Raw genomic sequence first — 139,951 nt, 5'->3', positions numbered from 1 at the left:
CTCAGTACCTGAAACAATGGAACCAAAAAGTACCTGAGATCTAAATTTTCTAAAAACACAGTGACTTTGACGATGAACTGAAAGCGGCCAACTGAGAAAAACACGGTCTTCCACTACAGACCCAGTCACCCCAAGCCAGATGTTGCATCTCCATTGACTGAAAGTTCCAATGCTACGACTGGAATGGTCACATGCATTCGAGCTGTTGACTTCCATGAATATTGAATGGTATCATATTCCATTGAACACATAAACTGAACCACAGCAGAAAAAAAACTGACTGCCATCTCTTTTCCACGAAACGTCTGGTACTCTTGGCAGGTTGTGGCATTTCCACAAAAACGTCGAGCTCGTTTAGATATTATCTCGGCACCGTATTGACTTCTTCCTACAGAATTTCCGTGAACACCCGCGCTACAGAGTATTCCACCAAAACGGGACACCAGCTGACTGCCAATCCAATTTGTTTCCATTCGCAGCGCACTCATGGCAGACAACCAAGGGAAAGTTATCACCGTGTTGATGGGATGGCGACCCGCACCGGATGCGTTCCGGGACCGGGAGTCTCTCACCGGCAGCGGTATTTTCTCAAACACCTCCGCCCGCCCACCTTTCCGCCGGCGCAGCACAGAGGTCACGACGGGCCAGAAGAGCGCACCCCGCCGGAGTCCGTTCCAGGCATTCTTGCCTCTCACTCGACTAGTTTGCAGCCATGGCGCCTCCATGACGATCCCTCGCGCTCTTCTCCGTTCCACCTGCAGCTGCGCTTCCTTGTTCCCGTTGGCTCTGTCCCGGCTCCAGACGGTGAGTGGGTGGTATCCGACCGCGCCTGCGAAGTGGCCTTGCCGCGTACGGCACTCCAATGGCGAGAATTTCTGGATGAAGGAACTCTGGCGAGCAAGCGAGTCAAGACGGCGGCGGCGGAACTCTGGCGAGCAAGCGAGCAGCATGGTTGGCTGGAAACTGCGCTGGGCCGATCTGGGCCACACAATCCTGCCAGCCTGCTATCAGGCCCAAGTAGCTACAAGACCACCATGGTGCTCCAGGGCCCAGCCAGCCTGGTCCTCAGGCGGGTTACGGCCTATTATTATTAGTTTAAAAACCATATTTGAATTGAGATTTAACTTTCTGTTCAGATCTTACGTTAAGAAAACAAGAAACTCAAACAAATTTATGAACTTTTGGAATTAAGAAAGATTGGATCTTGTTTCCTAATTGTAAGGTCCTAGCAACACTCACAATCAAGTTTTTAAACTGAAGAAAAATTTATAAAAGTTTTTTAAAATATAATATTTTCGTAACATAAATTATTATACACCTCATGAGAAGCTCGTCTTGACGTAGCTTCATCTTTAGTATGGTTGCTCTATTGAACCTTGCGGAGTTAACATTTTCTTTGGCATTTTTTTCATAGAGTCGACATTTGAAGCTTGACACATCTTTAAACTTGTTTGGAAATTGTTGTTGCAGGAGAACTCTGTGAAAAATAAGTTTTTCTCCCAATCTTTACTACATATCAAGACGCATGCATGCTGTAATCTTATTTGGTCAAGTTTCTATCATGTATTAGTGTGCTATTTGAAATATTTGTATCTTCATTTAAGACTTGTTATGCTATTTAGTAGTTGTGTACTGAATTGTGAGGCAATTTTTATGATACTGTACTGAATTGTGAGGCATATATAAATTTTCGTTCGGCATACCCTTCGCAAAAATCCTAGCTCTGCCACTGCCTGGCTCAAGCACGACCCTAGCACTATACACACCACGTCACTTTTAGGCACCACATTATTGGACATAATGGTCTAATTGTACCGTGCCATTCAGATCGTTTGAACGACGCGTGTTGCTTGAACATATACTAATTTTCGGACATATGATAAAAAACACCTCCCTTATTTATTTATTTATAAGCAAGCTAGGATGCATGTCAGCACCCTATATAATCTTTGCAACGATACATACTGTATATAGACACGCAGGGCGTGTGTACACACCATTATTCTGGATCGAGAGGCACACAGATCATGCATGGCTCGGAGGTGCATGGCGATCGACCGGCCGGGGGTCCGGCCGGTGATCGATCAGATGATAGGGAAGCTGGGGCGCACCGCGAGGCCGCACAAGCCCAAGGGCGGCGAGTCCCTGAGCACGTAGACAAAGCCGTTGTCGCCCCACCTGGCGCTCCACGAGTTCTTGCCGATCCAGTACTTGGTCCCGCCAGGCATGGTGCCGTACCCGACGAGGGCGAGCCCATGCGTCTGGTTCGTCCCGCATGCCCCGCCAACATAGACGCCGGACGCGAAGCACTTGCCGTCGTACACGCCGTCGATGTAGTGCTGGAAGCAGGGGTCGTTGTGGTCGAAGGCCACGGCCACGGGCTGCCGCGCCACCGCCTCCATGATCGCCGCCTCGTCACCGCGCGGCAGCCGCTTGTAGCCGCTTAGCGTCACCTCCGCCGGCTTCCCCTCCTGGCAGGTGCCGTTCCTGTCCGTGTAGGGGTACGCCGCCGCCGACGTGATGCCGCCGTTCTGGATCACCCACTTGAAGGCCGTGTCCATCCATCCGCCGCCGCAGCCCTTGTCGAGCGTGTCGCAGTCCACCAGCTGCTGCTCCGACAGCACCGGCGGCGGGTCACCGGTGCTGATCGCCTGCGCGCTCTCTATCGTCGCCGCCGCCACGAACGCCCAGCAAGACGCTGATGGTATATATGGACACTTAATTAATTAGCTTGCATTGATTTGGATGTTAGTTTCATTAAAATGGCCTACTTACAGCACCATCCATTGAACCCGACTGGCGTGACGACGCCTTCGGCCCTCCAATCAACGCTCGGAGGCAGCAGCGTTGTCGGGTTGGGACGACGCGGCGGCTCTTCTTCATCAACGGCGGCGAGCTGGAGGTCACTGCGATGGACGCCACCCTCGTGGACGGGGCCAGCGTGAGTGGTGATCATCATCTCCTCCTTCTCCGACGGGTCGCCGCCGTTGCCACCGTACATGGCCATGAACTCGTCGTGGGTGAGGTCGGTGAACGGGGTCTCGCCGAGGCGGTACCTCATCCGGCTGTCCCGGTTCGCCGCGGCGATGAACTCCATGTTGCTCCGGTATATCTCGAACCGGAGCAGCTTCTCCTCCTCGGTGGCGTAGGACCGGCCGTGCGCCGCCATCCACCCATGGAACCTCCCGAGCATCAGCAGCTCCTCGCCATTGTCGAGGGCAGGTGAAGCTGAAGCCAGAGAGGGAGCCAGTGCGGCTGCAAGCAGTAGCGGCAGCAGAGCGAGAGACATGGAGGAGGACGAGTAGTGCATGGCAGCCATATGAACGCTTGGCTAGAACCTGGTTCCTTTATATAGCCGATAGATCTCACTTGTTGATGTCCTCTCGGTCTGCTGCTTTTCTTTGCCTCCTACCACTTGACCGGAAGAAAATTCTGTGGATCCGTGACGTGGAGCTGCGTCCCTTGGATCCCTCAGACGCCCACGTGGTGCACATCGATCGGCGTCGGATATGCAGGGAGCGTGGTTTGCATCCGATCTCCACAGAATTTTCTTCCACTTGACCATAGGAAACAAAGACTATAGGTGGTGTTTTAAGCAAGTATGGCAGATGGTAATACAAATTAGTAACTACCTCTAATACCGATGCGACTACATGTAGAGCACACACCTAGTTTTTTTAAGATAAGGAACAATATTTTCTCGTCATTTCTAAAAAATAAAAAATCCATTTATGCTAAAATAGATATTTTGGAGCGAGAAATTTACTTGTAGCTCAAAAAAGTTACATCCGCATCATGAAAATGTTACATTATGAGGACCAATGGTGGTCACCCTTGGATGATGAGTGATTGGCAACGTTGTGTTGGATTGATATTGTTATTGGCTTGTGATATGCAGGTGTAGGATGCGGTGTGGCGGCCGATAGCGTGCGGTGAAGGTCAAGTGAAAGGTTCATGCTGATGGACCAAATGTGAGTAGGCTTGGACTGATGACCCGATGAGTCCGGACGGAGTTATGGGTGATCCACATGGTGCACGGAAGGGCGAGAGAGCATGACGGGATGGAGACAGCATCGGTCGAGTCGAGCGGGAGGCTCGGCGGAGGCCAGACACGCGTCGACATCAAGGAGGTCATGTGGCGACCAAGCGGAGATGGACAGTTTGGGTGGTTTGGGCCTCAATACCACCGCGCGGGCAGGTTTCCCGGTTTGGGCCTCAAAATCGGGGTTGAGCCCGGTGCTGTCGGAGCTTCGAGAAAGGGGGCACATGACATCATCGCGAAGCTTGCGTCGAAGCGAAGTAAAGTCGTGAAGGTGGCGTGTTCGTCCGAGGCACCAAAAAGAACCTGGACCAAAATGCCCCTGCATTGGCAGTTATCTTAGTTGTAGCTGTAGGGGTAGTTTCGTCATCTGCCATGGACTATATATATGGGTGGATGGCTGGTTGGTTCAGCAGCTCTTGAGAAAACCCTAATTCATTTGCTTAGAGGCTAGCCAAGTGCTTAGAGAAAGAGGAGAGAGGGAGACGAGAGAGTGATTGCTCTTTTCTCCTGATTTCTTCATCTTAGTGGGTGGATGAAGGGAGGAGGCTAGTCCTCATCTTGTAAAGATGCTGCCTTCGTGATTTAGTTGTGTTTTGATGCCTCAATTCGTGCTAAAATCTTTGATCTTGAGCATTTTTCTTTTTTGGTATTTTCGGAGATTTTTCCTTCTTCATGTTTGAATTCCCCCTCAACCCCCCCCCCAATGGATTCAGCTTGAATTCGAAGTTTTCCCAAAACTCTCCCTCTTTTGTGTTCTTGACCGTATTCCACAGAATCCATAGTGAAGTCTTGATCTTTTTGAGGAGATCATTTGGGAAAAGACTCGGTAGGCTATTGCGGAGCTATGGTTAAAATTTCATGAATTTTGGAAGTCATTCGATTTAATTTTGAAGTTTTGACCTAAACTTTTCGGGTTGTTTTTCTGAGTTGTAGGAAGTTCACTACAGGATACAGTAGATTTGCAGAGTGCCAAGGGCACTCGGCAATACCCCAAAAACACTCGGCAAACGTTTTGCCGAGTGTTGGCATAGATTTTAGCGGCAAAGAGCTCTTTGTCGAGTGGCAATCATCGGGCACTCAGCAAAGTATATTGCCGAGTGTCAATAAACACTCTGTAAAAATAAACGCTCAGCAAAAGAGAGCTAATGGGATGGCACGGTGACGGCAATTTTGCCAAGTGCATGACTGAAAAACACTCGGTATACTTTCCAAACCAAAGTTTCTAAACTTCACCAAGTGCCAAGACCTAAAACACTCGGCAAAGTTTGCCGAGTGTCATACCCAATACACTCGGCAAACAAACGCACAATGGCCAGATTTTTATGTCCACTTCGCCGAGTGTTTTGACCCTAACACTTCGCGAAAAAAGGTTCCCAGAATAATAGAAATAGGCCTGTTTGCTGAGTGTCCTAAGGGCACTCGGTAAATCGCCTGTTTGCCGAGTGCCCGATGGAATACACTCGGTAAACGAAAAAAATACTCGGCATATCTACTGTTTTCGGTAGTGATGCAAATGTGAACGATGCAATAATGCATGTGATCGAAGGATGATTGCAGTCTGTACTAGCTAGATATACATGCATGACACTGACTGTACGTAGTGTGTGGAGGTGAGGCTGGTGATGGGAATGTGCATCATCATCATACCATCCATCCATCCATGGCAGCGAGCTACATGACTGACTGACTGCCGCATCGATCCATCGGACCATCCAGACCAGACCTATAATAAGCAAGGCTAGTTAGCTGCTGCTGCTTTAGGTTATGCACAGCACCAGGATGAACACTTGGGGGCTAAATAATAGAGATTAAGGGCTAGAGCTAGAGATTAACGGTGATTTGAGACTTTGTCTACAGTATTTTACAGGTAAAATTAGGCTCTCGGGGGGGGGGGGGGGGCACAGCCCCCCCGATCCGCCCCTGTATATATCATGCATATATATATATATAGTAATACTATATGATACCCTGGTACGGAATAAACTTCACCGAGCCAAACCTACCCCGAGCCCCTCCGCTCCGGCGCTCCGCATGCAGCTTATGATTCATCTTTCATCTATCCCCTCCATGCATGGATCACAAGAATAGCTATAGGAAGCCACCATACGCCTTCCAGAGATCATTTGAGAGGAGAAAAAGAAAGGGGCAAGAAATTAATAAAATACTGTACGTCATCACATGCAAGCAAATTCACAACTGAACATCTGGAATAAAAGAAGAAAATATAATTATTGCATCATTCCATTCATTTTAATTATAACTTCAAAACAAGATCTCAGTCAAGTATATATATTTTAATGATAGATGGTGAAGTTACTTTTATAAAAATAGAAAATTAGACTGTACTTTCTTCACACGATGAATATATATAATGTTACCTCCTACTATACCAAATTGACAACTATTTTAAATGGTAAATTTATGCTTAGAAACTAAAATGTTACTTTTACCCCTCCCCCTTTTTTCCTTCTATCTATAAGCTAGCTAGTTACCTTCACGAAGTAAAAAGTTACTTTAAATTTCATAATATTGATGGACTAGAAAATTACTTTTCCTAAGTTGCCATGCAACGGTAGGAAACCAGCAATGATTACATTATATTAATTCGCCTACTCTACCTTTCAAAAATGAAGCTAGCTAGTACCTTTGTTGCTTAATTCAACTATGTGAGAGCTAGTTTGCAGGCAAAGGCAATCTCTGGATGGGAGATGGGAATGTGGATCATGCATCTATCATATCGTCGATACATCGGGAAGCTAGCTATAGATAGATAGCAACAATCTAACCTAGTGGGTCGGGCCGGGTGGGCATGTAAATATATGACTGCAATGCAATGCATGTACAGGACAGGGACGGGACGGATAAAAAGCAAGCAAGGCAAGGAGTTGAGGAATTAGATCGAGAGGCAAGCTAGTCGATCGATCGATGCAAGGCAAAAAGCATGCATGCCACCTGGAAAACAAAATAAAAAGGTGTAGTGGCGTGTGTGAATGATTATATTGATGACGATTCATCTTAATTTTATCTCCGGCCGGCCGGCCTCCATCGATCCATGGATCGAGATGCCAGGCCCTGGCAATGATTTTTCTAAATTTACGTTTGATTTTCTTTGATTCCTCATTTGATTTTCTTTGATTCCTCATTGATCCCGAAGTGATCCATGTCATATCTTCACAAACTGAATCCTTAAGTCATCTTATGAGCGTCAGGAGGGGGGAGGGGGGGCATAGGACCCCTATGTTGATCGGCCTCGGCGCCCCCGCCGAGCATGACGGCCACCGCCAGCAGCGGGGCCTCGGCGCTTGCAACGCCAAGGACCAGCACAGCAAGCGGCAGTAGAGCCGCCATGGTCCTCCCGTGCGCTAACCTAGCTTTACGGTGGTGGGTGGGTGGACGGTGCGCAGTGGAGCTGGTGGAGGAAGTTGCCGAGTGTCTCCTTTAGGACACTGGACAATTTTATTGTTTGTACACTCAGCAAAATAAATTGATATTCATGTTGCTCATCCTCTTTCCATAACGTGCTTTACTAAATTCATTATGACGTACTTTGAAAGTACCTTATCAAATTCACTCAAAAATACATATTTGATTTTTCTACAAATATTATTCCATTATTTCATGCAATTATAGCTCAAATTCAATTTATATCAATTAAAATTCTATAATTGCAATTAATAAACAAAAATTATCAAACAGATTCAAAAAATTCCCAAAATTTGACATGAATCAATCTATGTTGTCTATTGCCTATACAAAAAGTTTTGAAGTGAAACCCCAATTCAACTATCACTTTGACTCCAAATCTTACCGGATCCTTCTCAAATCTACGATTTTTCTTCGGAGATGCTTCGGTTTGTAAGCATCGTACGTGACAAATTGTGCGAAACCTTCTCAATTTTTTTACCACACCCTCCACATATGATATTATGAGATCTTGACAAATCTTGTGATTTCCAGACTTCGCTGCTTTTTTTAGAATTTAAAAATCATTCGGCGACACGTTCATGGTCGTGTTTCCTGAACAAAATATTTGAAATTCCCAGGTAAGGCCCCAAAATGGACTCAGTAACATGAATATGATTTTTCCACTCAATTTATTCCATTATTTGAATCACTTGCAGTTCAAATTTTACTTAAACTAACAAATTCCTCTAAATAAAATTAATTAATTAAATATAGCAAACTGACCGAGAAATATACCAAATTTTAACAGGTAGTACCACATGTTGTATGTGGAGAGTAGAAAAAGTTTGGAGGACAGGAGAGGAAAAAAATATTAGTTTGCTGAGTGTTTATAGAAAACACTCAGCACAATTACAATGTTGCCGAGTGCCATGGAGAAACACTCGGTAAAGAACCCTATTTATCTAGTGTCACTAACAGATACTCGGCAAAGGTCTAACGGTCGGCACGCCGTCAGACGGCCATTGCACGTGCCGCTCACGTGATAGCTTTTTGCTGAGTGGTGATTTATTGTCGAATGACATCTTGTTGTTTGCCGAGTGTCCGATATAGAACACTCGGCAAATAGGTTTTTTATCGAGTGTATTATGTTTGCCAAGTGTCTTCCTAAGGGCACTTGGTAAATCGACTGTTTGCCGAGTGCTCGATGGAATACACTCGGCAAACAAAAAAAAATACTCGGCATATCTACTATTTCCGGTAGTGGTTCTGACACTGTGTAGGAAGTTCCGACATAGAACCGGAAGTTCCGATGATTTATTTTTGAAAACCCGAGAGCCCTTTGTCGGCAGTGTCTCAATACATCTGATAGGTGCCGGAAGTTTCGATACAGGGTTAGAAGTTCCGACGAAACCACTGAGGACCTCTTGTTGGAGTTTTCAAGACAATTCTGATCCCACCTTCGGAAGTTCCGATAAGAGGTCAGAAGTTTTGATACCTAGAAGGTTTTTGAGCTTGTTTTTGAATAAATCTTTTGTGTTTGCTTCCATGTTGCTTCTGAGCCTTCCTAGCTTTGCTGCTAACGTCAATAAGTCCGTTGTGACTACGTGATCTTGATAGTAGCTAGAAGAGAGGGTTGAAGGTTACTTTGGGACTTAGATCGAGTTTCTTGGAGAGTTTTATTCACCTTCCTCTGGTCGCCCATTAATCACAAAATTATATGCTACTATAAGACACATCTTACATCCTGATATCGACAACTTACATCCAAATTATAAAAAATAGCAACTTACATCCATGGATTACAAAATTACATCTTCTCATGCCATTATGATCCGTACTTACAGGCATCCTATTATCCACAAGTTAAATGGATGGACTACAAAGTAAATTTTTTATATGTGCATGTTACATATACAGACTATAAAATTAATTTGTTATTTGATGCGCAAGTTACATCAATTTACTAAAGTTTTTTTATATTACATCCATGAACTTCAAAATTATTTTTTCTATTAGATGCCCAAATTACAACTGCGGACTATAAAGTTACCTTATTTGTAAGATCTGCATGTTATAGAGATGAGTCATGAAATTGAAATTTTTAGATGTTATTGGAACAAATTTTAAGAAGCAAATTTCCGCATACCAGATATAACTTAGTGTGTGATAACCTAGGAGAGAGAAAAATTGTTAGTTTTTCATTTTCCATTATATGAAACAACCTCTACTATAGGCATAGCCATGAATGAGTAAGACAAAGTTGGTTGGTTTCTTATGATTCTCGATAGACATGCATCAGATAATTATTGTAAGCACATGTAAGTAACCATTAATTAATGATACGCGCTAGACTGGGAGTACAGTTAGGAGTAGTCATGCGTCCATCTCTGATTGATTGTGCAGAATATTTGATCATGTTATTATCAACAGTGAGGTCCATCCATGATCCATCTATCCCTTGATATATGCCAACTCGGCAAAATCAATTCATGAGAGTGCAGATCGACAATTGATCTCTGAACCTCTCATCCAGCGTACTGCATCCTGGTCTCCTGGTGAAGACAATGATGTGGGGGACGCAGCAATCATGGGAGTGAATTTGAAGGGCGGAATTTTTTTTTTAAAAAAAATATTTCGCGCTCATGTTTTTCCCGCAAAATGCATATTAAATAACTAAATTAGTCCAATGTGTAGTGTTTGTCTAGCTCACAACAACAATCAGCTTGATTGTTGTTGTTGCCGCCGGCGGAGTAGTTCTTGTACATATTCGTAACGCTAGTATATATAAAGCATAATAACTAGTGTATCTACAAAAATTCTGGTGTTCGATAATCTTAAAAGGTTTGAAATTTTCTTAGTTATAAGGACCATTATCTGAACGCAAATCTTGCTATGAAGCATAGGCACAAAAAAACATGCACTGGAATACTACCTTGCTATGAAGAAGAAGAACCACTCTTGAGATTTTCTTTAGCTTTCCCCAATTGTTATATATTTTGAACTCAATCCTACCTTGCAGCGATTGTTTCAGCACGTGTCAAGGGATCACACGTATTTCAGCAAATATGGTAGATGATATATTAGAAAAATGAGTATCTCATATGTATATCCTTCACTATCCTTGAGCAATTAAGATAAAGTTTGTTGAATTGTTATGCTCATGGATAAATACATGACAGAGCAATTATTGTACCATGTTGGCTGAATATCCAGTCAGATCCAGAGTACAGTAATAAGTAGTAGTGTCACGGTCAGGTTTGTCGGTAAGATGCTTGCTTGATGTCAAATTCAGTTGATCTCGTGGATAGTTACTAGGACAATTCCCTACATGCTACTCCCTCTGTTCCAAATTATAAGTCATTCCAACTTTCTTGGAGAGTCAAAGTATCTCAAGTTTGACCAAATTTATACAATAAAGTGCTAACATTCATGATATCAAATAGGTACCATTAGTTTTTCTTCATTAAATATATTTTTATAGTATATCTATTCGGTGCCATAAACTTTTGTGATCTTCTCTATAATTTTGATCAAACATAAAATGGTTTGACTCTCCAAGAAAGTTGGAATGACTTATAATTTGGAACGGAGGGAGTATTAAAAATCTCACATATATTCCTTATATTATGTACCACTAAAAGACTTAGCTTCAAGTTTTCATCCCATCATTGCCCAATCCCTCCGCCGGCGGCCAGCAGCGTTGACAATGCTAGCTCCCGCCCTCTGCTGGTGTTATAGAGGAGGGATAATATCCAAAAGTGAATAGCAGCTTCTCGGAATGGAATATTAACCCCAAATGTATCAAAATACATGTCTACATGGGTATTTGTTTTTTATAAAAAACAGTCAAATGATGTGGTCAGATGGCAAAAAAATTAATTAGTACTTCATGCATCCTATTTTTCGTGTGCTAACCAAACTTATTCAACTTTAACTAAATTTATAGAAAAATATATTAACATCTACAATACCAAAAAGAATGCACTAATTACACATATTCCATTGTGGACTTAATGGAAATCGATTGATGAGAGATTTTGATGAGGACATCACCTGCTCGGATACAACCACTGATGAACATCACCTGCTCGGATACAACCACATTAGTAACTTTTAATTCACATATGAAACAATTCTTTACCATAATTGTATTTGATACATTTGATGAATTGATGTTGCACCATGATATGTGTTCGTTGTCAATTTCAGAAATACATACATGGATCAAAAAATAGTGTTAAACACACATGGAAGGTATGGATGACCAAAGAAGTAGATTGGGGGCTAAGTCCAAGTATTGCCAACGTCCTCCACCAGGCCACCACGTCACTTTTAGCCCAAGGAAAGAAAGAGATCCAATCCAACACGTTTTGGGGTTGAGTTCTTATCGGTGGTTGTATCCGAGCAGGTGATGTCCTCATCAGATTTAACTTAGAATAAAACCAAAATGTATATCTGTGATGGAGAAAGTATCTCTTATATTAAACCATAGATATCGGACAAATTGTATAACGCACATGTCGGCTAATCTGTTGCATGCTCATGTTGGGCTGAATCTTCATGTGAGCATTTATTATTGAAACATCACACTGGAAGTACAGTAAAGAGTAGGGTATCTGTTGTGAGGTCCATCCATCTCTTTTATTTCTATAATAATGGAATAAACATTCACTCGGCAATAATGTTCTTATTCAATGCAGGAACAAAATAACAATTATTGAGTTCTAACACTAATCCAGAAGGCAACGACAATGGATAAATGCCGACGGCCAACGTAGCAACCTTTGCTCCATTCCCGACGTGCAAATCCACTTCGTCTCTCACAAAGCGTTTAATTATTTTCAGCCCCTGCAACGATTTGTAAGTGTGAATCATTGCACTAGAATCAAATACCCATGCATTATTAGAACGCGTAGCAAGATTAATTTCAATAACATTAATACCTTGAGCGGAGGTCGCACCTCCTTTCTTCCTTTTATCTTCCAAGTACTTCTTGCAATTCCTCGACCAATGCCCCTTTGCACCACAGTGAAAGCAAGCATCGTTAGGAGATACACCAGCTTTCTTTTCTTTTTCTTTGGCCTTGGACCCCTGCCCGGAAGTCCCACTTTCGGTAGGCTTCTAGCCTTCGCTGGGCGCTTACGCTTCTTACCCATCTGGACTGTCATCACATGACAAGGAGTCTTCCTAAGACTCGCCTCTGCCGCCTTTAGCATCCCATGCAACTCAGTCAGTGATTTCTTCAAACCATTCATGTGATAGTTCAGGATGAACGGTTCAAAGCTAGCAGGCAGGGACTGCAGTATCACATCGGTGGCGAGATCGTCATTGAGGGGAAAACCCAGTCTCTACAAGCTCTCAATGTACCCAATCATCTTAATCACATGAGGACTAACTGGAGCACCTTCAGCAAGCTTGCAACCAAACAGGGCCTTTGAGGTATTAAACCTGTCAACCATCGCCTGGTTTTTGAACATGCAACGTAACCCCACGATCATATCGTACGGGTTAGTGCTCTCAAATTGCTTCTGCAGCTCAGAGTTCATGCAAGCAAGCATCAGACACTGCACATCCACTGGATCATCAGTATACTTCACATAAGCATGATATGCACTAGTGGTGTGCGTGACATTCTGAGGCTCTTCTGGGTAAGGTGTATCGAGAACGTACTCTTTTTTTTCTTGTCTGACAACAATTCTCACATTCCGATTCCAATCAACAAAGTTTGTTCCGTTTAGCTTTTCTTTATCTAGGATCGATTGCAAATTGAAGTTTGATGCACTCGCATTTTCTACAATAGTAAGATACGCAACGGTTAGCACTTATTTTATTAACACTTTTAATAAAAGAATTCCTGCTATGTTTTGCGAACGTCCCCGGTGTTGCATAGCAGGATGAGATCCAACGCTCCCTGTGATACTAGTGAGCTTTGGCATCACCGCTAGCATCATAGTGAACAAGGTAGGCAACACTTGCCAATCGCATCAAATTCGACTCTCGTTTGTTAGGCGACATCATATGTCTCGGCTCCCAACACTTATGCCCCAAAGCCCAAGTCTGACTTGATAGCTCTGTCAAGTAAACCAACACTGTGCCGTGGTGTCTGACACCACCCAATTGATCAAGGTAGAAGATGACACCCTGCTTTGGCAGACCCATCACCTACTAACAAGAACTCAATGGTGCAACTGTTGGAAGGGCATAAAATCTTAATTTTTTGTGAGGGATTTATCATGCTCATCATAGGCCACTGGTAGAGAGTTGGCCTTTAGTCCCGGTTGGTAGGGTGCATATCTCTCGGATATCCATCCGGGATAAACCAACCGGGACAAAAGGGGGGGGTCTTTAGTCCCGGGTCTTTTAACCGGGAGTAAAGGACCCCCTTTAGTCCCGACTCAATTCCAACCGGGACTAAATGGCGCTTGCATGGCACTGGTGACGCCTGAATTTTTCATGCATGCATCACGTATACGTATAGTAGTACCGCGGCCCTTTTAATTTGTTAACCTTGTAGTTGAGATTTTTTTAGAATGAAATCAACTAGTATTTAAACGAATGGGATTTGTAATTATACAATTACTATATATATACACAATCCTTATACACAATTCATATACACAATTCAACTAGCTTAATTAGTACAAATCGATCATATATACAAATAAATCAAAGTATCTTCCTACGATCTTCCCGTCGTGGTGTTGCTGAGAGGAGTGTCTAATTGTCGTCCATCGTAATAAAATTCTCCTCTTGGATCTACCACCTCGTCCATTATGAATCCAATGAGACCTTCACATATTGCCGCTACTCTTTCTTCCTTCAAGAGTCCTTGTTGAATATTTAACATCTATAATTTGGAAATTTGTGAATGTTACATGAACAAATACATATAAGGAGCTAGAAAATAATTAACTAGTAATATATTTATTTTACGTACTTTAAAGTTGTGCGGTGTCATCTTCGGTCCCTTGGGTCCCAAAAAACTGTGCATGTGCTCACAGATGTAGTAGCCACATAGATTATTCCCGGGTTCCTGTCTTAAGCACTTCAGTGCGGAAAAAAATAAGTTATGAACTATTCGTGTTATACAATGTAATAAATGTGCAGACTTCATACGTACCGGGAAGTCTGTGTTCCATGTAAGATTTTCTTTGAATGGACCTTTGTGTGTCCTTATGAATTGTTTCCATGCGCTGCGGATTAGAATAATGAATGACATAGTGTAACAGGGATAAAATTTAGGAAATAAATTTTTGCATAGAGATAAAGGTCCAGAATTATTACAAGCCTAGCATGTCTTGCAATTCTTGGTAGTCCACCGGATCTTTCCTTAACGAATCAAAGACAGTGACGTGGCTTCTTTCAGGCTCAATTATAATAAGGATCCAGTGGAAGCTGCGTGCGTAAAATGTTCATGCATATTAGAGCTAACTAACATGTAGAGATAAGGAAAAAGACATCGAAAGTAGACGGTATACACACACTTACTTGAAGTTGTATGGAAGTAGTATGAAATCCTTGAATGTTTGTTTGTGTAGGAAATTGTATATTTCCGCAAAGGTTTTTTCCGACGCTAATTGTATCTGTTGTTGGTTAACTACAGATGGATCCATGAAACCTACATGTAGGTACGCCTCTCGGCGGCATGTCTGAATTAGCATCCTACATGAAATGGAAGATGAAGTTAGTACGGTGACGCACGCCAAAATTTACATGTAGAGATAATAAACGGACACTTACAGAATCCAAGCGCTGATCAGAGAGACGTCCAGGGCATCATGATGGTACACTTCGTATATATCCTTGAAGTCTAGCCACAGCACTTTCTCCCCTTCACCGTGAAAATCTATCGGTTTTACCTTCATGCCGATCATCTCCCTCGAGTTGGTGGTTGCCGTCATGTACCATTGATGGAATTCGTACATCTTTGTTGACAGCTTCCGTAGCATTGAAGGCTTCACTAGAGGTTTGCCTAGCTCATAAGGCCATCTCGGCTCAGGGGGCGGTGCAGTTGGCGTCTCGACTTGCCCTATGCATTCATCAAGTCCCAGACCTGTTTCTTCCATGAATTTCAATATATTTGCTTGTTGATCCAAGGGCATTGCTTTTACCCGTTGAGCATCTTTTTTTGATAAATGGCTGAGGTCGGGGACTGGACCTTTGGAGGATGATTTTCCTTTTCTTTTATCCTTTTCATCAGGCTTTACTAGAGCCCGTTCATAGTTTGACAAGAGTGGTATCCTTTTCTTGGCTCCTTCCTCCATCCTGATAAAAAAGTTTAAATCCCACCGACTTACTGGCGGTGGCTCCATCTCCCTTGCCTTTTTTAATTCGGCTTGTTTCTTGAACCACTCACTGGCCTCTCGTTGGATTTCTGCCCACTGTTCCGCATGAGACATTGCCTCAAAGCGTTCCTTGCGAGCCACTTCAGGGTCGACCTTTGTTTTCTTCTTTCGAGGTTGTCTTTGCTTGGGAGGCGGTGCTCGTGACTTCTTGAGTGGTGCTGCAGGTTCCTTCGAGGGGGCCGCTCTTGGTGCCGGCGACGGTGATCGGGGAGGGGTGTTGTTATTGTCGTCGTCGCTCCCAGCACCAGGATGTGGTGGAGATGGAGACCTTGAGATAGATGGAAGCGACGGTCCTGGAGCAGGAGATGCCGGTCTCGAGGTATGAGGAGAAGGTCGCTGCTCGGGATCTACGGGGAGTGGTCTTGAGGTCTGAGGAGATGGCTCCGTGCGGGGAATAATGATGTAGCGTTTCTTCCATAGAATGATCCCATGAAGCGCATCTGCCAATGTCTTTTCCCCGTCGCCTCCCGGGAAGTCGAGCTCTAGGGCTTCATACTGGGCATCTACTATTTGCTCGACGCAGACGCTGGCGTAGCCTGTTGGAATGTCCATGCCATGACTGCTCTGCCCTGCCAGCGTTGGTAACGCACTCCCGTACGCTACCTGTACATATAGCAGAAGTAAACAAGTTGAACTCCGATCTCGAGGCCTGGATCAATTGACAAGATTGCATAAATATTATGTATAAGTATACCTTAATAGTGAGGTTGCCGACCGGTGCATGCAGCTCACATGAGGTCCGTTGCGTGATGGCATCCACGGGGAACCGTTGCTCCTCCACGGGTAACCTGGGCGTCTGCGCATCGGGGACCCCTGTAGAAGCACAACTGCTCCGAGGCGTTGAGAAGGGCTGGCGGTGTGAGGATTCGGCATTGCTCCAGATTGCGCCAACTCCGCAACTGCGTCGGCCACCCGCCGATTGATTTCAGCCATCATTCTTTGTTCTAGCATCTGCCGCCAGCTCTCCTCCATCTGTTCCTTTCTTCGCTTCCGGCTTCTGTAGGAGGCGCTGTCGCCTCGGAAAGCGAACTTCCACGGAACCACCCCGAACCCCCGGCAACGTCCTGGGTGCTCTGGATTACCGAGGGCCAATGTGAGCTCATCATTTTCTCGGTCCACCCTCAACCTCCCAGCCTTGGAATCTTCAATGTTCTTCATGAGATGTTCGGCCTTCTCACGTATTCTGTCATTGAAAATCAGCATCCCATCCTCTTGGCTTAGGGAGCCTCCATGAGCGTAGTACCAGTTCTTTGATCGTTCGGGCCATTCAATAGTTGCAGGTATGATTCCCCGTTCGATCAGATCTTGTTCCATCTTTCTCCACTTGGGAATTGCTGAGCCATACCCACCTCGCCCCAAATGATGGTGGTAGCCCTTCTGACTAGCATTTGCAACGTTGGTCGTGATCTTTTTCACACCTTCTTCACTCCTCTTGTATTCAACAAATGCATCCCAGTGGTCCCTCAACTTGGGCCACGCGTTGAAGTCTGGAGTTTTGCCCTTCTTGATGTAGTGGGTGTGCAGCATCTTCTTGAATGTCTGGAATTGAGTAGCCATCTTCTTAAGTGTCCATGCTTTGACATCCTTCTCGCTATATCCTTCGGGGAATGTGAAATGTCTCTTCACGTCTTCCCACAGCATATTCTTTTCTGTCTCTGGAAGGGCGTACGGATTATCGCTTCTGCCCTTCCATTCTCTGATGCTGATAGGCACGTTGTCCCGGACGATTGCCCCGATTTGACTAACGTACTTCTTTGCTACTTTCTCGGGAGCAACCGGCCTGCCCACTTCTGTAACTTCGGTGATGACAAGCCTCCCTTCCATCACCTTTGTACGACCTCGGGTCTTCTGCCCTTGTGTCGATCCGGAGGGCTAACAGTTCAAGATTCGTTAATTAGTACGTAGTAGTAGCGGTGGCGTGAAACAATACAAGAATGGTTGTATATACCTCGCCGGAACCTTCCGCCACGGCAAGTTGTTGCTGCGGCTGTTGCTCTTCATTCCCATCGGCAGACATGTTGAGGAACATGTCCGCCTGGGTGCCCTCTTCATCCGTGTATGATAGTGGAACGTTGTCGCCACTACCATCACCAGCGATTATCTGCTCCATGATATACCTTGCGGTCTCATCGTCTGCCATTTCAACTATTGCTGGAAACATACATGGAATCATACATGACAGTCATAGAAATCGTCTTAATACAAATTTGTATATAATGAAATCATAAAATAATGAAATCGTCTTAATACAAACTTGTATATAATCACAGTCCGGAATCATACATGTATATAATGAAATCATAAAATAACATGAATCGTACAAAGTCTATGAATTTATACAAATTTCTATGAATTTCTATGAATTTATACAAATTTCTATGAATTTCTACAAATTTCTATGAATTTCTATGAATTTATACAAATTTCTATGAATTTCTATGAGTTTCTACAAATTTCTATGAATTTCTATGAATTTATACAAATTTCTATGAATTTCTATGAATTTATACAAATTTCTATGAATTTCTATGAATTTCTACAAATTTCTATGAATTTCTATGAATTTCTATGAATTTATACAAATTTCTACGAATTTCTATGAATTTCTACAAATTTCTACGATTTTCTATGAATTTCTACAAATTTCTACGAATTTCTACGAATTTTGACGAATTTCTACGAATTTTGACGAATTTCTACGGCGGCGATAAGGGCGGCGGAGGCGGGACGGCGGCGGTCAGGGCGGCGGTACGGCAGAGGCGGTTCACCGGAACCACGGGCGGTGCCTACTACGTTGTGATGGGCGGCAGGACGGCGGCGATCACGGCGGCTACTCGGCGGCGATCACGACGGCTACAAGGCGGCTCTCACGGTAGCTACTCTGCGGGACGGCGGCGATCACGACGGCGGGACGGTAGTTAACAAGCTAACTAGAAATCTAACTTAACAAACTAACTAGAAATCTAAAAATCTAACTTAACAAAATTAGAAATCTAAAAATCTAACTTAACAAAATTACAATTCCATCTAAAAAAAACAAAATTAAAAATTAAAAGAAAACCCTCTCCCGGCGCACCGGCCGGCGCGGCAGACCTCTCGCGCGCGGGGCGGCGGGACGGCGGCGGCCAGGCGGCGTGCGGGACAGCGGCGGCCGGGGCGGCGACGAGGACGAAGACGACGACGGCGGCCGAGGCGAAGACGACGACGGCGGCTACAAGGGATGGCGACGAGGGGCGAAGAGGATGGAGCCGGCGACGAGGGGCGATGCAGCCGGCGACGAGGTGGCCGGGGGCTGGGCCCGTCGACGGACGAGGAGGGGATCGAGGAGGGCCGGCCGGGGGACGACGACGGCGCAATGCGGGACTTCGACGGCGCAATGGGGGACGACGACGGCGGCGGCCGGCGAGGGAGGCGGACGGACGGCGACGGCGGAGAGCGCGGGACTTGCGAAATTTTCACTAAGTGTGGAACTGGCGGGGGGTAGAAGGGAGTACAGTGCCTTTTAACCCCCCCCCTTTTATCCCGGTTCGTAATGGGACCCGGGACAAAAGAGCCTTTTGTCCCGGGTCCCGTCACCAACCGGGATAAAAGGCCCCCCCCTTTTATCCCGGTTGGTGACGGGACCCGGGATAAAAGGGTGCGCTCCAAGCCCCACCTGGCGGGGCACCCTTTTATCTCGAGTCCCGTCACCAACCGGGATAAAAGGCCCCCCCCTTTTATCCCGGTTGGTGATGGGACCCGGGACAAAAGGGTGCCCCCGCCAGGTGGGGCTGGGAGCGCACCCTTTTCTCCCGGGTCCCGTCACCAACCGGGATAAAAGGGGGGGGCTTTTATCCCGGTTGGTGATGGGACCCGGGATAAAAGGGTACGTTCGGGCGGGAGACGAAACGTACCCTTTTATCCCGGTTGCCGTTTGCAACCGGGATAAAAGGGGGGCCTTTTGTCCCGGTTGCTGTTAGCACCCGGGACAAAAGGTCTTTTTTCCTATTTTTCTTCTCCCGCCTATTTTTTGGAAATGGATTTTGTTTAACCTTTTCACTGCATTCTAGGATGAAAAACAAAACCTTCTCAGATTTTGTACATGCAAAAATATATTTAATTAACGAGTAAATTGACAATAAGTATGAAGTAATCATTATTTCTATACCAACTCATGTAGCGTGTAAAATATTTATTTTACTGCATTGCTGTGATCAATAAATTATTCAATTAAATTATTTGAATGCGCAGAAAAATCCATGTTAGTATGTGGTTAACAATGTTCATGTATATCTAAAAAATCTTCACCTAACAAATTTAATAACACATGAAATCATACATAGGGTAAATTACAAATTGTATCAATTAATACACAAAGGTCATGTACATTTAACGCATTACAATACAACGTTGTAAAATTTCTTCTTCACGAAAGTTCCTTGATCATGATCGCGGTGTAAGTACGGAGCCTCTTCTTTGGATAGCAGGATGCTTGGATCAACTTCAACGGCGAATGGAGGCATGCCATCAAACTGATCATAATCATCTGATTAGTCTGTTTTATCCTCGACTCCCACGATTTTTCTTTTACCTGGAAGAACTATGTGGCACTTTGGCTCCCATGTCTCTTCTGGATTCCTCTTGGGTTTGCTGCACATGTCCTTCACATAGAACACCTGATGCACATCATTGGCAAGTACGAATGGGTCATCACTGTATCCAATCTTGCTCAGATCTACTATTGTCATTCCGTACTGATCTTTGGTGACGGCAGTTAGCTTCACCCAATTGCAAAGAAATAGAGGGATGTACAGCGGTCCGTATTCGAGTTCCCATATCTCCTGTATGAAACCATAATACGACTCCTTGCTATTATTTCTGTCCATGGCATCTATGCGGACACCACTATTCTGGTTCGTGCTTTTCTGGTCCTGGGCTCTCGTGTAAAATGTGTAACCATTTATCTCATAGCCTTGGAATTTGACGATTGTGGTAGCAGGTCCCCTGGCTAACCAGGCAAGCTGTGGGTGAATCTCAGAGTTACCCATAAGTTGTTGGCGCAACCAGGAGGGAAAAGTTTCCATGTGATGACGGGTAAGCCAAGCATCGGATTTGGTCGGGTTTTTGGAAGCTACCATCTGCCTGTGCTGCTCGATATACGGAGACACAAAGGATGACTGTTGTAGAACAGTGTAGTGTGCCTTGTCGAACAAATCAGTATCATTGCTCAAACTTGATTTCCTTCCAAGGGTGCCCATTCCTCGGAGCCTCCCCTCGTGGCGTGAAGTTGGAACCCCAATCGAGTCCATTGAATCAATAAAATCAACACAAAACTCGATCACCTCCTCTGTTCCATATCCCCTGGCGATGCTTCCTTCTGGACGGGCACGATTACGAACATAGTTTTTTAGGACTGCCATGAACCTCTCGAAAGGCCACATATTGTGCAGGTATACAGGTCCGAGAATACCAATCTCTTTTACTAGGTGAACCAGTAAGTGCGTCATAATATTGAAGAAGGATGGTGGAAATAACAACTCAAAACTGACAAGACATTGCACCACATCGTTCTGTAGCTTTGATAGCTTGGATGGATCGATTGCCTTCTGCGAAATCGCATTGAGAAACGCGCATAGCTTTACGAGCGGCAACCGGACATTTTCTGGTAGAACACCCCTCAGTGCAACCGGAAGCAACTGGGTCATCAACATGTGGCAGTCATGAGCCTTGAGATTTGTAAACTTCTTTTGTTTCATATTTATTATTCCCTTTATATTCGAGGAGTACCCAGACGGGACCTTCATACTATTCAAGCATTCAAACATGCTATCCTTCTCCTCCTTGCTGAGAGTGTAACTGGCAGGACGTAAGTAGTGCTGTCCATTATCTCTCTTTTCCGGATGTAGGTCATCTCGTTGCCCCATGGCTTTCAGGTCCTGTCGTGCTTCCAATGTATCTTTTGAGGTTCCATAAACACCCATGAAGCCTAGCACGTTCACGCAAAGATTCTTCGTCAGGTGCATCACGTCTATTGCGTTGCGAACCTCTAGGATTTCCCAATAAGGTAGCTCCCAAAATATTGACTTTTTCTTCCACATGGGTGCATGTCCGTTATCATCGTTCGGAACAGGTTGGCTACCAAGTCCCTTTCCGAAGACTACATATACATCCTTCATCATCTCGAACACACGCTTTCCATTACGGTGTGCAGGTTTTTTACAATGGTCTGGCGTCCCTTTGAAATGCATCCCGCTCTTTCTCAGCTGGTGGTGAGCAGGGAGAAATCGACGATGACCCATATAGACGACCTTCTTACAGTGCTTCAAGTACATGCTATCTGTGTCGTCTAAACAGTGGGTGCATGCCCGATATCCCTTATTTGTCTGTCCTGAAAAGTTACTCAATGCAGGCCAATCGTTGATGGTTATGAACAACAGTGCTCGTAGATTAAAGATCTCTTGTCTATCCTCATCCCACACACGTACACCTTCTTCCTTCCAGAGCTGTAAAAGGTCATCAACCAACGGCCTTAGGTACACGTCAATGTCGTTGCCGGGTTGTTTTGGGCCTTGGATAAGCGCCGGCATCATAATGAACTTCCGCTTCATGCACAGCCAAGGAGGAAGGTTGAACATACAAAGGGTCACAGGCCAAGTACTATGACCACTACTCAACTCACCGAATGGATTGAATCCATCAGTGCTTAAACCAAACCTTATGTTCCTTGCTTCACTTTCAAAGTCTGGGAATGTTCTATCAATTGATCTCCACTGTGCCCCATCTGCGGGGTGTCTCAGCATCTCATCTTCCTTACGGTCTTCTTTGTGCCATCGCATCAACTTAGCATTCGCCTTGTTCCTGAACAAGCGCTTCAAGCATGGTATTATAGGGAAATACCACATCACCTTCGCGGGAACTCTCTTCTTGGGAGACTGCCCCTCGACATCACCAGGATCATCTCGCCTGATCTTATACCGCAGAGCTTCGCAGACGGGACAAGCATACAATTTCTCGTATTCATCACCACGATAGAGGATACAGTCATTAGGGCATGCGTGTATCTTCTGAACATCCAATCCGAGAGGGCAAATAATCTGTTTAGCTTCATATGTTGTGGACGGTAATTCATTATTCTCGGGGAGAATCTTCTTGACAATGTTCAACATCCCCTGAAATGCCTTATCGGACACACCATTTTTTGCCTTCCATTGCACAAATTCTAGTGTCGTACCTAGTTTTTTATGGCCCTGCTGGCAACCTGGGTACAACAATTTTTGGTGATCATCTATCATGCGCTGCAACTTTGCTGCTTCCTTCTCAGTTTCGCAATCTCTGTATGCATCTCGTATCACCTGACCAAGGTCATCAGTAGGGTCATTTTCTGCAAACTCATCTTCATCAGCCTCGCCCATTGTAGTACCTGCAAAAGCTTGGCCTGCAACCTAGTCCGGAATGGTGTCATCTTCCTCCTCCTCCTCGCCATCTTCCATTACAACCCCTAGTTCACCGTGTTTGGTCCAAACCAAATAGTTAGGCATGAAACCGTATTTAAACAAGTGGCTGTGAATAGTCCCCCAGGAATCCTTTGAATACTCCTTCCTGTTATTGCATTGGAAGCATGGACAACATACGAACCTATTCTCTGGCTTGTTCGCTTTTGCCACTTCGAGAAAATAATGCAAGCCATCAATAAACACCTTGCTCCGCCTGTCTGCATTATACATCCATTGCCGGTCCATCTGCATCGTATTACGCATGAAAATGGATTACACTTGATAATGGATTACGCGTGAAAATCGATTAAAGATCCAAACAACATGGTACAATACAACAACATGAAGATCCAAATACACATATTTAAATTAAAGTCCCAAACAACATTATACAATACAACAAGCCATCCACTGGTTATTATCAAGGAGAGGACTTTAAGCATCCTTGGACGGTGAAGATGAAGGTTCCGCTGACCCAACCTCATCCTTAGGTTTATTTGTGCCGCTTGAAACGGTAGTACTAAGTGGACGTGAAACACCCGTGATCATCTCGCGAGGATGTCCTCAACTGGGCGGCACCGCACTTCGTCATTAAAGAGGTTAGATGCTACGGAAAAGGGGACACGGTCACGATGTCCGTATCCACTCTTTCTCGTAGAATTGAACCTCCTTCTTGACATACGTTGCTGCTCGGCGGAGAACATCCTCGGCGAGATGAACACGGTATGCAAGTTCAACAAGTAGCAGAAGTCATCTATGTACAAAAATTCTTTCCTTACCACTACAGAAGTTGTTGAACTTGAAGACCGTGTTCATTTCGCGAGGATGTCCTCAGCTGGGCGGCACCGCACTTCGTCATGAAAGAGGTTAGATGCTACAGAAAAGGGGACACGGTCACGATGTCCGTATCCACTCTTTCTCGTAGAATCGAACCTCCTTCTTGACATACGTTGCTACTCGGCGGAGAACATCTTAGCAGAAATGAACACGGTATGCAAGTTCAACAAGTATATGGATTTAAAAAACCATATAGAATTTGATAAGATAAACCATCTAGACAAGGTAGCATCATTTTTAAACCACTGAAATAATGCATACTATATATGACACATCAATCTCCCTCACATTCTAGCTCAAAATACCTCTCCATTTTTCTACTTCATCATCACATTGTAGCAAATAATCTTTCCATCTCCAAAGCATAAATCAAAGCATAACACGAGGATGAAGTAGCAAACCTTCGCAACACTTGTGTTGGCTGAGTCAAATTCCCACGAAAATGAGGGGAAAAACTTCGGGCAGCACCTCCCTTGCTTTGGCACCACCGGAGGGTAGGTGAAGCTCAGCTCTCTATCAATGTGCTGGACTGGCTCGGGCTGGAGGAAGAAGAAAGTCTCTGTCTCGGGATATAGTGGGGGATGAGTTTTTATCCCGGTTAAAAACTCCAACCGAGACAAAAGGAAACACCTTTTGTCCCGGTTGGAAAGTTAGTCCCGGTTGGAGGATCCAACCGGGATAAAAGGGACACCCTTTTATCCCGGTTGGAGGCACCAACCGGGACTAACCCTTTTATCCCGGTTGGTGCCTCCAACCGGGATAAAAGGGTGTCCCTTTTATCCCGGTTGGATCCTCCAACCGGGATAAAAGGGTCCGGCCACCGACGCCCCCCAGCTAGCCGTTGCAACCGGGACTAAAGGGGGGGCTTTAGTCCCGGTTGCAATTACCAACCGGGACTAATGCTCCCCTCCAAATTTCCGCACCCCCCCGCACCCCCTTTTGTCCCGGGCCAACTTTAAACCGGGATAAAAGGGGGTGGATCGAAAGTCAGTTCTCTACTAGTGGGCAGTGCATAATAATAATCATCACATAATCAAATTATTTTGATAGTATGACATTTCTTTGTCCAATGAAAATCAGCACATGTCGACGACCGCCAGTCCGCACGCCTACACCGACATATCGCATCTTCGGCAGGTCTAATTTCTACTTAGGGTTAAGCAACTTCATTTATACCCCTGCATAATGGGCCAGGCCCTCTTGGGCATATGCAACAATGATAAAAAACACCTCCCTTATTTATTTATTTATAAGCAAGCTAGGATGCATGTCAGCACCCTATATAATCTTTGCAACGATACATACTGTATAGACACGCAGCGCGTGTGTACACACCATTATTCTGGATCGAGAGGCACACAGATCATGCATGGCTCGGAGGTGCATGGCGATCGACCGGGGGTCCGGCCGGTGATCGATCAGATGATAGGGAAGCTGGGGCGCACCGCGAGGCCGCACAAGCCCAAGGGCGGCGAGTCCCTGAGCACGTTCCAAAAGTGAATAGCACCTCCTCGGAATGGAATATTAACCCCAAATATATCAAAACACCTGTCTACATGGGTATTTGTTTTTTATAAAAAATAGTCAAATGATGTGGTCAGATGGCAAAAAAATTAATCAAATGATGTGGTCAGATGGCAAAAAAATTAATTAGTACTTCATGCATCCTATTTTTCGTGTGCTAACCAAACTTATTCAACTTTAACTAAATTTATAGAAAAATATATTAACATCTACAATACCAAAAAATACACTAATTACACATATTCCATTGTGGACTTAATGGAAATCGATTGATGTTTAGAGAGATTTAACTTAGAATAAAACCAAAATGTATATCTGTGATGGAGAAAGTATCTCTTATATTAAACCTCTACTATGGATGAATAGGACAGTTTGTTGGTTTGTTATGATTATTGATAGATATCGGACAAATTGTTTAACGCACATGTCGGCTAATCTGTTGCATGCTCATGTTGGGCTGAATCTTCATGTGAGCATTAATTATTGAAACATCACACTGGAAGTACAGTAAAGAGTAGGGTATCTGTTTTGAGGTCCATCCATCTCTTTAATTTCTATATAATGGAATAAACATTCACTCGGCTTCTGTACTTCTTGGATGTGTCATCAGCGATACATGTAACTGATATTTCTTTCAAACACACAACTCAAGACAAATCACAGTATAATAAAATAACACAAAATCCTTAATATATACTCCCTTCATCCACCAATATAAGCATTTCCAAGTGTTTTCATATTCTTCAAGGATAGTGCACAAATTTCATATTGAACAATCACAGTCTTTGCCTTTGTTTTAATTTGAAGAGAGGTGTTCCTTTGGAGTGATAAGATGTTTAGTGCATCATTCGGTTTACACTGCCAATATATATAGCAGCAAAATGAAGCACATTTACAATATTTGAATGAATAAACTAAGTAAGTCCATAAATTTCATATGAAAATAGGGATACCATAGATGGACCATACCTATCTTCATGTTCTGCATGATGTAATGCATGTGTTTGAATGAACAAACTAAGCAAGTCCATAAATTTCATATGAAAAAAGGGATACATAGATGGACCATACCTATCTTCATGTTCTGCTTGATGTAATGCATGTAATTCATCAGTAGTTTCCTTAATGATTGAAAACAGAAGGCAAATAAGTTCCTTTGAACATAAGTTATTTCTTAGCATATATTCCAGTAACAAACTGCCATCAGCACTTTGAATCTTAATTTTAATAAGAGGCATGGTAAATGAAATAAATATTTACATGTTTCCTTGACATAATATGTAAGTATAGGACAATGCTGCTTATACAATAAGTTCCTTTGAAATAGATTTTAGTACAACCTACATGCGTTACGCCAGTTGCATGATCTTGAGACTCCGAGTTGCAAAAGATCATGATTTCAGGAGGCTAGTTTCTTACTAACAAAATCAGCCAAAAAAAGAAGTTTGAATTTAGAAACAGATTTGAGCATGTTATCAGCCAGAAAAACTGGTCCTTGATTAGGGAAAAATGGTCTTTCTGAAATACAACATGGTCTAAGAAACTTTCACACGATGAAATCCATAACCTTGAGAACAAAGGAAAAGCTCTCATGAGAAGACACACCCAAGTATGGTGTTGTTGTCGACAATGCTGACAATTAAGGGGGAAAAGATCGAGGTAGAAGATAATTTCGTGCACCTCAGGGAGCTGATCTCATTAGCCTTCTTCCTTCCCATGCATTAGTTGCATATGGTAGCTACCCTCATGACAAGACGCGATGAAAACTTATGCGTACCGAAGCATCTCCTCCAGCTGCTCCACTGGGCTCCTAGTTGCGTTCTACTCCATCCGTTCCAAATTAAATTGTAGGTCGTTTTAATTTTTTTAGGTTTATAGATATTATTATAGATTTAGATATAGTGTATGTCTAGCTAGGTGCATAATAAAACGCCCTACAATTTGGAACGGATGGAGTGTCCCCGATCATCCTTGCATGGCGTGCCAGCAGCTGACAGGTCCCCCGGTTCCTCTTAACCGTTCATGCAGCCTCCACGATCATTGAGATGAGCCCGTACACATCCACGCCATGTACAAGAAGACGACTGCGTTTTTTGAAATTAAGCCAAAGTATCTGAGAGCTCAGTGACTTTGACGGTGAACTGAATGTGACCAAGTGAGAAAACACGGTCTTCACCCCAAGGCAAGTGTTGCATCTCCATGCACTGAAAGTTTCAGTGATATGACTTGAATGTACACATTCCAGAAGTTGATTTGCATGAATGGTATCATATTCTGTACTAAGCACAAGCACAAGCACAAGCACAAGCACAGCAAAAAAAAAATGAAAAACTGCGTGGCATATCTTCTCCACGAAACATCTCTGGTGTTTCCGTTCTGGGAGGCTGTGGCATTTCCACAAACACGCCGAGCTCATTATATATTTCCCCAGCACTACGAACGACAAGTACCAATTGACTTGTTGCAGAATTTTCCACAAACACCTGCGACTCCAGATCCATTCCACCGATACTGGAGCCCAGCTGACTGTCAACCCAATTTTTTTAGGAAAACTACGGCGGGTGAAATGTCAGCGCAAGGAGCTTGGAAGCGTACAATGATTTTGGGAGGGGGTGAGTTAAGAGTTCAACACTGATCACCCTATTACATTAGATAAAATCACACTCCATTGCCGCAGGGCTTGTTGACAAGAAACGTCTCGCGCTCGGTGAGACCAGAGGTAGAGGTCGCCGGCAGCTTGGCGAAGAATGAAGGCAGGCGAGTAGTTCTGGTTGTCGAAGACTCTAGCATTCCTTGCCTTCCAAATGTTCCACAGAATACAGGTGACAATGGTGAAACGTAGAGGATCGGCCACCGCGGAGAGAAGAGGGTGCTCCCAAAGTTGCAACCAAGAGCAAACTCATGGCAAACAACCAAGAGCAAGGGGCAAGGGCTCACCGTGCTGATCGGATGGCAAGAACTCATGTGGCAACCCAAGGCACCTGTCACCTCAAGAAAGGTGCGCGCGCAGCAGCCCAACTAGTAGATCACACGCGCAGCAGTCTACCAGAGCACGTATGGGAGGAGCGGGGATTTAGGAGGTGTTCGGATCCTGGAGCTAAAGTTTAGTCCATGTCACATCGAATATTCGTAGGCTAATTAGGACTAAATATGAGTTAATTATAAAATTAATTACACAGATGGAGGTTAAATGGCGAGACGAATCTATTAAGCCTAATTATTCCATCATTCGAAAATGGTTACTATAGAAGCACATTGTCAAATCATGAAATAATTAGGCTTAACAGATTCGTCTCACCGTTTAGCCTCCATCCATGCAATGGGTTCTGTAAATAGTCTATGTTTAATACTTTTAATTAGTATCTAAATATTCGATGTGATAGGGACTAAAGTTTAGCCTGAGGATCCGAACACCCTCTTATTAGACTGGTTGTGGGGGCTGATCCATGAAAAGATGTTGTACACATGTATCAACAGTGGCTAGTTCCTAGGGGGAGATTCTTGCATGTAGTTGTTGATGTCATCGCACATGAAAAAAAAACTATAAATCCCAAACAAATCATCTGAATTAAATTTTAATTGCGCAGTTTTATTTTTTAAACAAGATCTTCAACAAGACCCCACTTGACTATATTTGAACGAATTTTATTTATTACCATTTTTTAATCAGGTTGAAAACTGTTTCTGAGATATTTATATATGGACAAATTATACGAACTCAAGGAATGAAATATTTGTACCATCGAACAATTGCACGAACTCAGGGAACAAAAATATATACACTTGGAATAAATTATACAAACTCATGAAACAAACTAGTTGTACACGTCAAACAATTTATATGAGCTCATGATCAAAAAATTGTATTCTGAGAACAAATTATACAGACTTATTGAGCAAAGTATATAAATTCAAAGAACAATTATTTATACACATGGAACAAAATCTATGAACGTGTAGAACAAAATAGTTGTAGCCATAGAGCAAATTATACTAACTCATTATGTATACCCCTACAACAAATTATATAATAGAATAAAAATTAAAATAATACCTAGAACAAGTTATACAAAGTTATGGAAAAAGACTTTTACATATGAAATAAATACATTGTTGATACAGGAGTATAGAATAAATATTATAATATATTGAAAGGTAAATAGATCCATATAAAATTATAATATGTTAAAATAGAAAATAGTGGAAGAAAGATGAATACAATAAGATAAAAGAAAAGAAATCATAATATAGCAAATGAAATAAAAGATAGAAATAATATACAAATAGACGGGAAAAGAAAAGGCACCATAAGAAAACAAAATGAAAGAAAAGAAAATAAATTTATAGTTCACATTGAATTATTCTTGAATTTGAATAAATAGTTTCAACGTGGGAACAATCGGTTACGCATTTGTTAACATCTAGCTATATGAGATATAAAGTTGAATGATATAAATCATGAAAAAAAACATCCAAAGAAAGAATACTAAGTTAGGTTTGGAATAAAAAAAGAGAAAGATCAATAAATATTATATAAAAATAAATAAAAGGAAATTAAATGGAAAGAAATAGAAAAAAAATGAACGCAAAGAGAGTAATGGCCAACTCAGCTCCGCAAGTAAATAAAGGAAAAAAAATCATAGCCTCATTCATAGCCTAATGACAACTAATGAACGGAGCTGCTCTCCTAAAGTCAAAATAACAAGGCAATGTACAGGGACAATAGTTGGGAGGCAGTATCTATGCAGACATGCATGAAGATGTGCACTAACAGAAGTGCTACTTTGAAAATTCAATGCATGCAGCCATGCGTCTGCTTTGCCAGTGATCATGCATGTCTGGTGCCTCGCACGCCTCCCCGCGCACCTCCGTCCTCACCAGAATCGTGGGCCATGCATGTCTGGTGCCTGCATGCAGAATCGTGGGCCATGGGCTGCGCTGACACACACCAGGAAATATTATTGGGCCGACTCGCTGCTGTGCGTGTCGTCGCCGTTATGGCCTTGTTAGGATTTAGGCTAGGCCTTTTCTCTAGTCGTTTATAAAGCAGAATTGAATTGAGATTTAGTTTCCAATTCAAAACTCACAGAATAAATCTATGAAGTTTGAATTTAAGAAAATTGTATTTGACTCCAAACAATCAATTTTTTACATTGAAGCAAAATTTACATAAAAGGAAAATCAAAATTTTGTATTCACAGCCAAGAAGTGAGGAAATTCTTTCTTCAAATCTTCTTGATGCTCCTATGCAGCTTCCTCTTTGCTATGGTTTCTCTGCAGAACCTTGCATAACCTTTGTCGATATGCTACTGGCACATCAATGATCTTGATTGGAATGTCTTCGATATTAATCTGTGTCTTGAAAGTCAACTGCTTTTTGCTGAAATTTCTTCTTCCGGAACCCTCGAGCATTTTGCTAGTTGCAACGACATGCATATGTGTACTCCTACCATGCTCTCGAGTATTTCTAACTTGTAAGCTAGAGCTCTAATCTTTTTAATTTGATATTGTATACATGGTCCTACAAACCATGGACGTAGTTTCCCTTTCTTTTGAAATCTTTGAGTCCCTCTCAAGGGTAGGACGATCTTGAGGTAGATATAATCTCGCTCCAACTTTGAAAGATAGGTCTCATCTTCTTTTATTATAATAGATTTCTTCTTGCTTTGAGGTATTTTTCATGTTTTATCTGACCTTCATTTTTTTTATGTGGTATCTTTGATTACTACAAGAACAAACAACACACACTCTCCTACTTCTAACCAGATGAAAGGAGGGGTACGCTTTCTGGCAGGGGCGGATCCAGAACGGGACTGCGCCCCGAGCTGAGCTGTTGAATCACACCTAAAATAGTCTAATTTTGTCTCCTAAGCCTCATTTTGTTAGGCTAAACAGCACATAGGTTAAAGGGACTCCATGGTCTCGCCCCGGGCTGCAGCCCGGGCAGCCCGGGCCCTGGATCCGCCCCTGCTTTCTGGCATACAAAACTTCAAATGGTTATTACAAGGTCAAGCTTGCTTGGTAACTATTATTGTAGGAGAACTGCTATTACTTTGTCCCGCAAAGGTGTACTGTAGTGTAGATCTAAAAGGCCACCATCAACCCTTGTTAGTTTAAATTAATTCATTCAATTTGTTTTTCTCCAAAAAAATTCAATTAGTTTATCATAATCAGCGGCATTTTGAACATTACTTCAATTAATTTAATTAAAGAGGGTGCAATCCCTCGTCTATCGGATCCACAACTAATATTTGCAGTATGGCACCAAGTGCTTATAGACTACAATGAGACGACTCCAAGCACTTGTGGACACCCAAGTTTTGTGAAGTCAGTGGCTTTGTGTACCTCCTTAATAAGCGTGTGTAAGAACAGTACGTGTGGTGTGTTTTGTGCGCGCTCAGCTCTGTACTACTGTATCCCAGAGAAGGCTATTGATGCATACTCTCTTTTGGATTTTCCGAACAACCTGTCCCATGCATTTTGATGGCAGCCAAATATGCAATATTATTACATACAGGATATCAAATACTACCACCATTCCATAGCATTTGGCGTGGTTTAGATTAATTTAGGACCAGCCAAAGCTTATATAAAGAGTAAAATGCACGCACATGAACTTGCATCGGTAGCGAGTGTCATCTAGATCTCCAAACTACCAAAATGCACATTTAAGTCCCTAAACTTGCTTATCGGTTCACATAATACATCCAAATCTTCATAACCCATGTTAAATGGCATGCATGGGCTAACTACTGTGTGTTGACATCCACATGTCAAATCCACCTATCTTCTCTCTTCCTCTCTCTCTCTCTCTCCATTTTTCTCAAATGATCTCTGCCGTCACGCTCACGCAAATCTCGCGCTGCCGAAGCTCATGCTATCCGGCGCATCAAGCTCACCCCGCCTCTGCGGCGCACCGACCTCCCCCTGTCAGCACAACCAGAGCTCGTCCTGACTCAACTCTCATCCTCTCCCCCATGGTCACCGGCGATCACCTCCCCCCTACCCCGCCCCCTCCTACCTCTCTTGCTCTCCATCCTCCGCTCCATGCGTTAGCATCCCAGTCAGCATGCCACGTACGCAGTTTAAGGTGGGTTATGGAGAGTTGAGTGTCACATGAACCGATTAGCAAGTTTAGGGACTCCGATGTGCATTTTGGGAGATTGGAGACCTACCGCTAGTGCATTTTACTCCTTAAATAAAACAGAACGGAGGTACTTCCTCTACCCCAAATTGTAAGTCGTTTTGACTTTTCTAGATACATAGTAAAACATAATGTATTATCTAGGTGCATAGCTAAAAAAGTTAAAACGATTTATAATTTAGAATGGAAGGAGTAGCATATATTAATTGTTTATTTATTATAGGCAAGGATGCATGTGTAGCATCCGAACCTTTACATGATGGAGTACACAAGTGAATAGCTAGGTAGTACCGTGCAATTATTCATTATATATAATAAGTATGCACGGAGGGACGCACACATGATGGAGGTGCACGGCGGCTGGGGTCGTCATCAGATGATAGGGTAAACCGGGAGCGCCGCAAGGCCGCACAAGCCCAAGGGCGGCGAGTCCCTAAGGACATAGATGAAGCCTTTTTCACCCCACTTCTCACCCCACGAGTTCTTACCGATCCAGTACTTGGTCCCGTCAGGCATGGTCCCGTATCCGACGAGGGCCAGCGCGTGGTTCTGCGCTGTCTTGCACGCCCCTTTGGTGTAGACGCCGGACTTGGAGCAACCAGCGTTGTATACGCCGCCGATGTAGTGCTGGAAGCAGGGGTCGCTGTAGTCGAAGGATGCGGCGACGGGCTGCTGCGCCACGGCCTCCATGAGCGCCGCCTCGTTGCCGGGCGGCGAAACCTTCTTGTAGCCGCTGAGCCTCACCGCGACCGGCTTGCCCGTTTGGCACATGCCGTCCTTGCCGGTGTAGGGGTAGGCCGCCTCCGTGGTGATGCCGCCGTTCTGGATCACCCACTTGAAGGCGTTGTCCATCCAACCTCTGTTGCAGCCGTGGTTGAGAGTGACACAGTCCACCAGCTGCTGCTCCGACAGCAACGGCGGCGATCCGCCGGTGCTGATCGCCTGCGCGCTCTCCATCGTCGCCACCGACGTGAACGCCCAGCAAGACGCTGCACGGACACTTACTTAGTTACTTAGCTTGCATAAATGGAGTAGACGATGACAACGAGATCGCATGCATGATTTGTTTTGGATGTTACTTACAACAGGACACCCCTTGAAACTTGGCTGCTGTGACGACGCCTTTGGCCCTCCAATCGACGCTCGGAGGCACCGCCGCCGTCAGGTTGGTACGACGAGGTGGCGGCTCTTCGACGGCGGCGGTGCCCTCGTGGACGGGGCCAGCGCGAGTTGTGATCACCGTCGTCTCCTCCGACAACAATGACGACGACGGGCCGTCGTCGTCGTTGCTGCTGTACATGGCCATGAACTCGTCGTGGGTGAGGTCTGTGAACGGGGTCTCGCCGAGGCGGTAGCTCATCCGGCTGTCCCGGTTCGCCGCCTCGATGAACTCCATGTTGCTCCGGTACACCTCGAACCGGCGCAGCTTCTCCTCCTCGGTGGCGTACGACCGGCCGTGCGCCGCCATCCACCCATGGAACCTCCCCAGCATCAGCAGCTCCTCGCCATTGTCGAGGGCAGGTGAAGCTGAAGCCAGAGAGGGAGCCAGTGCGGCTGCCACCAGTAGCGGCAGCAGAGCGAGAGCCATGGATGAGGACGACGAGCGCATGGAAGCCATGCCCGATATGGATGCTTAGCTACCTTTGGGTACAGCCCATTTATAGAGGCCCGGCGATAGATCTCACTACTGATTGACGTCCTCCTCTTGCTGTGCTGTCCTTTTCCATAGACTCCTAGAGTGAGCCTCATATCACATGCTGGCAAATAAACCGCCGAAAACACTAGATCTTTTTTTAGGCATAATTCATGGAAAGAAAATATATAAGTGCTTAATTCCCTCCAAGTTCTTATAGTTTAAACCAAATGGAAGAAAAGAGCCGGCGTCAAGTGCACTTAATTTTTTTGAGATTAACAATATTAAACATATGAGATTAGCAATTATATGATATACTACAACAAGTACACAAAAATAAGATCTTTTTTTTTCTTTGGGATGCTCCTTCGTCTCACAACAACAAGATCAGACTTGCTGGTTTAGCTTCTTCTACTATTTTTCAATGGGAAAGCAATATACCTCATTCAAGCATTTTCTTCTCCCCTTACCAGAAATGGGCACAGGAGTGATGAGGCGACACGATAATGGCAGCACTGTCGGCTGTTTGGATAGGGTAGGGCGGGGGGCTCCATGGTCCATGCATTGATGGGGTTAGTGAGGGAGTGGACGGCAGCGGTGGATACTGAGTTCCATTAGACAGAAAGAAGAAGTGCATATATAGTAGAAGGAACAAGATGGGCTATCCACTATTGGATGGAGATCTAATGGTCCGAAAAAAATTGGGTATGGGGAGGGAAAAAAATTTCAGGTGTGGTATTTAGACATGTCTTTTAAAATACTTATTGTTTTACCACTCAAAGGCAACTGATCATCTTTTTCCATCCTGCCCATACTTAATAAATGCACTTTTAAGAGTACTCGAATTTTGTCTTACAAAGAGTATCCTTTTAGCTCATAGTGAGTCTCATCTAATTAAAGAAACATTCACACCAATAACAAAAAAAATATATAGCGAAAGGTCGCCTAACCTAGTGGTTAGAGTGACTGGTATCAAGCAAACCTCACTGACTGTGTCCTCTTTGTTAGCTTTCTTTTTTCCCCCTACAATGAGCTTTGTATCACAGGCTGGCAAATAAACAGCCGAAAACAGTAGATCTGAATTGCATAATTCATGGATGGTTTTGAACAACCTTGGTGAGTAGAGTGGTATCTTCACACCTTTAATTTCGCTACCACGCCAGTGACATATGCTTAATTTCCTCCAAGTTCTAATAGTTTACACTAAATGAAAGAAAAGTCTATATCAAACACATGGAAGAAAAGAGTCGGCATCAAGTGCGCACTTAATTTTCTGAGATTAAAAGTATTAAATAATATGAAATTAGCAATTATATATGATCTACAACAAGTACATAAAAATAAGATCTTTTTGCTTTGTGTACTACTTCGTGTCACAATATATTTGCTGCTTTATTTAGCTTCTTCTACTTTTTTTTGAGGAAAAGCTTCTTCGACTATTCTTTGATCGAGCGAAAAATGAGATAGATAAGAGGGATGTGAGCCAAGTTGACAACGATTGGATGGTGAACACCCGGCCTGGTTCGCGCGATCCATCATGTCCCAAAGGTGATCCTGGGAGCTTGCAGGAGATCGAGGAGTTGAGTTGCCGGAGGAGTGATCGAGAACGCCCTCCATTGGAGTGGAAGCGGTAGGATCGGATCGAGAAGCGAAGGGGTTAGTAATGAAAGAGCCCCTTCGATCCCGTGTGATACCATGAAATGAGGGAGAGACACGAGATAAACGAGAGAGTTGTGAGAGTCAAGTCGACAACGATTGCATTAACTCGTTAAGTACATCTACAAGGCAGGGACGTACAAGAGCTGTCCTATCTAGCTGCCCTATTCTAGCGGATCTAAGCTGCACGTACAAGCTGTTACACCGTTACATGTTAACATGGCCAACACACGCATATTCCAATAACATTTTTAAACCGGAAAGCAATACCTAGCTTATTCAAACATTTTCTTGTCCCCTCACAGCCAATTTTTGCTTCTTTCTCTTTTCGCCAATCCAAGGCAGCAAACTCCTCCTCCGCCTTTGATGAGATTAGGGTTTGGGTTCCCACGAGCTAATCTCTATTGCTGGACCTTGGTCAAACACGAACGGACAGTATGCTTGCATGGCGGAGGTGGTGGGCGCAGGGTGATGAGGCAACACGGCAATGGCAGCACCACTGGTCGGGTGGTGTGTAGGAAGCTGGTAGGGGCGGGCTCCATGCATCGATGGGTTAGTGAAGGAGTGGATGGCAGCTGCGGCGGATCTGGCATCTCCAGCTGCCAAAGATTTTTTTATAAGGGAAATTTTATTAAATTCAAGGTTTTTACATATACAAATTTCTTGAACTATTTTCCTGACTTCTGCATCTCCAGGATGCACACAGCCAAAAGAAAGAAAGAAAAAGTGCATAATCAGCGAGCTAATGGCTATCAATCCGTAAACTAGACGACCACCCATGTGCCTAGGTAAAAAACTCCTTGGCCACATGAGCCAAGTGTTGCGACGCCACTGCAAGTCCTGTGAAGCTGGTTTTTGTAGTATAATCCAGGAACGAAGCCAATGAATAACTGAGAAGATAACCTGCGAAGGAGATGAATTAAGTTTTCTTTCAAAGACACAATCATTCCTGCATAGCCACAGCGACCAACAAGTAGCAGCCACTTCTAGTAGGACTAGTGGTTTCATTTCTTTGCTTATACCCCATAACCAATTCCCAAACATATGTGATATGCTATGAGGTTGCGGAAGACCAGAAACCACATGTGTGATGGACTATATTGTGCGTGCAAAATGACACTAAAAATAAATGTTGAATCGTTTCATCATTGGCACAGAAGCAACATCTCCGGCTGCCAAAGATGAGGGAGGAGGGCATGGTGGGGGTGAGTGCCAGCCAGATCAGATGAGTTCAGACAGAAAGAAGAAGGTGCTTGGCAGAAGGAAGGAGATGAGATTCACCATTGTATGGAGATCTAGTGGTCCAAAATAAAACTCGAGTATGGGGAGAAAAAAATGTTCAGTGTGCTATAGACAAGAGCTTTTAAAATATTTGTTGTTCTACCACCGGCAACTTTCTAGTCCTGCCCCTACTTAATAAATGCACACTTTAGAGAGTACTAGCTAAGGATAGGATAATGGTCCATTCATTGCCTTTAATTCGTGTGACTATGACTAATTGTTTAGAGTTTACAAACAAATTCACTGAGGCTAATCCCAGTGGGAGTTTCATAGAGGTTTTATGCACATTAAATACAGTGACACATCAGCATATGTGATGACATGGCATGGTAGTTATGAAGTGAGAGAGGGAAGGAGTTTCATCAGGATGAAACTGTGTATACACCGTTTCCGAGACTATGAAACCTATTGAAACTTGCATTGGGGGCTATAGAGTTTCATTTCATCTAACCCTATCCAATCACATGCCTCACAATTAAATGTCATGGGCATCCTATGTAATCGTGAAATGAAACTGTGCACTGGGACTCCCCGTTTCATTCATGAGAATACACCTCATGGAATGATGTGGCATCCTTGGAAACAGTGCAATTAAACCTTGCACTGGGACTAGCCTAATAACCAGCTAGCCTCTTTGTGTTTCTTAGGCTAGCCTCAGTGCATAGTTACCTAGACTGAGAACTAGCTATTCCCAGTGCAAGTTTCATGATGGTTTCAAGCACATTAAATACGGTGACACAGTTACCTAGACTGAGAACTAGCTATTCCCAGTGCAAGTTTCATGAAGGTTTCATGCACATTAAATACAGTGTCACATCAGTGTAACGCCCCAGTCCAAAAATATGGCTCAATTCTACTCGCACACTGAGTAAAACATGCACTCGCACCAACCCCTTTTACGCTTTCGTCCTCGCTTCGCGTAAAAGGGTTAACCCGGGGGTTAGAATGCATTTGGCACTTGAGTTTATATGTTGATGAAACCCACCCTCAACTAGCAAGGTGGGACTATTCTCCACACACATGCCATGCCACTCACATGAGCCTCTAGTGGGCTCAATTCATCCTTAGTTGGGCCAGGATGTCACATACACCCCCCTAAAGGACCCAACATCCTGGTCGGTAACATACCCGCATACACTAGGACAATTGACTAGGAACTTTCCCTCTTAGCACACGTCCATGCGTGTAGTGTCGGCACATATGCCATGCTGTGTGACCACATAGGGTCCACACAAGCCATGCGCCATATGTCCACACCCCTAGCACGCACACTCCCGTCCCAACATATGGCTCAATTGTAATGCTCCAGTCCCAACATATGGCTCAATCCTACTCGCACACTGAGTAAAACACGCACTCGCGCCAACCCCACTTACGCTTTCATCCTCGCTTCGCGTAAAAGGGTTAACCCGGAGGTTGGAATGCATTTGGCACTTGGGTTTATATGTTGGTGAAACCTACCCTCAACTAGCAAGGTAGGACTATTCTCCACACACATGTCATGCCACTCACATGGGCCTCTAGTGGGCTCAATTCATCCTTAGTTGGACCAGGATGTCACAATCAGCATTTGTGATGACATGACAAGGTAATTATGGAGAGAGAGGAAAGGAGTTTCATCAGATCAAATAATGTATTATGCATTGATTCCAAGAATATGAAACCTGTTGAAACTTGCATTGGGGCTAGAGTTTCATTTCATCCAATTGTGTCTAACCCCATGCTTGATAATTAAATGCTATGGCGCATCTATGAAACCATGTGAGGAAATTTAATTTGCATTGGGGGACACTATTTCGTTCATGCTGCACTGAAACCATGCAATGAAACCACGCGATTGTGGCGCTCTTGGAAACCATGGCACTCAAGGAAACCATGCAATGAAACACCACTGGGAATAGCCTTAGAGGGTGTTTGGTTTGAGTTGCTTATGCATAAGCAACTTATTTGCTTATGCAACCAAACACCCTTGCTTATTGGGTTGCTTATGGGGCTGCTTATTTTTAGCCCATAAGCAAGGTTGCTAAAAGTCACTCTTTACCCCCTACCCTCATTTATGGCTGGGTGACTCCCCCTTTCTCTCTCTCTCAATTATTAGAGGCAAACATATCAAAAGTAACCTCATTCAATGCAGTTTAGCAACTCAAACCAAACATCTTTAGTAATGTAAACCAAACAGACTTATTTATTTGCTTATGCATAAGCAATGTAAACCAAACAGATCCTTAGTAGTCAAGTCAGCAAATAGGATTGCATATAGGCAATCTGATGGTGAGAGGCCACCAGCACACTGGCATTAATTTTAGTTGTCGACGATGCGGCGATGCCCCTCCTTTTTTTACTCCCTCCATTCCAAATTGTAGGTCGTTTTGACTTTTCTAGGTTCATAGATATTATTATGCATCTAGACATAGTCAAAACGACTTACAATTTAGAACTGAGGGAGTATCACAGTACGTGAGCCTAAAGGGAATGAGAACCCCTATATAAAGGACTGTGTATGTGGTTATTTGTTTTTATAAAGAGCAGTCAAATTATGTGGCCAAATTACATATACGGACTATAAAATTATCTTTTCCATTAGATCCACATCTTATAGACATAACTTTACGTGGAACAAATTTTAAGAAGCAAATAAATTTGCACATACCAAATATAACCGAGTATATATGTGATATATATATATATATACACATATATGTAAAAGCTAGCTAATACAGAGAATAGTTCATTTTCTAGAAATTGGTGAAATATTTCTTTTTCTATTTGAGGGAAGTCTGCTGGGACCTCTCCATTTAGCTTTTTGGTTATATGAAACCTGCACTATCCATGAAAGAGTAAGACAAAGTTTTGTTGGTTTGTGTAGGTGAGCATCCATTATTGATATGCATGCCAGATTGGGAGTACAGAAAAGAGTGGTTGTGTGTCTAGGGTCTCATTGATTGGTCGAGCAAGATATTTGATGTGGATCAGCAGGGACGGATCGAGGTAGAAAAAAAAATCAAAGACCTGGCTAAATTCCTCCTAGCTTGTGGATAAGAATTCCTCCCTGCGCGAGCCCCTTCTATTGTTGCTGGAAGCGTGGACGGGCTAGAGGTGGAAGATGAAGGAAAGAAGCCCAACCCTCAAATTTACCTCCGTTGAAGCTTGAAAGGAGGGGCCAGAGGTAGAAGTGAAGGAAAGAAGCCCCTCGTAGCAGTCTTTTTTTAGATCCGCTACTGCATTAGGTTATCAATAATGATGTCCATCAAGCTCTCGATATATGCCAACTCAGTAAAATGAATTCGTGAGAGAGCGCAAATAATTGACACTTCAGTTGTGAAGCCTCATCCAGCTAGCGTACATCCCGGAGAAGAGGCCAGCTGTCCAGAGAAGACAACGATGTGAGGGACCCACGAACCATGAAGTGAATATGGAGGCCAGACGATTTTAGGGAGCCTTTGGTTCCGGCTACTTATTTTTAACACCTATCACATCGAATATTTAGATACTAATTAATTAGAAGTATTAAACGTAGACTATTTACAAAACTCATGACATAGATGGAGGTTAAATGGCGAGACGAATCTATTAAGTCTAATTAGTCCATAATTTGTCACTGTGCTGCTGCAGTAAACATTTGCTAATGATAGATTAATTAGGCTTAATAGATTCATCTTGCCGTTTAGCCTCCATATGTGCAATTAGTTTTATAATCAACTTGTATTTAGTCATCCTAATTAGCCTCCAAATATTTGATGTGACACGGACTAAACTTTAGCTCGAGTAACTAAACGCCCCCTTAATTGTTTCTATAAAAGATTTCAGACCCATGTTTGAAAAATAAGTATTAAAATGATTAAACCAATCCAATCTGTATTGTATCATTGCTTCCCCTGTCTTTTTTTTTTGTTGTAGGCTTTCATCCGTCTGTCTCTAGGCATATGCCAATTCAGCAAAATCTCTGAACAATCTGTCGCTGATACGGCATTACGTGCACTGATAAAAAAAACATGCAGAATACCTGAATTCAAGATATTAAGAAAACATGCATCAGCTGCTATACCATTCAGCGTCAGGAAAAGTAAAGTTTCATGGAGAGGAGGCGTCTTCTGCTACCCATGTTGAGTGGTCAAAGAGGACACGCCCCATCCATCCTTGCAGAAGCCATTGCCCATCCTCACAGTACAGATCAGAAAGTCCTTGTGGTGGTGCTTCTGGACCATATCTTTTACTACTTCTACAATGCTTGATTTCAGGGGCAACTGCCTTAGGCCTGCCCGTTGGTTTCTCACCTGCCACCGCCTATACTTCACAGGGCGGTCCACACGGTCCACGGGTCCAGGCTCTCGCAAGCGATGGCATTCAGTGCCCAACGACCAAGCACAACCTGCTCCAGCAACAATCGAGATTTGCTCTCCCTTGGGATGGTTGCATCCAGGCCGGCACTCTATTTCCTCGATCTGCTCAGCTGGACAGGACATAGGCTTGGGACGGCCTATTACGGTGATTTTCAACTCTGGCAGGCCACCTTCTCTACTGGCTAGCAATTGGAGCAAGCCTGCCCATTGGAACACAAAATGCATACCATAATCCACAATATGCAGCCTGCTCTTACCCACCATGGCCTGCATGATGGTCATTGTGGAGAAACTGAGAGCCACCTTGTTGAAGCAGCAGGCTGCAAAGTAAAGGTTGTAGGCCATGAGCAACTGCCAAAGCTGGCAGCCTGAACCCATGAGCTGGCGCCACCATGAACCTCGCCAGCTACCTCATGGTCTACCTGTGGTGGAACCGTCCGAATTAACTCGACTAAAGCACACACTTAAGTTGCCTAATACGCGATCATGTACTTTAAGCGAGTCAACTTGGTCGTCCGTCAGATTCCTTCCGATAAAATCACTTGATACAGGATCGAGAAAAGCAAGCTCACATGAAGGTGAGTGGTTCTAGAGATTGCAACAGTCCATCCAGAATTAAACAAGTGCATCGATTTATTACAACATAGAGTTCAAAATTCAAACATAATTTGCAGAGTGTTCAAGCAGCGGAAATAAAATGAACGAAAACTAAACGTCGATGCATGATATCATGAAGAAGCCAATCATGACATCACTGACCCCTGACCTCGCCGTCCGAGGAGGGATCCCACTCAACCGTCCAACCCGAAGGGAGCTAAAAAGACCAAGGAACACTTGCAACAACCTCATCCAATTCAACACCTGAAAAGATGTGCCACAAGCAAGACTGAGCGACTACGCTCAACAAGACTTAACTGACCGATGGTACTATTCCACCAACATCTAGACATGCAAGCTTTTTGGCTAGAGGGGTTTATTTTTGCCAAAAGCGACTAGTGTAGATCCCTACTTTCAATATTTTAGCCACAAGTTCTACATTCAATTACCAATCTAAGTTAGCAACTATACTACACAAGCATGGTTTTCCAAGCAATTAATAGCAAGCATCAATATTAATCTCATCCTCATGTTTCATTCTTACTTAGTGTAGCATAGCGATCAAGTAGTCCCAAACTGTGAGAGGCAGACGAATCGATTCGAATTTATTAACCATGCATGGCGAACCTAATCCCACAACATATGCTACTGCTGCGCCGGGTTCACATATATCATGCCGTCCCCATCAATTCGCGGTGTTTTCCAGAGCCCACTTCCTTTGGCATACAATGCCCCAACGGTCCCGGACTCCGCCGTACCGAGGTTGCACTTGTACCCACATGATGCACCATGGGAACCCAGTTCCAGAGACAGCGGGGTAAAGGTCCACGCTGGTTCAATCAGGTACTAGGCTTCCCTATCCCATACTAGGTATGAGATTAGTATTTTCAAACACTTGATCACGAACACTATCACATCTCGATCTTAGTCCATTTTCATTTAAACAGACGAGGCAATCCACCGACCACCAAAACAATGCAAGTAGCCCTACCCCACCCATCATCCTAATAGTTGTTACAAAAAGAAAGCAATCAACTCCTATAACTCGCGAGCAACAGGAAATCACTCGACTTTTACCAGGTCCTATTAAGCATTGCAACTACTCGACATCAAATACTAGTGTTCATATCAAAAGGGTACCTATCTCATGTATCTATGGTTTCAAACAATTCCTGTAACATAAATGCACAAACAAGGCAAACGATTGTATTGCAAGTAATTAAAACATAGGAATTTATGCTTCGGGGCTTGCCTTCAAACTCAGAAGGGGTTAGTGGGGCTTCTGCTTGCTCTTGCTCGAGCTCAACTCCCACTTGATGCAGATCAGCTACAGCTTCTCCTTCTGGCGTCAGGTGCAACTCGTAAGTGTCGTCGGCAACGTTCAACTCTACATGAGATGCAATGCAATGATATGATAACCTTGATTCGATGATCTGAATAGCATTTTCAGAACTTATTGTAAAAGAAACTTGTTTGCAAGGCACATTTATCGATTTTGCAAAAGAACAACACTTTCACAATTTAATCGCGCGATGTTCCTTGATGGTGATTGTGTACACATATATGTGGAGCAAGTTGGCTAAACTTCATATTAGAAAGTTTATTAAGTTTCTGAATGTCTTTTTGTACCTCTTCCAATATATTCTTTTCATTGTTATTCTTACTTAACAATTTCTTTATTGCGTATAAAGTATAATCCAGTTCATCTTCCCAAATTTATTTCATGAACCACACAGCAACAAAAGATGATGAAACTTTACTAGTAACCTAACCTTGTTATTAATAAGCTGCTGTAAAAGTTTTGGGTCCATTAAAGGTGCACAAAGATAGTTAAAATTACTTTATTAGCGTAAGGTAGAAAGTATGTAACCATTTTTAATTGTTCCAGAGGTGATATTCATGTTTTGGTGAATTTTTCAAAATTTTTAGAGAAGGACATCTATTTTCCATATATTAATCCTATTTATCTTTCTCTAAAAGGAAAGTGGCTTTTCTTCCTGTTTCTGACCAAGTTCCATATTTTTCCTACAAAACACAGTTCATCACTGAGCTACTCCCGGTGGTTTTACATTTTTCATCTTCTTTGGATTGAAACTTATGAAAACAAGGAAAATTTACCTACCGATTTCAATTAATATACTAAAACAGTGACTTAACTATCTGAGCTAGGCTCTAATTCATTTTTACAAGCTTCTATACTCAGAAACACACACTTCAGAGTTGGATTTATCTTTTTAGAATTTTTCCTTGATTTATAATGAATTAAATAGCCTACACATGAAATAAATCATAACTGCAACATTTCTACAGTGACAGGTGCGAAATTTATTTTTATCCGAAAGTAGACAGCACAATGAGTCCAACAAAATTAATTTGACAATTTTCTAAAGTTTCTACGAGTTTTGGTGAATTTTCCAAGTTAAACGAATTTTCTGCCGATTTAAAACAAATAACCGAAACAAACTTACAATATAACCCTTACGTCTACGGTTTAATTGCGCAGGGGTTCCTAGATTTTGCGCCTACACCCCTGGACAGATTCCACCTTCAAACATAAAACTAGCCATTTAACCCATAACCCCCTGACTCTCTTTTCTTTTCACAACCGTGCCCTCGCCCTTCTTCCTCGGAACAGATCGCACAGGACGGCAGGTTGCGAACAGCACAGGCGCACGACCGGCCAGGGACAGGGGGAAACGGCGCAGCAGCACTAGGGGCGGGCGGTGGCGCCATTCCCCAAGGTCAGGGGATTCCCTGAGCAGCGTAGATGGGGAAGAAGGGGGCAGCACATAGGAGCTCCGCGGGCGGCGAGGAACGCCGTCGACATGAGCGGGAACGAGCACGGAAAGTTGAGCCAAGAGGAAAATGAGCACAAGCATGAAGATCCGTGTCTTATTGTGGTTCCGTTTGGGTGGTTGGTTGATGACGAGGATGGCTGGAAGAGGGGCGTCCACCGTGGGGTAAAGATCCGCGACGACGGGTCTATGCGCCGGCGAGCTGGCTGCTAGAACTTGCTTGGCGGCGGCTTGGAGGGCTTTGGTGAGGCACGGGTGGCACTTAGGATCGCTCAGGGGGTAGTTGCGAGGCGTAGACATTGGGTTTCCATGGCGGGGTGTGTGGCAGTGTGCTGAGCGGGAGCAGAGCAAGGCGGTGGCAAACGCAAGGAGGTTGGGCGAGGAGCTCAGGCGGGGCGTTGGTGCCTTTTATAGGCCAGGCAGGTTGCGGAGGAGCCGGGCGGAGCCAACGGACGGGCGAGACGTGTCTGGGCAGCGCTGGGCGAAGCTGCGGTGTAGAGCCATTGGCGCGGACGGGCGCGGCAGGCGAAGCTGGCTGCCACTGGCGAGGAGCAGGTGTGCACGGGTGAGGAGGGGTTGTCGGAGTGCTGGTTGGCGGAGCAGCGCATGTATGCTGTTGCTGTCGCGACGCCGATTGGCGGGGAGGAGTGGGCCGGCGACTGCGGGGGCGCCATTGGCGGCAGGCGCGGAGTTCGCGCGCGGATTGGTGGAGGGTGCGGCTCTGGCAGGGGAGGGATAAGCTCATCGTGGGATTGGGCAGCTGGGTGCGCGAGTTGTCAAGTCGCAGCTACCAGTTGGGTGACGGCGAGGTGCTGGTGATGTCGCGCCATGGGGCGACGTCGCATGGGCGGCTCGGCGTGGGCGCACTCTGGCGTGAGTAAATCGCGGGACAGGTTGAAGAGCCGGTCTTCGGGCACAATTTGTTCACAAAGCGTGAACTGCACACCCTTTTCCCCCTTTACAAAACTTGTAGGCCTCAAGTCCAAGTTCAATACTTGTAAAAGGTTCGAGTTCAAAATCGAAGTGGATTTGAAGATACAGGGGTTCAAACTTCGGCAGAACGCCGGCTCAGATTTGGTGATTTTCAGCGTTTTGGTCAACTCTGACTCAGATTTTGAATGGTTTCCATTTTGAATTGGGCCAATGTGTAATGGAAGCAATTGTTCTTTGGTCTCAGGAATCCAACTTCTACTAAGGGTCTGACTTGAGTTTAGGTAAAGATTTGTGAGATAAAAGGTTGCAAAGTTAAGGAAAACCATAAATTTCCGGACGAGTTTTTGGAGGACTTCAATGTACTCCTGTTGTGATTTTAGTTTTTGACCTTCTTCGACTCAAATTCAAACAAAATTCTAATTACAAAAGTTGTTGGCAAAGATGAGTTCTACAACTATTAGTTGGATAAATCTTCAAGTTCTTATATAAAAATTTTAATTATGGCCTAATTACTTGTTAAGCTCTTTAGGGGCAAAGGGGTCTTTTCACTTGGGTAATTGCTGCTCATTGCTTCACTTAGGCTCTAATGGCTTCACTTAGGATTAATTAAGATTTAATTAACCTAGGTTGTTACACTACCTCTCCCTCGCCAGCCGCGGCTCATGTGCACCTAGATCTGCGCTGGCACCGGAGCCGTGATCACCTCCATCAAGAACTTCCCGGACGACGGCCGTGGTGCTTTGCTCGGCTTGCTCAAGGGATGCGTCGGCCTCAGCAGCGCCATCCTCGCGCAGCTCTACCTCGCCATCTACGGCCACGGCAACGCTAAGTCGCTCGTCCTGCTCATCACCTGGCTCCCCGCCGCCGTGTCCGTCAATTTCCTTGCCACCGTCCGCGTGATGCTGCCGCCCTATCTGCAGATATTTGGAATTCCAATGCACTGCAGCATTCATGGCAAGCTGAGGCGCGCCGGCAGCGTCTTGTTAGGATTGATCTCATCCGACTCAATCCAACGATTGAATCGGACCCTTTGACCACGTCCTGATCGGGGACGCTCAACTGACCACTGGTCGGCGGGCCTCTTAAAAGGAGAAAGGTGGGGCCGGGGCACGAGACACGAGTTTCACCGCAACCACTAACCCACCGAAGAACCCTAGAAGGCTCCTTCAATTGTGGGCACACTGCGGGAAGCACCGCCACCCGCGCCACTGCCCTGTGGACTCTACCGGCCCATACTACGTCACCACTCCCACGGTAACTTCTTCCTACTCTACCTCCCCTGCCAAGCCCAAAGGTATGGTCCTTCACTTCTCTCTCTCTCTGAATTCTCCAAGTTTATACAATGTCAAACCGAAATCACCCGAAGATCTACACCTAGATGATCCTAATGAGTCTATCACGTCTGTCCTGTACGCCGTCGGAGAGCGGCACTAGCTCTCGTGCCCGCGGCATTTCGACAAACACTTTCCGCGCTCTCTGTCCTGTACGCCAGAGCTAGCGCGGCTCACCTGAAGGATGCACCCTACAAAATTCTGCTCCGGGATCACGCCGCGGCACCGGCAACAGCGTCGCCGCGACCGCTCCTGCTCCGCCATTCCGGCCAGCGCCCAGCACCTGCGCGTGGCCAGCCGTGTGATACCTTGCACGCGTCGCCTCTGTCTCGTGCGTCTCTCGACCGCGCGCGTGCAGTAGGAGCCCCAGATAAAGGAGCGGGGCCGGCGAGCGGCGGAGCTCCGGCGAGCAAAGCGAGCGGCGTGACTGGCGTCCATGGACCTGGACTGGTCAGGGTCAACAAGTCTGACGAGGAAGAGGCAGAGACTCGCTTGCGATTCAGTCGATATGGGCCGTTCTCAACGGACGGCTGGAAGGCCACCAGGGGTTGGACGGTATTTGAAACACCGTCCAGCCCCGGACGGTATCTCAAACACCGTCCGGCCCCTGCAGCCGCCAGACCGCCGCACGCCGTGGCTCGCCCCAGCGCCGGCGAGTCCCGGCGGCGCCCGCCTCCTATGTCCTTCCTCCTGGAGACCCTGCCGCCCCGCCCGCACCCATGCACTGGCGTCGCGCGCTCATGTGGGACGGCGAGCGATCAACATGGTCGATTCGAACTTGCACTGAATTGAAGCTGGCTGTGCGCGACGATCGCGGCAGCCTGTCCTCGCTCCCGGACGATGCGCCGCGCGAGATCCCCATCCGTGTGCGAGGAATGGCGCGACCTCACCTCGGAGGCCAGCTTCCTCCGCGCCCACGCCGGCCGGCCTCCTGCACATCAACCGCGATGAACGAAATCCTGCTGTGCACGGGCGGGACAGTTCGATCATGCAGGAGCATGCAGACGATGGTCGGGCATGCGAGCTGTGCCTCCTCGCTGGCGTGGGCGCGTGCCGCCGAGCACGACGACGACGGGCGCTCCGGCCGCCGGGTGCTCGAGGACTACCGAGCTCGGCGCTGGCTGCTGAGTTGGTTGCCTCGACAATGTGATGGGTCGTTATGGTGCAGCGGATCTTCTTCGGAACGGCGCCTCGGACATTTCCTTCCCAGATGAGATGACTGTCCCAACTCCCAACAATGCCGGTGCAGGTGTGCAGCTACGTGATGTTGGACGGCGCAGGTGTGCATTGTGCAGTACATAAGATACGCGCGCACAAGAAGGTGAACGTCCACTATCCATATATAGAGAAAAAAAAATTTCTCACTTGGTTCGACTTCTCCGATCGAGCATGCAATGAATTACAAACAACATGATACAAAGCTGGTGTGCATAGCAAAAAAAACATCTATAAAACTAAAATGACCTATAATTTGAAATAGAGGAGTTGTATTTTGCAAACAAGGTAGGGACAAGATCGATGTTTACTGACATGTCTTAGCTACAGAAACCAAATGTTTTGACAACTGGCTAGGAGGCGTTCAATCAGACAACAAGTGGGAACATACCAAAAATAAGGGGGTGTTTATTTGGTTCCTCTCTAGGACTACAATCTGGACTAAAAGGTGACTAAAGTTTCAAATACCATGATTAAAAGGTGATTAAAATCCTCTAGCCCTCCCACCGCCTCCTAAAATCGACTAAAATATTCGGTTGACACCGCTTACCCCTTCCTACCCACCCTTGCGCCCTCCCACCACCGCCGCGCGCCGCTCGCTTCCCCTGATGCCGCCCGCCGCTCGCTCCCCCCGACGCCAGCGGCCGCTCACTCCCCCTCAACACCGCCAACCGCTCCCCACCCTGCTCCCGGCGCTTCGTCCCGTCCCCATGGCAATGGAGGTGGTGGCGGAGGCGGCACCGTTGCGTCCATCGGCCGGGAATGGGCCGCCTGGAGGCGCTACCCCATGTGGTGGGGCCGAGGACCAAGGGGCGGCGACGGCGGCGGGTGACAGTGCCGTGGAGCCTCCCGCCGATGCTGCCTCGCCGGGCCCAGCACGCTACTGCACTCCAACTCCCACCGCAGCATCCTGGAGATGCCCCGCCACATGGAGGAGGTGGCCGCCGCGGCACGCGCCACCACCACCTCCGATCAGGGCAAGTGACGGCCCCTGCTTCGTCGCCGATGGAGGATGGAGATGATGGAGATGGTAGAAGGAAACCAGTGAGGGGGTAAGAAGGCTCTTTGTTCAACAGTATTTATGGACTTTAGTTCATTTTAGTCCATGGAACCAAACAGCCATTTTATTCCACTTTAGTCCATGGATTAAACTTTAGTCCAACTTTAGTCCATGGACTAAAGAACCAGACACAGGCCTAAATCTGTTCAAGTTGATTTCATTTGGGGATGCACTAATGAACTAAAATCATCTCTCCTTGCTAGATGCAATAGCACAGAAGTTTAACTATGTTTTTGTGGTGAAGCTTCCTAAAAAATGTACTAGTTCACTTTTGAATTGTTCATTCATGTTGCTAAGTGGTAAATAACGGCATGTTTAACCGATGTTTCAAGCCCGCCATCCATTTGTCCCAAAACTTTATGAAAGCAATTTACAAATGATGCCAGTGAATAAGACTGAGAAAATTTGTTAAACCTAAAACTATTACCTCATTTTCAAACTACTATGACTTCTAGATCTTGTTTCAAAAAATCCACAACTATTTTGACATATGTAAGAAAAAAACTACAATCTTGTGACCATATGACAATGGGAGTTACCGAATTTTGTGCTAGCTATTGCTTGGTACCACACAATGCAAGAACCGGAGCAGTAAAAATAATGATAATATAGCTTCTAATAAAGAAGTTATACGGTATGAAGCCAAATTGCAATCTTTTGAGTGTAACAAAACTAAATTACCCTAACTAAATATGGTCCAAACTAAGAGTATAAAGAATGACTGAAGTAAAGCTGAAGCGCTCTAGTTCTGATGAAGTACCCATCCATGCATTGCATCCATCCATGCCTGGCTAGTTCAATGACTTGAACTCGGGAAGGTCGGTCGTCTCGAATGCCTTCACAAGGTTGCCCATGAACTGTTGCGTCGCCTTGGTGTGGTCTTTGACCTTGGCCTGGTAGTAGCTCAGCAGGTCAAGGACGATGGTGCGCTCGGCGCTGGAGCAGAAGATCTCCCTCCTCTCCAGCTCGGCGGCGTCGTGCAGCTGGTCCAGCCGGGAGTTGGCCTGGTCCAGCAGGTGCTCGAACAGGCCGCGCTTGGCCGCGTCGCGCACTGGGTCCAGGTAGTACCCGTACGCGTACGCCCACTTGAGCACCCGCCGGCCGTGGGCGATCTGCTCGTACGCCTCGTTGAGGAAGGCGAAGTTCGTCTCGTTAAGCTCCACCATGGCGGCGATCCTCCTGATCTCCGAGCTCTCAAGCTCGTCCATGTCCTGGCGCACTTTCTCCAGCGACGTGTAGTTGGCCACCCACCGCTCGTAATGGTACAGGTACCTGTCCAGCGACATCTGGGCATGCCTCCTCCGCTGCTCCTGCTCCTCCCGGCTGCTGCCACCACCGTCGCCGTCGCCGTCGGGAGCTCCTCCCTGCCCGAATCCCCGGCAGCGCCGGTGGTTTTTCCACGGGTCCAGGCAGACCCAGCAGAACTCGTAGCCGCAAGGAGGGAGGCAGGTCATGTGCATACACCCCTGATTCTTCTCGATCGGCCGCCGGCATTGGGGGCAGAGCTTTGTGTTGAGAAGCACCCAGTTGGCGGTCGCCGAGTATGAGCTGTTCTTCTCCAGCCACGCGCGCACCGTGTCGCACGACACCGGCCGGTGCGCCTCCTCGCCGCAGCGCCAGCAGAAGCCGTGCCGGCACGCGCAGAACACGTCCGCCGCCGCGTCGGCGTTGCCGTCGCCGTCGGCGCCGCCCACGTACTCGACGGCGAGAGTGCACCCGGGCGCCGGGCACCACTTGATCCGCCCGGAGCCCTCCTCCACGAACGACCGGAGCGCGAACCGCGCGTACCGGTCCCTGTCCTCGGCGCCGGCCGCCGCGTCGACGAGCTCCCTGACGACAGCGGCGGAGCAGGAGGTGTCCGGGCACCGCAGCGACAAGCACCTCGCGCCCTCGTCCAGCGCTGCGCCGATGTACCCGCGCCAGCACTCGCCGCAGTAGAAGTGGGCGCACCCCGCCGATCGCATCTGGCCGGCGGGGTACTCGGCGAAGCAGATGGCGCAGGAGGCCTCCGCCGCGCTGAGCGCCATCGGCACGGGGACGCCGTCCGCTGGCAGGCCGACGGCGTCGCGGATGCGGCGGTCGTCGGAGAACCACCGCTCCTCGACTCTCCCTTCGTTCCACTTGAAGTGGCGCAGCACGGTGGCAGCGAAGCCCAGCGGGAACGACAGGAGCTCGGCGACCTTAGCCATCATCTTTTCTTGCCCGCGACGCACTTCATCCTCTGTGAGAACGATGTGATCCTTCATTTTCTTGTCGCAGTTGTCGACGTACCCATCGATTTCATCACCGTCGCAATCATCGTCGAAGTAGTACTCCTCGCCGGAGCTGCCGCCATCGTTGCAATCCATGGTGCCGTCGCTGCTCATCTCGTCGGCTGCAACTCTGTTGGAACCGTCGCCATTAGACGTCACGTCACGGGGTGCTTGCCGATGGCGGCAACCCTAATAGAGGCCGGTATGTTCGCCCTATGGCAACCCTGATAGAAGCCGATATATATCTTTATAGTATAGATTAGCAATAATTGTGAATAATGGGCTCACGTACGCAGGAGCCTGTACATGGCCCATGGAAGCGGTACCCGTCTTTTTTGGTTTTCAATTTTTTTTTAAGATTCTAGGTCCTGGTAGAAAATTTCAAAATACGAACATCCCATCACGCTGGCGCATACACGTCTTGACACCAAAATAGTTTGGCATCAAAGTCGTTGCGCTACTGACACGGATGCTGACATGGAAGGGGGCTTGACGCCAGTATGAATGGCACTAAGCTCGATGCCGAGCTGTTACGATATGACTCTCGACGTTTGAAATGAGTATAATTGTTCCAAAAAAAAAGCAACAACCACACTGTACGTCGACAAGGCCTGGGTTTGAACCTAATGCTCACTCCTTTTTTCTACATTATTGTTCCGTGGGATTTTTTTTCAACGCTTAGAAAATGTAGAAAGAAGGGAGCAACGAGCGGTGGCAACAAGCACTATAGATCGATTGTACGTGTTTCCTTTGGAACTGGGAGCGGAAGACGAAGCGATCCCATGCGGATTCGATTTCTACTGCTACAGTTACGTTTCATTGGAAATTACGACGGCGCTTCGTCTTTGTTTGAGATTCCTAGGGACGTGAGACGGATCGGAAGCATGCCCTTTACTCCTGCAGTTACGTTCGTCGGAAATCACCACGCGCCGCTTCGGCTTCGCCATTAAAACGTAGGACGTGAGTCTTCTACTACCTCCGATCCGTCTTCAATGTCAGCGGGCTATTCTTTTTTCAATGAGCTTACAAAAATGTAGAAAAAAAAGAGTGAGCACTGGGATTAATTCCTTACTTACTACTTTGTTCTAAATCTACGCTTAGCCTAACAGCTTGGCGCCAAGGAAGCGCCAAGCTCGATACCATCTATGATGACATCAAGCCCCTTCCATATCAGCACCCACGTCAACAACAGTGCAACGACCTAGACGTCAACCACCCTAGCACCGAGATGTGTAAGCTTAGTTTCAGTGTGGATGACACCAAGCTAAAAATCTATATTTTGAAATGTTTCCGTCAGGGATCATTTGTGTGAATCTTTAAAAAAAAGTAAAAAACAAAAAAAGACGACGGTACGAGATACGTACACGGCTATATATATACAGTATTCGCCGGCCAGAATGCATGCACGTGGTGTCTCAAATACACACGTATGTACTGCTCAGCAATGTACGTGTGCGTGTCATCTCGAGAAGCCGAGAAGGTGGTGCACAGGCAGCGGTGCGGCAGCCCGACGGCGAACTCGCCGGCCGCCCCTTCTCAGTGATGTATGCGGCAGCGGCCGCCTGGCAAGAAAAAAAAACATCGTCGATGACGATGCATACGGCGGCGCCCGGTGACGAGCGCCTCAGCGGGCAGCAGTCAATGCAAACCCGACGTTCAACAAAGACACATGTGATCACTTGTAGAGAACTAACTTTCAATTCTCCCCTTTTAGTCCTAGTTTAATTTAGATCTAGAAGAAAAAAGATACATCACGTTAGGTTGGAATGGGGAGCGCCATCGATGTACGGCAATGGCCGGCAACTGGCCGGCACAACTCCGGCATGTTAGAGATAGCACCATCATTGTAACCAGTTCAGGTTGTTGAACTCCAATAGAACTTGGTTGTTGTTCAGTCCGGTTCGGTTGATAGAGATAGGATTAGAGATAGATTGTTTCTTGATGTAAAAGACACCAGCTGAACCAGATAACAACAACCTCCTCAATTGTTTCTTACTGAGACTTCTCCCCTATATTAACACGAAGCCGTGGCAATGTCATGATAGGCAACCACATTCTAGTCTTTTACATAGTAACTAGAGCATCTTCTTCCACAATTCATCTGTAGGCCGGCGCCACCCCTTCATCTGTAGGCCAGCACAACACCCCCATCCATGGTGTCATCCTCCACTTCAACTCTGGCACCACTTGGAGCTCCTGTGGCTGAAAAGCTTACAAGGGAGAACTACATCTTGTGGAAGGCTCAATTTCTTCATGTTGTGCATGGTGCACAGCTTATGCGGATCCTAGAAGGGTCCATCAAGGAGCCGGCCAAGACTATGAAATTGGTGAAGGCCGACGTCAAGAAAGAAACAGTCGCGAACCCCGAGTATGACTTATGGGTGGAGCAATTGCTGAGCTACCTGCTCAACTCCATCACCAAGGAAGTGCTTGCACAAGTGGCGGTAGAGACAACTTTAGCAAGAGCATGGAGTGCACTGCAGATAATGTTTGCAGCCCACTCAAGAGCACGTGTGATGAATCTACGCATGCGGCTGTCTACTCTCAAGAAGGGTAGCATGACTTCGTCAACCTACTTCATGAAGATGGTGGATATCAAGGATGAGCTTGTTGCGGTAGGTATTATCAATGATGATGGTGCGATGGCATCTCATATACTTAATGGTCTTGATTTTGAGTACAATCATATTGTCTCTTCGATGCTTGGCCGTGCGGATCCCATCTCCCTGTCCGAATTATATTCCAATCTAATATCTTATGAGCTATGTCTTGAGGCTTACAATCAAGGGGTCAGTACTCATCCTCAGCTAATTTGGCAAATTGTGGAGGCTTTCCACGACGAGGCAACAGAGGATGTGGCAGCAGCGGCCGCAACCATGGGTGCAGTAGTGGTGGCCGCAACTTGCAGAACCATGGCAACGCAAGCAATGGGAATCAGCCAAAGAAAGTCGTCTGCCAAATATCCAATAAAGCAGGCCATGAAGTGCCTAGATGCTGATACAACTGCTGGTTATGGCATCGACACAAACTGGTATGCCAAATATCAGCAAGATTCTAAGGTGGCCGGCGCTGCAACTGCTGGTTATCGCATCGACACAAACAGGTATGCAGATAGCGGAGCCACAGATCACATCATTGGAGAACTTGACAAGCTAACGATCAGAGACAAATATAATGCACGAGAACAAGTTCAAGCGGCAAATAGTTTAGGTATGAAAATTAGTAATATTGTTCATTCAATTTTAAATACCCCTAGCCAAAAATTACATCTAAAAAATATTCTTCATGCTCCTAGTGCCCACAAAAATCTTATCTCTGTCCACAAATTAGCTTCTGATAATAATGCTTTTCTCAAGTTTCATCCAAAATTATTTTTTATCAAGGATCAGGGAATGAAGAAAATTTATCAAGGTAGATGCAAAGGAGGTCTATATCCCCTAGAGTCAAATTCGCCCCAAGGAGGAGTTAGCAAAGAAGTTCATGGAGTCAATAAACTATCCGCGTCTAAGTGGCATAGTCATTTAGGTCATTCTACTTTTTTCTATTGTTCAGCATGTGCTTAGCAATAATAATCTTCCTTGTGATAGCATTACTAGTCCTGAGTCGGTTTTTGATTCATGTCAAATGGCCAAGAGCCATCAACTTCCTTATTCTAGTCCAATAAAATAATCTAGTGCTCCTCTTGATCTCGTTCATTCAGATGTGTGGGGACCTGTGCCTGTTTCCATTGGTCGCCACTCTTATTATGTGAGCTTTATTGATGAATATAGTAGATACACCTGGATCTATCTTCTTAAAAAGAAATCTGATATTTTTCCAAGTTTAGAAGAATTTCCAAAATTTAGTTGAGCACAAACTCAATAAGAAAATTGTGTCAATGCAAACCAACTGAGGAGGAGAGTATGAAAAATGTAATTCTTTCTTTCAAACAATTGGTATAGCGCATCGTTCCTCCTATCCCCATGCACATCAACAAAATGACTTGATTGAAAGAAAACATCACCATATTGTAGAAGTTGGTTTTGCTCTTCTTGCAAATGTTTCTATGCCACTCAAATTTTGGAATCAAGCCTTCTTGACTGCCACTTATCTTATTAATCTTCTTCGTAGCAAGGTTATTCACTTCAAAACTCTTGTTGAGTGCTTGCTTCATGAACAACCATATTATAGTTCTCTTCGCATATTTGGGTGCGCCTGTTGGCCGAATTTGCGACCATATAATCGTCACAAGCTTGCTTTTCACTCTCTTAGATGCACCTTTCTTGGCTATAGTTCCATGCACAGGGGCTTCAAATGCTTAGATCCTTCCTCTAGCCGCATTTACATATCCTGTGATGTTGTTTTCGATGAATCCTATTTTCCCTTTGCACATCTACATCCAAATGTAGGTGCTCTCCTTAGAAAAGAAATTCTTCTTCTACCTGATCATCTTCGTAATCCAGGGGATGTAAATTGTACTGACCATATTACTAATGCTAATGCTCCTGATCTTGTTGATGAAAGCAATGTGCAGGAGCAGTTACATGCAGATTCCTCAAACAACTGGATCCCTGCTAGTGTAGAAAATCCAGGCACCAAATCCCACGCGGATATGCTGACTCCAACGGCCTGCACACGTGCGTATCCCGCGGCTGATTCGCCAGCGCGCGCATCCGTCCCAACTGGTTCCGCCTCCACCAGCCCTGGACTGACACGTTGGGGGGGGGATTGCCTCCGCCTGAGCACGCGGTGCTCATGTCCGGTGTGCCTCTGACAGCTGCTACCCCTGTTTCCGTGTCGGATCCAGTTGGTGCTCCGGGATCTTTTGTGGTGCCAGGATTTGCTGCGGAAACACCTAAGACTGCTACTTCTTTGCCTGGTTCTGGCGCGCCGCCTGGTGTGCCGTCTGGTTCTGGTGATCAGGCACCTCACACTGCTCCTACAACATCTCGGCGACATACCAGACTTCAAAGTGGGATAACAAAGCCAAAACAATTCAAAGATATGATTATATATGGGTTGTTTTCAGCCACCGAAGAGCCACACGATTTTCATGAAGCTTTGAGTGATCCCAGGTGGAAAGCGACTATGCAAGATGAATATGATACTCTCATTAGGAATCAAACTTGGCATTTGGTTCCAGAAAGAAATGGTAGAAATATTATTGATTGCAAATGGGTATTCAAAGTTAAAGAGGAAATCTGATGGTACTATAGACAGATACAAGGCAAGGCTTGTTGCAAAGGGATTTCGACAACAATATGGAGTTGATTATGAAGATACATTTAGTCTTGTTGTGAAAATTGCCACTGTAAGGCTTGTTCTTTCTATTGCTGTATCAAAAGGATGGAATCTCAGATAGCTAGATGTACAGAATGCATTTCTTTGGTGTTCTGAAAGAAGAGGTATATATGAGGCAACCCCAGGTTTTGAAGATAAAGAAGATTCACATGTTGTGTGCAAATTGGACAAAGCCATCTACGGACTGAAGCAAGCTCCTCGAGTTTGGTATGCTAAGCTAAGTTCTAAACTCATTGCTCTTAGATTAGTTTCGTCTAAATCAGATACATCACTGTTTATCTATAAAAAATCGGGTATCATGATTTATATGTTAATTTATGTTGATGATATTATTGTCGCAAGTTCATCTAGTGAGGCAATTTTGGCATTACTTGTTGATCTTAAGAAAGACTTTGCTTTGAATGATTTGGGGGACCTCAGTTATTTCGTGGGAATAGAAGTACATACAGAAAAGGGGAACTTGCTGTTGTCACAAGAAAAGTATGCAAACGAGATTTTGACTTGAGTTGGCATGTTGAATTGCAAACCATCCTCTACTCCATTGTCTGTTAGTGAAAAGCTCTTGAAATATGAAGGAGAATTGTTGAGTTCTCATGATAGTACTCAGTATAGGAGTGTTGTAGGGGCATTGCAATATTTGACTCTTACTAGGCCTGAGCTAGCCTTTTTATTTAACAAAAGTATGTCAGTTTTTGCATGCTCCTACTACTACTCATTGGACAGCTGTGTAAAGAATACTTCAGTATATTAAGTATACTCTAGATATTGGTCTAAATTTTCAAGCGTCTAGCTCTACTTTGGTTAGTGTATTTTCTTATGCTGATTGGGCAGGAAGTGTTGACGATAGGAGATCTACTGGTGGATTTGCTATTTATTTCGTGCCTAATCTGATTTCTTGGAGTGCTAGAAAGCAAGCAACTGTTTCTAGATCAAGCACAGAAGCGGAATATAAATCTATGGCAAATGCTATAGCTGAAATAATTTTGTTGGAATCTTTGTTGAAAGAGCTTGGTATAGTTTCAGATCAGACGCCGATGTTGTGGTGTGACAATTTTGGTGCCACTTACTTATCAGCAAATCTGGTTTTTCATGCAAGAGCTAAGCATATAGAGATTAATTTTTATTTTGTTCAAGAGCATGTTGTTAGTAAACAATTGGAGGTGCGGCTGGTTTCTACTAAGGAATAATTAGCATATGGCTTTACTAAAGCATTATCAAGTAGAATGCTTAAAGACTTCAAGAACAATCTAAATTTCAAAAGAAAGATAAGTTTCGATTGAGAGGGACTGTTAGAGATAGCGCCATCATTGTAACCAGTTCAGGTTGTTGAACTAGGATAGAACTTGGTTGTTGTTGAGTCCGGTTCGGTTGATAGAGATAGGATTATAGATAGATTGTTTCTTGATGTAAAAGACACCAACCGAACTGTTGTGACCCATGCACAGGAGAAGTCAGATCACAACCCGTCAGTGAATGGAGGATGCCTTAGCTTCGGACGACAAGCAATTATGATTCAGACAGTGGGTGGTTTCTTTCTCTATTAACGCGTGTCCGTTACAACAGGGGTGGTCGCCCTTATATAACCTCCAAAAGCGATACATTTACATTCCTCAAGTAACCTGCTCAACTACTACATTCCAGGGATATGCTATACAAAAACGTCATTTCTGTAGTCACCCGCTTCACGTTACCTGATAGCCCCGTGATTTGCGGTCTCTCAGGGCACCGCAAATCACGCCACCATGCCTTCCGTACTCCTTTTCCGTGACCTCGCGGCTCTTATGGTGTTAGCTTCGGATGCCCATGCTCCGTGACCGAAGCCAACCTCCGCGGGCACCTTTGGCGTTGACCTACACATAGAGAAAAAAGGCGTTCCACTCCCAAATGAGGTTATCTGTGGTTAGTGATCAGCCTTCTGTCATGTTTTAGCTTCGCCCGTTTTCCTCAAAGACGAGGCTACCCTAGCCTCGGGATGCAATCTTGACTGCTTGAAGCCAGGGCTTCCTAGCTGAGGTTAGCACCTTGGTTGATGGGCCGAGGTTGGAAACTTTGGCAACTCCGAGGGTGAGGCTTTTCTTGGGCGATCCCCAACGGTAGCCCCTCGTGGGCGAGGTTAGGCACCGACGACCGAACCCGCGAAGGCTTCGCCTAAGAAAAACATCACCCTCGAGCATCGACATTAATCGAGACAACGGTTACCTTTGTGGTGGTGACGTGGTGCCTTTTTACTACGCAACCTTTCATGTTGGACGCGCGGTTAGAGGTGTCTTTTCGCGCCTTTTACCACGGCTATAAAAGGGGACGGGGAGTCGCTGTCATTACTGCAGGCTTGGAGTTGAAAATCGTGAGGTTAGTGTGGTTTGCGCTGTGCTTGATTGTTTTTCGCTATTTTCTGCAGAGGCTTGCGGACTTCGGCTGTGTGGAGGAGTGCGAGGTGGCTCGCATAAGGCAGATTGCTCGACTAATGTCTGCGGAGGAGCTCGCGTCTCGTGCCGAGCCTCGCGGCGAGGCTAAATCTCCTGAGAGTGTCAAACTGTTGTCCGAGGAAGGCGAGGTTGGGAAAGGTGAGGCTCAGTGGTCCCACGGCTGGGTGTACACGGAGTTTGGTTTGACCGGTGATCCGAGCTTGTCTAGTGGCGACACCTCAAGCTCGTCCTCGAGCGGGGAGGAAGAGGCTGGTGAGGAAGTTGAGGGCACTTGTGAGGAGGACAAAGTCGCCGGTGGAGGCGGTGAAGCTGGTAGTGGGGAGGACATTGGGGATGTTGAGGCGAATGTGTCTGAGCTTTTGCCTGGCAAGGAGTGCATTCCGAAAATGCAATTTGGGCGCTCTCTTGTTACGAAGGAGTTGATCAAAGTTTTTGAAGAGAATGAGTACTTCCCCAGTGGTGTCGGAAGGGCCCCCGATGATGAGGTGATTCCGAAGCCCAGGCAAGGCGAGGCGGTGGTTTTTAAGGATTTCTTTGTTGCCGGGCTTCGCTTTCCTTGCGATAGTCACTTGCCAGCTATCCTGCACCGATACCGGGCGAAGCTGCATCATTTAACGCCAAATGCCTTTGTGGCGCTGTCGAAATTTTATTGGGTTCAGTGCACGTTTGGGGCCTGTATTGACGTTGATGGCTTCGCTCGGCTTTATGAGCTGCATATTCAGCAGAAAAGGGTTACCCTCGAGGGAGAAGTTGGGGTATTCGAGAATCACTTTGGGTGTTGTACATTTGCAACTCTCCGGAAGAACGATAAAAAGAATATACCCAGGATTGAGCTTTTTTTCTCAGAAGAATAAGTGGGAAGATGACTGGTTGGACCACTGGTTCTACGTGAAGGTTGAGATGGTCAGGGCCGGGGGTGACGAGGGGTCGGGTTTTCCTTTTTACGCCCCCTTGAATCCCATGGATGCTGCTACCACCCCACCTTTTTCTTGGACCAAGTCTGTTAGGGAATGCAAGGCTGCGTACACTGCAGCTTCGGGCTCAATCGCTGGCCACGATCTTGTGGAAGAATTTATTGCCAGTACGATGTGGCCTCTTTCCGCGGAGCTTCCAATGTTTGAACTTATTAAGAAGTCTGTTACGTGGAAAGGCAGTCCGGTAATTCATGCTAAGATCGCGAAGGGTGTTGTCGAGGCTGATTACGTACGGGACGTTGAAAGGTGTGCCTATGATATTCTTGGGCCCGTGTCCAAGGCCGAGGAGAATTCGGCGAAGCTAGTTGTGAAGCATAACTTCAGGGTGACCCGTATCTTTGAGTTGCTTGGGTTTGTGGTGCCGCCTCGTGAACGAGGTTCGGGGAAAAGGGGGCGCCGAGGGGGAGGTCGAGGTCTTGAGAAGAGGAGGAAAACAGAGAGTGGTGTTGCGACGTCCTCGGGTCAGTCAGCCGCTGCTCGTGAGGCCACCAAAGCGAAGCAGAGGACCTCAAGTTTGGAGCTTCAGCGAAAGAACAAGGAAAAACTTGCGGCGACGACTGGCAGGGTTGCGAAGACACCGTTGACCCTTGCCAAGGAGTTGGTTGCTGAGGCGCCGGCTGCTGCGGGGTCCTCTGGCGAGGCTCGCCTGATTGTTCCTATTTCTATGTGCCCGCCCCGAGTGGCTCCGGAGGTGAAAACGGTGGCATCTCCTGCCATCTCGGAAGCCAAGGCGACCGCGCCTGTTGCAAGTGCAGAGAAGAAGGTGGCGGTGACATTTGCGGGTCCAAGAGTGAAAAACCTGCTCAAAGGGCTCGTTTTGCGCGCGCTCTTCCGAACGATGAATCTCTTTCTCCTGTTGATAAGGCATCCGTTAGTAGCTCCGAAGCCAAGAAGGGTCTGCCCACCGAGAGAGAGAAACTCATGGCAGAATTGGCTAAGGGGAAGGCAAAATTTGTCGATGCTTTCTCAGAAGACCCGAAAGGTCCTTCCTTGGGATCGTAACTACGAAGGCAGGTGAGCACGTGGAGGTTCGGCTGCCTAAGCTTCGCTTTTTTGAATATGACAGCGCTTCATTTGCCTTTTTGAGGGATTTGGAGGAAACTATGGGTGAGGTTTGTAGCGATGCAATTGGTCTGGGATTGCAATTTAGAGGGTTGTGGATGTGGTGCAGATGCCGCTGATGGGTCAGTTGCTCAAAGGGGGGCCACGGGTGTGGGCGAGGCTGGTTCTGCGGTCTTTGAAGAGAGGGGTGAGGTTGGGGCTGGAGGTGATGATGAGAGGGTTTCCGAAGCTGACAAGGGGAAGACTGTAGCCGAGGTGGAGATTGTTGAGAGACTGGCTGAATACGAGGGTGAGCGCCTTCGTTGACTCTTTTTCCCTTTGTTTTATTGTACATCTTTGCTATGCTTTACGCTGACTCTTTTGCATTTTTGTTTCCAGATTTTCAGAAGCTTGTGAGGGGCATGGAGGATGGGGATCTTGCGAAGTTGAATCACGCTCTGGGGAGAAAGGTGAGGTGTCGTGGTTTCTTTGCTATATGGCTTGAAGGTTTCTGTGGAGAATGGCTTCGCTGATTGAACGACCCTCTCTTTGTTTTCTCTGTAGGTCTCTTTTGTTGCTGCTGTCTTCGAGGAGAGGATGGCGTGCCGGGAGAAAGGTGCCCTCGCGCAGGTTTCGCGGCTGGAGGCCAGAGTTGCCCTTCTGGAGAAGGAGAACAAACTTTTGGAAGATATTAAGGGTGAACTTGGCGAAATCAACAAGGTTCTGAAAGAGGATAAAGATGCTCTTATGAAGACTACTCAGGAGCTTGGAGAAAAATATGAGAAGCTGGATGATAAGAATGAAAAGCTTGAGGAGGAGAACATGAGGCTGCGAGGTCAGCTGGAAGATAATGCTAAAGTAATCGAGAAACTTCGGCTCATTGGGGAAAGAGATGCTCGGGCTATTGCGGAGTTGAATCGCTGTGTTGATATTATGGGGCCGGAGCTTGAGCAGAAAACGAAGCTTATCAACGAGGCCGAAGACTTGCTGAAGGAGAAATTCACCACGGTTTACGAGGTGTACAAAGCGTCCTTGGAGGCTTTCGGTGCTGAGCCTTATCCTTGTCCTGTGGATGAGGGGTGCGAGAGAATTTTTGAATGGATGCAGGAGGAGTTTGGGATTTTACCCGAGGTTCTTAGTGGTCTTAACGACTACTCTGCTCTCTTCTGCGCCGAGGGTATCTTTCAACTGCTTGAGAAGGAGGGGTGCGAGCAGGGGCGGAACCAGGATGAACACCTCGAGGGGGCTAAATAGTAGAGATTAAGGGCTAGAGCTAGAAATTAATGGTGACTTAGGCTTTGTCTACAGTATTTTAGAGGTAAAATCGGACTCTCGGGGGGGGGGGGGGGGGGGGGGGGGGGGGGGGGCTGCAGCCCCCTAGCCCCCCCCTTGGATCCGCCCCTGGGTGCGAGTACTTTAGGGTGTGATTGGTTGTCTTCCCTGAGGAGCCTGGCTCGCACCAGGGAACCTGGCCGGCCGGAACCAGGATGTGGGGATGCAATGGGGTCGTGTTTGGTTGTCGTTTGAGTTGAACCAGGCTGCGAAGATACGGTGATTGGTTGCACGTACGAATCTAGAATTCAAAAAACAGACGCTGTTTGGTTGGTCGCATACAGGCAGTTCGAATCACCACTTGCATTGAGAAGGTGAGGTTACCTAGCTGAACAAAGTTTGAGGAAAGTAGAGTTTGTAACTAAACTAAAATTACTTAGACTTTGAAACTAAAACCACAATTATTACAGATTGAACTAAGATAATTAAAGCCTCTAATAACATGAACATATATTTACAGTCCCATTGGGCTTTGTTGATAATAGGTGGAGGTTGCGCCGGTAGCTCAGTAGGTTGAAATTTGGCACCATGAAAAGCTTCCATCACTTCGTCTTTAGTCTTGTACTTCTTGTAGCATGCTCCCTTGAATCCATTGACCTGATCATAGCAAGCCTCCCAACTGCAGTAGACTCCAGTGTGACGACCAACAGTGACAACGTACCACGCCATGTGTTCTGGAAAATGGACGAAACAAAGTATCATTGGCCTTACAAATAAGATGACAACAAGTGCTACATTTCTGAGAACAAGTGCTAAGTATCATTGGCAAACAACAAGTGGTACATTTCAGAGAACAAGTGCTAAGTATCATTGGCAAATAACAAGTGGTACATTTCAGAGAACAACTGCTAAATATCATTGGCAAAGGAAGTAGGTACATGACAACAATTAGCACAGCACAAAGTCGAATTGTATAGTGTAATGAAAACTGACAAGTGCTGACTGAAAAAAAAATGACACATCATTGGCAAAGGGCTAATGCTCAGATTCAGGAACATGTTAGAGGAAGTAGCAAAATGACAGTAATGAGGAAAACACAAAGTCCAACCAAATAACCTGACAAGTGCTAATTTACAGAAAAAAGATTGACAGATCATTGGCATAGGGGTCATGCTCAGATTCAGGTAGAGGTTAAAGGAAGTAGCAAAATGACAGCAATTACAACTCTACAAAGTCCAATTGTACTTACAAATAGTACAGACAACAAGTGCTAAATTTCAGAAAAAATAATGACATATCATTGGCAAAGGGCTCATGCTCAGATCATTAGATGAAATAATATTGCAAAATGACATGATTTAGGACATAATTGAGATAAATGACTGAATCAGGAATGTAATGCTGATGATAAAAGGCCAATGACCTGAAATTCTGAATTATATGCAAGAACAAGTGCTAAAATGACATTAATGGGGACAACAGAAGCTATGCAACATCAAAACAGCAGGAACATTGACAAGGCAGCACAAGTACCTGCACAAACTTGGGCATATGGCATGACATGAAAGCAACAAAGAAAGGGCAGGCACTACAGCACCTCATAGGCAATGGCCATATGCTCAGAAAAAAAATGACAGATCATTGGCAAAGGGCTAATGCTCAGATTCAGGAACAGGTTAAAGGAACAGGTTAAAGGAACTAGCTCAAAGTAGCATTGGCCTTAGAAATAACCAGAATGTAGCACAGGTGCTGCATTAGATGAAATAATGTTGCAAAATGACATGTTTTAGGACATAATTGAGATAAATGACTGAATCAGGAATGCACTGATCATGATAACAGGCCAATGACCGCAAATTGTGAATTATATGCAAGTAGAAGTGCTAAAATGACAGTAATGAGGAAAACAGAAGCTATGCAACATCAAAACAGCAGCAACATTGACAAGGCAGCAAAAGTACCTGCACAAACTTAGGCATATGGCATGACATGAAAGCAACAGAGCAAGGGCAGGCACTAGATCAGCATCATATGCTCAGAATGAAAATAACAACAACTCAACAGCAACCTCATAGGCATTGGGCATATGCTCAGAATGAAAATAACAACAACTCAACAGCAACCTCATAGGCATTGGGCATATGCTCAGAATGAAAATAACAACAACTCAACAGCAACCTCATAGGCATTGGGCATATGCTCAGAATGAAAATAACAACAACTCAACAGCACCATCATAGGCAATGGGCACATGCTCAGTCATCACCAGTCACACAGTCATCACATCTGATGAATCATTGTTCAGTCACAACTCATCTACCAGGAGGCACCTAACAGAATAGGGTCAGCCAGACTGCACAAAAGAATCAAGGAGTGGACCAGGAGGCTCATGCACAAAAAGAAGCCACCATCTGATCAGCAGTCACTGCACAAAAGAATAGTCACTGCACAAAAGTAGGCCTGTGCACTAGAGCCTCAGTCCATGTAGAAGTGCTTTGCCAAGTAGGTCTTCAACCACAGCACCCTATGGGAATCATTCATCTTGACAAATGCAGTACCATGAGCCTTGTTGCCAAGAAGGTGTTCATAGGCAGACATCAGTTCTTCATAAGTGAAACCAGGCATGAACATGATAGCATCATAGAGATCAGGGTGCACATCCTCTACCTTGGTCTGAATAATGGCATTGGCAACATTGTTAACAGCTTCAGTCATACCTTGCATCACCAAAATGTCCCCCTCACTAAGCATGGACCTCTTCCTCTTGTTCCCTCCTTCTGAACCCAGAGGACCAGCAGGTTGTCCCTTACCTGCCATATCATCCAGCTTAATGTGGTCATTCTCTGAATCTGCAAAGTCAGAAGGGGACCCCAAAGGTTCACTGGATCCCATAGCATATTTCCCTGTTGCCAACCCATTCCCAAAGATCACCTCCATCTGCCGGTAGTTCTCAATGGGCTTGTTCAACAGCTCAGCATCCTTTGGGTGTGCCTGAAATGCAAAGAACAGAAGCTATTAGTTCATATTGACAGCTAGCACAAACAATGTATAATAAGCAGTGCAAAAAATGACACTTACCTGCACATGGCCCTTGTAGTGGTCATCCTCCAAAGTGATCATGAAGTTGTCATCATCCCACAGTGCACCACTCAGCTCTCTCAGCTTGATCACCCTGACCCACCTCTGTCTCCACTTCCTCAAGTGGTTGTAGACCTGAGTCCCTGTGACCTCAAGCCCTGAGAACTCAACCACACTCTTGGCAACTTGGTTCAAGTGCACTTCCTTGAACCCTTTGTCAGTTCTGACACCAGTAGAGATCAGTTCACAGAAGCGGCGTAGCACAAATGCTGACATCACATTAGTCCACCTCATGGCAGCCCTGGGTTGCTGCCCAGCACCACCATGTCCTGCAGCCAGGTCTCCAGCAGCTGCGGCAGCCTGGGCACCAGCTTCAGGTGCAGCCTGGGCAGCAGGTTGAGCTGCACCCTGGCCGCCAGCAGCTGCGACAGCCTGGCCACCAGAATGGATGGCAGCTTGGGCAGCAACCTCAGCAGCCTCAAGTTCCTCCAGCAGGTCAAACTGACCATTCACTTGTGCCATGTCCTAGTAAACATCATTGCATGTTGCCCATTGCCTCAGGAACCAGTAAAACATCATTGCATACAGCCCAATGCCTTATGTACAAGCAATATGTATAGAACAATGCATATACAAACAATAATAACATAGCATCATTGCATATAGCCCAATGCTTCATGGACAACTACCAGCAATAACAGATCATCATAGCATATAGCCCAAAGCCTCAAGGACAACTACCAGCAATAACAGATCATCATAGCACATAGCCCAAAGCCTCATGGACAACTACCAGGAATAACAGATCATCATAGCATATAGCCCAAAGCCTCATGGACAAATACCAGGAATAACAGATCATCATTGCATATAGCCCTAAGCCTCATGCACAACTACTAGCAAGCATATATCATCATAGCACACTTGTCCAAGAGTCAAAGTAAGGAAGAAACAGGAGTAACAGGTCATCATAGCATTGTTGTCCAAGCCTCAAAGTGAGAAAGAAAGAGGAATAGCACAAACATCATAGCATTGTTGTCCAAGCCTCAAAGTGAGAAATAAAGAGGAATAACACAAACATCATAGCATTGTTGTCCAAGCCTCAAACTGAGATAGAAAGAGGAATAACAGATCATCATAGCATTGTTGTCCAAGCCTCAAACTGAGATAGAAAGAGAAATAACAGATCATCATAGAATTGTTGCCCAAGCCTCAATGTGACAAACAAACAGGAATCACATAACATCATAGAGCAGTTGTCCAAAGTTTCAAGGTACAAAGGGAACATAACATTACAACACAGTACCAAAGTTATCCAATGCCTACAAATGTGCATTACCCCTACTAGCCCACATTTCATTAGCCCATTCATCTCTAACAGAAGCCCAAGCTGCATTGTCATCAACAGGGACCCCATGTCCATTAACAGAATTAGGCTCCCATGTGGACTCAAGAGGAATAACCTCATCAGGTCCATGCCCCAGAATCCAATTATGTAAGATGCAACAAGCAAGGACCAACTTCACTTGTGTCTTGAATGGATGAAAAGGTTTGTTGTCAATAATGCGAAATCTATTTTTTAAAGCCCCAAAAGCCCTTTCAACCGTAACACGCAGACTAGAATGCCTCAAATTGAACAGCTCCCTTGGATTGGTTGGGTAATTTCTACCACCAAACTCATTAAGATGATATCTAGTACCCCTGTAAGGAGGTAGGAATCCAGGACGGCATGCATATCCAGCATCTACCAGATAGAACTTCCCTAGAAAGATTATAAACAGGTATTAGTCCTACAGTCAACTAGTTTGTAACTAGGTTTAAGGAACTAATTTAGTTAATTACCTTCTGGAACCCTTAAACCATCCTCTCTCTCTAGTGCATCTGCTAGAATGGTGGCATCATGTGCAGAACCCTCCCAGCCAGCCAACACATAAGTGAACTTCAAATCAAAGTCCACTGCAGCTAGGACATTTTGAGTTGTATAGTGTTTCCTCCCCCTAAATGCTGATTGCATCTTAGCTGGGACTCTAGCATAGATGTGAGTGCCATCTATAGCCCCAACACAATCCTACATAAACCCAACAACACAATCATCTACAAAAATTTTACTGAATTATGCATTATGTGTGTCATAAGGATACTAAGTTACCTTGAAATATGGGTACCATCTTGAGCTGTTTCTAATCTTAAGAGGTGTCTCAGTTGATGGAGCCTTAATGATCTCATGCCTAAGTTCACCAATTGCATACAACACCTCTTTGAAATGTCTACTTACTGTCTCTACAGATCTCCTCCAACTTTGATGGATAACTCTAAACCTTTGGTTATGCCCAGCAACATGGAGAAACATAGCAACTTGCTCTTCTACACTGCTATGTATGGTATCTCTAAGCAACTCCCTACCCCTAAGCAAATTACATAGCCTAAAGAAAGGGGCTCTTCTCATGCGAAGCATGTTTACACACTCTACATCATTACAGTTATATATTCTGTCCAAATTTTTTTGCCTTTCCTCGTCCATAGCACTCATGGGGGCATAACTAATCTGCGGACGTGAGGGTTTAGCCAGCCTAAGCCTATTCAGGAAGAATGCATACATGCCAGCCACTAGAGCAGCTGCATGAATAATAAGCATGCGTCTCTTGTCTTCAAGACCCATCTATATGAATAACATGCAAAAATAAGGGCCACTGACTTGGGCAACAGATCCTCAGAAGTACATATAAACACATCACTGGCATGGGCAACAGAAGCTCACATAAAAGTATAAACATCATTGGCATGGACAACAGAAGCTCAGATGAAAATGTATAAACATCACAGTCATGGACAACAAGGCTCAGATCAGTATGTAAAGACATCATTGACAAGGACAACAAGGCTCAGGTCATTATATGAAAACATCACTGACAGCACAGTGATGCCTCAAATGACTATTGTAAAACATCAGTGACATGGACAACAATAATAAGATCAACATAGAAGTCATCATTGACATGAACAACAATGCTCAGACCAATCTAAAAACATATCATTGACATGGAAAACATGCTCTATCCATATAAACGCATCAACCTCAACAACAAGTGTGCTCAGAGTATGCTCACATATCAAACAACACTGGTACCAATGATTTGAACCACCTACTAACCATCGACAGCATGGTTTTAGGGTACCATGCGCATGCACAGAGGGGCAAGGGCTAAGATATTTTACCGCAACAACAGCAACAGGGAGATAAGCGTGTCAGAGGACGGGGAACTCAGCTCCGCAACCGAACCACGAACAGATCAGCGGCTTCCGGAGGAGGAGGGGTGAGATCGGGAAACCTAGCAACCAAACAAAATAAAGATCCACTCAGAACACAACTTCTTATTATAGATCGGGTGCCGAAACTTCAAAAAATAAGAAACGAACCATAAAGAAATCAGATCGGGTCCTTCAACTCAAGAATCGTACCTAGGAACAACCGAAGAACTCAGATCCAGTGGGGGACTGCGTGTGTCACATAAGAAAAGGACCGGTCAGTGGGATCATCGTACCCTAGGGTTACGGTTTTGACGAAATCCGAACAAAGGATGCAAAAAAACTTGCCTGGGCCAACAGATCCGTCAACAACTCCAACCTAAGAACCAAAACAAACACATGGGGGTGGTAGATCAGGCCTCCGCAGATCCGAAAGAACAACGACAGTGGACAAGGCTGGAACCCTAACGTGCGAGCCGCCGGTGGAGGAACAAATCTGCGCGAGATGGAAGGGGAAGGGGAAGGGTCGGGGTCGACCTTTATGCCCGCGGGATGGCGCGAAATCGCCCGGTAACCCTAGCCAAGGCGCGAAAGCTTCCCGCGTGCACGCGCCCAAAGCTTTTTCGCCCGCCGCGCGCTCGCCTTGCACGCGCCGCCGCACCCGCGGAGCCTGGCTCTGGGGAGAAGCTCGAATCGGCCGCACCACGGGAGCCAGGCTCCCAGGGTCTTTTTGCATCCGCCGAACCAGGCCCAGCGGACGGCCCAGCTAACCAATCAGGCATGTCTCGCACACGGGGAGCCCGGTTCCGGGTAAATGCGAGGAACCAATCACACCCTTAAGGGCCTGTTTGTTTTCCCCCTCCTAAAACCTTATCTCCTAAAATCTTTTAGGCAGTTTTTAGGCACCCTCCTAAAGTATGTTTGGTTCCACCTCCTAAAAGTGACTAAAAGCATTGAATGGAGTGGTACAATGACCCTAGTGCCCTCCCACTACCTCCCACCATACCCCTGGCGCCAAAACAAATGAAGGTACTGGTTCTGGCGCCATTTTCTTCCTGGTTCAGCTGGCGCCAGGTTCTGGCGCCATTTTCCTTCAGCTGGCGCCAAAAACAGTGAGGTAGCTGCGGGATTTTTTTTAAGCCGTCTGTTTATTCCATTATGTAAAAAAATGCACACAAATGTATACACACTCGTCCATACAAATCGGACACATAAATAAAATCATAATTACAATCCATCTATGCTCTACTAAACAAACCATCGGCTATCCAATCACGGAACTCGTTCATGTTTCGATCTTCGTCTCCATGACGTACATTTGAGGCATTAACCTGAGATGAAGATCCTTCGGGGAATGGAACATAGTTCTCATCACGATCAACCAAATCAAAGTCCACATCTCTCGAAAAACTCTCTCTAATAAAATTGTGTAGTGCCATGCATGCAATAATTATACGGCTTTGCTTTTGCATTTGATAGCTAGGAAGGTCAAGCAATATCCTCCACTTCATCTTTAGAACTCCAAACGACCGTTCAATAACATTACGAAGTGAAGAATGCGAGTAGTTAAAGAGTTCCTTTTTACCTCTTGGCATTGGACCTTGTCTAAACTCCGGCAAATGGTACTTTGTTCCTTTGTAGGGTGCAAGATATCCCGGTCGATTTGGGTAACCCGAGTCAACAAGGTAGAACTTGCCTGTGCATTCATAATACATGAACTATGTGAGTGACAGACCTAGTGTTATAATAACAGTAAAATGCATGCAATCTAGGTCATTACCTTCAGGTGGGCTTTGCAACCTAGGATGCACAACACTGAACTCAGGGTCTTTTGGCTTAATGATGTCAACTGCTAGCTTGTTCACACTCTCTAGCACTTTATCGAACTTTCTACAAATTGTTTCTAGTGACCTTGTGAAACGGTCTTCAGCTTGCCTAAGAGATTGAGGTGCCCCACATATCCATCAAAACAGCCCTAAAGCTTCAATTGATGACATCCTCTTAGTTGATTTCAATCCATAAGTTTCTACTAGCAAACTATGCAGCCTCAGAAACAAATCTTGACTCATTCTAAACATATTATAACAAGATGTGCTATTTCCTAGTGTCCTCATTACCCATTCAAATCCACTCTCTGTTACTAATCTGTGAGCTGCTTTGTTCATATAAGTGTCGAAGTGATACATACCCAACATGGCAGCTGCAATAGTCAAGATTTTTCTCCTCTTCTTCCTACACTGCATCATATAGGATTGTATTCTTTGATCAAAGTCCTCTCTGTCATCATCCTCTTCGTCCCATTCTTCTTCTTCCCATTCTTCTTCTTCCTGCAACAACACAAACAAGCAAGCAAATTAGTACTGTTTGTTAAGACATATAGACAGCAATATACATAGCATATATACATCAAAGTACAAGACATATAAACAGCAATAAAACCCAATGAAATAGCACACTTCACATCATTGGCAGACACACATTCATTCAACACCTCATTACATGTCCATCAGAAATTAATAAAAGGTTCAGCACAAATTAATAGTTCAAGTGGCATAACAAAAGAAACATCTCTATTGAGATAGACATAGAGGTCATTCCATGTCATTCCATGTCTTCCTCAACCAAATCAATTTCTCCTCATCATCATCAATCATGTCAAACACATCTCTGTAGTACTCCTGCTGAAACAATCTTGTTGCTATGCCAAATTCAGTTGATGTGGGACCAGCCCCAGCCTGCTTGACCAACAAAAGACACCTCTTTATGTCATCCTTTTATTTCTATTTCTTTTCCAACTCCTTCTGTTTCTCCATCTCCCTCAGGTAGTGCCTCTTTTCCAACTCAAGCTGCCTGTACTGGTGTCTTTTTTCTAACTCATCTTGCCTCTGTTTAACCATTTCTTGTATTGTTGCTTCTTCCTTACTCCTAGAAACTTGTAACTCAGCAAGAAGCCCCTGGAACATCTTCACCATTGGGCTTGTGGCTGTGCTAGATAAGCTATTTGTTCTCTTACGGCTGCCACTGCTCAAGGGACTTGCCAGGAACTCCTCTTCCTCTTGTTCTTCACCTTCATCATCACCCAAGTCTACCTCCTCACCTCCATTCTCTTGAGTTGATGAACCTGGTATGACAGAAGCTGCTCCATCCACTAAATTTCCTTTAAACATTTCCTCAAGGTATCCAATATATGTTGGTACACCAAACATGAACTTTCTACATTCACTTTTTCCCTGCATATCAGTTAAGCATATGATCAGTAAGTAAAGAAATGAATCTAGTGCTACATATGCAAAAACAGTAGAAGCTAGACAACATATCAAAAAGCTTACCTTTAATGCCTTATCCCACCAATCAGCTGATGCTACTATACTGCCATCAGGTCTTCTCCCTAGACCTGTATCATTTTGCATCATGTTCCAAAATGTGTACAAAGTCCTACACTGTGACCACCTGTTTTTGAGTTGCTTGATAGTAAGGTTGAATCTAGTCTTTAATAGCATTCCTTTTTTCATGTTACAATAACCTCTACGTGTCATTGCCCCTTTAAAACAATTCCCTACCCGAATTTCCTCAACAGCAAGTTCACAATAAGAATGTGTATTTTCCTCAGACCATTCAGCCCTGTCATGATGATTCTATAGCAGAAAAGAAATTGTCACACTAAGCATTGCAATGACACACAATTCAAAAATAAAATAGCAACTACACATTTCACTACCATTTCATAGACAACATTTCATACAAGGGAAATGGAAACCAACAATATTAGAGAAAATATCTCAGAGGGGGGAAGCAATTTACCTGAGAGAGATTTTCAGGAGCCATGCCCTGTTCTTCTTCGCCGGCATCAACATTCACTGGATTGTGATAGCCGTGGCCTGCAACTGAAGTTTCACCACGTCCTGCTCTCAACATTCGACCACCACGGCTACCACCTCTCCCTCCAACAGAAAGTCTGCCTCGGCCTCGTCCAAATCCAACTTTACCCCCGAGCAAACCTTTGCCGCGACCACGCCCTCTGCCGGCTCCAGGGGCACGACGAGGGACTGGCTGCTCAAGAACGGCCTCATCACCCTGAAGGTACTCTTGGTAGGACTGCATATCGGAGTAGAAGTCCGCTTGTGAGTTGAGATCCAAATGCTCCATGTGCTGCCTGGGAGCGGACAGAGAGGGGGCCGTCGGCGGAAATAATGGGGCGAGGTCGTCTTCGTCCGCATCAGGAGAGGATCTGCGGAAGCTGGTGGCAGCGGAAGAGGTGCCTTGAGACAGGAAGTCCCTGTAATTGTACCTGTCCATCAGGCACGACCTGCGCACGAAATTCATTCATAAATACGAAGGACACGAATGTGAAGACACGCACCATCAGGCATCAGCAGGAACTTCTGCCAATACACCTTACCTGCTTCAGATGGGGCGGAGCACCCGAACTGGGCTGAGATGGGCTCTCTGGTGCGGGGGGAGTCGTGTCCAGGGCCGGGCGGCGACAGATGGGGCGGGCGCTGGCCGGATCGACAGAGGGCGGATCGACAGCGGGCGGATCGACAGATGGGGCGGGCGCGGGCGGATCGACAGTGGGCGGCGTCAGATGGGGCGGCCGCGGGCGGAGGGAGAGAGGGCGGCGGCGGCGGGCGGAGGGAGACAGCGCGCGGCCGCGGGCGGAGGGAGATAGGGCGGCGGCGGCGGCCGGTTGAAGAGAGGGCGGCGGCGGCGGGCGGAGGGAGAGATGGCGGCGTCGGCGGGCGGAGGGAGAGAGCGCGCGGCGGCGGGCGGAGGTAGATAGGGCGGCGGCGGTGGCCGGAGGGAGAGAGGGCGGCGGCGGCGGCCGGAGGGACAGAGGGCGGCGGCGGCGGGCGGAGGGAGAGATGGCGGCGGCGGCGGGCGGAGGGAGAGAGGGCGGCGGCGGCGGGCGGAGGGAGATGGGCGGCAGCGGCGCCGGCTGGCGACGGGAGCTGGGCGGCGGCGGCGGCGGCGGGCGGCGGGAGCTGGGTGGCGGCGGCGTGCGGCGTGAGTCGGGCGGATGAGAGCCCTGTGCGCGCGTGGGTGCGGGTGGATCTGGCGTCGGTGCGGGGTAGGGAGTGTCCACAACAGATTTTAGTCGGTTTTAGGAGGGGGGTGAGGGCCTAAAAGATTTGGACCTCCTAAAATATTTTAGTCACTTTTTAGGAGGAGTGTTTGGCACTTTAGGCAGTTTTTAGTCACTTTTTAGGAGATAAGGTTTTAGGAGGGGGGAAACAAACAGGCCCTAAGGCTTTTTCCCGAGATGGCTATCAGTTTCGTTCTGCTGAAGACCTTGGAAAGGAAAAGAAGTCCGAGGCTCCTGTGAGTGCAAGGCGAAAAAATTTTCAACTTCTTTGGTTGGCCTCGGGCTAGGCTTATGTAAAGCGGCTTGCAAAAGAGAGGCTTGAAGCGGATCGTGCGAAGCGCGAAGCTGAAGCCGAGAAGGCTGCAGACGAAGCTGGCCAACCCTGAGGTGACCTCGAAGCTTGCGATTGTAGATGGCGCACTCCGCCGTGGTGCCCGCCAGCGTTGTCCCAGCCGCTGAGTACACCTGGTCCGGGGGCAGCGGAGGGGGGTTGGGAGGGGCGGCCTTCTCCGGGTCAGGGTTGAGGTCAGCGGCGGAGACGAGGAGGAGGGGTCGGAGACGAGGCGCCAGGGCTGGAGACCAGTAGGAGAGGCCGGATGACGGTGCCGGCGGTGGAGGACCTTGCGGCCGGGGCAGAGGATAGCGTCGGCGGTGGGGGACGAGGCGGCCGGGGCTGAAGTATGGCGCCGGCGGTGGAGGACGAGGCGGCCGAGGTGGAGGATAGCGCCGGCGGTGGAGGGGAGACTGAGGATGGTGCCAGGGGGGATGACGGAGAGACCGAGAGAAGGAGAGAGAGAGGGAGGGAGAGGGAAGGAATAAGATGAGAGGGATCCAGGGAGAGGAGTTTGGGCTAATGGGAGAGCTCGATTTTGGAGACACGGATCGCTGACGTGGCGAAACGTGTTTCTTTCATATCCTTATAATGAAGTTTTGGGCAGCTAAACGATTTTCAATGAAATATTTGTCAACTACAAAATTTTTTATCTCGTTAAGCACTACAACTTTGATATAAAGCTTGTTTGCATCCGAGATCATTTGAAAATTTTAAAATTCAATATTTCAAAATTAGAGAGCTAACAACTGATATAGAGCCATTAAACAACTTTAAATAAAAAAGTTGTCAACTACAAAATTTTATAAAATTTTAGATATGATCTAAATCTACAACTTTGATATAAATTTTGTATTCACCTGAGATCGTATAAAAATGTTTGTATTCAAAAAATACATCTTTGAAACAAGTGAGAATGAGGAAAAAGCGTCATAGACCGTAAGTGCAATCTGAGATTTTGGATATCCATGCAACAAGTTTTAGTTTAGAAAAAAACCATATATAAAAAATATCATATTGAATCACCATTAGGCTCAGCATAAAAAATAGAAACTGCACAAATAATAGCTTGCTGTACACATACACGATTTTTCACACGAAAGTACGCGTGAGCTGTGCGTGCATGTAGCAACAATCTCCTTCTCTCTTATTTGCATCCATTTTGGATATAGAGGAGACTCCTATATTTAAGCAGGCAACTTCTTCTTGAATTAGCAATATGGGACTAAAGGTTGTGCATGCTTTGTAATTTTTAGATTGGGCCACATATGGACCTAAATCCAACAGCTAGCCCATGTCAAACAGGAACAAATAGAAAAAATGACATTGAATGAAAGAGTTGGAAGGTAAGATGATCGACTCGTCAGTATGGCTCCTCTGTATGCAGGCACAAAACAAAACGAATGCAAAATACTTTAAAGATGAAAAAAAACTAGATAGAGATGTGGGGTAACGATCCCTGTACCTCTCAAGTGCAAAGCGAGTTCTCTACCATCTAAGCTACATCAACCTTTGGTTAGTTTGCTTTTGAAAATAATTTTATTTTATTTCACTATGTTGGCAAGTGCATATATAGCCCGCCAGTAGAGTGGCCACTGTACTAGCGGGTACTCCCCCGTTGGCACAAGGAACCACAGTGCTGGCGGGTGCCAATCACTTCCGCTAGCACAATATATAAATTGTTTTTGACGTAGTGGATTCAGATTATTGCTGTACTTGCCGTGAAATTCCAGACTTTGACTGGATCATGGTATAATCGAGTTCTTCTTTATGGAAACGCTGAAGAGGTTTATTGAACAAAGTATTTGTTAGAAATTTCGTGACTCGAATCTCTGCAATCCTTTTACTGCCTATAACCTGATAAAGAAAGACATGTAATAGGATGTTCAACTATTACTTATCAGCGAGCAATTCAATAATCCCCATTTTATCGATCAAGGAGCCAGGCAACAGTGAGATGGATAAGACCATGGACGTGGAGTTGCGCGCTTGTGCCCCGGAGCTCTACTCTATATAAGCAACCAAAAGCCACTCCATGGGTGCAGACCAACAACATATCAGCTTCTTGGTGCTGCGACATTGTCCTAGCTAGAAACAAGGGATAGCCATGGCTACTGTTTCCATGCTTCTTCTGTTTTACAGCTACTGTTCCCTTGTTGCTCATGCAGGAGACAGTCCTAGCTACATCACTGGTTCTGTCAAGACTGAAGCCGTCTGTTCCGAGACGAAAGGTTCAGTATATATATTGTCGAAGCATACACACACGCTTAAATGAATTGAAATTCCACCGTGTTGTTTGCCGTTTAATCGTAACTCTTTCCCTGCTACACAATTGCTTCAGCCACTCCATCGAGCTCTGCCGGCGCCACGGTAACGCTGCACCATCGGCACGGCCCATGCTCGCTTACGCCCACGAAGCAGACGCTAAACGTAGAGAAGATCCTCCTCAGCGACCAGCTCCGGGCTAGCAACATCCAGCGGTTGCTCTCCGCCGCCGCGAACGTACCGGCGACGCCCAGAAACTGGAAGCCACCCTGCCGACCACCCTGGGCGCCGCCCTGGACACGCTGGAGTACGTGATCAACGTCAGCATCGGCACGCCGGCGGTGACGCAGACCGTCATGATCGACACGGGCAGCGACATCTCATGGGTGCACTGCAAGCCGTGCTCACCGTGCCACGCCCAGGTGGACCCTGTCTTCGACCCCAGCGAGTCGACCACGTACTCCCCCTTCTCATGCGGCTCGGCCGCCTGCGCGCAGCTCGACGTCGACGGCGGCGCCGCCGGCTGCTCAGGCTCCCAGTGCCAGTACATCGTCAGGTACTTCGACGGCTCCAACACGACCGGAACCTACAGCTCCGACACGCTCACGCTGGGACCCAACGTCGTCACGGGCTTCCAGTTCGGCTGCAGCCGCGCTGGCTTCGAGGTCGAGAAGACCGCCGGGCTTATGGGCCTCGGCCGCGGCGCGCAGTCGCTCGTGGCGAAGACGGCGGCGACATTCGGCCCGGCCTTCTCGTACTGTCTCCCGACCCCGCAGGCCTCCTCCGGATTCCTCACGCTCGGCGCGCCGAGCGGCGGCGGCGGCGGCAACTTCACGACGACGAGGATGTTGCCGGGCAGGCAGTTCCCGACGTTCTACATCGTGCTCCTTGAGGAGATCAGGGTCGGAGGGAGGCGGGTCAACGTGGCGCCGACGGTGTTCTCAGCCGGGTCGGTGATGGACTCCGGCACGATCATCACGAGGCTGCCGCCGAGGGCGTACTCTCGGCGATGCGGTCGGCGTTCAGGGCCGGGATGCTCCAGTAACCGCTGGCGAAGCCGCTGGAGATCCTCGACACGTGCTACGACTTCGGCAACCTGACCAGCGTCAGCGTGCCGACCGTCGAGCTCGTGTTCGACGGCGGTGCCGTCATTGACCTCGACTTTGACGGAATCATGATCTTCGACAGCTGCCTCGCGTTCGCCCCCAGCGACGACAGCGGAGCCAGCTCCGTCCCCGGCATCATCGGCAACGTGCAGCAGCGGACGTTCGAGGTGCTGCACGACGTCGGCCGGGGCACCATTGGGTTCCGGGCTGGAGCTTGCTGATCAGCGCGCCTATACATCATGTATACGAACGAGATATTGTCGATGCAGGCAGATAGCGTCTTGACCATCTCTGTCGTGTTTGTGTGTTCGATTCGCTTGTGTATGACGACGTAACGGGCGTGAAGTGGGTAAACGTAACCATCACTCTAGTACTTCGATTGTATTACATGTTTTTGTGCATGATTAATTGCGGCATGATGTAAGCATGCAAATAATCAATCGAAATATAAACATTACTGTCGTAATGCGTGAATAAAATACTGTGTCCTTTTTATTTGTAGGTAGAAATGTCTATTATATTTTCATGTTCTTAGAACAGTTCCAACATCAGCGATTATATTCATCATTATTTCATTAGCTCACCCAGGTGAAACAGAGACCCTCCTGACACAAATTTCTAAGCCATTGGATCTAAAATCAGCTGCTCAGCCTCAATCTCTACCTTATCTCCTCCCCCACCCTCTTCTTCTTCCTCCCCCACCCCTCCGGCGCAGGCGGGCTAGGGTCCACCGGAGCTCCGCATTGGCCGCCACCTGCCCCTCCCACAGCCGCCGTCACCATTGGTGCCCCCACCCCGGCACCACCCAACAGCCATCCTCCGCCGCCCAAGTGCCGCTAGAGAAACACTCGGCAAAAAACTAATTTACCGAGTGCAGGAGACAAAACACTCGGCAAACAACCACACGACACTCGGTAAAGAACGGACACTCGACAAAGGACCATCACGTGACCGCCACGTGCCACAGCTGTCAGCCGGTGTGCCAGCCGTTAGAACTTTGCCGAGTGTCCGTTAGTGATACTCGGTAAAGACGCATGTTTGCCGAAGAATAATAAGTTTTTTTCCTCTCGTGCCCTCCAAACCTTTTCTACTCTCCACGTACAACATGTGGTACTCCATGTTAAAATTTAGTAAATTTCTCGATGTGTTTGCTATATTTAATTAATTTGTTACATTTAAAGTGATTCAAATAATAGAATAGAATGAGTAGAAAAATGATATTCATGTTATTGAGTCCAGTGTGAGCCCTTATCTGGGAAATGAAAGGAATTTCGAACATCTTGTTCAGGAAATACGACCACGAACGTGTGGCCGAATGGTATTTAAATTCTAAAAAAACAAATGAAGTCTAAAAATCATGAGATCTAACAAATCTCATGATATCATACGTGGAGGCTGTGGTAAAAAAATTGAGAAGGTTTCGCACAATTTGTCACATACGATGCTTACAAACCAAAGTATCTCCGAAGAAGAATCGTAGCGTTGAGAAACACTCGGTAAGATTTGGAGGCAAAGTGACGGTTGAATTGGGATCTGACTTCAAACTTTTTGCATAGGCAATAGAGAACATAGATTGTTTCGTGTGAAATTTTGGTAATTTTTTCGGATTTGTTTGATAATTATAATTTATCATTGCAATTATAGAATTTTAATTCATATAAATTGAATTTGAGCTATAACAGTATGAAATAATGGAATAATATTCGTAGAAAAATCAAATATGCATTGTTGAATGAATTTGACAAGGTATTTTTAAAGTACATTGGAACAAATTTAGTAAAACACGTTATGGAAAAGAAGGAAAATAAGGGAAATGAAAAAAAAGTTTGCCGAGTGTCCCTTATCTAGCACTCGGCAAAGCTCGGAAATGGCTTTGCCGAGTGCCCGCGATCTAACACTCGACAACGCTTGGCTTTGCCGAGTGCTAGATTGCAGGTACTCGGCAAAGCATCTGAATTTGGGGTTTAGGAGCCGACCGCACCCTCTCTCACACACACTTAGCCACACCTGCCACTCCCTCAGCCTCTCCTGCGCCGCCGGCCTCTACCATGCCCCTGTGCTGCCACCCTTGGAGCCCGGCCTTCGCGCACCACCCTGGGACCCCTCCACGCTCCCTCCCTCCTGCACTCGCTCCCTCCCTCCCGCACCGGCCGCCACGCCACTGGGCCCTTGCGCCGGCCACCTTTGCCGGCCGCCTCGCCTCGGCCCCTACACCGGCCGCCACGCCGATGGGCTCCTGCGCTGGCTGTCGCACCCCTGGGCCCCTACGCCGCCCCTGCACCGGCTGCCGGACCCCTGCGCCGGCCGCATGCCCCCATTCCGGCGCCTGCTGCCTCCCACCGGCCGAAGTTACCATGATAAACGACTGTGTATATCTTGATTACTCACCCTTAGCAAACCAATTTAAATTCCCTAGCTAAATGGTCCAAACTTAAAAGATGATTTATATGAAATACTTGTCCACGTCCAAAATAACAAGTACACACAGAATCCAAATAAAACAGAAATTTATCATGAATTAAGTCCTGATGAAAGGGATTCACACAATCTGACGAAAAAGCAAAGCGAATCCATCTCCATGATCTCCTGCGTGCTACTTCTTCACTGAATTGAACTCGGGCATGTCGGTCTCGAACGCCTTCACGAGGTTCCCAAAGTAGTGTTCCGTTGCGCGGGTGAGGTCCTCGAGCTTCTTCTTGTAGGCCCTGTACGTCTCGTTCATGGCGTCTGCGCCTACGCCCTCTCCGTTCAAGGAGAACTTCCTCCTCTCCAGCTCGGCGCAGGAGTGCAGGCTCTCCAGCCACGAGTTGGCGTCATCCTGCAGGTGGTCGAACAGGCCGCGCTTCGCCTTGTCACGCACCGGGTCCAGGTAGTAGCCATACGCGTAGACCCACCGCATCACCCGCCGGCCGTCGGCGATCAGCTCATACGCCTTGGTGAGGAACTTCAACTCCGTCACCGGGATTTCCAGCGTGGCAGCCATTTTCTTGAGCCCGGACCTCTGAAGATGGTCCATGTCCTCGAGCGTCTTGCGTATCGACGTGCGGTTGGCCGCCCACCGCTCGTAGTGGTACAAGTACCTGTCCAGCGACGCCTTGGCCTGCCGCCGTCGCATCTTCTCCTTCCTCGCCGCCTTGCCCTGCCCACCGGCGGCGGCTGCTGGCTCGTCGTCAACCACCGGTCGCTGGTCGTAATTGTAGCGGGAGCACCGGTGGTGATTGTTCCAGGGGTCCAAGCAGATCCAGCAGAACTGGTGACCGCATGGGGCACTGCAGCGCATGTGGTTGCAGCCCTGGTTCTTCTCGATCGCCCGCCAGCACTTGGGGCAGCTCTTCGTCTTGGTCAGGATCCAGTTCGCCGTCTCCTCTTCGGAGCTGTTCTTGGCCAGCCACGCGCGCACCGTGTCGCACGACACCGGCCGGTGCGCCTCCTCGCTGCAGCGCCAGCAGAAGCCGTGCCGGCAGTCGCAGAACACGTCCCTGGAGTCGTCGCCGGCGTGGTCGCCGACGAGCTCCACGGCGTGGGCGCAGCCGGGGGCCGGGCACCACTTGATGCCGCCGCCGCCGTCCTCGACGAACGACCGGAGCGCGAACCGCGCGTACCGGTCCTTGTCCTCGGCAAGGGTCACCGCGTCGACGAGGTCCTGGACGACGGCGGCGGAGCAGGCCGGGTCCGGGCACCGCAGCGACAGGCACCGCGGGCCATCGCCGACGGCGGCGTGGATGTACCCGTGCCAGCACGAGACGCAGTAGAAGTGGGAGGAGCACGCCGCCGATCTCGTCTTGCCCGGCGCTGAATGTACCGAAGCATATGCCGCAGGCGAGGCGCCGGCGGCTGAGCGCCATGGGCACGGGGACGCTGTCCGCCGGCATGCCGACGGCGTCTCGTACGCGCCGCTCGTCGGAGAACCACTCCTCCTTGACCCGGCTTGTTCGCCACTTGAAGTGCCGGAGCAGGACGACGGCGAAGCTTGACGGGATCGACAGGACCTCGGCGACATCTGCCGCCGCCTTCTGTTGCCGATCGAGGATAGCGTCTTCAGTTAGAACGGCGTATAGCTTCTTGGCGACGGCGGCGGAGGCGGCCTGCAAACCTTCGGCCATCGTTTCTTCCTCCTCTAGATACCCTCCGGCGTCATCGCTGCCGTCGTAGATGTCGTCCTCGCCGACGCAGTCCCCGTCCCCGTCGCCGTCCGTTCCACAAACGTCGTTGTCGTTGTCCATGTCGTCAACGCCGGAGCCGCCGCTGTTGTCGGCGTCCGAAAAGTCCCCAGCAGAAACTAGGCATCTTATGTTGTGGCTGCTCTCGCCGTCCTCATGGCCGCCGGATCCACGGCGCCTCTTGTTGCGATGGCAGCTGCTATCGTCGTCACCGTCACCTCTTGCCATATGCGGCACGGTGACAGCGGTAATCCCGGGCGACTATCTCTCGGCGGCGGTTTAAATACCAAACCTGCCACGTACGGTGATGCCAATATGATCAATCTTTATTAATCCGATTTTCTTCTAACGAACTCTTCCAAAAAATAGTTGCCTTGCTTTGGACGAAATCCTATCTATACAGATTCATGGGACAGATCTGTCAATGTTCTCACCTCAACATTTTGCGACGAGATTCATGCGGGACTGCTTCTCAGCTTATGCCGAACCCTAAATCCTCATTAGGGCTTGGTTCATCTTTGCCATTTTGCGATGAAAAACGGTCGGCTCTCCTTCACGAAAGCGAGGAACCCTTTTGCTAGTTTGCGCGGAAACTAGTCGTGAATGTACGATAGTTATTGTGGTGTCGTGTGGATCAATTTCGCGTGGCAAAGAGTGACGGCGGTTAGATGGGGATAGTGGTGGTGACTTGAGCTTAGAGTGATTAGGGTCGACGGCCGCGACAAAGGGTAGCATCGCTGGTAGTGGCAGCACTGGCAAATAAAGCTGGGACGGATGACGGAGGAGGTAGGAAACACAAACAAGGAGGAAGGAACCCACAGAGTGGGAGAGGAGGTGGAGGAAGAGTGAGAAGAGGCAGGTGCAAGGGGTGGTGGCGGCAGGTGGAATGAAGGAAGGTTAGGGTTTGGAGTTTATAGATATTGGTATGAGTTGATATGAGTCGTTAGATGGAGATCCAATAAATCAAATAGGTATATTTTTTTCTATCTCAATAAATGAAATTTATAATATAATTTATCTAATTCTAAATAAAAATTTGACAGAGGATACAAAATATGTCGACATGATGATTTTATTTGAAGAGAATGTCAGAACAAAATAATACCTTCTTTTCATACCTTCTTTTCTATTCTTTCATACCTACTCTTCCATTGCTTTAAATATCTAGATTTTATAGTTTCTACTATGTTAGAATTAGAATGATTAAAAGACCACCACATTTGCCCTCCTCCCCGCGCTAATTCACGGGATGCGTGGCAAGCAGCACTTGCACGCTTGCCCCGCCTGACAATTTTGCAAAAATCTCCTTCAATTTTTTGAAAATCACCATGCTACACCCGCAAACAAAACCCTAGCCTCCTCTCTCTTCCCCGCACTGCAGCTGAGTGCCCCCCCACCCTCTCTCCTACACGCAGCCGCCCTCTCTCCCCCTGCTCTTCCTTCGCCACCACCTCTCCCCTCCCCTTCTCCCTCTTTGCCTGCCTCCACTGCTCCTCCTCGTTGCCGCCCCTCCCTGCTCTCCGCCACCGCCCCGCCCGCTCCCGCGGGATCCAGATTGGCGCAGGAGCGCGGCTCAAAGTGGGAGCAACGTCGGCGCTTTGCGCTAGCGTGCTTCCCGCCACTGCCCCTCCCTGCTCTCCGCCACCACCCCACCTGCTCGTGAAGGTCTAAACCAGCATGGGGGCGTGGCTCGGAGTGGGAGCAATGGCACACGACCCGATGGGGGCGGCCTAGGCTCAAGGTGAGAAAGGTTGGGGATTTCGGGTCCTAGGTTTTGGTTGGGGTGGATTTGGACTCAAGTTCATGGGGGTTTTGATGCTTTGGTGCAGAACAAGGAGCAGGTGAGCCGGCTGTTGCGGTCGTTGTTCGAAGAGCAGAATTGGAGCCGGAGCGCCCACGGTGCCATGAGCAAAGCTGCTCTCGCAATGCTCAAAGTTACCATCTCTTCTGGTATGCATGAACCCCCATATTCTCTTTTCTTCCTCTCACGTAGTTAGATGATCATGTATCATATATGTCAGCATATATGCTCTTGATTAGTTTAGTAGAAAGCATAATTAGTGGATCCTAAGCTAGCAGGAGGCCCCAGTGATAACATTTGTTAGTGAAAGCAGGGATGCAAGTTAGCACTTTCTTTTTAAGGGAGTGGCTCCTTATATAGACTTGTTCATGGTCTCATGTGGACAAGTCGTGTGCTCTTTGGAGCTTGAGCAAGGGCACTCACACTTATTACATATAAGGGTGAGCTCTCTCTTGATTGGTGTATGTGCCTTTCCCTTATCTGCTCATCCTTGGAAGGTACTACTCACTCTTCAGTTAATTCTTACTTGTTCAATTGGTTCAGTTTATACATGTTAGATTCATTTTGTGTGTCAATTACAAGTTCGGTTAATTGTGTTGAAAATGTCTTTTGCATGTAGAGATGTGTCATTTCACCTAGATAGCACCACTATTTCCATAACAAACATGTAGTAGTATGTTCTTTTGTAGCATGGTACAAAATTCTCATACGCCAGTTAACTACAGGTTCTTTTAGGAGACACAGAACTAAAACATGTAGTAGCATGTTCTTTTAGGACAAGGTACAGTTAATTGTTTGCTTCTATTACATTACTTGGCATATGTAAATATGGAGATAGTGCCATAATGATGCCATGGGGTAGTACATGCAAAATTCATAAATTTGTTGGATGATTCTCAATGTTATATGGTATTCCCGTCATTCTTGATTACTGAAACAGAGGATTATATTTGCTCAAGGAACATTAGCCATTACTATTAATTTAGTTAACCGTATATAGCGAGCAAACCTTCTGTTTCAAAGATTATGTAGCCACAGTATTACTAAAATAGTTGTAGTTGGCCTTTCCTTTACAATAAATCGAATTATTCTGATCTCTTTTCTATGCTTTGCATTTCACGGTGTTTGTTTCTTTGCTGTGCCCTATAGATTAATTGGCAGGCACTAATCAGGCGCTAAACTAATATGTGCATCTGAAAACTGCTTCTGGCAGACCTTGCATGCATGATGCTATCTCTGTTTAATGTCATTTGCCAACATTATCACTGAATGATTTGTATGTTTATTACCATCATGAAATCTGTTGTATTTATCTGCCATAGCTTTTTTTTTTGGAATATGACCTACAGTTTTTCGGATTTAGAATACACTAGATGCTAGCACAAGGGGCTGAATATTTTTATTTCCTATTTGCTTCTTTTCATTTTATATATCCAGAAGCAACAGCTGCACTCTGTGCATTATTGTTGGGGAGGGATTTTGTAATATAAAAAAAACAGAAAGTGGGACCCACATCTCTCTTCGGAGTGTGGGTTGTTGAATGAGTAAATGAATCTGTGTATCATCTCGCAAGCGGACATGGATGTACTCCTAAGAGACTCGTCCGGCTACATGCGAAGACTTACCAGCTGCACGATCCGACGTGGGAGAGAGAGAGAAAGGAGGAGAGAGATGAAAGCGGGCGACTTGCCAAGTGCCGGCAGGGAAGCGGGCGCATATGCGCGCTTGTGGGGCTGCCACCACCGCTCCATCGCCTTCCATTCGCTTCGCGTTGCTGCTGGAGCACAGAGAGTATCAAAACATGTACTAGTCTCAAGCTATGCAATCATCTCCAGTGTGCACATCAGATGTGACTTATCAGTTATCGCACCTTGATAACCATTTCAAGCGTGACGTTTACTTTTCAGAAATAGGCAAATGTTCCCAGCAAGACAGCAGTAAGATGATTCTTGTGTATGTGTGTTGGACATATCGCAAAAAAATAAAAAAATTGTTGATGCGTCTAACACACATACATAATTTCTAGGCAATTTGTTCCAAAATCTAACACACGTAGTTAGGTTGACAACTGAAACCATGCATGTATAGGTGTTAGACACATCGCGACATCCTTTGCAGTGGTGTAGGAGTGCACCGGCCGTCAAATCCTCCATGAGCTTCATTGAGAAGTTCACCCCGGTTGTTGAAACTGGTCTCCAGCTCTCCCACGATGGCATCATAAGCTCTCCTTTGTGGCATGACATCCTCCGGATTGCCTAAGGTAGGCACATCATCAACGACATCCTTTACAATAGGTTGAATGGAGTTGGCCAGTGGAGGCTCTGCATGGAGGGCGGCGACTACAACGGTAGGTATGGGTTGGACATGTTCGCCAATGGCGAGTAAGGAAAAAGTTTAGTGGTGAGTGAAACCTGAGGAGAGAAGGTAGATACATATAGTCAAAGCTACACTAAAAAGGTAGTATGAATCGTTTCCAATGTGACACCTGATGACATTTCACACCAAAGCAACCGTTTTCACCATTATGGATAACGACATGTAAGTTTAAATTTATCTTTTTTATTATGAGAAATATTTAATAGCACACGAACGGTATACCTTTTATATATGTAGATCACACTTGTCAATCTATAGTCACTGAAAATGATCTACACAAGGGTATTCAGTGGTCTCGATCGCACTCTCACTCCTGCAGGAACAGTATGTTCATCATGACTAATTAACATCATATCATTCATCAGCCTGCATGATATATGATACCCTAAGCAGATAATAGATTATTTTTTATCTTGGGGTCATAGAAGAGTTGTGTCCTGGCCACTAAATACTAAAACAACATTCCATTCTTGTCCTCGGCAATAGGGCAACTGGGCAAGGCAACCCGGGTCTCGCAAACAAGTGACATACAATAGGCTATTGATTTGAATGGAACAAACAACCGCACCATTCCCCAACCACACGGGAATTCCAACATTTGGAGCAACTAAATACGAAAGACTATGACCTAAAATTAATCACAAGGTAACTGTGTATTTCATGGCTTCTCTAAATCCGAAGCCGGAATAAACAAATTAAATCCCCTTGCTCATTCTTGTGGACATACCATATCCAAATGGAGAATTCTAAAATAAGCTACTCTAAACAAGAGAATTATAATTACTTAGGTTGTTGTAAGAAACAGAGGGAGTTGGTGGGTCCCCCCAAGCCTGCACCTGGCCAGACTCGATCTGGAGACAGGTGAGGAAGATGACGCGCACCTGGACCAAGCGTCCTTGGAAACGCTTCTTGGTACTCATCCCACTTGCTTCTTCGAGTGCTCGGCCCAGGCAACGGCCGTGGATGAGGCCGAGATGGGCGGGGGGCATGACGCGGTGGGCTGCTGGTGTTGGCGGCGGGCGAGGCATAGGCAAGGCGGCAGTGACGGCGGCGTCGACGAGCAAGGCGACACCCTCAACGCTAAGGGTTGGTCAAAGTGTGAGTCCTCCTGAACTGCTTATTCTTTAGTATCCATATCTAACCAAACTATTCGATGGGCTAGCCATTGAAAACCAACCAAAACGAGCCCAAAACAGAAACCTGACCATTTTAGCCCGAACCATATGCAGGGCTTAAATCATGTGGTGAGAACCATCAGTGGGGCCGTTGGAGAGGAAGCCCATCTGGATTTCCCAGGGTTGTCGTCGTTGGGCCGCTGGGCGGTGGTGATCACGAGAAATGAATGGCGCGGTGTGATTTATCGCGGCCCTGGACCGGCCCGTGTTCGCATGCGTCAGTTTGCGTTGACCCATATGTACACAAGGCCCAAACAAAGGCCCAGATCACTATCCGCTCTACCCATCCCACTCCGGCCCAGCCTCGACTCCACGACTCGACCCAGCCGGCCGCCACCGCCACGTCCACCCACCGGCACGGCCGCCGCCGTCTCCCCACCCCTAGCAGGTCGTGCGTCCGGTGACGGATGGGCGGGAGGAAGATGACTAACGTGGAAGGCCGACGCCGACACCCCCTCGGACGCCGAGAAAGGCGCCGGCCGCGGAGGAGCCTTTCTTCGTGAGTCCTTTCAGGGAGCGCGTGCTGGTGAGTGAGGCTTGTCCCCTTTCCCTGCATTTTCCATGATCCGTACTTGATTTTAGTGCTATTTTTTTTTTGCTACTGCCCAGGGCAAAGATCGATTGATTTGCTACTGCTTGTTCAATTCCGGCTATTACTCTGCTGTTGTCTGCCACTCCTAAATTCCTCAAAACTGCGAATGGTGCTCCCGTTAAATTCACTATCCGGACTGTTCAAACCCAGCAACTTCGGCCAATTTGTTCGGTTTCACATTTTCCTCACCTTGGAAATTCCCTTCATCTGACAAGCATGAACTTAATGATACATTTGGGATCCATCAACCATCGTACCTCTTGTGTATTCACAAGGAACAACCTAACCTTGTTGAACTTGATTAAAACAACCGGGTTGCCTAACTTCTGTTCAGCTTTGTGCTGATAGATCAGCACTGTGCTATAGCACTTGTGTGTTGCTAAATCATTTTGTTGTGCCCGGTAGTATTTCATAGATAAATACTCCACGTTTAATATATCCGGGATTGATTGATTTTCTACATAAGTATATTGTTCCATTTGTGCTGTTATTCTGTTAATCTGCTGGTCGACCAATCCTATATAGTTTGGAATTGGGATGCTGCAGCTGTTTGTGTTCCTTTTACATTGACTATGCAAAGTGCTCATGTCCAGCAAATGTGGACGGTTAGTTTAATTTCACATTTTTCATATATTTGGAAATTCTCTTTGTTTTCTGTTTGCTGCTCCTATCTCGTTACTTTGAATGATATGATAACACAACTAATGATCTGACAAGTATGAAATTTTATGATGAAGTAAGCATATTTGGGACAGCGAACTTAACCTTGTTGAACTTGATTGAGAAAACAGTCTCGCCTAACTTATGTTTAGGTTTCTGCTGATGGATCAACACTATGCTATGCCTCTAATGCATAGCTAAATTGCTTACTTGATGGTAGCTGCAAACCATTATGTTATGATGGGTATTTAATAGATAAATACTTTCAGTATGATAGGCACACCTGTTATGGTTACTCTTAAATAGGTTGACCATGCTAGTGAAAACTAAATTTTATTCAATCCCCTTCAATATCCACCTAAACGGCTAGCCTTTGTTTAGTGCAGCTTAAATGGTTCTATTGGATGGTTTATTGAACAATGGACACCACTCTTATTTAGCCCCAAGAAAATAAGTATATGGCTTGACTAGTCATGATCAACATCTTTCTGCCCTAACCAAAGTTTTTGTGAAGATCACGCCGATGAAAAGCCCACTAGAACCTAAGTGTTTGCTTTATCCAAAGTTTTTTGCACTATTCTGGAAAATACTTCTACCACTACCGTTATCGAAATCAAGCTTTGTTTGTAGTGCATCGCAATTATTTTTCCTTGATAGGTCTCTACTTGCTGATAAATAGTCATTTGAGTTCTGTGATCCCACTAGTGGTCTTTATTTTGTTGACACTTAAATCTTGTTTATCCATCTAATTGGTTGAGAATATGTCATTGCTTTATCTTGATGCAACCTGCAAACCTGTTCTTTGATAGGATTTATCTTTCTTATCACATCAATTATTTACAGACCCAGTTTTCTTTGGTACACAGAAGCTACCTTAGTAACAACTTGCTCTTGCTTCTAACCTTTTGCCTTGCTTTTTTATCTCTGTTATGTGGGACATTTAACTAACAGTGTATCTGCTGACTTTCTTGTGGGACTATTGCTTACAATGAATGGAGGGACCCATGCTGGGTGTAGCCATCTTATTGCTTATTAGCATCGGGACGCTCACTGACACCCAAGATGAAGGGTGCGTATATTCAGCTATCTGCCACAAAGCTGTCATCGGGAAGTGCTCTGGTGGTAGTGGTAGCGGTAGTATAGATGAAGAAATGGACCAGTAGTTGCATTATGCCTGCCCTTGAGTTAGTTCTTCAGTTTTGTTACCCACCAGGTAAATCGAGAATCTGTATTTAACAAGTGCATCCCAATAGTTGCACCTTGTTATGCTACTGTTTGCTAATAATAGTTATTTGCTCTGTCTAACCCTAATCATACCAGAACTAAGGACTGTTTCTTATTTTATTGACATCTGGTCATGTTTTCCCTTCTGGCTGCTACCTGCAACCTTGCTCATCCATTCGATTTACCTTTCACATCACATCAATTATTAATTGTCCCTGTTTCCTTGCACCACGCAAGACCTTGCCTAGTATTAATATTGTAGCAAATGAGCCAAAATTTACCTTCTTTGAGCTTAAGTGAAGTCATTAGAGCTTAATGGAACCAATGAACAGCCTTGCACCCAAGTAAAATGACCCCTTTTGCCCCTCACGAGCTAAACATGTGTTTAAGCCATAACTCAATTTTTTTCTTAAGAACTTAAAAATATGCCTAACTAAGAGTTGTATAACTCACAAATTCTAACAACTTTTGTAATTAGCTTTTTGCTTGAAACTGATCAGAAAAGGGTCAAAATATCGAATTACAAATCTGGGCCGAAAGGTGCAGATCAAATAAAGTCAGAACTTTGGAGCCCTTTTTCTCACATTTTCGAATGTATGCTCATGACAAACCTTTTATGAAAGTTTTAGTGCTACGAGTCCTTAACAACTTTGATTTTTGGGCTTAGGCCAAAATCTGCACAGAAGGTTTTCAAAAACGAGGTCAAACGCAGCTAAAATGGTCAACACTGTCAAAAATGGCTGAAGTGTTCAAGTCTGAAAGTTTCGGATTTTGCCAAACTTTGAAGCGTTTTATCTTCAATTCAGCTTCGAATTTGAAATCAAGACAATTACAAGAATTGAACTTAGATCCTAGGCCTACAACTTTTGTAAAGGGAGTAGGGGTTGTGCAGTTCAAAAATCTGGAGAAGATCGCGCTCGAAGATTGCCCTATTGTCCGATCCCGCAAATCCCGCACCAGAGCTCACGCCGAGCACGCGTGCGCCGCGCTCCCCTCGCCGGCCGCCCCGTGGCACATGCTCCTCGTCGCTGCCCCGTCGAGTTGCCCCCTGCCGTTGCTCTATCCGCACGCGCCCTGCGACGCTCTGGCACGCCACCGCCGCCGTGCCCGCCAACGCACGCCCGAGACAAGACGCCACAGCTCCTCGGCCTCGCCTGCAGCGCCCTGATGGAGCCGTTCACCCGTGCACGCCTGCTTCGCCTGCGGCGCCCGCCTGCAAGCACGCCCGCCAAGTTGCCTCCCCTATCCGCCAATGGTGCCCGCCGTGGCCGGTCCACCCCGCAGCAACGTACCAACGCCCCTCCGACCCACCGGCCAGCCCCACGAGCTCGTCGCGGCTATAAATAGCTCGCCCGCCCCACCGTACTCCCCTCCCCACTCTCGCAGCACCTCGCCACGCTCAAACTTTGCCGGCGAAATCCACCGCCGTGAGCGAGTCTCCGGTCGATTCCTTGCAGCCACGGCGCCTCCTCGTTGTCCCGCTTCCGTTTTGCCCCTTCCCAGGCTCCCTCCCTTGCCGAGCAGCCCCCTCCACGTGAGCCCCCATTCGCCCCCTTCCTGTGCCGTGAGAACTGATGCACGCCGTCCCTCCTCATCGCAGCGTCGCTGGTGAGCACTCCTGGCCCAAGGCGCCGCCCCTCTCCTCTTCCCCCTGCCGTGTGCTCTTCCTTTCCCTCTGTCGCGGCCGGCCCCCAAGTTCCAGCGCCATGTTTTGTGCCGTGCCTGAATGTTGCTGTGCTTTTGTACGTGAGGGATCTATGTGGGGAAGAAGAAAGAAAGTCAGGGGTTATGGGGAAAATCGTGGGATTTATGTTTGAGGTGGGTTTTTGTCCAGGGGTGTAGGCGCAAGATCCAGGGGCCTCTACGCATTTAACCCATAGACTGGAGGGCTAGATTTGAAGATTGCCTCGGTTTTCTTTTTTTTTCCTAGATCTAAAAAGGCTGAAAGTTTAAAAAGGCATAGAAAAGTGTAGAAAAATGCTAAAAATGCAAGATAAATTTTTTTAGACTCAATATTCTGTGTAGTTTCATATAAAAATAAGTTTACACATGTCTCTATTAGAATTAATGTTATATGATTTAATCCTTGTTTAAGCTAGTTTAAATCATAGCAAATCACAGAAAAATGCTAAAAAGGTAAATCCAACTCTCAAGTGTTTGTTTCAGAGAATAAAAGCTTAGAAAAATGGTTTAGAGCCTAGCTTAGACATTTAAGTTACTGTTTTAGTTTATTAATTGAAACCTACGGGTAGATTTTTCTTTTTGCATAATGATAAATCCAGAGATGATAAAAATATGAAACCACTTGGAATAATTCAGGAATGAGGTGTAGTTCACAGGAAAATTATGAGACTTGGTTTGAAAGTTAATGAAAACCTCTTTCCTTTTTAGAGAAAGATAAAAAGGAATAATATATGAAATGCCTTTCAGACTCTTGGTTTTGCATGTTGAATCATTTGCACCTGCATTTCATGTAGAAGTTAACATCGCCGACGGTACATACGAGCTGCACCCGACGCCCGAAGAGGAAGCTGTAGCGGATCTACACCACGCCGAAGTCGAGCCCGTGCTAGAGCAAGCCGAGGACCAGTTCGCTAACTCCGAGTGTGAAGGCAAGCCCCGGAGCATAAATTCCTATGTTTAAATACTTGCAATATATTGGTTGTTTTGATTATGCATTTACGTTTCTAGGAATTGATTGAAACCATAGACGCATGAATATAGTACCCCTTGATCTGAACACTAGTATAAGAAGTCGAGTAGTTGCAATGCTAAATAGGACTCGGTAAAAGTCGAGTGATTTCCTGTCACTCGCGAGTTATAGGAGTTGAATGATTTTATTTTCGTTGCAACTATAAGGATGATGGACGGGGCCGGGCTTATGTTGGTACTCGGTGGTTTGCCCCGTCTGTCTACTTGAAATTGGACTAAGGTCGAAAGGAGATGGTGTTCGTGATTAAGTGTTTGAAAGTACTAATCTCATACCTAGTATGGGATGGGGAAGCCTATTACCTGATTGAACTGGGACGTGGCTTATACCCCTGCTGTCCTTGGAACGTCGTTCCCGTGGTGCATCATGTGGGTGCAATGGCGGTCATAGTACGGTAGAGACCGGGACTGTGGAGCATTGCATGCCAAAGGAAGTTTGGACCTGACACGTACCTAGGGATCGATGGGGACGGCTGACAAGTGAAGCGACCCTTCGTGGTGCGCGGATGTCGTGGGATTAGGTTCGCCATGCATGGTTAATAAATTCGAATCGATTCGTCTGCCTCTCACAGTGTGGGACTACTTGATCGCTATGCTACACTGAGTAAGAATGAAAGATGATGATGATATAATATTGTTACTTGTTATTAATTGCTTGGAAAACTATGCTTGTTTAGTATAGTTGCTAACTTAGAATGATAAACAACAGTAGAACTGGTGGCTAAAATGTTGAAAGTAAGGACCTACACTAGTCGCTTTTGGCAAAACAAAACCCAGAGCTAAAAAGCTTACATGTTTAGGTGTTAGTGGATTAGTACCACAGGTCGGTTAAGTCTTGTTGAGCATAGTTGCTCAGCCTTGTTTGTGGCACCTCTTTTCAGGTGAGGATGATGTTTCTGAGTTCGCTGCTAGTTCTGCTTGGTCTACCCAGCTCCCTCCGGGTTGGACAGTCGAGTGGGATCCCTCCTCGGACGGCGAGGACAGGGGTCAGTGATGTCATGATCGGCTTCTTCATGATATCGTGCATCGACGTTTAGTTTCCGTGCGTTTTATTTCCGCTGCTTGAACACTCTACAAACTATGTTTGAATTTCTGAACTTTATGTTGTAATAAATCGATGCACTTTGTTTAATCTGGGTGGACTGTTGTAATCTCTGTAACCACTCACCATCGTGTGAGTTTTGCTTTCTCGATCCTGCGTTACGTGGTTTTATCGGAGGAAATCCGACGGACGACCAAGTTGACTTGTTTAAAGTACATGATCGCGTTTAGGCGACTTAAGTGTGCTTTAGCCAAGTTAATTTAGGCGGTTCCGCCACAAATATGTTCTATCTTCTGTCTACTAACATGTTGTGCTTGCTTTTCTTATATCTCTGATTTGCAGTACGCGTGCTACATGGTACAACTTGTGGGTCTCTCCGTTGTCATTGTGACATTGTTGATCCTTCAGTACAGCAAATAGAGGGTAAAGTGCTGGTGCCGGGCAAAGGACTGCTGTCGCCTATGTTCATAGCGACACTCTGGTTGGTACCCATGATGAAGGTTGTGTATATTCAGCTCTATGCTATATTGGTACTAGACTAGCTGTAGTAGAAATATTGAGTGGTATGCCATGAAGTGTTGGTTGTTCATTTATGTTCAGCTTTGTTAGTGTGGACATCAATGTTTAGCATTTGATATGGTGATAAAATTTGGATTTAGCATAGTTTTGCAATCTGGATCTTGGCTTTTATGTGCAATTTGGATTTAGAGAAGACTTAGTAGTGTTACTATGCTGGTTGTTGGGACTTGGGAGCAAATTACTCACGAGGCCAACATGGTTTCTGGATTATACGCTGAACTAAACACCGCAAAACACCTTCCCCTCTATGTTTCAAGGTCTGTTTGTTTGAATTTTACTTTGATGAAATTCTAGAAATTCCTGAAGCAATCCTACTCAATCAAAATGCACTGACTTAGCATCCCAACTTGGCAACATCATGAATGCGTGGAGCTACAATGTAAACTTTACACTAATTGACTTCTACGGAACTGTATAAAATATAATAAACTGCATGTCCCTGTAGTAAAATAGATACTTTGACTGTGAATGTGGACAGAACGTAACTCATGAAGCATTTCCCATTCAAAACAACACAACATGTCAATATGTAACAAAGAAACGCCACATTGGCAATTTACTTTAGCAGCAACCAAAATTGATAACAATTTGTTCATATCAAGATCCCAATTCCACAAGCATGCCATTTGGTAATCTTTTTGGGATATCACTGTTATTTCAATTAGTATAAGCCAAAACAGTTTAGATTGATGAAAATAAGAAATAAATGGAAGGCATAGAACAGAACAAATACAGAAAGATAGTAGCACATAAAAATTAAACAAAACAGATGCTAATAAGCAAATTAACCATTCAATGACTGAAAGACGGTCGACGGCTACCCTTGTTCCTACCCAGGAGTGACAACCATAAGCATAACTGCATTCTTAGTTTTGCCAACAAGGCTCCTGTGAACCAGTAGCGATAAAGTAAACATAGTTTGGGTACACAACATGTTGCAGCAGCAAGCAGAGCATTAACCTATGCCGTCTCCATCATTTGTGCGCCAGGAGGCAAATCTAGGGCTTCTTGACACAGCAGGTAAGTCTCTGGCATCAGACCAGCCAGCGGAGCTCCAGGAACCAGCCTCTGCAATTGAAATATATTAATCCATTTTCACCAATAATCCCAACATATACATGTGTTTAGCATGATTTGCATGTTTTACATCAACATGGTATTAGGTCAGAACCGAACCAGGAGTGGAGATGCACTTCAATAAAGAAAACTTACAAAATTAACACCTAGTTATTAGTGCTCTTCCATTCCAAATTGTATAACTTCTCTTCATATTTCACCGGGACAAAAAATATTGCTTTGATGCATCTTAATATGGGGGGAGGGGTATAACATCTCCAGCAGATTAACATCCTTAATCTAACTATTGTATTGGAGGAGTTGGTACAAAAATGACGCTTCAGCAGATCCTCGTCCCATATCACTTTTCCCTGTAATTATTGGGGGTGAATCAATAATCCACCTCAACTCATCCCCAAATAGAGGGGGACTTGCAACTCCCCTAATACGGTAGTTGTTATTGCAATGATATTATTGAGAAACTACAAAAGAACATCCCTGAATAACCATGAAAGTGATACTTGGACATATATGTTAACTGATTATTGGGGAAAGCCAACTAGAGCAATTTTGCACGAGAGCGTTCGGTAAGGCTCCATGAGAAGCCGGTGTGTAAACCGGTTCATGAGCCCTACCAAAGCGGCACTAAATGAATCAAACTACCTATCCTATTTAAATATAAAAAATAAACATAAAGCTAATTAGTTGGAGGGGATAAATCAAATTAAGTGGGAGGGGTAGGGAGGCAAGGGGGAGGGCATACAAGGGAGGGAGGGGTACTCACGTTGAGCATCTCCTGCAGAGGGACTGGTCTACGACGAGGGTGGTGGCGTGGGAGTGCACCAGTCAAGGAATAGATGTCCTCATCGATCTCATCCTCTGTGAGCTTCAGTGAGAAGGTTGGTCGAAAGCGGTCTCCAGCTCTTCCACAATGACACCGTAAGCTCCTCCATGGCATGACATCCTCCGAATTGCCCAAGGGAGGCGCATCAACGGCATCTTTGATGATAGGTTGAATAGAATCAACTTGCGGAGGTTTTGTGCGGATGTTGAGCATGGCTTTAGGTGGGTTGGACATCTTCGCACTAAAAAAGTGGTGTGAATCGTTTTTTGTGTGACACAAGATGACAACCGTTTTCACCGTGATATTGGATGACCGTTCACACTTAGATCACTACTGGACACTTTTCCCAGCATGACACCACACTAATTCTCGCACCCCTCTAGTACCTATTATTTGCGTAGTAATAAGTATTGAGGAAATGGCACAGCCCATATAGAAAATGGACCTCGTGTAATGACCAAGAACTTATTATACCCATGACTGAGTTGGGGGGGGGGGCAAAATTATCTATCCTTACCTCATCTATATAAAGGATCCAATGAGTCATGAGGATGGAACTTACTTGTGGACTCTTCACTTTCTCTCTCATTTTTTAGTCTTCATCCTTCTCTTCTTAGTCTTCATCTGTTTAGAGGAGGAAAATCCCGAACAATAAGTTTCCATATAAATGTTAACTAGGTAAAATTTTCAACATTGTTCTGGAGTTCAATAACACTAGATTTTTAATGTAGAATAGTAGTATAAGTAATTATAATTTCAAAGATGGTGCATTTTCTTAAGTGTGAAACAAGAATACATTAAGTATGTTCAATGTATAATATCAATTGCAATAGAAAAATTACAATTTATCCATTGTATAAACCTATTGACACTTTGTTAAAAAGAACTAAAATTTTGTCATTATGGACCCACCCATCAGTCTTTGTGCCATGTAATAGGTGGGCCCATGGTATCAACCACATATTTGGTTGGAAACCTGTAGTTTATGTGAATAAAGTATCAAAAATAGCTATAGATTTTCTCATATATATGTTAAAGTTTTCAACAGCATATGTATAGAAATAGTTATAGATTTTTTGAAATTTGCTCTAACATTAATGAAGATATCAGGTCATGTGACCACCTCAAGGTAGTGTGCTCATCACATAGTTTGAGTTGAAAATAGGACTTCGAACACTAACAGCACTAAAACATCATCGAGTAACAAGGAAGATGAACCAAATGAACAACATAAGAAAAAACAACCATGACAATGAGATAGTAGAACTAAGATATATTACAAAAAAGCGTGATACTACCACAAGAAGGGTTAGTATGCACCAACAGGATGAAATGGTGTACCAGATCACGTCTGATTCCTTGCAGAGTAGCCTGAAAATCGAGTGTTGCAAGCTCCAAAACACTGATAAAAATATTGATTTTCCAAAATATGATGCATGTTTTCCAAATACAATAGTCGCCGCCTCACCGGCCATCTAAAATTCCTCTTCCCATGCTGTTTGCGTGAATAGTTATTTAAAAAAAACACTAATAATATTCCTCTTTCCATGTTGTTTGCATGAATAGTTTTCTAAAAAAGAATTAATATAAAGCCATCAGGAAAAACAAATAGGAGAAAGTCCATCATGCCATTTGACCATTTCCTGATTTATAATAAAGCCATAATAGATAACATGTATAGAAATGCAGAAAAACCATATTCCATGTGGCCTTCATCTTTTATCCTCCGCACAAGGTAAACATTGTGTTCATTTAACTTTACTATTTGTAATACATACAGGTGTGCTCCTAAATTCAAAGTTAACTTTAAAAACGGAACAAATGAATTTAGTATCCATTCCTAATTAAAATGGTCCAAATAAAAATGTCTACAGATTGTAGAGTGCGTAAAACTGCATGCAGCACTTAAACTGAAGGTGATTAATCTGATGCAGCAATTAGCATGGTAATCCGCCATCTGTCCATCTGGTGAGGTTCACGAGCTTCTCCCAGTAGTGCTTGAACTTCTCGCCGATGGCAGCAGCCTCTGCCTTTGGCACAAAGCTCAACTCGGCGCAGGCTTGGAGTGCCGCAGCAGGACGGAGGCGAAGGCCGGCGGGATCGTTAGGACCTAGGTGATCTTGGCCATGGGCCTTGGCCTTCCCTTGTGTCGCCGGGAAACGATGTACCCCATCTCCGGCCATTGGATGAGCTTATGCGATCAGATTTCGGCCGTAGACACAACTTCCCGTAACCCGCAGCTCTCATCCAACACATTTTTTCTGCTCGTCTCTAAAATCCAATTTTGTTTTGTAACATCTCTGAGAAAACACATTTTTTCAAACACCTCTCTTAGATAGTGAATGATGGAGTGCAATTCCTTATACAAAAGTTGAAGTAAAGAATCATTTAAACAAGATAAGAAAAGATCAAATTGCAACATTCACATAGTAGTACAGTAGTTCTGAACCTTAGAAGAAGAGAAATCAACCAAAAAAAAGAATTGAAAGACCATATAGGCATGTCTGTCGACTTGGATATGTGCGCTACCGACGTTAAAATCCAGGGTTCTTCTCTTGATGAAGGCCATTAATCTGACAAAGCAAGTCTGCAACAGGGAATCCACCCACCCACTCATCATCCGATCCCCTAGAAGTTCTTCATTGTATAGACCTCGGGCAGATCGGTCTCAAATGCCTTCACAAGGTTCCCCATGAAGGTCCGCGACGCCACGGTCAAGTTCACCATCCTATCCCTGTAATCTTTGAACACCTTCTTGTAATCTTTGATCACCTTCGAGACATCGGCGGCCTCACCCTCGCCATCGCAGCAGAAGATCTCCTTCCTGTCCACCTCGGCGCACTTGTGCAGGCGCTCCAGCGACGAGTTGGCCTCGACCTGCAGGTAGTCGAACAGCTCGCGCTTCTTCCCGTCGCGCTCCGGGTCCAGATAGTAGCCGTACGCGTGCGCCCACCGCAGCACCCGCCGGCCATAAACGATCTCCTCGTACGCCTCGGTCACGAATTCGAGCTCCGTCACCGCCTTGACGCCGACCACCGCGGCCATCTCCTCGAGCTCCGACCTCTCCAGCTTGTCCATGTCCTGGCGCGCCTTCTCCAGCGACTTGAGGTTGCCCGCCCACCGCTCGTAGTGGAACAGGTACCTGTCCAGCGACGCCCTGGCCTGCCGCGCCGTCGCCTCCTCCTTGGTCTCGACGGCGGCCTTGCTGCCGGCGGCGTTCAACCGCGGCCGGTAGGTGTCGCCCTGGCAGGCGTAGTGCTCCCGCGTCCCCGCCGGCTGGAAGCAGAGCCAGCAGAAGTGGTGGCCGCAGGGGCAACTCATGTGGTTGCAGCCATGGTTCTTCTCGATCGCGCGCCGGCACTTTGGGCAGAGCTTAGTGTTGGCCAGCATCCAGTTCACCGTCTCCGAGTCGGACTTGTTCTTCGCCAGCCACGCGCGCACCGTGCCGCACGACACCGGCCGGTGGGCCTCCTCGCCGCAGCTCCAGCAGAAGCCGTGCCTGCACTTGCAGAACACGTCCGTGGCGTCGTAGCCGGCGCAGCCGACGAACTCGACGGCGCGGGAGCAGCCGGCGCCGGGGCACCACTTGATCCGGCCACCGCTCTCCTCCACGTACGATCGGAGCGCGAACCGCGCGTACCGCTCCCTGTCGGCGGCCCCGGCGACCGCGTCGACGAGGCCACGGACGACGGCGGCGGAGCAGGCCGGGTCCGGGCACCGCAGCGAGAGGCACCGGGGGCCGTCGCCGACGGCGGCGCCGACGTACCCGCGCCAGCAATCGTCGCAGTAGAAGTGGGAGGAGCACGACGCCGATCTCGTCGCACCGGCGGGGTACCGGTCGAAGCAGATGGCGCAGATGAGCGGCCAGGGGCTGAGCGCCGTGGCGACGACGGGGGCGCTGCCGTCCGCCGGCAGGCCGGCGGCGTCGCGGACGAGGCGGTCGTCCGAGAACCAGTCGTCCTGGAGGTTAGAGGGCATCCATTTGTATCGCCGGAGGAGGAAGGCTGCGAACGCCGGCGGGATCGAGAGGACCTCGGCGATGCCGGCCGTGTCCTCCGCCTGCCGTTTGAGGACGTCGTCCTCGGTTAGGACGACGTACGTCACTGGGGCGACGTGGACCTTTGTTTCCTCCGCGTCGCTCATGTATTCATCTGCATCTTCGCCGTAGTCGTAGTCGCCGCCGCTGGCATCATCGTCGTCGTATTCATAGATGCAATCCTCGCCGTCGTCCTCCATGCAGTAGCTGTCTATTTCGTGTCTCTTGTTGCAGGAGCTCTCGCCGTCTCTTTCGCCTCTCTTGTTGCAGGAGCTCTCGCCGTCGACGCTGTTGTAGCCGGATGCCATGCCGCGCCGCCGGCTTATGGCCTAGGGAAGCCGGCCCGTTCTTGACGAGGGTTTAGGTTAACCCTAGCGTACGGTGGTGCTAATTAGATTGAGGGCCCCTTGGGCTTCCCAACACTTAAAAGGCCAAAAGTCAATCAAAGGAGAGGCAAACCCATAAGTGTTTTGGGCCAAAGCTACTTTTCCTCAGTGCAAAACTCACAGCAACTTCCCTCATGCTTTCTCCGGCTGTGGAGTTGAGCAACTTTGAAAAAATTACCCACCTGCCATTGATTATGAGATACCGATTCGTTTTTTCCCCTTCTATTCCTGTCTGCCACCGCCCACTTCTCCGATCCATGTAGAGTACCTCCCGTTTCCTCAAGATCGATCTCTGGTGTGGCCACACCGTCCGGTCAACCATCGGCGAGCGACCCGTCACTAGAGACGATGCAACGGGATTGGTAGCGTGGAGAGGCTCTCTGCTACTCGCTCTCCGGGATGGCGGTTAGGTCGAGGGAGAACCTCGTCGCCGCCCTCCCGCCGCGGCACGCTACCCTCCGCTTCTGCGCGGCGGCCACCTGCTGCGAGATGGGCGAGACCGGGTCCGCCGCCACGTACTCCTCAGGGACCAGGAACACGAGCGGTGCCACCGCACCACACCGACAGCAGCGGCGGGTGGAGGACGGCTGGGTGGCTGCAGCCTCGGCGGCGGCCTTGACGAGTGCCAAGCTGGCCTTGACTGCGGGCTTGGCCACCTCCGGCCGCGGGCACCTCCACTCCAACTCCACAGGCATGAGCTCCTCCGGTCGTGGGCACCTCCGTTCTCGCCTGTGCTTAGATGCCGCGGGCACCTCTGACACGAGCTCCTCCAGCCACGGGTGCGAGCTTCTACGCCGCGGGCGCCTAGGACACTGGCGCGAGCTTCTCCGGCCGCGGGCGCTGGGAAGGCCTCGCCGGTGGCCACCGTAGCCATGCACGGCTCCCCTCCTCCCTTCTCCTATCGATCTGTGCGCAGGGAGGAGGAAGAAGATGCTGACGAGTGGGGTCCGCTCGTAAGTGAGAGAGGAAAAGAGTTAAGTGGGGTGAATTGTGAATGACATGTGAGGTCCGCTTGTATGTTTTTCCAAAAAGACACAACTGTTTCACCAAACGGCTTTCAGCTTTCTCATAGTTACAACCTTCCACAGCCCGTAGCTCACAACTAATTTTTCAAAAGCCACATCTCAACAAACACACCCTGACTTTCTCAAACTACTTTTTATATCCTCTAACCAATTTATGCCTTATTTAATGGACTCAAACTCTTTTTCTATTTCAGTCGGAAAAAGCTAACAGTACGCAATAGGTCGCGACTGAAACTCGTTTCTAAATGTGAAAAATTTCTTCTCAAGTATCCGTTTTACGTTCCTTACGACAGATCTAAAAAAATCGGTTTTTTACCTATCCAGAGCAAAATTCGAGGATTACTCTTCGCTCGAACAGTTGAACAATCATCTGAAAGGTGATCGAATCACTTTGCAATGAAAATGTGCAATGGAAGTGCTCAGTTCTTCACAAGTCTTGTGAATCGATGAACTCAAAATCGCAGTTGTCAGTTCCACTGAACTAATTGCTCTTGATTCATCGCCGCACCATTGATTGAATTGCCTTCCGATGATTTACACACGAGCTGGAGCGGATGGCCTGCCGTCGGGGCAGATCGCGGCTCAGGTTGCCGGAATCGTTCGCCGGTGGCCGTGGTGGTTCGTGCTTGAGGAGAAACAGAGGCCAGACGAGCGGCGGCGGTGCCACGACACAATGCGCGTGTCGCGGTTTCTTGGCGTCGGGGATGGCGGAGGTCGCCGGGGCGGCGCGGCATCACCGGCGGCCGTGACCATGAGCGGACCCCGGAATACTTGCAAATGACCCCCCTCGATTGGATCGCAACACCCCATGTTGGATAGCGATTAATAATCGTAATCCAAATATTTTTATAAATCCCCCTACTGTTTACTAATAGCCGCCTAATTTGATCACAATTAATAATCGCGATCCGATTATTTACATTTACAACTCTAGATTTTGCATATAGCACCCTGGTTGGTTTCCGCTCCTCCTCCCGCCCTTACGCCGGCGCCGGCGCCCTCCCCGTCCGTCCGCCGGGAGCGCAGGTCCTATCCGCCGGCCATTCCACCGCTCCCCAGAATTGCAGGCTGCAATCTGCAGAGTTATAGCTCGTCGGCAAGCGAGGAGTCCAGCGGCCAGCTGGCATCCCGGAGCGGCGCTGGGTACCCAGGCAATCGGCGACATGGATCGCTAGACGGAATCCTTCCGTTCTGTTCTGTCCGAGACAGGAAGGGGGATGGATCGTTCTGTTCATGTTCCTCTATGCTGCATCTATCTGATATCCTGATCTGAGCAAAATGTGTCGCCACTGTGTGCTCAGTGCACGGGCAACGCTCTCTGGTCTGTGATGGAAGAAAGACACGCGGCCTAGGGATCCGCCGTGGCGCCGTGTTTGCCATCAGCGATGGAGAGCCAGCGCTTGTGCCCACGAGGCGACGAGAAGCTTGATCTTCTCGCTCATCTCAGACGGCCGCAAGGTGTTCGTGGAAATACCTCGTCTTCATTGCAATTCTGAACCTTCAAGGACCATGCAGTGTGTCATGCCGAAGTGCTGAACATCTGTGAAAGGCTTGCAATTTGCACCGCCTACCTACTCCAACCCACAGTCAAGAGGAAACCATGTCCGTGATGATCAGCATTGTTGCAACACATGGTAGAAAGTTTAACCATGCCGAAATGGTTACTCCTTGAGACTGATTGCTCCATACTGTTCATACAGTCATCACACATCGCTGCTGCTCTGAACTCTCTTTCTCCACCATAAAGTTTTCAGCCCACATGGTATCTCTGCTTTCAACAACCATAAGAAATTGCAGCGCAACAGCTCGTCGTCAAGCGAGGAGCCCCGTGGCCAGGGCGGCCGTCGCGTGGCGTCCCGGAGCTGCCTGCGGCCGTTGTCAGGCCCGGATGTTCGCCGTGGCCGGAAGCCGGCCGGTGCTTCTCCTGCAGCTGCATACGGTGCTCTTCCGTGTTTGCAATTAGTGATCGAGAGGACGAGAGCCAGCTATTGCGGCCACGAGGTGCCATGGAGCCTGATGGCCTCTCACATCTCAGACGGCCGCAAGGTGTTCGTGGAAATGCTTCTGAAGCCGTCCGGTCCTTGCTTCTGAAACAGTTGGACAGGCACGGCTGAGCATGACATATTTTCAGGCGTCGATGTGTAAGTCGAGGAGTAGCTGATAAGCTCGGTCTCATTGGAAATCTGAACTTGCGAGGATCAGGCATTGCCAATCTGCCATGCCGAGTCGCTGAACACTCCGGGACAGGCTTGCATTGCATCGCCAAGTTACCTCTAGTCTCCAGTGTACAGTAGTCAAGAGAAAAGCATGTCCGTGGTGAACTGGTGATCAGAGGAGACGGTGATTCAGACGCCAGATTTATCTGGGCCTTTATGGGATTTGTTTAGTGCTACACCAGGTCCCATTGCTCTGTTTGAGGTAAATTCCTATGCACTATCTCTGCTTTTGTTTGTCTCCAGTCTTTCATTTGCACCTATACATAAGCACATAGCTCTTCTCCGATTGAGAAACCCTCTGCAGGTGTGGCTCGTTTTGCTCCCTTCTGGATTGATTGATCGATAAGAATAGTAAAGTTCCAGGCATCATTTCTTTACCTTATTTTTTCCCCTCCCAATTTCTATTTGAAGCTGCAAATTTCGTTGTGCATATGTGTGGAGTGTTAGGCAGCTTGTGCTGTGGATCCAGATGGTCACTGACATAAGGATAGACCCAGAAGGTGGCACAATATTGCTCAGCAGTCAGAACTGTCATAGGTCTTGCATTCAGACCTGATGGGTACACCGCTGAAATGAAGGATGCATCTTTCTAGTAAGCAGCAGCAAGCCACACAATCTGTGCCTTTTTTCTCATATGAACCAACGAAATGGATTCAATTGTTAAACCATTTTTTTAACATGAACCAAGGCGGCGTGAAGCCTTATGTTCTCACACATCTCAGACAACCATAAGGTGTTCGTGTAAATGCTTCTGAATTCGGCCGCTCCTTGCTTCCGAAGACTGAAGCATTAGAAGGGTGTCACGCTTTCAGGTGCCTTGCTCAATTTGAATGATATCATTGAGGAAGCCACCGCCTCTTTTGCATAACTCGGTCTCATTGGGATTCTAAACCGACAAGGATCACACAATGTCACACCGAGTCGCTGAACAATCTGGGACAGGATTGCATTGCCTGGCTAGTGGCTACACGCACATTTTCCTCCCCGGTGGATTGCTTGATCATTCTTTACCTGATTTCAATTATTCCCAATTTCTATATTGGAGGTGCAAATTTCATTCTGCATCTGTGTAGAGCGTAAGTCAGAATAAGCAAATACAATATGCACCACTGAACCATTGGGACTGAATGATCATGCCTGCAAGCAGCTTCTGCTGTGAGTCACAGCGGCGGAGCTAGGAAACCCCCTTTTTTCTTCAAGGATAAACCCTGACGGACGGAGGCACAATATTGCTCAGCACTGTCCTAGGACTCCGTATTTTGAAGTTCATAACATTCTTAATTATATTCTAATCACAACACAATGTTTGTTGAGTGTCTTGCATTCAGAGTTATAGACATGATGAGTACTCTGCATATTATGATGATACATATGACCGCACCACAAGATATTGTTTACGATATTTTGTAAAAATCTGCATATTAATTCCATCATTACTGACTAAATAATTATTGTTTTAAATGGAACCTCTTGTTGATGGTGACCTCCTTCTTCTGGCCAGTGGTTTCGTCCTTGGCAGAGACATCCAGGATACCGTTGGCATCGATCCCGAAGCGCACAATTATTTGTGGAACGCCTTTGGATGCTGGAGGAATGGAGAACTCAAACTCGCCCAACAGGTTATTGTCGCAAGTCTTGGTCCCTTCACCCTCGTAAACCTGGATACGGATACAAGGTTGGTTGTCATAGTCGGTAGATATGACTATCTCCTTCAAGGTGGGGATCGACGTGTTCCTTGGAATCACCACTGTCATGTCGCCCCCTTTCGTCCCCAAACCAAGAGAAAGTGGGGTAGCATCCAACAAAAGGAGGTCGATAATCGAATTCTCATTGTCGTAGTTCTGTCCACTCAAAATGGCAGCCTGGAAAGCAGCACCATAGGCAACAGCTTCGTCAGGGTTGATGCTCTTATAAAGCTCCTTCCCGTTGAAGAGCTCCTGGAGAAGCTGCTGAATCTTTGGAATTCTAGAGGAGCCACCAATAAGAACAACAGCATGAACTGAGCTCATGTCCATGCGAGCATCACTGAGGCAGTCCTCCACAATCTCCATACACTTCCTGAAGAGATCCATGTTGAGCTCCTCAAACCTGGCACGGGTGATGGTTGAGTAGAAGTCGATGTCCTCATACAAACAACTGATCTCAATGACGGTCTCTTTAGTGGAGGAGAGCGTCCTCTTCGCCCTCTCGCAGGCTGTCCTCAGTCTCCTAAGAGCCCTGGGGTTGCCACTGATGTCCTTCTTCTTCTTTCGCTTAAACTCTTGGACAAAGTAGTTCACCATGCGGTTGTCAAAGTCCTCACCACCAAGGTGAGGGTCGCCAGCTGTGGCCTTGACCTCAAACATAAAAGACTCGATAACGACAAGGGAGACATCAAAGGTACCACCTCCAAGGTCAAAGACGAGAGCATTCTCTAACTGATCACCCCACTCGGTAACCTTGTTGTGAAGGCCATAAGCCATAGCAGCAGCAGTCGGCTCAGTGATGATACGCATTACATTAAGATTAGCAAGCACTCCTGCATTCCAGGTGGCCTGCCGCTGCAAGTCGGTGGAGCAAGCAGGAACAGTGACAACAGCATCCTTGACGGTGCTGCCAAGGTAGGCTTCAGCAGTCTCCCGCATCTTGACGAGAACCATTGAGGAAATCTCTTCAGCTGCGAATTGATGCTCCACACCCTTGTATTTAACAACAATCATAGGCTTGTCTTCAGGTCCAGAAATGACCTTGAAGGGCCAGTGCTTAATGTCATTCTGTACAGAAGCATCAGTAAATCTCCTACCAATGAGCCGCTTGGAATCTGCAGCAAGTATTTGACGTCAGTAACTGCAGTACTAATTTCACGAAAAAATGGTGCTTGGGGCAAATATAAAACATCACCAATACAAATTAATCACCCAAACTTGAATAGAGGGCAAGACAAATTACTTAATGTTACTCGAGTGCAGGCAATAATAACTTCCTGCAATCCGAGTGCATTATATTCTATAGGATGCAACGATGTTCTATAAATGGCAGTAGGTAACATTTAGCAAACACTGTCACGCAGACGAAAAAACTTTCTTTAAAAAAATTGTAAAGAACTTAGAAGAATCATCTTGCATTTAAAACTGACCTTAACGAAATATTAGGCCCCGCGTTTGTTCCAACCTAGAGCCCAAAAATAAAGCGCCAAGCAGGTAGGTTACACCGAATTACTTACTAACTAGGAAAGCTAGGGCTATATAGTAACAGAAGGTTCATTTAGGAGCAAGCAGTGCCGCAAGACGATCAGTGCCCCCTTGTTATTTGCCATACTCATAGCCACAGAAGAAGCCTTTTTTTTGGGTCAAAAAAAAGATGTACAGAGGGGGAGATCAGATCATAATCCAGAGTTATCATCATCTGAGCTGCAGGTATTTCTTCTTTCAAAGAATACTCTGTTCATCATCAAGGTAAAACAGATTGATGGCCGAACAGTAGTCAAGGGATGAATAGTACTAGTGGTGTAGCAAAAAGAACGCATGTAAGACATTGCTGTTACAGAAAAAAAAACATGGTGCCACACAAAAGCATACGCACAACAATAGTAAAGTCAACTAACCATGGTGCGATGCAGAATTAATCAGAGCGAGATATCCAGTAACCATGCACAGATCTAAGTTGCCAAAGCAATAAAACACATGGACATGGGTTGAGAACAATAACACTGCCAGCATAACACAGACAATATATAGACATAATAAGCGCCCAAATGCAACAGAAAGCCGCACAAAACTGCAGCAAGTAAAATCAGAATCGGCATGCAGTTCTAAACGAGTAGAAGATTACCAAGTACACCCTCAGATTACCAAGTTCAAGAACTAGAAAAAAAGGTAGCAGTACAGTAGTCAAAGGAATGGGGAAGATCTGCGAGGAGCCGATCGAGGAGGGAGCTAGCAAGGCAAAGAAGACTCGGACGGCACTCACCGAAGATTGTGTTAGCCGGGTTCATTTCGGCCTGGTTCTTGGCCCCATCTCCGATGAGGCGATTGGAGCTGGTGAAGGCAACGTAAGATGGGGTGGTTCTGTTGCCTTGGTCGTTGGCGACGATCTCGACGCGGCCGTTCTGCCAGACGCCGACGCAGGAGTAGGTCGTGCCAAGATCGATCCCAATGGCAGTATCAGGGACTTTCCAGGCCATCTTACAAGTTTACAACCTTGCTTGCCCCGAGCGCTCTAGCTGGAGGAGGACGGAGGATCCGCGGCAGCTAGAGGTGGGAACAGGAGTGGAAGAAGACGGAAAGGGTGAAGATAAGGCGGCAATTTTTATATTCAGGAGAACCGAGGCATCCAATGTCAAGAAGAAATACTAACTTCTGTATTTAAATTAATGGGAACATGGAGTCTTGGACCGAGGCATGGTTATCAAGACAATCTCCGTTTTTTAATACAAGTTGCCAACTTCAACTCAATAACGCGTTTATCAAAGTAATTCAACTTTTAAGAACTCAATAACACGATTATCAAAGAAATTCAACTTTTAAGGTCTCCTTTGTAATATAGGAGTTTTTTAGGATTTGAATCCTATAGAAATTTTTCCTATGTGGCCTTTTGGAACAAAGAATTTTTCAAAATTCCTATGGAATGGCTTAATCCATAGGAATTTTAGAGGAAATGTAGCATGAGGTCCAACCACTTGGAAACTTTCCTTTGTGTCAATTTCTCTCTTCTCATTCCTTTATTTTTCCTATATTGCATCCAAACACTCTATTACAAACTTTCTTACATTCTCAAATCCTATAGGATTGCAAATATCATGCAATTTTGTTCCTATGTTTTTTTCCTATTCCTACATTTTGAGATTTCTCCATTCTAAAGAGGCCCTAAGGATGAAATGACCAAATATACTGATAAAGCCATCTTTAGTGTTCCAGAACGTTCGTGCAGTATTCTTATAAAGAAAAAAAATTAGAAAAGTGCATTTATTTCGGGGACAGGAAGGGTCAAGTATTTCAAAACAAATAAGTGGTAACAAATGACAAGTATTTGAAAACGAACCTTTGTATTTTCTAAGATGAAATGATCAAAATAACCTTATAAAGTTATCTTTAAGTATTTATGGAATATTCCTATAGTATTCTATAAGAACAAACTGAAAATAGTTTAATCCATAAAACCTGAAAGTGTCCGTATTCTTATTCTGTTAGTTGGATTTTTAATTACTGCTTGGTGCCCTCGACCAGTAGTCAATAGTCATTGTTGGTTGAGGTATCACGTACACTACAGGTTTGAGGCACGAGCCAGTAGTGATAGATGGCACCACTATCGGTTCTCAATAACTCAGCCAGTATTTTTTTATTTTTGTACAGTACAGCCAACACCACTACCGTAGTACCTGATCATGACAAGCTGTTAGTGAATGATGTAATAGAAGTGAAAACCACTTCTCTTGTTGTATTACAATATGGAACAAATGTAATCCATGTCCGTGGTGGGTATCATAGCAATTTAACCCTCATCTGGGGCACTACGGGCGGCAACTCTTACTAGCTGTTTAGCATCTCAAGAACATCCGCCATGGTAGGCCTACATTTCGGATCCCACTCAATGCACTTCAATCCGACCTCTCTACACCTGTTAATCTTCATTAGCTGAGACTCGTCAGCTAGGGCCGGATCAAATAACCCTTTCATTGATCTAATCATCTCAATTGAACTCTGCATTAAAAAAAACAGTTTCAATGAAGGTAAGCATAGTTTTGCAAATAATCGGTGCGGTACGGTGCAGTGCAAGATCGTGATATAAATAAGGGAAAAAGCTAGCGTCTAAACAAAGTTCCCATTGGACGCAACAAGAAAGAGTAGCAATTGCAACATGAAGAAAATAACCTTTGCAATATCCGGCAGTCTAGGTAAAAAAAAAGCAACAAGTTCCCAGCTGCATTTCCGGATGCCATCTAGGAAAAAAACGCCCATTCCAAGCAGCAAATTTATTTGTTTAAGCAACTTTTAACATTTCTGGTGTTAATAAACACTTGTAATATTTGGATCCACCACATGTCCTTATCTATAAGGGCACATCTACGGTGGGTATTTTTTTCTTATAGTTCAAGGGACCAACAGTAGGTATTTTATCTTAAGATATATATACCAAAAGTAAGAAATAAAAAACCTAAATCTTCATTGTTCACGAGAAATAATATATGGTATGAAATTGCGTAGGCCATAAGTAAATCAAAGGAACTTTGTAATCTTATATAAAAAATAACCAACGAAAAATTTGAGTAAACAACAAGTTTGTTTTATTTGGTTGTGCCAATATTATAGTTGTACATTAGTTAGAGTTGTTAAATTTGCATGGCACGGACCTATATCTTCATTTTTAACATAGAATTGATGATTATATTAGTACAGGTAAGCATAGGATTATCTTACTATTACTAATTAGAGACTCCTTTTAAAGTCTCCATATTAATCCTCACAGTATCTGCTAGGAACAAATATTGTGAGAGAGAGAGGGAGGGAGGGAGAGGGGGAAATCAAATTTGATTACCTCTAGGCCTCAAATTTATCCATGAATTTCTAACAATTATCTTTCTTAAAATTTGTAGTCCGTGCAGGAGCCTGAGTTTGATAAAATGGTGATAAAATGATGAATGTTAATATACTAACTGCGCTACTATGTGGGTTAATAATTGGCTAGTTCTACAAGAAGTAATGAAGAAGTTGGTGTTCATATCAAGCTTCTAAATTTAATACGTACTCACCCATTCTGGTAGATCATCGAATGGTGAAACTCTCCTGCCGGTAATCATCTCCAAGAGGATGACTCCAAAAGAGAACACATCGGACTTCAATGATACATTAGCTCGCCTAATTTTTTCTGGAGCGACATAACCCCTGAATGATAAAACAAAAGTAATGAATAATTTTATAGAAGAGAGAAATGAAAAAAATTGAAAGCAATGAGCTCCATGCAGTTACAATGTGCCCGCTAAGGCGTCCCCAGGGATCGTATCATCATCACCATCCAGCACTACAGATAATCCAAAATTGACGATCACAGGGTCCATATCTGAACGGACGAGGATGCTGGCTGGTTTCAAATCCATATAGAGAACCCACTGCTTATGTAGGTAATGTAAGCCCTTTGCTATGCCCTGAATTATCTTGAAACAGGAGGGCCAATCAAGACGAGATGCTGCATAATTTAAGAAGAGAAGAAGAAGAAGAAGAAGAAAGTATTAGTTTATATATTGTGAGAACAAGAGAAATTAGGTCCATATGTGAAGTAGTATTTTTACTTGGGGACATGCCATTAATAATGCTTTCCAAGCTTTTAGCATTCGGCATGTATTCTTCGACCAAAAAGCATGGCCTTTCTTCAACTTTGGCATATCCCAAAAGTTTAACTATGTTTCTGTGTTGAAGCTTTGCACGAATACTGAGCTCATGCTGCAGTTCAAGATCATTAGAGACTGAAAACTTCTTGATGGCGGCTACAACATCTAGTCCGTTGTGCAATAATACACCCTGAAAAGATAAAACACAAGTTATTTTTTGGCAGAAAAGACAAAGTTATGATTCATTTCATGACAATAAACCTGAAAGAAAAATATGAACCCTTTGCATCATACTGACGTGCTGCAATTTTAATTTAGAGTGTGATGTTACTTTTGCACTTATTACCTTTTGCAGTTATTATTGGAATAAGGCTACTAGTCCCAATGACAGCTTTTTATAACTTGTAGCTGGATAGTTAGTTGAAAACTAGATTACAATTAAGCTGCGATATATAAATTAGTCCGTTTGAATCGACTAGAGCTTTTTTTATTAGCTTTCTGTTCGCTCCAGCTGATCCAAACAGGATCTTACTCGCTCCATTTGTTTATGTAAGGTCTTTTAGCTCGATCTTGATGCAGATAATAAGATAGCTTTGAATAGAGATGGCCAAAATGGCCAAGCTTAATTTACAACCGCACGCCCATGTCCTAGTGCTCCTGAAGCCAAGGGGTTTATGTCAACAACAACAGACAACAATGGATGCAGCCCATATGTTGCTGTCCAAGCGATCTTTGGAGGTCATGTGCAGTCAAGGCTTCTTTTACCTACAGATCCCTTTCCTTGTCCTCAGCATGCAGCTGGAGCAAGTAGCTGCTAGTGGCACAACAATTTTTCACATTCACTTGTTTTGAGTCGTGGGGGGAGAGAGATTTGGGTTCAAATCCTGTTAAGTACATATATTTGGATTTTTATGGTTTAATAGCTATGTGTAAATCTATTTGGTGCAGAAGCCAGAAAATTTATTTTTTGGAAAAAAGAGACCTGGATGATATTTTTTTGTAATAGTATAACATTAACACAAATCACTCCAATATCATGCTACGGTGGAATATGCAGTGTATGTAGCCAAAGAAACAATATGTTGGGATCGGAGTAGCTAACCATATTTTAATTTATGGAAAAGACCATTTTACTCCCGTATGATACTCCCATTTTAGTATATGTCATGGCCTTTGAGCCCGACAACTAATATTACAGTTATGTCAAGTCGAGCCTTATGGGTCGGGAAAAGCCATATGTTGTACCAAGAATTTGAAAGCAATCGCATCGTCTTTTTAAAATTCATGAAATGTGTTTAATTATATCTTGTAGCAAATCGATCGAATGTGACAATGATGATTGTGTCCGAAAATCCAACACAAAATTAGCAAACGAAGCAAGGGAGTACCTTGTAGTAGCCTCTTTTATCATAACTATCTTCTGAGAAGTCGTTTGTAGCAGCCTCCAACTGAGACAAACTGAACTGTGCAATGCCTGTCAGGGAAGCAGACACATAACATCATAGTTCAAGTTATGCAAAACCTGAAACCGGAAGTTGTTGTGATACTATATATGCAATTTGAAGGGGTCACTATTGATAGATGATATATATATGGTACCCCTTTTTTGCACTTATTTTCGATCACGCCGGGTATGGACTAAACATCCATAACCACCCCAAGCCAAATGCCCCTCAGCCCTCCTCTAAGCCAAGGCAGCAGGGAGCAAAAAATCCTAACCCCTCTCCCCCTAACTTGAACAGAAGCAGTGGCGGATCCAAGACCCGGGCTGGGGGTGCTGCAGCCCGGGTCTGGTCCATAGAACGTGTAGTATTTCCATGTATTCTGTTAGTGCAAATCAGTTTATTTAGCTTCAAATTAGTAGAGTATTTTCATATACAAGATCAAGCTTCATTGATCCAGCTCTGGTCCGGCTGCGATTTTGGCTCCGTCCCTGAACAGAAGACGTTAGAGATGGGGAGGTGGGCATGCGTGCACGGATCATACCACTAGTCAGAAAGATCAGAAATAATAATTTTGCCTCCAAAACTCGTTCGCATTATGATAATAATTAGCCATTCAGTAATATATATATATATATATAGCCTACCTAATTTAACTAAAATAATGTGTCAAGCCATCATCGGTCCAAGCAACAGAAATGCATTGGCACACCTTATTACCTGACAAGGGATCAGACTCTGCCCTTCTTACTGTTGCTACCATGGTCTTCCCTTTGTCGTTTTTCGTTACTCCAGGTCTGCTATTGCCATTGAAAATTCAAAATAAGAGGCCTTCTGACATATTGCAAGTTTGGATTTTTAAAAAAATCATTTAAATGATTAATTTGAGTAGTCCCTTGAAATAGATAAAAGAGGCGCGTTTGGAAAAGCTAGCTAGCTCTAGGGCATACGAAATGTACTTACGTACATAACTTATGTGGATGGTTATATAGTTAATTTGCTTATGTAAAAATGAATAATCCATCTGAAATATTGGAATACTGTAACTCATATACTTAGCTTGATCGAACGTGCAGTGCTCTTGCGACAGCTAGCAGCCAAGGAATAAAAAGTTGCATACTTAACGATTCATATCGCATAATAACCTTAATTTTGTCGGCATGAGTGCTAAAGGGCCATTAGTCAGTAGTTTAAGTTCAGTTTAGAGTAATGTGTCCTGCTTTGGACGGCTGATCTTCCAAATTAAACTAGTCAGTAACTTTGGGAACTTACATTCTAAGTTAAGGTTGCACTAGTTGATAGCATTTCGTTGCATGTTTGTTTCAAGCCTAGGATACATTACACTGTACTGCTACCCCGTCTTGGTACACATGGCATGTTTTTAAGAAATTTAAGAAAGAAAGGTTAATAGTCCACATCTTAATTATATCATCAAAATTAATGCAAATGTTAATTTACAACAAAATGAGACATGAATTTGCACCGCAGATATCCTAACGTACCTAGCTTGATCGGTTCTTGGTTGACTACTTCGTGGATTTTCCGCCTGTCCTGCATACTGAAGTGCAAAAAATAAGAGTAATGCAGCATGTGCAAAAGATATGATTAATTGCTACTCGATCAATCTATCTAGGATTACTGAGTGAGTCAATGGGGTCTTACTTCTACTCTATTAGTAAGTATTATGGGCCTACTTTATATATGGGTTCTGCGAGGCCCATTATAGAAAAGGGATAAACTAGGCTCAATATGGCATGGCTTCAAATCTGAGATTCACTTCACATCTATCTATATTCTATAATTTGCATGCTAAGATTAAGAACCTTATGAAAACTCTTATCTTTTGTCTAGAAAGAACACAGTTGAAGCAAGCAGCACAGGACCTCAGGTTAACTAGTTATTAGCTCGCAATTAATCGATTAACTAGTTATTAAGCCATAAAGTTACCTGTGAGCGTTGGCCCAAAGCAATGTTTGTGTCGACACAGGTGGCAAAGATACCCAGCAGCATTTTCTTTGATATCTCATCATTTGCCCGGCGCAGCTGCTTGGACATATCGCTGGCCTTTAGATAACGGAGCAGGAAGCACTTGCCGTTGCACTTGGCGATGAGCAGGAGGGCGTCGTCGAGGCAATCCGCCATGGCCTCCAGCGCATCACGCATCGCGGGGTCCGCCATGGCCTCCGTCTTCTTCTTGAGCCGCTCCGTGTGAGAGTTGACCAGAGCCGCAAGCTTGCCGATCTCCACGCAATCCTTCTTGTTCTGCTTAGCCGTGTCCACAGCCGTCTTGATGGCGAGCGCGACATTCACGACCCTCACCGCGCTGCCGAGTGCGATATCGGCCATCTTGCGTCGTTGACCACGATCAGCTACATCATCGATCGGATCGAAAAAACAGCCTTCTCGATCACTGCTAGCAGCTTCTTCTCTCACAGTGATCGAACTTGGTTAAGCAAGAAGGAAGCTAAGCATACCAACCTGCTTTGTTATTGTTGGCTCTACTCCTTTCTTCTCGCCGGCCGGGCGGCCGGCTTAGCTTCCTCCGATCCTCGCTCCCGTAGGTAGCTAGCTACGACCCTGCACAGAGCGTGCTTGATGAGATCTAATCAACAGCTCAACAAGTATATAGAAACAATATATATGGTACTCCCCAATCAAAGAGGGAGGGCGTTGTCGGTGACAGGCTGTGAGCCACGTTTAAAATAAAAGAGGTAGGACCACGCCAAATCAACTTGATGATCTTCTTGTAATATAATAAATAATGAATGAAGAAGGAAAACAAAGCAGGCGCTTGCTATGGGTCAGCTAACTACTAGCCCATTCTTTTTTTTATTTCTAGAAAAAAGGAATCGTCTTCAGTCGACAGCCTACTTGATGATTCTTTTTTGATAGATAGACCTGATAATAAAATTGGAATTTTCTTTTTTGATAGTTCTATTTGAGTTGCCATATTGGGTGTGACATGGATATGATGGCTATTTATCTCTCTTCTAATAAAACTATATGGTAAAACTTTTACCGTTGTCCTTTCGCAAAAAAACAATCGGGGAAAATAGAGATAAGAACACTCATCTGGAACCTTTTTGGGTTCTTGCTGCTACCGCGCAGCGCTATTTGGTGGAGACGATCGCAGCGACGAAGAGACGCGGAGGAGGTTCGGGTGGTGGCCCGTGGGCCACATCGCGTTGAAAAATTGTCACGGTTTGATCATGACCGTAGGCCCATATACGACGCGAGCACTGCAAGGCCCGTTTAGGACCCAACGAGCGAGAGAAAGGAGGACCAAATTGATAAGTTGGGACCCTCCCTGGTTTGATGTCGTCTACGCCTCCTGCTGACTGCTTGAGGCACGTACCAGACAGCGGCTGTCTATTTAATTTGCCATATCAGCTAAAAAGATAGCTTAAGCCATCTATTTAGCTATCTTCGAGCTATTTAATTCATTCATAAAAATGATGATCAAGTGTACGTTTCATCTTTGTAGCTATTTTGTGGTGTAACTTTTTGTTTCATTCAAGTCCCCTCTAGATTAAGAGAGACAGTAACTTTGTATCACATAGTGACATGCTCGGGCACGCACACGTCCACTGCAAGTTAACTTTCGTGAGCATAGCTATCACAAAGTACAGAAAATTGCAACCCGTCCATACTCTGTAAATTGCAACCTGTCCATAGCTATCACAAAGTGCAGAACATAATGACATAACACAACTATAGCTTCAGGAATGTATAGTAATAAAAACATTTCATGGCAGTCGGAGATGGACAAGATGAAGCATCACAATAATCAGTCACGCATGAATCATCACCATCATACAGCCTCCCTCTCCCAACTACAACCAGTTCCCTCTCCCAAATCTGAATCGAATATCACTACTTGTACTTAAAAGGGGTCGGTGGTGAGCATCCAAACATCCAACAGCCTTCTTATCAGAGCATCCCTGCAAGATGTATTATAAACTGTTAAAATATATCATAGCAGCACAATGTAACAATTAGATGCTAACAGAAATCATATTGCCAACCTAACAGAAATCATATTGCCTCAGTTATAATCTGAAAATAATTTTTTCTTCAAACACTTCATTGTATTTGCATGCTCCAACTTATCTTCATCGGACATCAATGCTACGTCAATTGCGAGAAAGCGGTTATATGTCTCAAACATCCTAACTTCAACTTCTAATTTTCTTACCTCCCTTTGCACCTCTGCTGCCTCCTTTTGCTCCTTTGCTGCTAGGTGGGCAAGCTTTGCTTGTTCAATCTTCTCGGATGATAGCTTCTTTTGTACTTCCAATACCTTCAGCCGGTTTGCATGTTCATCAGCCTGAATTTTTCCAAATGTATTCAACTCTCCTCAAGATCTGTTTGGTCAATATCCTTCCTACTGGCTTTCTTTTCAAGTGCTGCCCTTTTAGCTTTTTTTGCCCCATTGGCCTTGGGATTTCTTCCATATCCTCCAGATCTACATGGTCCATGTTCTCTCCTTCATTATCCTTATCTGAACTCTTCCTTTTGCGTGCTTGTTTCAACCCATCATTGTATGTTATCCACTTTGCCTCATTTCAGACAGTGTACCATACCTCCATCAATACAAAATGCCCCAGCTTGAGATTTTTGTTGTCTTCTACGTAGAAAACATGGGCCTTATAATCCACATCTGACCATTATACCCACTAGTAAAAACCCTTCGAGCCTTCAACCAAGCATTATGGAAGAGGTTAGTCCACTTATTAACCTTATGCCAACGGTCCTTCGCTTGCTTAGCATTTCTTCTCCTATGACTTGAGGTAGTCTCATTGTAGGTACGATGTCAGCAACATCATACCAATATTATTCATTCTTCCTATCAGCGCCGATGCTTGAGTCCGTTGAATTGTGCAGCCATGAGCTCATCTGTAATATTATCAAGTAGATTTATCTTAAAGAAATTAAGACAATGAGTGAGAAAATAGAAATTAGCATGAAAATGCACTGAAAGCTCACCAGCTTGACATCTTCTTCTTGTGTCCAAAGGATTCGCTTCTCAGTCCTAGATAACTCTAAGTAATCCCCGCTGTCAATAGTCATATACTTATTTCTTTCTGTTGATGAAAGAGTAGTGCCTATTTCTTCTTCTGGTGGTGTATCTTCCATAGTGTACGGCGGCTTGAATGAGGCAAACTGAGCATGACCCCAACAAAATGAAAATTTGAGATATATGAGGCTGGATAAAGTTTATGAAGCCACTAGGAGGTATAGGATTTTTATCCCTGCTAAAACTTACATTATTCAGCAAGCCACCAGCGACATAAAGAACTGAATAATCCAGAATGCTCAAGTTAGCATATATCACATTTCATGGGAAAGGGATTATGGTTTTTGCTGTCATATTGATCAAGAGTGTGAAAAGGAGTTAGCTGGTGAGCAACTTGGGCTTTCATCTCCTTTATTTACATACAGTTTTGACTACTTTCCTGTCTTTGGGTGCACTAACAAACTAACTTTGCATACCACATGTTCCTGGAGTGTTATCTGTTCGACCATATACAAGTATTCAGTAATAATATGGATGCCATATACATATATTCAGTTTTTGTTATTAATCCTTGTGTCTTAATTGGACTGACTAGAAAGGTAGAGTGACAGAAAAAAGTGACAATCATCAAAAGGAGTTAATCAACTGAAAGAACTGAATAAACTTATATTGGACTGACTAGAAACTCAAAAGTGACAGAAACCTTTGGTGCAAGTTTTCTGCTGGTGGACTAATTTTATGAAAGTGAGAACTGCAAAATGTTCTTGATCCAGAGCACTGAGCAGCCAACAGCCCCAATTACATAAGTTCAGGGTGTTTATGACAGTTTTAGTACATTGAAGGGGATTATATCATTCTGAGAAAAATGAAATTCTTCCTTTCATAGGCGTTGGGTGATGAGTTCAGTGAAGAACATGATTGTCACCACTCACTAAATGTACAATATTCAGTAAAGAACATGATTGTCTACCAGCATAAAAGAAGAACAATATTCCTCCTATGGTCTACCTGAAACCAAGATGTACAATTGCAAGCTCCTACAATTGCTAACATCTAAATCAATTTCCATTACCTGGACAAGCACAAATCATGTACAGTGGTTGCAAAGATTGAAATTGAAGACATAGAGATGTACCATGTTGCTGGATCTGAACTTTGAGGTACCATCCATGGTTGAGCGGGGTTCTGACCGGCGCTGCCGAAGAAGCTGCCAGGGCCGTTGAAGAAGCAGCTCCCATTGGTGAAGGAGGTCGGTGAAGTTGTGCCAAATCCACCTGCGCCGCTCTGCTCAGGTGCCGGCACCGCACGGCCACCGCTGGATGAACTCCTCTACTCTGGCGCAGCTCCCTCCTTGGCCTTCCGCTTCTGCGTCAATTTCCGTCCCACCGACGACATGGCAGCCTTGTGCGTTTGCACCGCAGCGGCTCTCCGCGGTCGATTCGCATCTGCCTTGAGCAGATCTCGCGCCGCCACCACTGCCTGCTTCTCGGCTTGCCGCATGGTTGCAACCGTCCCCTAAGGCCAGGACTCCAAGAGCAAAAATTCCCCCAGCTCTCCCGATTCGGAGGGTCAGTTGCTGCGTCTGGAAGATGAGTTGTGCTCGGGCCGGTGAGCTTCCAGACGGTTTCGGAGCTTGAAGGCGCCAGATTTCAGCCATTGTCGGAGTGGTCTCCGGCGCACCTGTGGTTACCGAGGGGATTTATTTGGCGCTGGGAGGAGAATGGCGGAGAGGAAGATTTGGGGAAGAAGCGCGCGCTTTGCCGAGGGAGGAGAATGGCAGAGATGAAGATTTGGGGGAAGAAGCGCGCGGAGGAGAATGGCGGAGAGGAAGATTTGGGGGAAGAAACGCGCGCTTCTTTGGCGCTGACAGAAAAACGCGCGCGCGGCCGAGCACAGATCCACGCCGCCGTCGATGGCACGGAGCAGGATGTACAACGCGCTCCGAGACTCGGCGTCTTGCGTCGGAGCACGCGCACGTGCCGTTGATGAACGAGACGACGGCAACGCCCTCTCTCTTCAGTTAATGACTGCCATGGAGGCTAATTGCGCTGGCGTGTACGCAAATAGACGGCACCAGTCTGTGGGTTGCACGTGCCCTTATGGGCTGGTGATTTATCATCGCAAGAACTTCCCCAGCAACTTTGAGTCAGAAAAAAAAAGTTTGGCATAGACTTAAAGACCGAGATGCTTTCTCCCTTTCGGATACCAACAGCACGTGACAAAATAAAAAGTCTTACGAGTGAAATCTCAAAGTTGAAGTGACATTTATGGCTATTTTACAAAAATTTCACAGAAGAATGGGAGGTACAACACGTGTTACACTGGAAGCCAAGCTGATTTCAGTCGGCTAAACGATATCAATTTGTCTCGTCTTATAACTGATCTGAATTTTAGAAAAGAAAAAACTATATTCAGAATTTTGGGAGCAATCATTCAACGTCTTATTTTGAAAGATTCAGTGTTTTCTTTTTGCTTGTGAACAAACCACAAACCGAAAGGTGGAATATAATATACGCCAGTTTTGTGCCCTATAATGGTTAGCATATTGTTGATCAGCACAAAATGACTAGTACTATTTTTTGTTCCTACTACGAAGATTCGCGGTAGGTTGAGAACAGCCGGCCTCCTCCGTTAGTGCAAGAGGAACCTCCGGATCAAACACAGCCATGTGAGAAACTGTGCCACTTCAAATCGCATGGCCCAGCCCATTCGGTCGGCCGACAACATTCAGTTCAGAAAACTGGCAAGCAGCATACCAATCCTTTCCCATGTGACAAATATATATGTGCATAAACAATCATTCTTGCCAGGTCCTAGTACTGTCCACAAGATAAAAGAGTAAAGGGAATTGGACGAGGTCAAAATAAATTGGACGAGGTCAAATTGGATTATAACAAACAGCAAAAGGGGAAAAAAGAACACTGATTTCAAATCTGTTGAATCCGAACTCCTGCATTCTACACTCGGTTTAGAAAACTAGTCCATCAACCCGTGCTCCCGCACGGGCTAATATTTTTAGAAGCTATTGTATTTAAAAATTATTTAGAAATTAAACTCCTAGCTAATAATCAAAATTGTTTAACTACTACTCTCTTATTTTTCAATACTTCAACATAATACTTATATAGATATGTATCTATCTTTGTCCAGTTGTGATTGATTTTTAATTAATAGTTACTCGATGCACATTTTCATCCATATTCGTACTTTTTTCATTTTGTATCGCACCTCCAATCCTCCATACATTATGTTTAGCATACAAATCAATATTTTTTATCGCTTCCTCACATACATGTATAAATGGTCTAAATGGTGTCACTCATCATGTGTGTATACTTTAACTTAGTATTTTTATATTAAAAATAACCTAAATAGGTAATTTAGAATCATACATTAGTTACTTTTTAACATTTCTGTATGATGCACATGAAGATAATTAGATTAATATTTAGGTTATTTTTACTAACGACACTTGTGGGTAATATAGATAAAATTTTAGAATGACATTTTAAGTTATGCTTTATAATGATGTGTATTAGTAAATTGGACGGAGATTATGGGATTACTTTAGATTATTTTTTATAATAGCTGAGCATAGTAATTTAGATATAGGTTTAGAGCTCATTTTTGAATATTTTCATAATGACAGTGGTGGGTAACTTTTTAGAAAATATAATAGATCAATGGCTATGATTATTAGAGTTTACAGGATTGGTGTTTTATGTTTTTAATTTTATGAGAATTTGTCTCTTTTTTCTAGCTTGTCTCGTGGGAACTAATGCGGAGTCTCCAATGGAAAAAAAAATGAGAATACATTGCTACAAAACTATTACCATAAGCTACCTCTCGTTTGTTAAATATTCGAACACAATACTTATGTAGATATATATACTTAATATCATCATCCAATTGTTTTAGATTTTAGTTAGTAATTACTCTATAATATTTTCATCCACATTTTTAATCTTTAACTTTTCACTTTGCATCACAGGTATACGCTTGAATTTGTTTAATGAACCCTAAGTTTGAGATACAATTTTAGCATAGAAATCTATATTCTCATCACTTTATATCCTTATAAATTGTGACACACATCATGCATATAGACCTAATTATTATATTGTATACCAATAGTGAAAGATATAGACGATTTAGAATCATATATTATTGTATTTTTTTAATTAAGGTTATTTGATTCAAACGTAGGGTTACCTCATATTATTTTTAATAATGGCATGTGTGGGTAATATACATGCAAATTTAAGGGGTTACTTAATAATAGTGGTAAGCAATTCAGTTGCAAATTAGAGGGTTATTTTAAATATTATTTATAATAGCATAAGTGGGTAATTTGGATGAAGATTAGGGGTTACTTTAGTTTATTTTATATAATGGCATAGGTGGGTAATTTATATATAGATTTAGGGAGTTACTTCAGGCTATTTTTATAATAGCATAGGTGGGTAATTTTTTAGAAAATATAATAGATCCAATGACTATGATGATTTGAATCTATCAATTGATGGTCGGATGTTTTGCTTTTTTTGAGAATTTCTAGAATTTTTCTCTTTTTCTAGAGGGTCTACCTATAAATCCTACGTGGCTTCACCTGGAGACTTCAAAAGAATCTTGGATTAGCAAGCACTAAGCAGCACCCCCATCCTTGAACCTGAGCCTACAGGGAAAATCCCGTCTTGTGAATCGATGAACTCAAAATCACTGAACGAAATGCTCTCGATTCATCGCCGCACTGCTGGTTGAATTGCCTCCCGATGGTTGCACACGAGCTGGAGCGGATGGCCTGCCGTGGGGGCAGATCGCGGCGGAGGAATTTTTCCTGCCGGCTCAGGTTGCCGGAATCGTACGCCGGTGGCCGTGGTGGTTCGTGCTTCAGGAGAAACAGAGGCCAGACGAGCGGCGGCGGTGTCCGCTTTTGCATATAGCACCCTGGTCGGTGTCCGCTCCTCCTCCCGCCCTTACGCTGGCGCCAGCACCCTCTCCGCCCGTCCGCCGGGAGCGCAGGGCCTATCCGCCGGCCATTCCACCGCTCCCCATGAATTGCAGGTTGCAATCTGCAGAGTTATAGCTCGTCGGCAAGCGAGGAGTCCAGCGGCCAACTGGCATCCCGAAGCGGCGCAGGGTATCCAGGCAATCGGCGACATGGATCGCTAGACGGAATCCTTCCGTTCTGTTCTGTCCGAGACAGGAAGGGGGATGGATCGTTCTGTTCATGCTCCTCTATGCTGCATCTATCTGATATCCTGATCTGAACACAATGTGTCGCCACTGTGTGCTCTGTGCACGGGCAACGCTCTCTGGTCTGTGATGGAAGAAAGACACGCGGCCGGGATCCGCCGTGTTTGGCATCAGCGATGGATAGCCAGCGGTTGTGCCCACGAGGCGACGAGAAGCTTGATGTTCTCGCTCATCTCAGACGGCCGCAAGGTGTTCGTGGAAATACCTCGGCCTCATTGCAATTCTGCACCTTGACATAGAGCACAGAGGCTCAACACAGCTCCATCTGAAACTCCTCCCTTTCTCTGCTCACTGCTGACATGTCAGTGCCACTGCAATCTCCTCCAGTTCTCTGGCTAACTGTCAAGCTGAAGTCCATGCCTGACCATTATTTTTAGAGTCAGGGGGGGGGGGGGGGGGGGAGCATGCCCCACCTGAATTTCATTTCATAGGCTTTGGGCAAGCCAAAAACAGTTTACATAATGGTTTCAGCAGATTTCTTCCTATAGGTTGCTACATGATAGGAAAAATCGGACACCAGGACTCAATTTCTTGTCGTTCGGCGACGGGCCATCTGTGGCTCCAGAGCTGTACATCTTGCTTGCAATCGGCCCAAAGTTGCGAGTGGGAGGGGGCTGATTGGTTGAAAGCAACAGTTTTTTGGAAACGAATTTTTTTTTTGAAACGGGTTGAAAACAGCATTGTTACGGTGCTTCCACAGAAAATGCTTCATGGCTTGTGTTGTCGGATGGGGAACATCCCATAGAGCGGAGGTGCTGCATCCTTGGACGTTAATGCCTAGAGCGGACCAGGCTTGGGCTGCCAAGGGGCAGGTGAAGATGATGTGGTCGCAGTCCTCCACAGCAGCATGGCAGAGTTCGCACTCGGCATCGTGGAGGACATTCTTCTTCAAGAGGTTGGCTCTGCACTGGATGCGTTGCTGCACCAGGAGCCACCCAAAGAACTGGACCCGCGGCGGCACACGGTTCTTCGAGATGAAGTTGTAGAAAGCGCACGGAGGGTATCCAGTAGCAGAGAGGAGCTGTTTGTAGACCGGACCTGGATGCGTTGCCTGAGCTGTTAACTTGGTGTGCTCAGTGCTGACCTGGATGATTCAAGAACAGTCATCATTCATCGCTGCTGCTCTGAACTCTGTCTCCACCATAAAGTTTTCAGCTCACATGGTATCTTTGCTTTCAACAACCATAAGAAATTGCAGCGCAACAGCTCGTCGGCAAGCGAGGAGCCCCGTGGCCAGGGCGGCCGTCGCGTGGCATCCCGGAGCTGCCTGCGGCCTTTGTCAGGCCCAGATGTTCGCCGTGGCCGGAAGCCGGCCGGTGCTTCGCCTGCAGCCGCAGACGGTGCATGGTGTTCGTGGAAATGCTTCTGAAGCAGTTCCTCTGTTTGAAGTAAGTTCCTATGCACTATACCTCTGCTTTTGTTTGTCTCCAGTCTTTGCTTTGCACCTATACATAGGCACATAGCTCTTCTCTGACTGAGGAACCCTCGTTTGTAGGGGGGTTCTCTATCCAAACATCAGGAGTACTAGAACTAGCGTGCTTAGCACAAACATGGGCACGAACCATGTTAAGAGAAGGTAAAGGACGTCGCGACTTCCTGAATCTCATGCAGAATCGTTCCAATCTCCGATCTGTGGTTGCTGCGGTCCTTCCAGAGCACGAACACCATCCTGTAAAAGGCGAACTCCATCACGACAGGCTTCTGCTTCCACCACCAGTGCAGATGCTACCGAGGGCAACTGTCGTGCCATTCCCCTCACGAACGAGCCATCTGCCCTCCTCACAACGGCCCCATCGATCATGCCATATGTTCGTGGATGTGCCATCCCCAATACGTCCGATGAGTCCCAACTCTAGAGCCCGCCTACCAGCTAGGATAGCCCGAGAGTTCTGGGAGTCCCAACTCTAGAACGCCAGAGCAACCACATAACACAGAGAGTTCTGGGTGTTCTTCTTTGTTGCTGACATGAACTCACCAGCGTGGAAGTATTTGCCTTTCAGGACCCTTGTACAAAGAGAGTCCGGACTTGTCATCAGCCGCCATCCTTGTGTGCCGAGCATAGCAATGTTAAACTAGTTTATATCCCGAAAACCAATCCCTCCTGGAGTTTGACCGCACATGCCCTCACAGAGAGCTTCACTGATTCGACACATTTCATAATGAGACACACCAAAACCTCCTGAAAACCCAACTTCAGCATGATACTTCCGAGATACGGCCACTCAACCCGGTCATATGCCTTTGCCATATCAAGCTTGACTGCCGATTTGCCTTCTTTCTCTTCAGGTAGTGAATACACTCATAAGCAACCAGCACGTTATTGGTGATCAGCCGACCAGGAACAAAAGCTGATTGTTCTTCTAAGATGATGTCATTCTAACAATAGTAAAGTTTCAACGAGCTTCACCATCACATACAAGGTTCTGGGCGTCCTGTCGTGATGAAGCGCGGCTATGGAGCCAATGTTTCCGCATGGAGGATCGAGAGATTGCCGAAGTATAAGAAAATCTCCACCCCCCCCCCCCTCCCTTCCCCTAGCTTGTTTCTTGCTGAAACTCAAGTGTAATGACTTTGGCCTCCAAAAGGCACTATAATGAATCAAGTGGGGCGCTCCACCGCGGGCCCCCCTGACCCTAAAAAAAGAATAGTAAAGTTTCGCATCATTCTTTACCTAATTCTGTTTTTTCTCCCAATTTCCATTTGAAGCTGCAAATTTCGTTCTGCATCTGTGTAGAGTGTAAGCCAGAAGAAGGAAATACTATTTGCACCACTGAACAAATTGGGACGAATGATTATGTAGGTGAATGGCATGTCAACTGTAAGGCACCTTGTGCTGTGGATACATATGATCACTGAGCCAAGGATAAACCCTGATGGTGGCACAATATCACTTAGTACTGTGGTAGGACTCGGTGTTTTCAAAATCATATCATTCTTAATTACTCAGTCAGGATTGTATATTCGAATCACAATACGATGTGTGTCGCGTGTATTCTAATCACAGCACTATGTGTGTTGAGTGTGTTGCATTAAGAGCTTCAAACGTGATGAGTACTCAGCTAAAAATGAACGATGCATTTTTCCAGTACACGGCAGAGCAAGTCAGTCAATCTGTGTTTTTTAAGCGTTAACCAACAAAATGGGTTTCATTGCTACACCATTTGTTATGGCATGCCGTCTTCATTGTAAGGAACCAATAATCCAGGTTAGAACATAGACTCAATTTAGAGGGGATGGGCAAGGGCGGCTGACTTGGCGCGGCGTGACTAGGGATGGAGACAAGGGGGTGGCTGGCAGGGGCTAAATATTTGATGAAACTCCACATGCAAATAACCTTATCAACATAAATAAGCTAAATATTCTGCTTAAGATACTGCAAATGGCCCCGCTAATTATTTTATCCTGGCTCTGTCCCTAGGTGCAACGGATGCCTCACGGGTGGGGACGGCTGATTGGATAGGCAGGAACACTGTAAGCCTAGATGTCAGCAATTATAAAGTTAATGTCTAAATTGGAAGGAGTTGTAAAAATTCAAGTTGCAAAATCTTTCAGTATGTACCGAGGCGGTTTGATGACAAATTTTTAAAACATGGATGTTTCAGGGTCACAAACCCATTTTTTTTTCCATTTATCAATCGTAGCAGCCGTTGTGGGCTTAAGGAAATGCTTCACATCAGTCGTCCGACGCGAGCAAAATTTTCGTACGGTGCGCTCGCCACGTGCCTGCACCATCAACCACATATCGTCTCCTCCCCATGCTTTTTCCCCTCTCTGGTCTCTACGCTCGCCTCCCCCTGACCTTCTAGCTCCTTCAGGTACACACCTTTCTCCGTGCCGCACCCTCCTCACCGAGTCACCAGAGCTCTCTCCTCCACCTCTCTCCTATGAAACCTGACTGTCTCCTCACGCTACCCGCTACCCTCACCCTGAATCAAGCCTGAGCCCCCTCGCCTGTGCTGTCAGCGGCACTCTATACGGTTTCCCCCAATCTGCGCTCATCTACGGAGGTCGAGCAGGGACGACCCTTCTTCTTCCATTGCTTTTGGCGGTGTACGCAACAATCGATGGGGACCGTCGATCTGGAGCACTATCACGTCATCTCTATCTCGATTGAGCTTGGCGGCCTTCATCTCTGTGCACGGCAAGCCGTGATGTATGATGAGTACATTAGTTTCGTCTTGGGGTTGTTAGGCTTGTGTTTGCCCTCTTTCTCTTGATCCTAACTTGTTGATGTTGTAGCTCGTGATGCCAGATGTTGCAATGCTTTGTTTTTTATGTTGCAATTTGATCAGAAAATTGTTGGAGAACACGGTCTTGTTGTTCTCCGGTGAGCTCCTCCCAAGGGTCTAATGTGCAAATGGCTGGACTCATGCTTGGAGGGTCAAATCTGGAGAAAGGCAAGGCATTTGAATGTTTTCATCTTCAACTGTTGCAATTGATTTCGTGATGTTTCATCTAGCCATTTCAAATGTGGCATTTGGTGATTCGAAATGTTTCAACCACTTATTTCAGCTTTTTGCAATTTGCATAAAGCTTCTTTTCTAAATTTTAATCATTACATCTATTTTTCTCGACTGTTTCAACAATCATTACATAATGTTTCATCTGTTTTTCGGAATCTATATGTTGCATACCATATTCCATCTTGTTACACCTATCTAATCGATATGTTTATGGTTTTGTGTAAGAAATTTTCGGATGTTGCGATTTAGTTTAATTTGAGAAGGATATGTGACATATTTCTGCAATTTTAATGCCCCTATTTAGCTTGGGTGAGCAGCAGATTGGAAGGTGGTGCTTGCTGTAGACCTGGCGATGGATAGTGGGATGTTTCATGCAACATGGAACAATGTTTCGGTGGGACTTTTTTTTTAAGACAGATCGTGAAGTGGTGTCGGACCTGATCGGATGGCTGCTCGTGCGTTCGATGCTAGCGTCCCGGACCGGACGTCCGGGCGCTAGCAACGCCCATACAATTATAAAGTTAGTTACAAAGTAATGAATGTAGTCTTGAACACATCAAAAGATGAAATAATGCATTGTATGAGCTATTTATCTATGAACTAAATGCACTCTTACTTAATTTAACTATATATGTCATTCTTGAAACTATAAATATGGAATCTTACATTCTTAAAGAATGGCCTGACCATACAAATTCTAGACAAGGATATGTTACGCCTCCGGCCTTCTTTTTCAATACAAGTGAGAAGGGGAGTAAAAAGTAATTCAAACGGTCAAGCCACGTCGACAGAGGCACAAATTCCTTCTTTAGGGACAATCAGAGGCAGTCGAAGTTTATATATGGATATGGCCGTTTTAGAGCCGGCAACTCTTTCATACCATTTAGCATGTCAAGCACATCCGCCATGGTGGGCCTATATTCCTTGTCAAGCTCAACACACAGGAGCCCAACCTCCATGCACTTCTTGATCTGCATTAGCTGAGACTTGCAACACAATGACGGTTTAAACAACTCCATCCGTACATCATCCTGAGCTTCGAAAGCCTGGAAAGTAAGAACATAAATTAGGTCATGTTTGGATCCACCCAACTAAATTTTAGCTAGCTAAACTTTAGGAGCATTCTTTTAGCTAGCTAAAGTTTAGCTAGGAGTGTTGGATCCACTAGCTAAATGATAGTTGAAGAGCTAGTTGTCTATCCTACCCTTCCCTCCTATTTTAGAAACTTTTCCCGATGGAGGGGCAATTTTATCTTCAACTAGTTTAGCTGGGTTCAACTAGCTAAAAGAATCGTTAGCTACCTAAACTTTAGCTTGATTATGTTTGGATCCATAACAAAAAAGTTTAGCCAGCTAAAATTTAGATGGTGGCTCCAAATAGGGCCTTAGTCCCAACTGCTTTTGTAATGTAAAACAGCGATTATTACGAGGTACTTACCCATTGAATTGATTCACATAAATCAGAGGGTGTAGACATGCTCATACTGCCAATAATGGTCCCAAGGAGGGTGATGCCAAAAGCATACACATCGCACTTCGTTGACACAGTTCCTTGGAACATGTATTCTGGAGGCATGTAAGGCCTGGGTGATTAAATAAAATAAAAATGAATAATGATCTGAGAGGTAAAATTTGAAGTAGTTAAAGAAAAGAGCTTCATGCACGTATGGGCTCACGATATATAGTTAATCAGGTAATGGAAATAGTATTTATATATTGGAGCAACGTCTTACATTGTGCCAACCATGGTTTTTCAACACCAAGGTCCAACTTTTTAGCTATGTTAAAATCACTGATCCGAGGATTCATATCAGAATCGAAGAGGATGTTCTGTGGTTTGATATCCATGTGGACGACACGTTGCTCATGTAGGTAATGTAGCCCCTGGGCTATCCCCTGAATCATTTTGAAGCGGCAGGACCAACCAATAAATCGAGACCCTGCAGAGATCACATATCATGCAACGAGAAGCAACTATTGATCAGTGACATCAAAGTTAAGGGATGCTTGGTCCAGAGGTCAACAACATACCGTTGATAATGTTCTCCATACTTCCGTTTTCCATGTATTCTTCTACAACAAAATTCTCTGTGTTCAACTCTAACATATTTTCCATCAAGGCTTGTCAAGACCATTATCACTTCGTTGCAATATCCCAGAGGTCTAATTATGTTTTTGTGTTTCAGATCTACAAAAACATTAATTTCATCGTATTGCCGGCTGTCGTCAACGAGAACAAAATCATGCAATTTTTTTATGGCAACGACTTGTCCGTCCTGCAGGACACCCTGAGAAGTATAAACACCATGTTAGATGGTGGATTTTTGTTTTTAAAAGAACAGAAGGGAAAAAGCAGAACTGCTGATCTTAGCACTAAAGTTTCGCCAATAGTTCAATGGCGCCCTGGCCTCAGGCTTCAAAATCTTCATCAAAGTCCATCAAGTTAAATCTTCACCAATGAAAATGCTAAAATGAAGCATGCTCACTTTGAATTGGCTCACTTTGGTCTTTTGGCTGGAATGAAGCATGGGCACCACACGTGTGTGCTTTGAGGTTTGAGAAAATGCTAGATCTAGAGTTACACGAAACACACTTTCCCCTGTCTAATGTAGAGTTTTCGTGGCTTCTTGCCATGAGCCGAAGCTAAAATGCCACAAAGGAGGACTTATTGAAGCTATCGGAGGACATGATTGAGGGTTTGAGCACAGAATAATACCAATTAGTTTATTCCCTGCCCTTTGGGACAGCAAATTTGTAACATTTAGGAGCTATCGGAGGACACAACAGCAAACTTGCAATATATTTAGTATAAATTTAAATTTGAAATTACTTGCTACACGAAGAAAAATAGTCTTAACTTGTCTCTGCCTGTACAGGAAATATTTAACTACGTGATTATATGGAAAAATACACAAACCTAGAATTAACAAACCAAGTAACGGATCGGAGTACCTTATAAACCTCACCAATGCCACCTCTTCCAATCTTGTTTCCGGCTGAAAAGTTCTCTGTAGCGGCCTTCAATTCAGATAAACTGAACCTTGTGAAGCCTATATTGTATAAAAACCCACACAGGAACAGGGCTTGAATTAGATTATATTAATACCTAAACACAGAATAAAATTATCCTAGCTGCTACTTTGATAGCTTTTCCTTACCATCCATAATCACTTGCCGTTGGGATGGGGGTGGAGGAGGAGGAGGAGGAAGACCACCAGCAGATTGGATGTTTGTCACCATGATGGTGGTCTGGACATTGGTGGCGAAGTTCCCCAGCTGCAGTTTCCTCACTATATCATCCTGGACCCGGCCCAGCTCCTTGGCCATGTCCCCTGCTCCCAAGAAGCGCCGAAAGATGTGCTTCCGCTGGCACTCCGTGACGAGCTCGAGGGCGCGTTCCAGGGATTCGGCCAGATCCTCCAGCGCGTCACGCATCACCTCGTTCTTCATCGTCTCCGTCATCTCGTCAAGCTTCCTGAGGAGAGCGCTGACCCTGGCAACGCACCTCTGGATGTCGTGGCACTCCTTCTCGTTCTGCTTAACCGTCTCCACGGCCTCCTTGATCTTGAGTGAGATTTCAACGATCTTCCCCACGCTGCCGAATGCAATGTCAGCCATCTTGCTCTTGTGCGGCTGACTGCAACAACAATAATCTTCAAGACTATGAGAAGGAAAGGCATCAGATGCTGATCTTATGAGCTGATGATATGGACAAACCATTCTCGTATTCTCATATTTTCATCATAAGAATCAAAATAAGTAGTCAAACAGGCACTGACCTTATTTCCTCTTTGCCTTCGCTTCACACATCAGGCCTTCCGTATCCTGTCCTTGATCCGGATGCCGCTCACGAAGCCTGCACGCATGCAACATAGCGTCAAGGAAGACCAAGTCCTTGGCCTGGAAATAAATTTGATGAGACTTTGAGAGAGACCTGATGATGGATGAGTTTGCGAATGATTCAGCGCCCCATGACACAAACAACTCATAACCTGCTAATGCTAATCCCGCACGCCAGTGCGCGTTGGTGTTGTTTGGTTACGGGGGTAAGGAAAGTGACCCTCTTCTCACCATGAATTTTATAAGTGAGCTGGCTATTAATTGGGTGAGTCGTTGTCATCAGTAACTCATCGGAAGAGAGCTCAAGCAGGCAATGCCCTGAAGACAATCAATCAGTTTCCATCACTGCTAGTATTTTTTTTTAACGAACCAAATAGTGCGAGTTTCTATTAATATAGCAAAAAAAAAATATAAGACTACGACCCTGGGAGGCCATAGGCAGGAAAAGAAAAGGAAAAGAAAAAACTAAACTAGACTCTCCCGGTTGGATTGGGATATCAATGCGGGACCACTCAACTCGAAAACGCCAAAACTGACTGGTTGGATTGGGACATCAAGATGGCCGCATCACTTCACTCAACAATGACAGCCGAACCGAAGCCTAATCGTGGCACCCACCAACTCCTCACTCTCGACAGGTCTGACCGGTTTGGACCAACAGGTCAGATCGGTCTCCCAAACCTGTCAAACCAGGTTTGAAAAATTCAGAAATGTTGAGGCCTGAGCATCATGTAGTGGATGGATGTAAGGACCGTGTTAAGCACAATGGTAAAAAGCCAAAGCTCACTTTCGATGAACTTCTAGCTAAATATCAAAAAGATAATGAGGCAAAGCGTACTAATCGGTCAAATGATGTTAAGCCATCAAGATTGCCTCCTAAACATAACTCTTGGAATTGGAATTGGCAAATGAAAGAGTTTCATTAAGTAGTATTCTATCCTTCCGAGCCAACAATTATTGGTCATTACCTCATCCATTTGCTTTACAAGTGCCATATGTGCCTATATCTTGGAATTCATCCTTGGATGTGCTTAGTTATCCCTCACACTCTTATTTTGATCCTTGGTCATATGGGTCTTTATATCATAGAGGGTTATCATCAAATTCCTATGCACGTTGATTAAATTGCAATAGGTGTCGTTATTGATTCTCAAAAGCCAAAATAAAAGAGAGATATTGCTATTATTTCAGCTGTGCATATTCATGAATGGATTTATTATGGATGATATTGAATTATTGTCCTTCGCAATGTATATGGCCGATGAATCTCTTTGATCATCATCCTAAAGTAATAGCTTCCTGATGAGAAATCATTTATGACCTTATTGGTGCCTCGGGGGGCAAGATATTAGCAAAATGAGTAATTTGCCACTATGAAGTATGTATTTACTAAATTGGCTTACAAAGTGTTTTTAAAATATTGGTACTGTCTTTATTTCACCAAATAGTGTTGTTTTGAGACCTTTAGCCAGTTGGAGTATTTAACATCAATAATGAAGCTGAATATGAAATTTGTCTATTCAGGCTAGAGATTTTGGAATCCATGGTTGGAAGGCATGTTGAAGTATCTAATGACTCACTGCTGAAGGTGTAGCATATATTTATTCTTAAATGAGTCATTAGATGTTTTTCTCAGTAGATGTCTAGAGGATCATCTCAATTCTATTATGTGTCATGTCTCCAAGCATCAAAAATCCAAGATTGTCACTCTGGAACAATGAACATCAGGTCATAGCGTCCAAAAGGACATTCTCATGAGAGAAGACCGATGTTTAGCAATGTCAGAGGGTACATCCTGGGCAACCAGTCTGACCGCCATCCGAGACCGGTCTGACCTCATGGAGATTATATTTGATGGATTGGCTTTCAAAGGGTTTCTCCCACACATTGGTGATATCTTTATTTCATCACATGATGTTGTTTTGATCTTTAGCCAGTTAAAAGATTTAACATTAGGAATTAAGCTGAATCTGAATTTTTCAGTTCGAGCTAGAAAGTTTGCAATCCATGAGCGTAAATCATGTACAGGCATTTGATGATTCATTGTTAGTAGTGCAGCAGATATCCATGTGTAAATGGATCATTGAATGTTTATATTAGTAAATGCCTAGAGATCGTATTTGATAAGTACAATCCTGTACCTAGGCGTGAAAATCAGAGGTTAACATTCTGGCATAACAAGCATCAGGCTATAACGTCAATGGGAATGCTTTCGTATTTAAAGGCTGATGTTAGGCAATGTCAGAAGGCACATCCTGGGCAGACTAGTCTAACCGCCATTGAGACCGGTCTGACCGGTATGTCTACCACTTTGGCCAATAAAGTTTCAGAACTTGCTGGAGTCAAAGTTGGTAGTTGGGGAAAGTCTATTGTCATCTATTTGCATAATATAAGATGCATTGAAAGACAAGACGAGAGTGAACAAAAGGGGTTCAAGGGTAATCTAGCCATCATCAATTCCAAGGTAATTATGTCATATTCACCTTTTGGGCTGATTACTCACCTTACTTTGTTTATGGTCGAAATGACCTGCAAGTGTACTATTGAATCATTTTATATTTCTTCATTCTCAATCTAAGAAGTATTGCAAACGTCAATTGACATTATAGCAATTTGACCACTTTATGCATCCACAATGACTTGTGAGGATGAGAATGACCTTGAATTAGTATTTCAAGAATTCACAGTGGAGGCAGTAATACTCAAGCTTATCTCACTCACACAAGATGTATAAACATCAACAACAAGTTGATTTCTTCATATTGGGCAGAATAAGTAATATGCTGATAGACACTATGGTCCCTAAAAGTGAAACATGGTTGATGCTTTTGTGCTCTACATTGTTCCTGCGCAGTTAGCTTCTGATAAATGTTTCTTGGTACGCAAGCTTTACTAAGAAACATGGGGGCATGTGTTGGAGCCCAAAAGGGGCAGCAAGCTAATCAGGCTGAGACTAGCCGGTCAGACCGGTTTCTCTAGGCGATCTGACCGGTTTAGGTCTCTGTAGCCAGTCTAGCACAGCCAACCGGTCCGACCGGTGGGCTTGACCATTCAGACCGACCTGACCAAGGTGCTCAAAATGCCAATTGTACTTCACCATTTTGTAGATCTCGTCAAGATGATCGAAATGCATATGTGGAACGTTCAATTTAGAGTTCCAATAGGAGAGATATGTTTCTGGCAAGGTTTAGCCCTGTGCGGACCGATCTGACCGGTCGGGATGGGCGGTCTAACCGGTCAACCAAAGCCTAATCCGAGCTGGCCGGTGAGGTCTCCTAGCACCGCTGGCCACAGCTGCGCGGCCGCATGGCCTCCTCAGCCGGCGAAGCATCGCTGCCACCGTCTTCGCTGCACACAGCGTCACACACCGGTCGCGCACTGTCGCGGCCACCTCTCAGCCGGCCCCCGCCGGCGCCAACACACTGACCTTGCCACACCTCCCGTAGCTTGCCCGCCGCCGCAGACATCGCCTCCGTGTCCGCGAGCGGCCAACCTCAGACCGCCGCAGGGCCTCCTCCGTCCACGCGGATACTGGTGTCGTCCCTTGCCTGGCACCGCGGAGGACAGCAGATCCGCCACCGAGGGCGACGGATCTGGCCAAGGGGCTTGCGGATCCGGCCGCGGAGTGCCGGAGCAAGGCTGTCGCAGCCGGGGGAGAAGCTCGCGCCACCCGCAGGGCGCGCGCGTCTCCTAGCTGAAAAATGCCCCACCGCCGCCCTCCTTGCGGGGGCCGGGCTTTTGGCCTCCCCACTCAGGCGACAGCAAGGAGGAGAAGGGGCGCAGGGTGAAGACCCGGCGGCAGCGGGGGAAGGTCCGCCCATGTCGCCTGCGGGAGCGACGCGAGCGGCTGAAGCAACGACGCATTTTGAGAGATGGGACTATGGGAGTAGGTCGAGATGCGTAGAATGGTCATCACTGCTAGTAGTAAATGAGAGCAATTGCCATTAAAGAGCAATTTCATCAGCAATTGCTTTGTGTGTTATCATTTCAGCAGGTGCAGGCTCCTTGCTTTGTGTGTTATCGTTTCTCATCCAAGTTATCAAGACGATCAACAAACTCATTTCCCTTACATTTTTACTATATAATTGCAAAAGTAATCAAGAAGCTCAGTTGGGCCAGAATCTTTCTGTTCTGAAGCCTCTGGCAACGGCCAATACTGACGCATTGCCTCTGTAAAACTATCAAATTACTAACAATGTAGGACATTTGAGAAAACGATTGCCTCGCTTTTATAGAAAACAAACCACTGGCACATTCATAGAGAATTACTAACCTGAGAGGTTTTTTTTTTCTAATGTGAAGCGACACCACAAAATGCAGAACAATACATGTTTTTTTTCTAATGGAAATTATGGCACTGTAGCATCAGCCGTCAGAGAATACATGCATGCATTATGTTTCAGCTCGGTCCAGTTTCAGCTCAAATTGTTGATCTTCAGCTTGAGCTTAACCAGCATAGGAAATCTCTTTTTTCAGTAGTAAGCAGGTCGGCTGGGTTGTTTCTGGATGTCGTCCTCAGAGCCCAGCATTTCAAGAACATCGGACATGCTCGGTCGCTTCTCTGGATCCTCCTGAACGCATAGCAGTGCTATCTTAACCCATCTCATTATCTCGGCATTTTGAGGCTCGTCATGCAGCGATGGATCGATGAACTCCAGCAGCTCTCCTGCTGCACATAAGTCCCACGCCTGAAAGAAGCTACTACTGATTAGATGATGAACTAAGAATACTGTGAGATGTTTCATGTGAACTTGCGCTCTACTCGAAGACGTTCACTTACCCATTTATTAAGAGGCCCATAGTGACGTGATTCAGCTGATAGTTCTAGCGGAGGTGGAGGGAGGCTCTTCCTGCTAATGATCTGAAGAAGAGTAACTCCAAAGCTGTACACATCAGACTTTATGGATAAACAGCCTTGTCCGATATATTCAGGTGCAATGAACCCCCTGAAAAAAAATATAAAGATCACCAAACCAAATCGTTCGTCAGAATTAGCAAATGTTGTAATGTAATGTAAAATGAAGTTTTACCGTGAGCCTGTTACAATGCCAGTGCAGTCCTCATCTGCACCCGGCTTTAGTGCTTTCGATATCCCAAAGTCGCAAATCTTAGGTTTGAAGTCAGAATCCAAGAGTATATTGCCTGGCTTTAAATCCCCGTGAATTATGTGTGGCTCACACAATTGATGCAGATATTTAGCTCCCTGAGCTATCCCTTCGATTATTTGACGGCGCTTAGGCCACTCAAGTGACTCCCTTGCTCTCTCACCTGTATGTAAATCGCAAACATGCATACATGAGAATTGTATAATAATTTAATCCAATCAGTATATAAAGATAGTAGAAATTTGCCTTCATATATGAAGTTATCCAAGCTTCCGTTTGGCATATACTCAAATACCAAGATCCTTTCTCCCTTTCGGATACAATATCCTTGAAGCTTAACTATATTTGCATGCTGAAGCTTTGGAATTAGCTCAATTTCATTTTGAAAGTGTTTAAATGGAATTTTCCCTTCATATGATGCTCTTTTGACTGCGACCTCGAGTCCCATTTTTAGCTGGCCCTGAAAAGTGTAAACAGCAATTACAAGTAATGATGCAGCTTTGTTAGTAAAAAAGGATGGAAAAGCTGAACACAGAGTAATGTTGCTACTTCCTCTGCGCACTAGAGAAAAGCTGTTTTGGGAACATGAAAAGAGATGAAAAGCAAAGCAGGTGTAATTGTAAAGCAGTACCTTGTAAACATAGCTGGAGCCACCGAATCCAATTTTATTTTCCAGTGAGAAGTAATTTGTCGCATGTGCCAACTGAGAGAAACCGAACTTGGTAAGACCTATTGTTTAGAAGAATGTGGACCATTGAAATATTGATTTAGTATGGTTTTCCTGGCACTGAATGTATGCTATTACTATTAGTATGGAATGCATGATGCCAAATTTTAATGTCTAGCTCATACCTGTTCCTTTGTAGCTGATGTTGGGACACCAACAGCAGCACCTTGATATTTGGCTCTTTATTGTAAAGTCCTCAACAATATCTTGAAGCATGCAGAAAATGTTATCTTAGTCTTAGTGCAGTAAATCTACAAAAGCTTGAAAGCTAATAATAAATATCATATCGAGATAATAAGATCATATAATTAAGACTCTGATATGCAGTATGAATGCCTAAAACAGAAGTACCTGATGGTTCTGCAAGCAGTTGAAACTCTCCTAAATCGCCAACCAGTTTTCCCCTATCATCGCCAGGCATTTAAAACAAATATGACATCAACTCTCTATAAATTCTTGAAGAAGTAAAGATAAAAAGAAATGTTTCAACATTGCACCTGTTATCGTTCTTCAAATGACTAGCTGGCGACCCTGCAGGAGGTAAATGAGCACCATCCTAAAACAACAAAATAGGGATAGTCAACAAATATCATGTTGTTAATGAACAATGATAAGTCATGGACAGTTGAAGTTTTCCTTTTCGTCGTTTTAACCACAAAACTGTGCTACACTAACAATACTCAACAAACTGAGATGAGATTACTATAGTCATTGTACATTTACCTGCTTGATGGTATTGCTGTTTCCATGCAATCTCCGCGTGTGAACTGTTAATTCGAACTGGATGTCCCTTTTCAAATCAGTCAGATGCTGATACCAGATATCCATACCCTTCTGCACTGACTCAAACTCGTTGGAGAGATCAGAGCCACAGCAGAACTTGTACATGTAACTACTATGCTGATAGCCTATGATGAGCCTGTATGCTCTGCGGAGGATGCTCTTAAGCTCCTTCATCGGCTTCCACATCTCCGGGTGCTCAAAGGATCTTGAGAGTTGCTGTAACTCTTCCAGCAGATTCTTGATCATCCATGCACGGTCAGTGATCCGTCTCTTCGCCTCCTCATTCTGGCTTACCGTCCGCGCAGCCTTCTCGATCATGCTGATCAGCCCAAATAAGTCCACCCCTAGGAGCTGTGTTATGTTGGGAACCATCCCGCATAGCGCCATCTCTCACCTTCTTACCGACAGAGCATGGTATGTGTATCATCAGAACTACTAAGATATGATGATCAAGGAACAGGAAATGGGCATACATACACTCGAGTAAGAACGTAAGATGACTAACCTTTCTCCCCTATTATGACAGTCCTTAGCTTTACTTTGACAATCCTTCAATCTGCTCAGGCACGCCTTGAAATAGCCCACCGAGGATGTAAGAGCCTGACTCTCCAGAGTTCCAACTAATGCATGCTGTATTATGAGAAGTTGAGGATCCATAAAAAAAAGGCTGACCATAGTTAACGTCTAGCTCCAGGTCTTAATTTTAAAAATAAAGACCTGCCTGTTGCTGGTTTCCAGTCCAACAGAAACATTGAAGCATTAGGTATTCTATTTTCTGGCGTGCAGCATTTCTGATGAGCTCGATCTTGATATTTCAACTACCACTAGGTAAAATGAGATGGAAAATTAGTTCCTTGTGTTTGAACCTGGATTATTGGTTCCTCACACCGAAGGCGACATGCCGTAGAAAAATGGATTAACAATGGAACCCATTTTGTTGGTTCTCATGTTAAAAAAGCACAGATGAGGTGTCTTGCTGCCGCGTACCAGAAAATTCACCCTTCCTTCATTTTCAGCGGAGTACCCATCACGTCTGAATGCAAGACTGTCAGCGTACATATATAGTGTTCTGATTAGAATATAAGAATGATTTGAATTTGAAAACACAGCTGTCATATCACAGACCTGAACAATATTGTGCCACTCTCATAAAAAAACAATATTATTCTGCCACCGTCTCGGTTTAGCGTTGGCTGAATGATCATCTAGGACCCATTGAACAAGCTGCCTGCAGGCTGGTACACTTGTTGTGCCATATGCCTATACATGACCATAAGACCGCTGTCCCAATTTGTTCAGTGGTGCGTGCATATGGTATTCTTATCGATCAAGCAATCCACCGGGGAGCAAAACGCGCCACAAAGAAATGGTGCAGAAATCTACATCTGCAGAAACGGAGACGAACAAAAGCAGAGATGGCGCATAAGAATTTACCTCAGACAGAGCAATGGGACCCGGTGCTGTTAGAAGCGATAGGCAATATAAACGACAAAGAACAGTAGATCCAACACAGGAGACATGAGATTTAACGTGGAAAATCCTTCTAAGGAGGAAGAGAAAAAACCATGAGCGCCGGCCAACAAATCCTCACTATATCGGGTGTTACAAACGCGGGGATTTACAACCTTTCGACTCATCCCAAACCGGCGGCTTACATGAAGTATATAAAGAGGTGAAACCTCCGGCGACGGGCCTCACTTCGCTCCGTCCGAAGTTAGTCTTTTATCTTTGCATAACTGAATTTGAATCATAACTCAGCAGGTGCAGCGTCAGAAAAATCCTACTGGAGACTCTGAAATAGCTAGTAGATGCAAGCCTGTTCCAGAGTGTACAGCACCTCAGCATGGCAAATTGGGAACGCGCATGATCCTTGTCAGTTCAGAATTCCAATGAGACCGAGCTAGGCAAGAGAGGCGACTTGAGAAACATTCCCACGAACACCTTGCGCTCATCTCAGATGGGCCAGGCTCCACGCCACCTCATGGGCATAATCGCTGGCATGGCTTCCCTGATGGAGCCCTCGTCCGCATGAGAAGGAAAGGCATCAGATGCTGATCTTATGAGCTGATGATATGGACAAACCATTCTCGTATTCTCATATTTTCATCATAAGAATCAAAATAAGTAGTCAAGCAGGCACTGATCTTATGTCCTCTTTGCCTTCGCTTCAC

At 45.5% G+C, this 139,951-nt stretch overlaps 14 protein-coding genes, 1 non-coding gene and 1 pseudogene across 25 annotated transcripts in view; 3 read left to right on the top strand and 13 right to left on the bottom strand.

Moving 5' to 3' along the window:
• LOC117866817 (cysteine-rich receptor-like protein kinase 40) overlaps positions 1–924 on the bottom strand; it is a 5,078-nt gene extending 4,154 nt beyond the window's left edge. Inside the window, exons 1-2 of the mRNA XM_034751099.2 lie at positions 122–924; positions 1–8 (exon numbers count right to left, since the gene is read on the bottom strand). The exon at positions 1–8 is cut by the window's left edge and continues 491 nt beyond it. The gene's annotated coding sequence lies outside the window, so the exon portion shown is untranslated. The remainder of the gene's footprint in view (positions 9–121) is intronic.
• A 953-nt stretch (positions 925–1,877) lies between these two features.
• On the bottom strand, positions 1,878–3,334 carry LOC117833622 (senescence-specific cysteine protease SAG39). The gene is made up of 2 exons (XM_034713193.1): positions 2,776–3,334; positions 1,878–2,698 (listed from the first exon to the last, which is right to left on the bottom strand). The coding sequence occupies exons 1-2, from the start codon at positions 3,317–3,319 to the stop codon at positions 2,085–2,087; spliced, it is 1,158 nt and encodes a 385-aa protein (XP_034569084.1). The 5' UTR covers positions 3,320–3,334; the 3' UTR covers positions 1,878–2,084.
• A 29,628-nt stretch (positions 3,335–32,962) lies between these two features.
• Positions 32,963–34,410, bottom strand: LOC117866305 (ervatamin-B). Its single transcript, XM_034750492.2, has 2 exons — positions 33,853–34,410; positions 32,963–33,758 (listed from the first exon to the last, which is right to left on the bottom strand). Exons 1-2 carry the CDS (start codon positions 34,385–34,387, stop codon positions 33,142–33,144), a joined length of 1,152 nt encoding a protein of 383 aa, XP_034606383.1. The 5' UTR covers positions 34,388–34,410; the 3' UTR covers positions 32,963–33,141.
• Positions 34,411–50,377: 15,967 nt separating this feature from the next.
• Positions 50,378–52,059, bottom strand: LOC117834638 (probable E3 ubiquitin-protein ligase ARI7). The gene is made up of 2 exons (XM_072290333.1): positions 51,525–52,059; positions 50,378–51,404 (listed from the first exon to the last, which is right to left on the bottom strand). The coding sequence occupies exons 1-2, from the start codon at positions 51,974–51,976 to the stop codon at positions 50,402–50,404; spliced, it is 1,455 nt and encodes a 484-aa protein (XP_072146434.1). The 5' UTR covers positions 51,977–52,059; the 3' UTR covers positions 50,378–50,401.
• Positions 52,060–54,483: 2,424 nt separating this feature from the next.
• LOC117834917 (small nucleolar RNA Z247) lies at positions 54,484–54,625 on the top strand. Its single transcript, XR_004635870.1, has one exon. It is a non-coding gene; the product is annotated as a small nucleolar RNA Z247 (small nucleolar RNA).
• A 6,263-nt stretch (positions 54,626–60,888) lies between these two features.
• LOC117834116 (uncharacterized) lies at positions 60,889–62,893 on the top strand. Its single transcript, XM_034713735.2, has 3 exons — positions 60,889–61,893; positions 61,983–62,053; positions 62,148–62,893. Exons 1-3 carry the CDS (start codon positions 61,665–61,667, stop codon positions 62,835–62,837), a joined length of 990 nt encoding a protein of 329 aa, XP_034569626.1. The 5' UTR covers positions 60,889–61,664; the 3' UTR covers positions 62,838–62,893.
• Positions 62,894–64,977: 2,084 nt separating this feature from the next.
• On the bottom strand, positions 64,978–66,455 carry LOC117834637 (uncharacterized). Its single transcript, XM_034714174.2, has 2 exons — positions 65,934–66,455; positions 64,978–65,846 (listed from the first exon to the last, which is right to left on the bottom strand). The coding sequence occupies exons 1-2, from the start codon at positions 66,453–66,455 to the stop codon at positions 65,331–65,333; spliced, it is 1,038 nt and encodes a 345-aa protein (XP_034570065.1). The 3' UTR covers positions 64,978–65,330.
• An 800-nt stretch (positions 66,456–67,255) lies between these two features.
• Positions 67,256–68,526, bottom strand: LOC140220311 (protein ALP1-like). Its single transcript, XM_072290332.1, has 3 exons — positions 68,083–68,526; positions 67,776–68,001; positions 67,256–67,695 (listed from the first exon to the last, which is right to left on the bottom strand). The coding sequence occupies exons 1-3, from the start codon at positions 68,461–68,463 to the stop codon at positions 67,256–67,258; spliced, it is 1,047 nt and encodes a 348-aa protein (XP_072146433.1). The 5' UTR covers positions 68,464–68,526.
• Positions 68,527–76,584: 8,058 nt separating this feature from the next.
• On the top strand, positions 76,585–78,217 carry LOC117866381 (aspartyl protease family protein At5g10770-like; annotated as a pseudogene).
• A 2,340-nt stretch (positions 78,218–80,557) lies between these two features.
• Positions 80,558–82,352, bottom strand: LOC117834636 (probable E3 ubiquitin-protein ligase ARI10). Its single transcript, XM_072290331.1, is given in 2 exon segments — positions 80,558–81,751; positions 81,753–82,352. Coding segments are annotated over 2 exon segments (1,794 nt in total).
• Positions 82,353–98,694: 16,342 nt separating this feature from the next.
• LOC117834635 (probable E3 ubiquitin-protein ligase ARI5) lies at positions 98,695–100,601 on the bottom strand. Its single transcript, XM_034714171.2, has one exon. The coding sequence runs from the start codon at positions 100,524–100,526 to the stop codon at positions 98,811–98,813; it is 1,716 nt and encodes a 571-aa protein (XP_034570062.1). The 5' UTR covers positions 100,527–100,601; the 3' UTR covers positions 98,695–98,810.
• A 4,501-nt stretch (positions 100,602–105,102) lies between these two features.
• LOC117866591 (heat shock cognate 70 kDa protein 2) lies at positions 105,103–108,160 on the bottom strand. The gene is made up of 2 exons (XM_034750832.2): positions 107,794–108,160; positions 105,103–106,645 (listed from the first exon to the last, which is right to left on the bottom strand). Exons 1-2 carry the CDS (start codon positions 108,005–108,007, stop codon positions 105,294–105,296), a joined length of 1,566 nt encoding a protein of 521 aa, XP_034606723.1. The 5' UTR covers positions 108,008–108,160; the 3' UTR covers positions 105,103–105,293.
• A 1,058-nt stretch (positions 108,161–109,218) lies between these two features.
• Positions 109,219–115,241, bottom strand: LOC117833824 (cysteine-rich receptor-like protein kinase 45). Of its 7 annotated transcripts, none has more exons than XM_034713423.2 (9): positions 115,069–115,230; positions 114,538–114,989; positions 114,093–114,148; positions 113,311–113,390; positions 112,537–112,622; positions 111,110–111,338; positions 110,790–111,006; positions 110,573–110,705; positions 109,219–109,523 (listed from the first exon to the last, which is right to left on the bottom strand). In XM_034713423.2, the coding sequence occupies exons 2-9, from the start codon at positions 114,934–114,936 to the stop codon at positions 109,353–109,355; spliced, it is 1,371 nt and encodes a 456-aa protein (XP_034569314.1). In that variant the 5' UTR covers positions 114,937–114,989; positions 115,069–115,230; the 3' UTR covers positions 109,219–109,352. The 7 variants fall into 7 exon arrangements, with proteins under 7 accessions (XP_034569314.1, XP_034569315.1, XP_034569313.1 ...); XM_034713424.2 differs by having other exon boundaries at positions 114,538–114,959; XM_034713422.2 differs by having other exon boundaries at positions 114,538–114,936; positions 115,069–115,229.
• A 973-nt stretch (positions 115,242–116,214) lies between these two features.
• On the bottom strand, positions 116,215–119,692 carry LOC117833397 (uncharacterized). The gene is made up of 5 exons (XM_034712866.2): positions 118,743–119,692; positions 117,857–117,888; positions 117,577–117,753; positions 116,786–117,486; positions 116,215–116,531 (listed from the first exon to the last, which is right to left on the bottom strand). Exons 1-4 carry the CDS (start codon positions 118,843–118,845, stop codon positions 117,424–117,426), a joined length of 375 nt encoding a protein of 124 aa, XP_034568757.1. The 5' UTR covers positions 118,846–119,692; the 3' UTR covers positions 116,215–116,531; positions 116,786–117,423.
• An 8,250-nt stretch (positions 119,693–127,942) lies between these two features.
• LOC117866718 (uncharacterized) lies at positions 127,943–131,337 on the bottom strand. Of its 4 annotated transcripts, none has more exons than XM_034750990.2 (8): positions 131,260–131,337; positions 131,105–131,181; positions 130,484–130,962; positions 130,278–130,375; positions 129,357–129,613; positions 129,059–129,265; positions 128,764–128,908; positions 127,943–128,372 (listed from the first exon to the last, which is right to left on the bottom strand). In XM_034750990.2, the coding sequence occupies exons 3-6, from the start codon at positions 130,941–130,943 to the stop codon at positions 129,190–129,192; spliced, it is 891 nt and encodes a 296-aa protein (XP_034606881.1). In that variant the 5' UTR covers positions 130,944–130,962; positions 131,105–131,181; positions 131,260–131,337; the 3' UTR covers positions 127,943–128,372; positions 128,764–128,908; positions 129,059–129,189. The 4 variants fall into 4 exon arrangements, with proteins under 4 accessions (XP_034606881.1, XP_034606880.1, XP_034606879.1 ...); XM_034750989.2 differs by having other exon boundaries at positions 130,484–130,986; positions 131,260–131,333; XM_034750988.2 differs by having other exon boundaries at positions 130,484–130,986; positions 131,105–131,337.
• A 3,837-nt stretch (positions 131,338–135,174) lies between these two features.
• On the bottom strand, positions 135,175–138,438 carry LOC117866493 (cysteine-rich receptor-like protein kinase 44). 2 transcript variants are annotated; one of them, XM_034750714.2, is made up of 10 exons: positions 138,286–138,438; positions 137,721–138,174; positions 137,495–137,553; positions 137,349–137,401; positions 137,123–137,203; positions 136,902–136,999; positions 136,517–136,730; positions 136,196–136,433; positions 135,946–136,111; positions 135,175–135,853 (listed from the first exon to the last, which is right to left on the bottom strand). In XM_034750714.2, exons 2-10 carry the CDS (start codon positions 138,165–138,167, stop codon positions 135,638–135,640), a joined length of 1,572 nt encoding a protein of 523 aa, XP_034606605.1. In that variant the 5' UTR covers positions 138,168–138,174; positions 138,286–138,438; the 3' UTR covers positions 135,175–135,637. The 2 variants fall into 2 exon arrangements, with proteins under 2 accessions (XP_034606605.1, XP_034606606.1); XM_034750715.2 differs by having other exon boundaries at positions 137,721–138,177; positions 138,286–138,433.
• Positions 138,439–139,951: the final 1,513 nt, after the last annotated feature.

This window comes from Setaria viridis, chromosome 8 (genome assembly GCF_005286985.2).
Source record: "Setaria viridis chromosome 8, Setaria_viridis_v4.0, whole genome shotgun sequence".
NCBI classification, from domain to species: domain Eukaryota; kingdom Viridiplantae; phylum Streptophyta; class Magnoliopsida; order Poales; family Poaceae; genus Setaria; species Setaria viridis.
Note: the sequence above shows the minus strand (reverse complement) of the source record. Positions and strands in the feature narration are given on the sequence as shown.

Bases quoted from the DNA above. Each gene is read 5' to 3' on its own strand.
- LOC117834638 (XM_072290333.1), bottom strand. From the start codon at position 51,976: ATGAGCAGCGACGGCACCATGGATTGCAACGATGGCGGCAGCTCCGGC. The intron at 51,405-51,524 runs GTACATCGGCGC...CGCCGAGGACAG, and splicing joins TGCGGCGAGTGCTGGCGCGG to GGACCGGTACGCGCGGTTCG.
- LOC117866305 (XM_034750492.2), bottom strand. From the start codon at position 34,387: ATGGCTTCCATGCGCTCGTCGTCCTCATCCATGGCTCTCGCTCTGCTG. The intron at 33,759-33,852 runs GTAAGTAACATC...GTGTCCGTGCAG, and splicing joins GTTTCAAGGGGTGTCCTGTT to CGTCTTGCTGGGCGTTCACG.
- LOC117833622 (XM_034713193.1), bottom strand. From the start codon at position 3,319: ATGGCTGCCATGCACTACTCGTCCTCCTCCATGTCTCTCGCTCTGCTG. The intron at 2,699-2,775 runs GTAAGTAGGCCA...ATATACCATCAG, and splicing joins CGGGTTCAATGGATGGTGCT to CGTCTTGCTGGGCGTTCGTG.
- LOC140220311 (XM_072290332.1), bottom strand. From the start codon at position 68,463: ATGAGTGCTATGGACGAGGAAAGGCAAAAAAATTTGGACAGAATATAT. The intron at 68,002-68,082 runs GTAACTTAGTAT...GGGTTTATGTAG, and splicing joins GATGGTACCCATATTTCAAG to GATTGTGTTGGGGCTATAGA. The intron at 67,696-67,775 runs GTAATTAACTAA...TAATCTTTCTAG, and splicing joins TGGTTTAAGGGTTCCAGAAG to GGAAGTTCTATCTGGTAGAT.
- LOC117866718 (XM_034750988.2), bottom strand. From the start codon at position 130,943: ATGGCTGACATTGCATTCGGCAGCGTGGGGAAGATCGTTGAAATCTCA. The intron at 130,376-130,483 runs GTAAGGAAAAGC...TATACAATATAG, and splicing joins ACGGCAAGTGATTATGGATG to GCTTCACAAGGTTCAGTTTA. The intron at 129,266-129,356 runs GTATGTTGTTGA...TGATCTCTGCAG, and splicing joins TATGGAGAACATTATCAACG to GGTCTCGATTTATTGGTTGG.
- LOC117866591 (XM_034750832.2), bottom strand. From the start codon at position 108,007: ATGGCCTGGAAAGTCCCTGATACTGCCATTGGGATCGATCTTGGCACG. The intron at 106,646-107,793 runs GTGAGTGCCGTC...TACTTGCTGCAG, and splicing joins CCCGGCTAACACAATCTTCG to ATTCCAAGCGGCTCATTGGT.
- LOC117834635 (XM_034714171.2), bottom strand. From the start codon at position 100,526: ATGGCATCCGGCTACAACAGCGTCGACGGCGAGAGCTCCTGCAACAAG.
- LOC117866493 (XM_034750714.2), bottom strand. From the start codon at position 138,167: ATGGCGCTATGCGGGATGGTTCCCAACATAACACAGCTCCTAGGGGTG. The intron at 137,204-137,348 runs GTACTTCTGTTT...GCATGCTTCAAG, and splicing joins ACTGCTTGCAGAACCATCAG to ATATTGTTGAGGACTTTACA. The intron at 136,112-136,195 runs GTAAAACTTCAT...ATTTTTTTTCAG, and splicing joins GGCATTGTAACAGGCTCACG to GGGGTTCATTGCACCTGAAT.
- LOC117834116 (XM_034713735.2), top strand. From the start codon at position 61,665: ATGCAATTGGTCTGGGATTGCAATTTAGAGGGTTGTGGATGTGGTGCA. The intron at 61,894-61,982 runs GTGAGCGCCTTC...TTTTGTTTCCAG, and splicing joins GAGACTGGCTGAATACGAGG to ATTTTCAGAAGCTTGTGAGG. The intron at 62,054-62,147 runs GTGAGGTGTCGT...TTTTCTCTGTAG, and splicing joins ATCACGCTCTGGGGAGAAAG to GTCTCTTTTGTTGCTGCTGT.
- LOC117834637 (XM_034714174.2), bottom strand. From the start codon at position 66,455: ATGGCACAAGTGAATGGTCAGTTTGACCTGCTGGAGGAACTTGAGGCT. The intron at 65,847-65,933 runs GTAAGTGTCATT...TTTGCATTTCAG, and splicing joins ACTACAAGGGCCATGTGCAG to GCACACCCAAAGGATGCTGA.
- LOC117833824 (XM_034713423.2), bottom strand. From the start codon at position 114,936: ATGGCCGATATCGCACTCGGCAGCGCGGTGAGGGTCGTGAATGTCGCG. The intron at 114,149-114,537 runs GTAACTTTATGG...TTTGCACTTCAG, and splicing joins CTTTGGGCCAACGCTCACAG to TATGCAGGACAGGCGGAAAA. The intron at 111,007-111,109 runs GTAAAAATACTA...TAAATTATGCAG, and splicing joins TATTAATGGCATGTCCCCAA to CATCTCGTCTTGATTGGCCC.
- LOC117833397 (XM_034712866.2), bottom strand. From the start codon at position 118,845: ATGGGAGCTGCTTCTTCAACGGCCCTGGCAGCTTCTTCGGCAGCGCCG. The intron at 117,889-118,742 runs GTACATCTCTAT...TGGATTATTCAG, and splicing joins AGTTCAGATCCAGCAACATG to TTCTTTATGTCGCTGGTGGC. The intron at 117,754-117,856 runs GTAAGTTTTAGC...GGTCATGCTCAG, and splicing joins CTGGTGGCTTGCTGAATAAT to TTTGCCTCATTCAAGCCGCC.